Source organism: Juglans microcarpa x Juglans regia, chromosome 6D (genome assembly GCF_004785595.1).
Source record: "Juglans microcarpa x Juglans regia isolate MS1-56 chromosome 6D, Jm3101_v1.0, whole genome shotgun sequence".
Classification (NCBI taxonomy): Eukaryota; Viridiplantae; Streptophyta; class Magnoliopsida; order Fagales; family Juglandaceae; genus Juglans; species Juglans microcarpa x Juglans regia.
The window spans coordinates 35552255-35695878 of NC_054604.1; the positions used below are offsets into that span (position 1 = coordinate 35552255).

The window sequence follows — 143624 nt, forward strand, 5'->3', positions numbered from 1 at the left end:
CGAAATTTAGCGAAGATTTCGAGGCCAACGAAGAAGAAGAGGAGGAGAAATGACGACGGGGAGGAGGCGGCAAGGGGTGAGGGCAAGAGGGGAATTGAGAAGAATGAAATTGTTTTGGTGGAGGTTGTGGAAGAGGAGGAGGAAGGGGGGGATTTGAAGGGATTGTTGGGGGATGAGTTTGAGGGGAGGATGAGGAAGTGGAGGGGTCCGACAAGGCTGTTGCTATTGGACGAGCGTTACTCAGGGAGGAAGGTGGAGGACCTACCCGAGGCAATCAAGGTGGCTGTTCCCAATACTTTTGGTACTCTCTTAGTTCATTGGATGTTTTTGTTTTTTTTCTCCAAACTTTGCCGTTGGTATTAGTTTAAGTGATGCTCTGCGTTGTATGATAGCGATAAAGTTACCTGATTTGAGATGTTTATATATAATTGCCTTCATTGTTTCGGCTCTCTACAGCTCTTAATCTTTGATTCTTTGTTGATCTTGTGTAGCCTTACGCCCGTATTATTGTTATTCTATTATCGGAATCCATATTCTGCTAATATACCTTTACCTCTTTTCTGGTTCTTTTACGGAAGGGTTCGATACATAAATTGCTTTCTCTTCCTAGTTGTTTACAATTCTCATCCAATTATCAGGTTCTTCTGAAAGAAGATATGAAGGAAAGTCCAAAATCAACCTTTGAGCTTGTCAGATGCAAGCTCACATTGTTTTACAATTACTGGCAGATGAATGAGGTAAATGCACCAAGGACACTCCTCAGGCTAGGTGCAATCTTTAATCAACCATGTTTCTCTGAATCTTCTAGACATGAAGCATTTGATATGTGAGATAGTAGATGGAGGGGAGAGGATTTCACCTCCCTGAAGTGTTCACTGATAACTGTTACTCTACTGCATTATTGGAAATGATTAGTACAAATATAATAAGCTAAATTAACAACTTTGATTCAACTTACTGATTGTCGCTTGAACCTTTTATGCACTAGAATGCGGGATGATGCCCGTCCATTCAGTCGTAGACCCATAAACTTGTACCCATAAAACTTGTTGGAAACGATTTATGGGCAATAATCGCATTGCTGATATTTGGAAGATGATTCCTCTATGCTTAATGTGGTGTCTATGGCTGGAAAGGAATGGGCACTGTTTTGTGACAAAGAAAGCTCATTGGGAGAACTTAGAGAATTTTTCTTTCGAAATCTGTCTTCAGGCGAAAGTTCTTGTATTGAATGGGGATAATTTAAATGTTTTTGTTTCAGACTTTACTAGTTCCTAGTCCCTAGTTTGTATTTAGGTGTTTCCGCTTGTATACTTCCTGTTTACTTGGGCTATGCCTATTTACTTGCATTAATCAAATCTCTTATTACTTATAAAAAAAGTAGAGCCTTCCCAGATCTGGATAGATTACCTCCCTCCCTCTCTCTTGGATACACCTGCATGTTTCAGGGACAGGTCATTAATTAGGTTTTACCACCCACTTGTTATGGGAATTTGACACTCTAAAATTGCTTGGAGTTTGCCAAGTCAATGGATATATCAGATCCTGTGTGTTCTTGCAGATATTGGAGGCCATGCTACCAAAGGATATAATTGTTCCTTCAGCTTTTGAAACAGTTGGGCATGTTGCTCACCTGAACCTGAGAGAAGAACATCTGCCGTACAAGAATCTTATAGCAAAGGTGTTCTTTTGGTATATCCTTTTTACCATTTTGACAATGTGCTGTAGAACCAAAAAGTGATTTTGCATCTATCAAACAACCAAGTCAAGAAAAGAAGAAATGAAAATTTAACTTTCCATCCCTTTACAGAAGGAGGCTGTTTTGGTTTTCAGGTCGTTCTTGACAAAAATAAGCCAAAATTACAAACAGTTATCAATAAGCTTGAAGCCATTCATAATGACTACAGAACAATGCAGCTGGAGGTCTTAGCCGGAAACCACTCTCTTGTGACTACAGTAGTTGAGAATGGAATGCGATTTCATGTTGATTTAGCAACAGTGTATGTTTTTCTTCATTGCAATGTTGTGGAGAAGTCCATTAAAGTTATAAATGCATGCCTATGTAGGAGGGTGGTCATAATTGGTTGTATTGTTGGTTATAATGTAACTGGGGGAATTGAGTGTATGGTTTCAAATTTTTTGAATCAGCAATATATAGATCAGACTAAGTGGGCATCGAGGGAGTCTTACAAAGTAAAAGTGATTGTAGTATTAAAGAAGTTAAGTTGGAGATTTAGAGGGGCGGATCATGTTGAGCAGAAGGCTACCATAAATACTTTTTTTTTTTGTTTGGGGGGGGGGGGGGGTTGAGAATATGTCATTGGATAAACAACAGGCTCCTTATACTATAGGCTGGTTTGATAATTCTATCCTTTGGTTGTGGGTAAATTTAATTTAATTTTTAATCAAGTTGATTTATAAATGAATTGAGGCAATGAATTGAGGCATCAACTGAATGAAGGCGGCTTCTGGATGGATTTGTTCTATTTTAAGCAGGTATTGGAATTCAAGGCTTGCAACAGAAAGACAAAGGCTTCTCAATGGATTTACACGCAACGATGTTGTTTGTATGTTTGTATCTTGGCCTCTTTTTTAATTTTAATTTTATTTTTTTACAAGAGACTACTTTTTAGATGAAGGAGAATGCTTCAGTGCACAGGAAATGTACTGATGCAGCTCCTAAAGAACTACCCACTGAAGTTTTAAAAGATCAGTGAATGAGAATACCAAATTACCAATGACTGGTGCTTAAATGTGACAGGTGATGTTTTCACTGGGGTTGGTCCAATAGCCATATCAGCTGCAAAGATTGTCAAACGCGTCTATGCTAATGATCTAAACCCTTATGCTGTCGAATATTTAGAAAGAAATTGTGTGCTCAACAAAGTTGAGAGGAAAGTAGAGGTATGCCACTGAGTCATTGTCATATAAGTACTATTTTGTGGTTGTTGCTTTTCTTTTTCTTCTAGTAATGAAAATACCAAAGGCAAATGCAGGATCCTCTAGTTTGAGTGTTGCGTGTTGGGGGAGGGGGAGGATTTCTCTGTGCTATGCAAATAGTCACATAGTTCGAGCTGATTAGAATCATTCCTCTCATAATTTTGATAAGTTAAATAATTAGAGTACAGATTTATACTCATAGGATTGTTTGGCCTCTATCTTGGTAAAACATGAAAAAGAAAAGATTCGTTTGTCAGGTATAAGTCTGGAAGCGTTCTTGACTGGTTGATATCTCAGATTGAAAAAGATAAGAGGATGAAGTCTTATTTGTATATGAATTCTGGGTTGAGCTTCTTTCACAAGTTGGCTGGCTTTCATTTGATACCCATTTATGTAACATTATGGCAGAGATGCATGGCCAAGCCATTTCACTACATTAAGTTTTGAACGAATAGACTTGTGTCGTTCTTGTTATGGACCTTGTGTGTCAATTTCTAGGTCTTTAACATGGATGGGAGGAGATTCATCCGGGCTATATTTGCAAGTGAGAAAGCTAAGGGCATCACACAAGTGGTTATGAATTTGCCTAATGATGCTGCAGAGTATCTAGGTTTGTTGTTACTTTCATGAACATGCTTTTTTTCGGCTTGCTAGTAAATATGTTGAATTGCTTATTCAATTTAGTGATGACTGGATTTCTCCTAAATGACTGGTGAAGTTGTGAACAATTAAGCTTATTGGCTTCTGAGATCACTTTCGTTTTAATTTATCTTGACTTACGTTCTACCTGTCTTTGATGATTTGCCTCTATCAACAGATGCATTCAGGGGAATATTCAGAGGCAGACCCAAGAATGGAGACTTCACTTTCCCATTGATCCATGTCTATGGTTTCTCCAAAGCTCAAGATCCAGAGTTCGACTTTCACAAGGTCTGTTCTGAAATCTCATAAACCATGCACGTGTTATTTGTTGGGCTAATTAAACAAAATACAAGGCTTTTTGTCTGGAATACATCCTTCCTAATCCTTTAACATTTATATGCAGAGGATAAGAATTTCATTGTCAGAGGTAGCAGTTGATGTAGAAATGCGTAGGGTGCGCCTTGTTGCACCAGGAAAATGGATGCTATGCGCGTCATTTATCCTCCCTGAGACTGTAGGATTTGCGGATAGTAGGCAAGATAGGTGAAAAGCTAAGTGTACGCTAACCCTAGTTTTGTATTTGTAACTTATTTAATAATCCCTCACAAAACTTGATGTATGTTTGTATAGTCTTTTTTTTTTTTTTTTTTTTTCCTAAGCAAGCTACATTGATGAAAAATAAACCGTAGTACAAATTATAAAATAAATTTAATTATACAATACATATGGGTGGAACTTAACATATGTTTGGTTGGAAGTTGCCCGTTGCGTGATATTAAGCGCACATTGATTTTGAGATCGACGAAGTTGTTGCACTTTCTATTCATCAAAAGAACCTAACATATATTCTGTCTCTTATTATAAACTGCATTGTCCAAACTGTTGCATACTTTGGTTGTGCAATTGTCTGTCTCCTTCGTTGCGGATTGCCTTCAAATTTCTATTCATTGCTTCCTGGATTACTATTAACGTTGTTGTGGCTTCTCCAATATTTGGATTGATATTGTTTATGAATCTCGTGTGGACAAAAAGAGGAATGCCAATGTCAGATCTGCAAATTGCTGCTATTGTGCTTCCATTGTTTCTAACTACTATATCAAATGAAAGTGAAGAAAAACCTTTGGGGCGAAGTTGCCTCTAGCCTCTTGCTGGTGTATTTTTGTGTTTCATGCATTGTTGTGTTCCTTGAAGGTTTTGGAAACTTTTGACACAAACCAATTTGGTGATGGACAAAGATAGTTGTGGATTATTTGGTTTCTTAAAAATTAAATGTTATCCATGGCCATGGTGGCAAATTACTGGAAAGAATGAATTTCTTCAGGTTTTACTAATCCAGCTGGGATTAAGAATGATTATCCAGTTTAAGATAGGTTGTGAGGCAAAGTGAGATATATTGATGGGTCATTTAAAATGCCTCCAAAGTATTCTAGAAGGCTCTAGGGGTGTAAGACTAACGGTCCGGACTAGACCGGATTGAGACTGACCCAATGTGTATATATATATATATATTTTATATATATATATATATATTTTAAATATTATATATATAATATATTATTTTATATAGTAGCTGTATAAATTAATTATGTAATTTACATCTAAGAAATCACCAATGACCATATATATAATAAAATTATTTAATATTAATTAATCATATATAAAATATTAAAGAGATCACGTAATTTTAATTTTATTAATTTAATTAATTTTTTGTCTAAAAAAGAAAAAAAGAGGAAAAAAATGTTATGGACCTAATTGGATCGACTGGACTTGTAGTTAATGGTCCAGTTTAGAAAAATGATGCATTGAAATTTTTGATCTGTGACCTCTCCCGGACCGAACCAGACTGGTTATACCCTTAAAAGTCACAATAAAAAAACAAACGGTTCCTCTTTTATTTCGCAAAGTCGACAAAGAACTTGGTCATCCTTTAGGAGTAGAATTCTTTTTAAGAGGGATCTAGTTGGGAGAATGTTATTAAAGACCTCCCAAATGAAGAGTTTCAGACCCTCTACTATTATTTAATATTTTATCATTACTTTTCACATACTTTTCATTATTTTTTACTACTATTTACTACTATATAATATTTTATCATTACTTTTTACTATTTTTTATTACTATTCACTGATTATTTGAGATCACCTCACTATCCAAATGTAGCTATTTTGAAGTTTTGGACATGTTTCGACGCTTGGAGTATCTCAGAATTTTGTGAATAGCAGTGAAATGATTTGAGTGAAGATGTTTTATTGGGTTTTAGGAAATGAGGGAGAAAAAGTTTGATAAAATATTATAAAGGTAAAAAAAATCGTCTGAATATAATTTTTGTTTTGAAGTTTGTAAAAGTTGTATTGATTTTTATGTATGAATAATGATTAGATAATGATTATATGAATAAATTTGAAATTTGAAATTAAAAAGTGTTTTGTATTTAAGTGGTGTTTGAAAATAAAATTATAAGAAATTTTGAGAATTCTGTGTCCAAACAAACCTCTCCAGTTTCCTCAATATTTCACGTGTATGTTGCATTGATGTAGAATTTATGGGGGATAAGCAACGTAGCATAGGCAGATTTGACAGAAAATTTTTGAATAGGATGATGTATCCATTTAAGCCCATCTCCAACGGAAGTGTAGTTATAGATTGAGAGATAAATTTTTAGTATTTTAGTGACTTATTCGAGGGAGAATAGAGCCTGAAGAAGAAGAGTGTTCCATCTTCTTGGTTCTTCAAGTATCAACTTCAAGACTTTAATATTTGGGTCAATTATGAAATTGCTTTGACTTGGATGAGGCTTGGAAAATTTTAAATAGGATATCGAGGGATCTTCCCAAGCTCTTGTTGAGATGCCATTGTTAATCTGGAAGCAAATATTGAATTTGATGAAATCTCTCTATTTCACGAGGTCTTTCCAAAATCAAGAACCAGTTGGTTTAGGAGATACTTCCAAGAGACATTTTTAAGATGTTTTGCAATTAGAAACTACTTTCATAGACTATTTCTGTCATTGATGAGGGACCACACAACTTTAGAAATGAGGGCTTTATTGAACAATGAAAGGTTTTTTTTTAGGCCGAAGCGCTTAAAGGATTTTGGCACACAGATGGATCATGGACTGTGAAGATTTTTGGCAGTCCTTTCTTAAGAAAGCATTACTTTGCTCAGTAATTAATTTTGGAATTCAAAGAGATAATATAATAAATGATGAATAGAACTAGCTATTAATCTGATTAGAGTCGTTCTACCAGTTTGAGTTAAGATCCTTGATTTCCATCCTTGCAATCTGGTTTGGATTTTTTCTTGAATTTCAGAGGTTTATGTGGAGCCCCAATGTACAGAGGAAGACTTGTTGACAGTATAAAGAAGTCTTAAGAACCAGTATGGCCTGGTTTGGATGTTGAGTCATCTCACATGTAAACACCCAATACTTTTTTTTTTTTTTTTTTTAAATATTTAATTTTTTCATATAATCATTACATAATTATTATAATTTTTTCAAATTTTTAAAAAAACACAAAAATTAATTCAATTTTTTTTTTCAAATCTCAAAACAAAAGTAATATTAAAAAGTTATATTCCAATAATATTTTTCCTTTATAATATTTTTATTTAAATTTTTTTCTCATTTCCCAAAATCTCATAAAACATCTTAATTCAAACTATTTCACTATTATTTATATGTTTTCCATTTCATCTCATTTTAACATCTTATAATCGGAGAAAAAGACATGACAAATATTTTAATTTCTTTGTATGAAAAAATATTATTAATTCGCCTAATTTTTTCTTCAATTTCTGAGTGAGGTTCTTATTTTTCTTATAGATAACTTGGCTTCGGAGGGGACTCTTTGCTTATTGGTCTGACTCTTGTTTTCTTAAAGAAAAAACGAAATAGAAAAGAGGCCTGAAAAAATCGTTCGGGTTGCTTATATTTACACACAGCACATTTTGTGCCCATGGTCCTCGCCTGGCCTTGCCCTGCATTTGCCCGTTCTTCTGCGTTCTAAGCGACTAGATCATGTGATTCATGTCCTATCTCTGTTCGGAACCGCAAGAGAAGTTGCTGCACTGCTTTTTTATTTGGTTGGAATAATGCCAAAAGCGATGAAGAAGTTGGAAACCAGACTTTATTCCGCAAGTGAAAAAGATGGTTCAAAATGGGTATTGAAGACTTACAATTTTGTCCAAAAGTCTCCTTCAATGCTGAAAAAGGAACATTGTCTGATTGGCTCGAGTTACCCCATCCCTGCTAATAATTTTCTGGACATCAGGGTAGTGCCAAAGCAACTCTGTAGGCACATAAAAACATTTAAAACCTGCATATTGCATAATAAATGAGCATTTAGAAGGATTGCATTATTAAATGAGTTGATATATTGTAGATAAAACAGTACTACATGTACTTATAGTTTTACTTATAAAATTCATTTTATTAATTTTTTTTTGAAATTCAAATTTTAAATTTTAAATTTTATAATTTTCAACGTATTAATAAGTCTTTTTATAAGTTTTTCTTAAGTACGTAACATTTTTCTTAGAGATATATAATTACTGATCATATGCATTATTAATACATCCAGGCACCCCACAGACAGATCTAGCTTTGTAAAAAGGTCTGAGTCTTAATTTGTTTTGTATTTGTCTTTCTGGCAGTAGCAGTACAACTAACAGACGATATATATGCAAAACGCATCCATGTGTTTCGTAAATAGAGGCTATAAACATCAAGCACCGGATATTTGATACCCAGATTGGTCCTTCCTTGGATGGCCCTGATCTCTCCCGCCCCAACATGGCTCATCATCTCCCACCCATCAAATCTTGCAGTCTGTAAGAGAATGCACAATGTATGCACATCTGTTTCGCCCCAGGGGCCCATGTCATGCGAGGCTATCAAGAGCCCCGGTGGGGGCAACATGGTAAAAACGAGTGAGAGAAACATGCAGAGTGAGAATGAAAGCAAATCTCAGTTCAGATTGAGATCCATATGATGATAATATCTGTTTTTTTTTTTTTTTTAGTGGTCCTTGGTTTAGGACTGTCTTATTGGTATGAAAATGAAAGGGGGGAGGGACGGGGAACTTTTGCCATTTTGTACAGATATGGTTAGCCTCCTCACCAGTTGTATAAAGCCAGTACTAACAGTCACTCTAACTACTACATTCTTTAAAGCAAAGCCTCTGGGATACCAAAAAGTGCAGTGCAAGGCTTACCTGCTCATTGCTCACTCATTTAAAACTCATGTCCTCCCCACATAAAATTATATTGAAAAATACGCTCAGACACGTATTATGGGTACAAAAAAATGTGTTACCAAATAGCGTTATTATTTTTAATTACTTGTTTTATTGGAACAATTTTGTATCTTGTATTTTTTTTTTACTTGAAGAAAAAGCCTGGTGCAGATAAGGTGACCCCTCCAACACGTGTGAGGTGGTCCCCTATAGAAAACAGGCCCCTTTTTGCCGGATAGCCCTGATATAGCCTCTATGAATACATAAAATAATGCCAAAATCCCCCAATCATTCCATGCAGGGCATAATCTGCTGCCCAGAACCCAAGAATCCACCGTGTCTGTCCAAACCCAGCAACCCTAAATTAATAGGCATATTTATCACCATCTTTCCACGTGTCAACCCATCCCACCTTCAAACGTGCCAACCCTTCCTCTCGATGCTTCTCCACTCCACCGTCTCCACACGTCCCTTTTTCCTCCAGCAGCCGCTATTTTCCGTACACACGCCTCCTCTCCATTCCATCTCTCTCTCTCCTCGTACCTCACGACCTAATTTTGGTCCCCCACCTGACACGTTGTCTAGAGGGGACCACCTCAAGTGGGACCCATGACAATAATCTTTTTCAGATTCTTTAAGAGAAACAACTTTTGTAGGATTTGATAACGAAGTTTGCTCATCAGCTCAGCCTTCAGTACCGCCTCGAGTCTGATTTCTCTCATTAATGGTGCAAGTCTAGTGGAAGGTTAAGTGGACCCTTTTTTATGACGTGGTTATTGGTGATTGGTCAAAATCACCACGATTCCCGTGGCATAGAGGCCGGCGCGAGTTCGTACGCCCTACATGCCGTTTTGGATCTCTCACCCAAATCGTGTTTTGACAAGCCTTCCTCTGGTTGGGTCACGCGGTTTGCAAGAAAAACCCGTCCCTCTCCACTCCAAACTGATCGCCTGCGTGCTTGGCTGAGATGTATGCATGCATGGCATAAAGGCCGGCATGGTTTGCGTGCAAATACTAAGCTCGATCGATCGTGCGCTCGGTTTCACTCGAACAGCACACCCAGGCATGCAGTGAGGAATCGGCCGGGACCAATAGTCGTTCTGGAAATGTTAGATTTTGGCATTCGGAAGATCGATCAGTTTATCTTAATGTCCGGTGTGATGTCTGTAGCCTTAAATGTGAGATTGATATCATGAAGATTGTGCTTAATTAAATGACCTAGTTTTGTGTTGGGACTGAGACATCATAATTAATATATAGAGACCTAGCGACACACACACACATATATATATATATATAGGTGCGAGACAGAAGTAGTACTACTCCTGATATTTATTCTTTACGTGATGAGAGATCAAAATAAAGGGATGTGTATTATTATTATTATTATTTTTTTTTTTTGGACCATGATGGGTATGGAACGACGCTGGAAAAGAAGATAACGATGGCTACTACACTATACACCTTTTTTGTTGTTTGGTTAGCTAGCTAGGTTCGCTCCCTCTCATTGCATGCCTGATCTTCTTCATTTATTAACGACTAGCCGTCTACGTGATGCATGACGGGTGAAGCTTGGATTTCAAGATATTAACTGATCATGAATGAATTTAATGCAGCAGGTAATTAATTCTCAAAAGACGTTGGAACTACTACTTGTTAATTCTTCGACATCCTGTATACTAACTATTATTTACGACGAGAATGATTTATTTTGATGAAAAATGATCATTTTCCTAATAAGATAACTGAACATAAATAAACGTTTTTCTTGTAATAATACATCTTGATAATTCATAATTCGCATACTTTTTGAGTTGTCTATATATGTTTAGGCATCGTACGTACTCCTTTTCCTTTATTTTCACATACTTGGCACATGGTGTTCAAGATATATATATATATATATATATATTAGTTGTGTTTATTCTAGAAAGAACCACATGGGTCGGCTTTTTGATCGATGTTTCCATATGCACGCCTACACCATAAGCAGATTTCATATGCATGACCAAATCTGACTCCACATGATTAATTCCAGAAGCTGGTTTAAATAATTAATGTTTAATTTACAGTTAGATCACTTTAAAGATTAATTAGTCCAGTACTTTTCTATACTACATATAATTTAAATAAACTTACTACACTCGATGATCATGTAGGTGTATATATATATATATATATATATACCAGCACCAGATGAGCCCAAACATAACCATGATCAGAGGGTAATTGTGACCATTGAAATGAGTGCAAATAACTTATTAAAGTCGTATGCATATATATAATTAAACGCAAAGCCATTTTTTCTCAACTTTTTTTGGTCGCGACAAATTGGAGTACCACATGTCGGCCGATAAAGTAATGCTATTCATTATTCATTTCAACAGTTATCCTTTTATCGATCAATTCGTGACATGTCATCAAATAACTAGAAACTTATTTATTTATCTATCAATTACTTGACACTATATGAGAAGGAGATTTACCCCCTGCTTGGGACGTGTGGGGTTACCCCCCTCAGGTCCCAAATTGACCATTAGATAGCCCGGTACAAAATCAATGAAGGCAGGAGGATTGGGCAAGGCCTGAGGAGGCCCTTCAGATATGGTGACTGGTCACGTCACCCGCTCAAACCACAACCTACATCATCGGATAGTAGGCACGTCGCATTAAATGGTTTGGAAAACCAACAAGCAACAACAGAACCAAACGTCCACTCACCTCCGTGGATGGGTAGTGCACACGCCTTACACCCCTTATTTGTCGCAAGGGACAGACTGGTGACCCACGCACAATGTGGCAAGGCAACGACTGACATGATAGAGGAGGAAACCTACCACCAGTGCAGTATCCCGTACACCCTTCCAAGATCCGCTAACAATGGATGGGAACCACCACGACTTGGTATATAAACACGTCCCGAGCTCAGGTAGAGCTCTTTGAACACTTTCTCTTTACATTCCCACATAGAGATAATTTTGATTTATGCATAGGAGGTGTCCCTCACCACCCAAAGCCTTTATCTCCTTGGATCTTGCAGGTCGCACAGGGAATCTCTGAGTTGTCTAGGCTACAAAACACAACTTAAACACTAAATGAAAAGAAAAGATGATGAAAGAATGATGGTTAAATGATAATAAATAGTACTTTTTTTATTGGTATGAAGTTGACTGATACGAAGAGTTTGTATTTCATGTAATACCTAAGGTAATAAACAGTGGTACCTATATATATATATATACACCTTGCATTGATACAAATTAAGTTGATTAGGACTCTCATTTTCAGGGAAGAGCTAAGGTGGTAAGTTCAAGCTCAATCTGATCACTTTTTGGAGGCAAACTTGTGTTCTATTTTGGACACAGCTATCCGAGAAACAGGGAGAGGGAGATCATGGGTATGGAAGTAGTAGCAACATGAACGACGTTACCAACTAACTAGACAACAAAATACAGATACAGACACAATATTGTAGCATGGACCTAGACATTTAGAGCCACTCTCTTTTAGCATTTCACACAGGTAGTTCTGCTTCCTTCACTGCCACACCCCTCTCTCCCTCTCTTCGCTCTCTCTCTCTCTGTGTCTCCTTGCCACTGCAAACCCTCGCTCTCTCTTGGCCAAACCCACTCAAAACACACCTTATAATATTTCTCCAACAATCTTATAATAAACCCGAGAGAGAGACTCCCTGACTCAAAAAGCATTGCCATTCTCGGTTTAAAGTACCCTACTCGCACTTTCTCTCTAGCCTCTTTTGCACAAAACAGCCACTCTTCAATGGCTACGCCACTGCTTCTCATGGCCTCTGGCCAAACCGCGAGCGAGGATAACACCGGAGCCCTGTTCGGGACCGAAGGAATCAAACCCGAGGCTGGAAAAACCCGAGGGAGAAAGTCCAGCAGAGGACCAAACCAGAAAAAACAACCCCAGAGAGGACTCGGTGTCGCCCAGCTTGAGCGCCTCAGGCTTCAAGAACGCTGGAAAAAAATTACAGAAATACCCCAGGTCCAGTCCTTTAACCATCTCGATCCTCAGCGTCAGTACAAGACTCCAATATTACCTTGCACCGACCAGGTTGGGTCTGTGCCGGTGCAGTTCGGGGCACCACTGTACTGCGCACCTACACCGGTTGTTAATGGCTGTGGGGGTCTGGTTGTTCAGAGGGTTGGAAATGGAGGTGGTTTTGGGGGGCTGTACTATGGTGGGTCTTCTGGAATGGGAGCGGTAGTGATGGGTGACCAGGTTGGGATGGATGCGTATGGTGGGATTGGGGATCCGGATCCGAGAGTTTTTGTTGGGACTGTGTTTGAGACCTCGAAAGAGCTCTCTTCAATGCCAAAGATGCACCATGGGCCTCAGCACTGTGATGTCTGCTTCAAGGTTGGGGTTAATGTTTTCTTCAATATATAATTTACATATTAACAAATTCAAGGCATGTAGTTGTCTTAGGGGTTGGTGATTTCCTTATACAGTTATACCCCTTTCATTTCCAAACATTTTTCTCTGCAAAGGAATGAAATATCACTGTTTTTAGTTATCTCAATCCTTAAGATGCTGTTTTCTATTTCTAATGAAGTTTTTGGTTGCAGAAAAAGTACTTCAATGGGAGAAATATAGGGTTTAATGGAGGGAGAGAAAACTATTCTGAGATTTCTCCACTGAAAAATGATAGCTCTCATGATTTTATGGGATCGAATCTGGAAAACATCCCAAACCAGCTCACTGAAGAAACCTGCAATTTTGGTGGCACAGCTCCAAGCCGTTCCTGTCGCAATCTTGATGATCAGGTGGATTTAACCCTCCAAAATAATTAAGCGCAACATGTTCATTTCAATGTTCCCTAAACATTTTACATATGAAAGTTTTCCATAATTTTCTCTATACTTGTTTATTAATAAATTTCAATGATCAAACCCTTGATTATTAATTGATGAGGAACTAAGAATTGATCGATCTTCTTAATTATAAGATATTAATTTGTACGTTGGCCGCTGAATTATATTTTGATTGGATATTTTGATGGGGTATGTAGGGTGTAGAGGTTGTAGCTGTTCACAGGAAGGGAAATTCAAGGGGGCGCGGAAGCGTTTTGATGGAATATGAGTTTTTCCCTGGAAAAAATGGCAGAGGCACTTCTTCCAAGGCGCTTGAAGAAGCTTCGGTTGCTGTGGATGGTGAAGCTTCTTATCTTACATCTGCTGCTTACAGTTCCACTTCTAATTCTGTTGATTTGTCTCTCAAGCTTTCATATTAGAACCCAAAGGGGGGTCTATTTTTGTCTTTAATTGGTTGTTAATATCAGTGTGTTAAGCGTGTGAAAAAGAACCCAAACACAGCCTTTTGGTTTCCCTTTTTTTGGTAAACAAATGCAGTTCTAATTCTTGGGAATTCTCTAATTTCTTCTATCTTTATTGGATTTTCTCATCTTAATTACCATATTACTACTCACATTTGCGATCTATCCATTCATTTTCTCTTTATAAATGAATGAATATATATATATATATATGAGATATATGTCCCATGCATATTAAAGAACGGAGAAGTACGTTCAGTCGTGCTGCAAAACAGACAAGCAGTTTGTACTGTAAATGAATTGGAAAAATTGCTGAGAAAATAAATCGATCTTGCACCAAATGTTTTCAAAAGTTATCAGTGGTAATAGTTGCTGAGTAGTACTCAATCTTATCTTCGATCTGCGATGTCCATACAGATGCATCTGGTTAGTCTTTTTTTTTTTTTTTTTTTGCATCAGATCATGATTTCAAATATCTACACGTACACAATATTCTCTTTAGTTGTAAGGTGACACTTGCCATTGCATGTTTCAAATCCCATTTCATTAACCCATTTCCCACCAACTTGTGGATCACAGTGATTTTATAAAATACCGATCGACGATCAAAATTTAACACGAGATCTTCTTATTTTCCGTCCTTTTTTTCTTTTCCTGGGGAATGTGGTCATTTATTTAGGGTTTGACATATACAAAGACCAAAACGCTCTATCTGAAACACTTTTTATGCAGGCGAGATTTAAATGTATAGCTTTTGCTGCCAACTTCAAAGCAGCTCAAAACCCTTGCGCAGAAAAACGAAGCTCAAAACCCTAGCAACTCTTTCTTCGTCTAATTAATTGTTATTTTTTACAAAATATAAAAAGCAAAGTAGGATGGGTTTTTCTGTTCTAGAGTTAGTTTACATCTTTATATGCTGAAACACAAGGTAGGCATCTCTGCTTTTCTGTTTATGGGAGTCAAGCAGGCAGCAACTCAACCCCTACTGGCAGTGCTTTGAAAAGCGTGAAAAGAGAGAGAGAGAGAGAGAGAGAGAGAGAGAGAGAGAGAGAGAGAGAGACAAGAAAAGGTAGCAATACTGATAGCAATTACGTACTGGCATATATACATATATATAGCAGTGTTTTTAACGATCGATCGACACTGAGGTGCCTGGGATCAATGCAATATATGTGGGTGGGGTGGCTGCTGATCGAGTACATGCAGTTCCGAGCAGGCAGGCCACAACAAGAGCAGGGCTAGCAGTACAAATGTGTAATGAGTATAATATCCAGGCAGGCAGGCACAGCCACAGAGGCAGGTGGTGACTGTGTGCATGTCTCAGTAGAAGTAACGTTGTGGGAAGCCTTTTTCGAACTGCTTTTATTCTGATTGGTTTGCCTTGTGATCACCCCTATCCTATCTATTTTTAACCCAGCTTTTCCTTTTCTCTTCCCTTTTTTGGGTTAAGCTCTTGTTGTATGCAGTGACTTGCATTATACATATAATGAGGGTAGTGCTGGGAAAAGCCTATTGGAAAAGCCTCATTCTGAGTACTTACGCATGACATGCCTGCCTGCCCGGAGCTCATTCTTAATTTCTTATCAGGAATATGATGCGTGATTTGTAAAGCCAAACAATTTGTTTTCTCAAATTAACTTTCTACGTGTGGCATGTCTATATTGACATGAACATGATCGCTCAAGAACGAGCTGTGTCTCAAAACGGAGGTGGTTCATCAAGTCGATCCTCGTCAAGAAGCTGAATGGCAAAGCTCACTTCAAATAGAAACCCAACCCAACCCAAGCTGCATATACATTCGATCGGCATGAAATTCTGTCGTATGCTTTGATGAATCATGATTATCTTTGATTTCGTATCAAACTTTTGCTCACAAACACGTCTGTCCTGTCTGGTCACCACCCATTTTGCTCCAACAAATCTCTAATTTTAGCAATTAAAAAAATAAAATAGAACCCCAAACATAATGAAACCTGCCTCAAGATTATCAGATCCCCTGTCATTATAATGATAGAGCACTCTCATTGGATTAGTCAAAGTTAAAGGATATTTTTTTGATAAATGTAAGAGAAATTTAACTTTTGACTATTTCATTCACATAAATCTCCACATTGAAATAGCTATTTTTTTATTATATAATAATAAAATAATATAAGATGAATTTGATTTTAGTTATTTACATCAAATCTTCACATTAGATTATACATTTATTCATTATATAGTAATGAATAACTAATAATTACAAAAATATTTAATTTTTTTAATTATTAATTTATTTTATTTTATCATATTTTACTATTCTACCTATTATATATTAATTAATAATTATATTCTTATTAAATTAATATATCACTAACTCAAATTAATATATCAATTATGATAAAATATGTGATAGAAATAAAGAGAAAGATAAATAATTAATAAAATATATATTTGATGTATGTACAGTAACTTTCAAATTTTGAAAAACTTTTAAAAATTACTGTAACTAAATTCTAAATATTTAAAATTTAGTTAATTTATTATAAATATATTTTACTTTCTAATAATTAAATACTCATTAGATTTAACCTTAAACTAATCTAATGAATATGCTTAGCACATCAAGAAATAAATTTGCTCAACAAGTTGAACTAACAACCCACCCCAAATACGGAGAGCCCAAGTACTCAAAGTCCAGAAGAAGCCCATTCAATATTTCCCTAAACAAAGTCTTTTTTAATTAATTAAAGAGTACCTTCGACGCACTTAGCTTACTCTCGCACACGGTCGGTCACACACTCATTCGGTGCTACGCATAAGTAGGTATCCATCACTCTAGAAACCTCTTCCTCTCTAAAATCCGTTCAGATCAATCCCTCCGTGTGTTGACCAAATGCATCCCCAACAGCAGCAGCAGCAAGACTCCTCCTTTGACCCCGACCCTCAGCTCCCATCCATCAAAATCCACCACCCTGCCTCCCCTCGCCACCCCTCCGCGTCAGTGGCCACTCCCACCCCCACCGCCGGGGCCCGCCGCAAGATCGGCGTGGCCGTCGATCTCTCCGATGAGTCCGCCTACGCTGTCCGTTGGGCCGTCCACCACTACATCCGCCCCGGTGACGCTGTCATCCTCCTCCATGTAAGCCCCACCTCCATCCTCTTCGGTGCTGACTGGGGCTCTGTCGACCTCGCCATATCCTCCACCGAAGTTGTTGACGAGGACGGCACCACCACCCCCACCACCACCGCCACCAAAGCGTCCGAGCAAAAGCTGGAGGACGATTTCGACGCTTTCACGGCATCGAAAGCCGCGGATCTAGCAAGGCCGTTGCGTGAGGCGCAGATCCCGTACAAGATCCACATCGTGAAGGACCACGATATGAGGGAGAGGCTGTGTCTGGAGGTCGAGAGGCTGGGCCTCAACGCCGTCATCATGGGGAGCAGGGGATTTGGTGCGGCGCGACGCGGCAGCGACGGTAAGCTCGGCAGCGTCAGCGATTACTGCGTCCACCACTGTGTCTGTCCCGTCGTCGTCGTGCGATATCCGGACGACGGCGATGGTGGCGTGCAAGCCGTGGTTGACGCTAAGGTAGAGGATGGGGAGGGGGAGAAGAACGATCGGAAAGGTTAGGTTTGTTCTTCCATTCTTTTTATTCTATCTCTTAACAGTATGAAAGATTTTACAATAATTTTTTGACTTTTGGATTTGATTATTGTATAATGTAAATTGATCGAGTGAAACTTGTGATTGTTTATGGACTTGCCTTGTGCTTTTTGTGTGGGTAATTTGGCTTAATGAGTGATGTGTGTTTTGTTGCTTGAGGTATAACTAGATTGTATAGGGACTGAAATGAGTGACTTCCCCGCACTGTGGCAGAGAACTGAACGTGGATCGGCTCTCTATAACAAAGTTCAATGAATGGTTTTAAGCATTTTCTCTCATTGACAGTTGTTAGAGGAAATTATAGCAAGGAAAGGAACGACATTTGGAGTGGGAATGATTTTGTGTCCTGCCGGAATATTAGTAACAAGAAAATTACGTCAGGCGTTTGGCAAAAGCCAATTTTGATGCTTTTTGGAAGCAGATGATTGGTTCTAAGATGTCTTTTCAATTTACTGTTGCGATTTTGATGTGAGAAGATGTTATGATGCGGGAGTATGCATGGATTTTAAAAGGATGGCCACCTTCATTGGAGGTGGATATCTTTTAAACAGGCGATTGGAGGTGTGTTGGAGTATGTAGTTTGTGGGGGAGGTGCAGTTGTATGTCTGGTTTGACCTGGAATGGTTTGTTCAAACGGGATTGTTCAAACGGCATTTATTACTTACATTACCTGTGATTAGATTTTTAAGAACATTAAAAGTTGGAGTTCTGATGCCTCATGAATAGTGACAAAGAACGCAGATTTGTATGTATGGATACAAGAGGTACAGAGTTTTGCTGTAATCCATTCAGAGGGATCGTGTACATAGGCACAAAGCTTGCAGATATGGCGAGACTAACAAACTCGAGTAGTACAGTTTAAAATGCTTGGGATGAAGCTTTTAGTACACATCCTGAATCGTGCATGTTATGATCACTATTTTGTTTGATGTTGAGAATGTAATACTTTTAATATCTACTTTATAAACTAGGGGCTATGTAGGTGAATTTGTTTCTTTATTTATTTTTATATGTTTTAGTAAAAATGTCTTTCTCATCAGAATTCCTTGTGCACTCAGTAACTTTTCCTTGTGGTTTGCTTTGCTGCTTGTGCTTCCATAATTCAATTTGCAGCACGCTTCGTCTCTCAGACTTGTGAAATATGGGCAATGTTTCATTTAGGCATAGTTTATTAGCATCATTAGTAAGATTGGGGTTTAGTTTGTTAGTTTATGAAATCTCGTCACTTAGGCCTCGTTTGTTTTCAGAAAATATCTCATCTCATCTCATTTAATCATTACAACTTTCCCAACTTCCAATACAAAATAAAATAAACAATTCAACTTTTTTAAATCTCAAAACAAAAATAATATTAAAAAATATATTCTATCAATACTTTATTCAACTTTTTAACTTTAATCTCAACTCATCTCATCTCATTTCATCTGTGAAAACAAATGAGCTGTTGCTCTCGGTTTAGCTACTGTACAAGATTTTTAGCACCTCCTCCCTGGGTTCACATTAATTTGGGGAAGAGAATATCAAGTTTAATTTTCTGCTACCGCTGCTGCTGCTTGGTTCTGTATGAAACACTGCTCTAATTAGGACATTTAACCTAATATTTTTTATAATTATATCCTTGTTTAACTAATAACAAATATTATGATGGATTACTAAGAAAAATGTGAACTGGACATTTAGAGAATTCTTAGGGGAGGTTTGGATAGTGAGTTGAGATGAGATGAAATTTAAGCTGAATAAAATATTGTTAGAATATTATTCTTTAATATTATTTTTGTTTCGGGTTTTGAAAAAGTTGAATTGTTTATTGTATTTTGTTTGGAAGTTTGAGAAAGCTATAATGATTAGATGAGATAAATGAGATGAGTTGAGTTGAGAGCAATGTTTTGAATACCGTACCGGACACCGTACCGGTCAAGGCACTGGAACGAAATATTTCGGTACCGGTACCGTTTCGGGGTAGCGTTTCGGGATAATATTTCGGGATAGTCGATCTATAAATAAATTATATATATAAATATATATATAAATTATATTCTAAAATAATAGTCTATATATAAATAAATTATATACAAATACATATATATATAAATTATAAATAGTCTAGTCTGAATTGAGGGTTAAAAAATAAGTTTGTAGTTTGAAAAAACGAAAAAAAAAAAAAAAAAAAAACACAGGCCGAAATATCGGCCGGTACCGGCCGAAATATAGGCCGGTACAGGCCGAAATTTAAGCCGGTATGACCGGTACCGGCCGGTACGGCCGGTATTTTGGCCGGTACGGAACAGGTATAGTACCTGTACCGGCCGGACGGCCGAAACGAAAAATTTCGGCCGTACCGGCCGGTACGGTACGAAATTTAAAACTGTGGTTGAGAGACTTCTTGTATCCAAACAAGGCCTAATGTTTATCCCAATATAGTTTAGATCAGCTTTCATTGTGATCATACTTTATCCAAAGAAAGATTGTATGCTTCTTTTCATTACTACGGCATGAAATTGGGTTATGATTGCCGTAATGGATTGGATTGAGATATTAATTCAAATTTTTCTTCAATACTAGTTAATATATTATGTGTCCCTGCCTTCAGATATATTTGACAATTTGCCTACTGGTATATGTCTTGTTATAAATCTATGAAATTTTATTTGGACACTACAAAAAATACGTCAGCCTTTTTTTTTGTTGTGAATGGCGGGAGTTCTGAGATTTAGTGCAACCGAGTACAGCAGGCTTTTGGATTAAAAGACTTTGTAAGTTGGGGACCAAGAAAATCTGCTATTGTATTGGATTCTTTAATACAATATAAATTACACCTTAGAACCGGATGCACTAAGATGGTTGAAATATGGGAGTAGTAGTCCAGCTTGTTATCACTCGAACTAACATAACTCTGTTGCTTATTTTGTGGCAGATGTTTAGCAGGAGAATGGAGTGGCATGATCCTCTTGCAGGTGGATATAGTTGCTGGAAATTTCTATCATTGTACTTTAATTCATTATACTTTATGAACGTGCCCCTTTTAGTAATTTCAATTTCTTTTGTCCATGGATGTTAAACTTATACGGACACCAAATAACACATAACAACCTTCTGTTTTGTTGTGAGTTTCCTGCAGATGCCAGCCTCTTGTGGTTATATATCTCAACTAAAATTTGTGTTGCAGACAGCATTGAAGGAATCTGATCAGAGGCCAGGATCAGGTGATGCGCTGTAGAGTTGATGTATGTTCTTTGTTGCTAAGCCTTTGCTGAAAAAAGGTGGATTGCAGAATGCTTTTTCTCTATCTCTCGTGTCAAAAGATTCTCTCCTGTATGAACTTTGGGTGGATTGGGAATGATATCTGTATGGTTGAGATTTATTGGATGCTTTTATGTGTTTTTATTTTATTTTTTAAAAAGAGTTATTACTGAATTGTGATGTGCTCTATTGTGATGATTTTCTTCTTACTATCTTTTGGTCCGTCTGCTCTGGCTGGGTTAAATAAATTTGGGTGAATAGGTTAATGCGCTGATAGGCAAGTAGCAACCTCGATTAAAGGGACAGATTGAAGTTCTAGGCTGTTTTGTATGGGGTTTATTTGGAAAAGAGCGAATGGAGGTACCGCTCAAATGCATACTTGCTTGCTTTATTCTCCACTGATGGGTTTCACTTTTTGTTTTGTTGAACAATTCGCGGTGTTCCACTAGGAAGGCAGAAGAGCTAAAAGAGCATGGAATCCTTGTATTCTCTTTACCATAATGGAAAAGCTAAGTAACCAATCTGAACAATTCATCCTACCTTCAACATTTTTGCTAACGCATGCGAATACTAGCCATTCATAATATCATCTATGAGGATTGATAATTATTTTTCAGTCTTTAAAAATGATTTTCAATATTGATGTGTCAATTTTTTTATATAAGCTGAACTTTTTAATTTAATTGTTTTACGGAGTCAAAATTTTGTCAAGTAAACGGGTAACTTACCTTGTATAAATTACTTTGCGTAGATATTATAGGTCTATTCATGTGTGTACATTACATACGCACAATCCAACGGTGTTAAGTGGGCTTTTCGTGTCTCTTTCAACCTGCCAATCCCCATGCATCCATTTCCACAATTTTTATTTTTTATTTTTCTGAAGTTGCTTCTCAAATGTACGAGTCATTCAAATCAAGAATGACATGACCATTTAAGTAATGATATTAACATGCCCATAGTTGACGAGCTAATGGGAGTACTGCAAACTGCAAAGTTCAAACCCAGGTTCTGTTGGCTCTCTCTTTTTTTTTTTGAATCAAGGTTCTCTTGGCTCTTAAGCAACTGGTATGCTCCTCTGCATCACGCATCTACCTCAATTCCGAATTGATGATCATTCCTTTGCATGCCACGATTATTAACATTTTTCAATTCGGGAAAAGGACAAATCATTTCCATGCACTTGACACCGATTATCCATCATTCTTACATTTAAGTTTCACAATATTTTTTAATGTAAAATACGCGAGATAAATTCACAACCCCCCAAAAAATCCCAATACTTTGCAAAAACAAAAAAAAGAAAGAAAAAGAGGGTTATGTTTATGATCGAATGATAAGAATATCATAGATTTGATTTAAGGGAAAAACTACCTCGTACGTATGATTATGGATGATAAGCAGTTAGTAAGATAATCAAAACAAGACAAGGAAAGAAACAAAGTTCCCATATTCAAGGCTACTGTTCTCTGCTCAGCTTGCAAATCCCGAGAACCGTAGCAGTCGCATCTTCCCCGTCGATGATTCTATCGTTTTGGAATCTCCTGAGCGAGCTAATGATCGCCGTCGATCTCGACTCTTCTTGAGCTCTCTCTGTTTGGTTCGCTTCGGAGATTCTGCGCCGTTTCAGTGCCCTCATTGAGCCCAAACCGCTCGCTTCCTCATGGGCTAACACTGCTCTAGAGGCCCCGGGAAGAGAGGAGCACCCGGTCGCATCCTGCACTCGCTAAAAATCTAACCGTTAAAAATATCTTGCCGGAACCACAAATTGGGACAATCACGTTTGGTCGGTGAGAAAATGCGTGGTTAAAAAAAAAAACGGAAACTTGACTGAAAACCTAGAACCACTGATTTATTGGTTTCAGAACAAAATGAAAACTTGGATGAAAACCTAGCACCTTCTATTTTAATGATCTATTGGTTTCAGAAAACGAAATCTTCAGTTCTCCCCTCAGGTTTCTGGCAATTGATTCGGCCTAATACATTGATTAAGAAAACATGACTCAAAATGGGGAATGTTCTTTTGCAAGTAAAGTCGGGGAAAGTCAAAACACTTACATCTGAATCAACATCCGCATTCTCTCGCACTCGCTTCAGAGCCGAAATAGCTGTTGATGATTCCTCTCCGTCCCCCTCATCACTAGAAGAACTAGCCGCCGGAGGAGGTGGCGGTGAAGAAGCACAAGCCCAAGGAACCACCTGATTCTCTCCTTCGTCATCCGCATCCGGATCCTCACCATAACTATCGTCTCCATCATCATCACCATTCTCATCATCATCATCATCATCATCATCATCGTTTACTGGTTCCACTTCACTCTCTGCATCGCATATTGATCTGATGTTGTTATCGGAACAACCCACGCAGACAGACACAGTAGGGGTAAGCTTGGGCCCTCGGCTTTCCACGGAGTCACAGACTGGCAGATATGGCAGAGCAGGCTCCTGGAGTGCCTCGCCACCAGAAAGTTGGCGCAGTGAACCTTCTCGTCGCAGTCCCAGCATAAACTCGCCTGGTCCGACTCGCAATACATGCTCGCAGGTTTCCCACACAGCTCGCACTCTTTCATCTCTCACACTATCTTTTCGCTCCGAGTACCCTTTTCTCCTCTGCCGGCAGGAAATAATGGAGAGAGGAAAGTGCAAGTTGCAGGGATATATGGAAAGAACCCTCGGTTTGGTTTTTTAATATTAATTATGATATTTTCTACGCCGATTCCGGAGTAAAGGGTGGGGTAGATGAGTCATTTGACAGGTTGAAGTGAAAAATAAATATCTTTACCTGCTCCCCTCCGAAGTTGTTGCTTCTTCAAAACTACTACTCCACCGTACAAAGTCATATATTTGCTGTATTCGCTACGCACAAAAGATCACATCACAGTAAGATGGAATACAGCCACGTCACCAGAATCATTGCGTGGCGAATAAGAATTGGCGAATACACTGAAGAACTGTGCAAGCAAATGTGTACTCCCCCGCCCCACTTTGCCATTACAAGACTCAGCGGCTGTAATAACGACACGTGTCAAGAAGTCATGTAACAAGACATTGCGTGAGTGAGGTGCATTTACTTGGATTCCTCTCCAAGATATATATATATATATATTTTTTCCCTCCAGGATTGAGTGATGAGGTGTCAGCTCTGTGTGGGGGATAGTGATTGCAATCTTTCCTACGTGGACTGTTGCGATCCACAAAGGGTCCCGTGACCACGTGACACCCACCTGGGTTTCGTTAAGCATCTGGAAGTCCTAAAAGATGGGACCCACGTTTACGTTTATCCATGCTTCGGCTTTCGGCGTCAAAACAATTCTACCTCATCTTCTTTCACTTTATCCAATCTGTTTAAAGGATATAACTACATTTTGAAAACTCTATGGGTCCCAAAGGTATTATGGGGTAGGCATGTGCTTAAAGGTGAAAATATTTTAAATTAATAATAATATTTCTCAAATAAAAATATATATATTTTTTTATTATTATTTCTAATCACATGAAAAAAAAATGGTTTATGAGTTAATAATTAAATCTAATAAATAATACTAAAAAAAGTTAGATGTAATCGTCCGACGTGGGATAGGATTAATTAGTATTAAAAAAATATAAGGCGATGACATGGTGTAATGGGAGGGAGAGGTGCCAAGAGTATGAGCCACAAACGTTGGAATATGCGGGAGAGAGGTATGTGTGGATGAGAAATAAGGAGGTTCTTTGCATGGTGACAGAAAAGGAGAGGGGGAGGGTAGGTGCATTGTTCTGTCTTAAGAGCGTCCAAATTCTATAAAGCAGAGAGAGAGAGAGAGAGAGAGCCCACACGTCTGTCCATTTAATAAGATAAGATAGCTTTCAATTATTTTAATTACTTTTTTTTTATAGGCCAAGGTACAAGACCTTGTTTTCTGTGGTGGATCATTTGCTGTATTTTTAACTTTTTTTTTTTTTTTTAATTTGCTTTGGGAAGGGTAAAACATTTCATACTCCTAGTCCATACATATCTATAAACAATGAACTTTTGTTTTTTTACAATTTTTGGATAACAGGAGATCATGATCATGTCCAATTATTTAAGAAAAAGAAGATGAGGCAAAAGCCCTTACAATCTTTATGAAAATATGTAATGAAGACTATATATAAAGGAGAGCTTGATCTTTTGGATGCCCACGATTTGATCTCATGTTGTTCGGATCATCTAATGATGCTTATATATATATATATATATGGTCATGGTCCACTTGAGTCTCCTTGTCTGCTTCGATAAAATCGCATTTGCAAATCTTAGCTGGTTTGAATTGATAAGGTAGTTTTAGATAAAAGATGAAGTTGAAATAAATATTATTATAATATTATTATTATATTAAAATTTTAAAAAGTTAAATTAAAATTTAAAGAAATTAAATTTTTTATTATATTTTATATAAAAATTTAAAAAATTTATAATGACAATATGAGATAAAATAAAACAGCTAATGATTGTTATTAGGATAGAGAAATGATGTTGGAAGCGTGCACTGGTTTTTAGTACGTGTGGGCTTTCTAATCTTCTAATTCCATACATCATTGTTTTCACTGGGCCATTAGCCTGTGTGACTGGACGCACCCCCGGCCCATCTAATTAGGAAAAAAAAATTTGATGAAATTTAGAGTAGCATATAATTCCTTTTTTTTTTTTCATAATATATCGTATTAACATCAATTTGTTGAGATCACTTCTTATGGTCTAATACGGGAGATAGTATTATAAGATTTGTTTTTCTTTTCTTCTTTTTTTTTTAAGGAAAATGTCATCATTCATTTTTTCATTAAGAGAAATTTATATCCATGACCAGATACATACGGGAATATCCTCATATTAAACATTTAGAGATTTACCAATACACTATTAGACTGATCTAGACTTCACTGTTGCTAATACTCTCTACAGAAAAAGGTTTAAAAGATAACATTCTGTCTGAACAGAGATTTAACCCCACCATTCATAGAAAATGAAGACTCAACCTCTATAGACAAACCATCCAAGAAATTAACTCATTTTTTTTATTTTTACTATACAATAAGAAAAACAAGAACGAAAAAATGATGTATTATAGTTTGGTCAAACTATGGTAGACTTTGATGGTACGTGAAGGTAACAAGCTTGTCTTTTTTCAGCCACAAAATCAGATTTGAAATACTGGTAATTCCAATGATCCGGAGTGTGTGGTGCCTGAGGACCGCACGCAATTGTGAGTGGTGCGTGAGGATTGCATGCGGTGATTTCAGTAAAATCTCCACTATCTTCTGAACAATTTGTGGCTTGAGAGTCTTTTTGTGCTGTGCGTCTCTCGAGAATTATCGAAAAATTGTAGATCTAATTTTTTCGACCTTAAAAAAAGAAGTACAATAAACTAAGAAAGGAGAGAAGGAGAGGGAGAAGAAGGAGAAAAAATGATAAATGAGAGAAGGAGAGGAAGAAGGAGGATCAAGTGGTGAAACTCAAATTTGAAGGTTTTTTTTTTTTTTTTTTGAGTAAGTGAGAGGGTTCTCGAAAGGGAAGAAGACTGATTTTCTATTTATTTCTGACCGTAGGACAACGTTCATGCTGAATACTAAATAAATATTATAAGACTTATTTTATGTAATTATATATTTCTTTAATAAATTTTGGTAGACTTATAAATATTATTTAAGTCATCGATCAAACTCGCTATATAGGTAGGCCTACTGAGGTGTTAAAAGAGATGACGCGTCGTCGATCTGTTTCTGTCCAGCTTTCATTTTCGAAATCACCACCATCTTAAATGCTTACAAAATGATACTTGTCCTCAGGTAGGAATTTTTTTTTATCTTAATTCTTCTTCTGTCCCAAAAAAAAAAGTAAAGAATATGGGTAATAAGAACAGTACCGTAATTGGAGTGATCTAGATCAGTACTTATAAGCATATTCATTTATTTATTTCTAAGAATATATTTTCATGCACAGAAACTAATTCCAAACATTCCAACCTAATATTTGCGTGTTCTCTCTCTCTCTCTCTCTCTCTCTCTCTCTCTCTCTATATATATATATATATATATGATTCACATATTATTATTATACATTGCCGGGTGGTACTTCTACTGGTTATAACTATTGGCCGCATTAATTGAAATTGGACAAAAGTACTTATGCTTGTTTGAATTGGTAATATAATTTGGTGCTGGTTCAATCATGAGTACAAGTTCAGTGATTCAAGCATGCATGCAAAAGGTGTTTTAAAGGAGCAAGAAATAAGATTATTATTAAAATTAGACTTTATGGAAACCAAGCCAAAATCATGAACCATGCGGCATGCATGGTAAGTACTATTTCGAACGTACATGACATGACTTGCTATGTGATGAAAATTAATAAGCATCGGCCTATATATATATGAGATAATTCATTACGAATCAAAGATGTATAATTAGAAGTAGTCTTTGAATCAGATCATGAATTAAAAGATACATTAATATATGTGTGTGTGTGTGGGGAATGCGCGTGCGTATGCTTATATAATCCATGTTTCCCTACTAATTACATTTACATCCATATTGAGCAATTAATCCAAATTGTTTTATCTATTCATTTAATGGGCACATTGACCAATTAAAGAATGAAAAATTAGTGAAAGGCAAAAGGTCACGAACAAGCCCGGCCTCACCCAAAAAGAGAAAGATGATATGAGTTTGTCTGTTACCTTTTGCTAATTGATTGCATGCATGCTGCCAACGATCATATGTAGAAGCGTTTTTATCTATCTGGTTTTCAGGGATATTCCAATCCCAACCAAAAAGGAACCTAAAATTGAAACACCACCAACCACCACTAAGAGAGAGAGAGAGAGAGAGAGAGAGAGAGATGTGCCTAATTCAGTTCAATCCCGTTTAATCAGTTGATCCAGCTTGGCGATAAACACACAAACAGAAAATGTGGCGACAGTCTATTCAATTTTGAATTAGAAAGTATATATCTATATTCACATATATTATATCCCAAGTTAGAGAGAATAAATTGCACAATATTAGGCTTAAATGAGAACTTCAAAGAGTCGCATGATCAAATTAGAAAGGAAAAAGGTACTGCATTTACTTCCTTTACATGCATTCTCTTACAGTACTACTCCTGCAAATGCCAAAGAGCATGCCTAGCTCCAGTTTTGCAAAGCCGTAAATATATGTAGACAGACAGACTGGCTAATTTGGCATCTCAATCATGCATGCATGTTGATTAAATAACAGCATTTACTTACATTTTCTTAACAGGTAATGCGTGTTTTAAATCACACAATTAATGGTTTAATTAATAATTGGGTGATGATATTTCATGGAACCACCACGTAGTTTTATTATCAATCCAATTTAATTTTCCAGCTCGACGCAGCACCAAAAGCTAGCTAGCATGTCGACAATTATAGATAATAGATTGAAATAATTAGTACCTCTCAGGGCCTGCATGAGACGTAGTAGTTGTATTGATTTTGGTGAGAAAGCTTTAAACCAAATCCGCAAGTTTGACTTCACAAACACCGTGACCATATGCTTACCATGATCATGATCTCATTATTCCTAATAAACACTGAACTCATCCAGAAAAAATAAAAACTCAATTGAATAAATAAGAAAGAAAACATGCATGAAATTATTTAAACCCTTTTGTGGAGGGGGGGGGGGGGTGTGTGGTGGTGGTGGTGGGTGTGGATTTTGTTTTTATTTTCTCTGGATGAATGAGAGAATTATTTGATACGAAAACAATTAAACAAGTCTTAGCTAGCTTCGTTCAGTTACTACATCAAAATCTTCCACCCATCTTTTAGTTCCATCCAACAAGCCAGGGCTCAACCTAAACATGAGAATGCAAAACTCCATCTGGCTCAGCGCCCCATCTCCGTCAAGATCACCTTCCAGCAGCATGCAAACAAGCTCGTCATCCCCCATGTCATGCAATCCTAGCAGAGAACTGTTCCTCTTCAAGCTCTCGAACGTGATGAGCCCCTTTTCGCAATCCATCAGCAAACGAAACCCGTTGCAGAGCTCCCCTATAAACCCTTCTGCTCCCAGCCGTGAAATCATGGACGGGAAGTAGTCCTCGAAGTCGACCGTATTATCTAGCGCCAAATATTGTGCCATCTGATCTGTAGCTAGATTGTACGTAAATCTGTACGAACGTGGAAAGGAGGAGCTGGAGGTTTTGATAGCTAGCTGCTCGTAATAAGGTTGTGAATAGGAGTGATGGAAACTGAGGGAGCGAGAAGTATCTTATATAAGCAAAGGGAGGAAAGTGAGGGAGGCGACGTTCGTGGAAAGCGGAAGGGTTCAAGGAGCCAACAAATATTTCAGGATCTGTGAAGATCAGCTTCTCCTTCCTGGAAGCTGCATCGTCTATATGTAAGGATCGATCTCATACACATAACCCTCTATTTTTTTTTTTTTTTTAACAACCTTTGGATTAATTAGAAGATAATTACCGGATCTTGGCCGTCTAAGTCATCAAACAAACACCAACAGTATGTATAAGACAAATTAATTAAAGGCCAGGAGATCATATATAATCATGAGATAATTACGCGTCTAAATTATCATGAATTAAATGGTAAGGATTATTTACCATGCATGTATATATATATGTTATAATTACATGTACTGGATTGGGTCTAGATGGATAACATAAAGCTAGCTAGCTCCAACTAAAACCACTGGTTAAATATTTCACTTGACACGCAGATGATCAGTACGTTTGTGCAAATGACCAGCATACATACATATATATATATATATATATATATGTATGATAGATCATAACATGCATGGCAATTCTGGTGCTTAGGCATGATATATATGTTTTTGTGGTCCAGATTTCATTTATTACAAGAAACAAGAAAATCCAGAACAAAAACCCAACATTTTCTTGGATTAAATCTTCTAACTTGCATGGATTGCTTCTGTCTCTCATCTAGTTTTTCCCTAGCCTGCCCAGTTAATTATAAAAATCCATATTGCGCAAGACTTCGTTGATATTGCCAAAAGTATAACACTCCGACACATGCATAAAATTATTTGGCGTTGATGTTATAATATGTTCATTAAATACCCCACAAATATTGCGCACTGATGAATTAATTAATTAACGTTTAGCCCAAAAGAAATTTTGCAGGCCGGCATATGCTCCTTAAATTTGTATGTGCCGAGAAGTTTGGAAGTCAGAATGCATGCGATGATCAAAAAGTTGGTAGCTAGGTGATCTGATCGATCGGCCATTTTCGTATGGCCTGGCAGCGTCCTTTGATGTACGTATGATCAGTGTCCTTCCATTTTGGATATAGAGTTCTTAATTCCCATTTCTGTATATATGAAAATTTGGATTAATGTTAGTTATTGTTGTATATCCACAAGACTGAAATATACTTTTGTTAGTACTCCCTAAACCTGAGGATATAGTTCCCATTTTTGTATCTCAAACTTGAAATATTTCAGACATTTATATATATATATATATAGGAAATTAATATTATTTTTGGGCATCGACTGATATGAATTCCACTTCAAAGATAATATATTATAAGCTAATTATTGCCATATTAAACTTCGATAGTCTGCAAGATGAAAGGAATGTAAATTAGCCTGATATCAAGCAAGTTAATGCATTAATATATTATATATATATATATATTTTTTTTCCTTTTTATAATTCCTCGGCCTAATATTTCTTTGTGTTTTCTGAGTTGAAGCATCCGTTCTTTTCTGAATGTGTCCTCATTTGCAGCATCCATTATATTCTGAATATGTCCTCATTTTCATTTTCTTTTTCTTTTTAAACAATCAAATTTAAAAGGACGAAATGAGCTGATAGTGACCTATATACTTTGAGGTAAACTGCTCGATCGGTGATCACTTTAGCTGTATCGCGCGTTCAGACAAAAGGAAGTTTCAGTGCAGCTTCCTTTATCCTTCCTTCCTTAATTAAAGTACGACATGCTTTGGCCTCGCTGCCTTCTAAATTCTCTAGTCAGTCCCACAAACAGTCGCAGCTAATTTGCCTTTTAAAATCCTTAAATTCCTGCTAAACCTATGATTAGTTGCGGAGAATATATTGATCTTCTGGGCACCAAAATCAGGGCCTAAATTACTAAAGAAAAGGTACGTAAAAGTTTCTGTTCATGTTTTTCATCACATTCATGGCCGGGCGTCTCTGATGAGCCATGCATGCAATTGCCTGTTTGTGTTCCAAACATGAGTTCCTTGATTGTTCTAACGTTTGCCCGTATAAGGAAATAGACCATTTCCATGGGCCCTGAGAGAGAAAATAAATATATTAAAATGAACAACGTCTTGAAATTGGTACAACTATTCTTTTCACTTTTTTGCATTTTTTTCCCCCGCTAAACAACAATATAGATAAAGTTCCGTACTTCTCCACCTCCACCAGGGCTGAAAACTGAAAAGGATTATTAAATATTTCCGAGCAGAGATGATCAAGGTAGTAGGTATTCGATGCGATTTTTCGTACGGTCTCATCGACACTGAACTAACTTCTTCTGCATGATAAGGAAAGAATTTCTGGAATCCGTCAAATCTCGGGAAATCGGAAGCATTTCATTTATTTTATAGAAGAGGAGATCAATTTTATAATGATTTAATCGCCTTTTTTATTTTTTTTGGTGGGTCCTGCTAGGTACATCGACGAATAAACGTCTAGAACATTAATGTACCGATTAGTTTTTTTTAAAAAAATATTACAAAATACATACAAATACTTTTAAAAAAAATACTGATGGGTATACTTTCTGGTAGGGGTGTACAAAATTTCAAAAATTTCGACTTCGTCGGAGTCATCGGAATTTGGAGTAGCTCCGAATATGTATTCGGAGTCGAAGCTCCGATTCTGACTCCGAATTTTTTTTTACTGTACACTTGCGCTCGAGCGAGGTGTCGAGCGCAAGTCGACCACACGTTGTATTGAACATTGGCTCGATCGACATGTCGCGCGGAAGTCGAGCAAATCTCTCTGAAAGAGTTCCGCTCGAGTGCCACGCTGAGCGCACATCGAGCTCCGATCTTATGTCAGAGCTCCTATAGGAGGTCGGAGCTCCGACCTCCAATCGGAGTCGGACTCCGATTCCAATTCGGAGTCGGAGTCGGAGCTCCAATTTGGCTCCGACTCTTGTCGGAGTCGGAGGTCGAAAACGAGCACTCCAACTCTGTCAAAGTCGGAGCCCAGCCCTACTTTCTGGTACACTTCTTGGATGTACTAAGCATTTTCTTTTTATTTTTATAGTGGCCCTTATAATAATTAGGTTTTAAGTTTTTATGAATACAATTTTACCATGTGTCAAGCTTGAAATATTTTGGTTGAGTCCTGATTGAAGTTACAATTTTTTGGAGAGCAGATCAATTGAGAGTTAAGGCCGGCTATAAATTTATAGGGACCGAATATTTTTAAATTTGGAATAAATAGTTAAATTGACATCTTTTAAAAAAAACCTTTAATGAAGTGATAAAAAAAAGCGTAAACAATAAAAAAGAAGAAAATAAATCTAAAATTTGTAATTTTTCATGAATATTAATAATTTTATATCTAAGCTTTTCATATATTGCAATCAAAATGTGAGGTTGAACTATAGAAACGACTATAGAGCGAAATTATATAAAATAGGTACTAATATATGTAAATTACTATGAACTAAGTTTTGTATTTCATTAAATAATGTATATAAGCAGTAACATATATTTAAAAAGTTTTTAATTGGTGCAACTATATACCACGTAGGTAGCTATCCAGTGAAGGTAGGAGTTTCTGTTAAATATGTTTTACCCAAATAATTTCAAAATTTAAAAAATAAATAATCTAAATGGATATTATATTTTAATTTAATTTTCTTAAATAAAACAAGATTCAGGAAAAAAAATTATTGAGTCTTGGGGACCATGGCCCCCTAGCCCCCCTTGCCTCGTCACTGATCTTATCACTTAGCTTTTTAATGATTTTTTCTTTTTGTTGGAGTTTAGTTTTTAAGATATCTATTGTATAAAGTATTTTTTTTCATAAATGAAGATTTACTAATAAAATTGAGATGTCATTTTTTTTTTCTTGAAATGTTATCCCAACAATAAGTTTGAAATTCCGAAATTTGAACTTGTTGATGCAAGTGTGAGACCGATTTTTAATGCCATTAATCTATATTATTTGATAAAGACATTGATTTATAAATAGGTGACGAGTACAAACAATTAATGTAAAGATCAAAATATACTTGAGTACTGAGATAAAGGTAGAGATCGATGGTGAGTTGGCCGGGTATGCCGTATCGCTATCATGGTCCGGGATTGTTCTCTCTTATCCGATCGAGGACTCAAATCAAATTTCTTACGATAGTATCTGACATGACTATTTCTTCCTTCCTTGGCCCATAAACTTTGGGAGCCTTCGATAGACCGGGAAAAAAAAGTGGTTCGTACCATTGGTCCTGCCGGATCATGTTCAACATGTATGGAGGGAATTATATATATATATATATATAATTAATCGTGTACGGAATTTATCTAAACATTAAACATAGTATAAAAAATTGAAATGAATCGTACTTAGGTACGAAGCTTCAGAAAGAAGACCAGACTTCTCTATTTCAATTATATGACAGTAATATTTAAAAATTCTTGATTTGATAATGCATGTTTCATTGGACAGTACGTACTATATATATATATATATTGTTGGATCGATATATTACAATAATGTCAGTTATAAGTCGAAAATAAATAAATTTTATACAAGTTTTTTTTTTTTTGTAAAAAAATAGATCCTATTAATAAACAATAAAATTTTTATACTTTTTTTAGGTAATTTTTTTTATAGGAATTTATATATTTAGTATTGGTATAAAATTAAATAAAATATTGTTAAAATATTATCTTTTAATATTATTATTATTTTAAAATTTGAAAAATTTGAATTATTTATTGTATTTTATATAAAAATTTATAAAAATTATAATGATGAGTTGAGAGTACTTTTTATCCAAACTTGATATATGGAAGAATTATTATTATTATTATTATATATTTTTTATTTAAAGAGAGTGAAGCCTATATACAGTTTCGCATAGAGTTGGGGCCCTTCTACTACATCATACACTCGAACCGAATAACACATGGATCAATTAATTATTAATTAAGACCCAACTATATAGTATCAAAAATGCTAAATCCACCATGAATGTGTCTCGAAAGTGTATCCCAATTTTTTTTTTTATTTAATGATTAAAAAAGTGTTTTTGAATGATGTTATGGATTTTTTATTTTTTTTTTTAAAATATTTATGATGATTAAAAAAATACACAAAAAAAAAAGAAAAGAAAAATAAAAAAATAAAATGTGCTTTCGAGACACACATTCGGGATATGTAGTGTTACTCATATAGTATATATCCAAATCAGAAACATATATTATCACGCATTGATGTAGTTAATTCTAGATCGGTACCCGATTTTTAGCATTTATCAAAAACCAAAAAGTCATGATTCGAAGGTATTTTTTTTTCATAGTTTTATTAAAATAATCTTCACTCCATCAATATATATAATTATCCATTAATTTGTTATTCTAATTTTAATTAATATCATTTAATTGACTCGATGAAGAAACCATAAATTAAATATACCACCGGCCATATTAATGTTAAGAGTCTAGAGATGGTGACCTGGTGGTCTTCGTCGTCTTCTTCTTCTTCTTCTTCTAGTCCTAAAATTAAAATGGTGAAAGATGGTGATCTGGTACTTGACATTACAGATGAGACGAAAGTCTTGAAACCAAGTTTCTTCAGGCGTAAATACATCTAAATATATCTTTAGGGCCGTTACGTACGTCAGTTTTGGGTGAGCCCAATGGACAAACCCATGTAAAATGAACATTCTACTTGGTGGAAAACAATTAATATTCTCTCTCTTGCTTCATATACGACGTAGTACCGTAATTGGTCTCTCTCCAGATAACTATTTATGATGGGTTAATTTCTATATATACCAACCATTCTTTTCAAATACAAATGGAGCATACCTTATTATATTAATATTATTTATCACATTTAGATTTTAACCCAATGTATTATATATATATATATATATGATCGATACTAAGATTTTAACCAAATGCACTTTACCGTGCTGTTTTTTCTTTTTTCCTATTTTTAAGAAAAGAGGATTATAAGAATGTTCTTGCATTTCAGATTCTAATAGAAAAATATTTTAGATAATTCTTAGCTCAAGATATGCAGGTAAGAAGTTTGAATGAGGTTGTTTCAAAATGCAGATGATGCATAGGTTGATTAATTTATGAGTTATTCTACTCAACAATCCTACATCACATATCTGTTGAGGAAAAAAAAATAAAATAAATGTGTGGTGTAGACGATTTTTCTCTCTACCCAAGCAGCCAGCTATCTCAGTCACCATCGGACTCCCCAACCGTCGATTTGTCGGATGGAATGAGAAAACTATCCAAACGAGTGGTGCGTATGTTTCAAGCGCGGCTTATAGTGCGCGTGAAACCCACGCACCGTCTTGTCAAGGTAAGTCTTCTGCTGCCACGTGCGTCGTCATCGAGGTCAGCGGTTTTGGATCTCTTAGATCCAAGTACTACCTTCTTCTCTAGAGTAGTGCGTGAGCTGCACGCGTCACCATTGCCAGTGATGGTCCTACACTGGCATATCGACTCATCTTCAAGTTACTATTTCTCTATGTTCCCCAACTAATAATTAAGATAAAGTGGATGTGAAAGTCTCATTCATCCGGACCAGACCAGCAAAATGCAGCACACAACTCTCAACTGCGACTTTTAGTTGTAGTTTTCTAGTCTGTTTATTATATTATGTTAAAACTGCTTTAAGCGGCTTCCCTTGGTGGGAAATGGGTGAGAGTAAAACTTTTAGTTTCATATCTCATTTTTTTATTTTCTTTGATGTTGCTTTTACTTGTTTTGGGGTGATTGTTAGAGACTCACACTCTATTAAATCTTGTATCTTTATAATTAAAGTCACACTCTATTAAATCTTGTATCTTTATAATTAAAGTCAATCTATGTTATGCTTATATTGAGAAAAAAAAAAAAAGACTTTAACTAAAAATAATAATTATAAAAATCAAAAGAAAGGAGTCAAAGGATGGCGAAGAAATGTCCTCGCCGTGTAATTTACGTAATTACGATTCAATCAAAGACTTTTTTGTTTTGTTTTGTTTGCCTTCCACATCTAGACTTGTCAGTCCATTTCATAAATTTTGCTTAATAAAAAAAAAAAGTCTTTATTGACCGGGTCAAGGGCGTTAGATTCCTATTTATGTGATACGCGTAAAATGAAGTAGGCGGAGATTGCAAACTTCGAAATCGTAAATATAATTTCTTATATCTCATAAAAAGAAGTGTTATATTTTTATTAGATCTAAATTATATTTAATAAGTCATATTGAATAAGCTTATAAACGATAAATTATTGAAATCGATTATGAGATTTAATTAGTCTTAATAATTAGGTTAAATCTCATTTATTATTTATTGAACGAGTTAGACTCTTTTTAAAATTTAAAAATCAATCATTAGAACTTTATTTCAATTTAAAATCATCACTGATTGAAATCCCCTATATAATCTCAGTCATTGCCAATCCTATATTGAATGAACTACTAGATCATGTTTTCAAATTCAAACACTCTTTTTAGATGATCACAACTGAGTGTTTAGCAGATTAGTGTCACTACATATATTAACTGAGTACAACTCAAATTAGTCATCACCCTCTCCCAAATCTTTCTATAAATATCTCACTTTCGCATGTTATTTAGAAAAAACCATAAACCTCATAGTCCAGCACCGTGATCTATTTTGTGTTGAAAATTTTAAGAAGTAACACTATAAGGTAAGTAGTTTGATAATAAATTAGGATTAACATATGTTAGTTAGTTATATATATTATTATTAAGGCCAGGTCTTTCGAAGCCATTGTTTATACACCACGCATGTCATGATATTTGCAAGTATGCAATTCATCATGTTTCATTTCGCATATTATAGTTATATATGTATTATGCATCTTACGTTGCATAAGACACGTAATCTTTCATAAGATCAAGTGTAAGATAAGCTTATAACAGTTAATCAGATGACCATTTAGATGCATGGTACCAATATAGTTTTAGGGTGGGCGTACAAGCCACAGACTCAAACATGGTCCACCGTAGTACGCCAAAGTATTGCACAGTCGGCTTCCTTTGTTGCAGCAGGGGAAGTTAGTGCACAACCTTACACATAAAGTTAAGTGTATTGGCCAGCCAGATAAGTAAGATCAATAAGATAAATCAAATTAGTCAATTAATTTAGATAAATCAGTCATGCATAGAATAAGCATCAGTATGATCATTTCTGATTATAATTCCCAGCATGAAATTTTTATGAAAATCTTATGTTAAGTATGTTTATGTTATGATGAGTTTCTTACTGAGTCATCGACTCATTTTAGTTTGTTTTTATATTTTTAAACCACTCTAGATCAGAATATTTATGAAGGTAAAGTTATAGAACGAAACTTAGTTCAGGGAGGCGTGACAGTGGCCTAGATCATGTACATAGATTTTAAGTTGTGATTTTTATTGCACAAATTTTGAAAAATTTTAATAAATACTTTTGGCCGCTCTCTCTTATGATTTCTGTAATTTAATTTCAAAACAACTCTATGTATTATAAAGAATCTTTTTACTTGGCGCTTCATTCAAAATGAAAGAAAATACTTTTAAGTCAAGATTTAGTAACAGCACTCCGGCTCTCTCAGATTTTTAATAGTGACTTTATTTTTAACTGTAGGGAGCGTGGTGTTACAGTTGGTATTAGAGCTTAGGTCGAAGATTTTGTAGACTTCTCTAAAAAAAAAAAAGAGAGCTTTTTTTTCAAAGAAAGATGTTTTTTCAAAAAAAAAAAAAAAAAACCACTTAGGCCAATGTCTCCCCAAGAAGTGTCTTGCTATATAGTGAGATTTTTTATCTATTTTTATTATTGTAATGAAAATTATGAATGGAAAAAAATAAATTAGATACATGTATTTCAAAGTGTACCTACTACATGAAAGGCGAGGTTAGGAAGCTTTTGCTTTTAAGATTGACGATGAATTTGTTCATGAGGAAATAATTGTATATTTTGAGGAGTTTAATATGAGAAAATTATGAATGAATTTAGAGGATTTTTGAAGTTATAACATAGATTTATATATGGTGTATGATATTTTATGATGATTAGTGGTACTCTTATGTTCTATAGGTAACGCGATTCTATCGTCAAGTACAAATTGTAAAATTTAGGATCCGAATTTTAGAGAGTCTTAAGTTACGATTTATTGAGGTTATTATTTTAGGTAGAGAATTTTATTATTATTATTTCAAGTAGAGAGTCTTATTTACGTGGAGATCATTAGTTACTATTTTATGTAGAGCTAAGATCATTGTTGGCAATTTATTATTAGGCTTTTAAATCAATCTCATTGTTAAGGTTAATATTTGTTTAGATTTGAATTAAATTTGGAGTGTTTGATAGTTGACACGTAATGTGCTAACTATCAAGTATGGTGTACGGAGATGATGAGTAATAAAATTATGTGAATAAATGAACTTCAATACCATGACCATGCTGGGAGGGGTGATTAGAGAACTTCTTACAAATATCATTCTAAATGTACACATACTTTGTAACTTAGGTGAAAGATGTCCAAATTAAACTTAGACGTACTTGATGCGTGTAGAGCTATAATTCGTAGTTGAAAAGTTCTAGGTTTATAAATGATTTTTATAAAATTAAATTAATAAATAGACGCGATTTGGTAGGAGACTTTACATTCACTTTATAATAAAAAAATATTTTATAACATAACATATTAAATCAAATTTTATTAGTTCTTTATAATAAATAGTCGTCGATCCGCTAGCTTTCTCAAAAGCCGGGGACAAAATAAGTCCATTTTTCTCACAGCTCTCCTAAAAGAAATTTTCTGAAGTAATTTTCTAAAGAATCCAAATTACAGATTCCATTATTTTTTTCATACACGTGCCGCGTGATTACGATGGCCGACAAACAATTGCGTGGACTAGTCGATCCCCAACCTCCCTTGATCAAAAACACACCGTACTTCTGCAAGGCGTGGTCTAGTTGACTCCCAAGTCTCCTTCCTCAAGGAGGAAAAAAAAAAAAAAAAACACCATACTTCTGCAAGGCGCAATCTCTGCTGGATAGCTAGCTGCCTGATACAAGCATGAGTGGTAGAATTTTCCTTCTTATTGCTTGCCTGCTGCTGTTACCCTACCTTGGTTTTCAGTCCACTCATGGTATCTCAAATGAAATCCATCCAGGCCAATCGGTTACAGCCTCGAAGACCATTGTATCTGCTAATGGAATGTTCGAACTTTGTTTCTTCTCTCCGGGAAATTCCACAAAGTATTATGTGGGAATCTGTTACAATAAAGTTTCTGATGACCACAATGTAGTTTGGGTTGCAAACAGAGAGTACCCATTCCCAAATGAGAGTCCTGTTCTTACCTTCAATCCGGAAGGAACTCTTGAATTATCCGATCAACACATGACGTACAGTGTGGCTAATACTTCAGCTAGCAATGATTCCTATGCCATGCTATTAGATACTGGCAATCTTATTCTGACAAACAGGGTCTTAGAGGTTTTGTGGCAAAGTTTTGATGTTCCTACTGACACAATTTTGCCCGGAATGATTGCAGCACGCAGTCTGAATCTATTGGAATTAACATCATGGAAAAGTACAGAAGACCCTGCTCGTGGTCTTTACAGCATGGTGATTTATTGTGCCCAATTAGAGGACGGTTATAGAATAGATTACTTGAATGGAAGTTCTTCAATGTTGTTGAAGTCTTTTGCGTGGCCTAGTAACCACACTTCCGATATTTCAAGAATGGTTTTAGATGTATCCGGGCAGCTTAAACTGCAGTCATGGTCAGAAGATAGGCAAAGGTGGTATTCGCTAAACTCCTCCAGGTGTGGGGTCCATGCTTTCTGCGGTGCTTTCAGCGTATGCAACGAGACTGTTGATGAATCGTGTGGCTGTTTAACAGGTTTCAAACCCCGTACTCGTACTCCTATGGATGCTTCGGGTTCAGGAAATAAGAGCAGTGGATGCGAGAGGGAAACTGATTTGCAGTGCCGCGTTAGCAATAATGATCATCAGAAAAACTGGTTTTCTCGCATGTCTCATGTTGAATGGCCCGATAATGGTCATCTACAGGTGAATATTAGCGAAGATTCTGAGTGCGAGTTAACTTGCTTGGAAAACTGTCATTGTGTTGCTTATGCCTATGATTGTGGGCGCAGCAATAAACGTCTCTGCAATTGCACAGTATGGTTTGGTGATCTGTATAATCTGAAACAAGTCTCTTCGAATGATGGATCTGGAAAGGATTTCAATCTGAAACTTGCTACTCCGAATTTGAGCAACACAGGTAAGAAAAATACCACAAACTTTTTTAGTTACTGGCCAGTGGACTTCATGCACAAACATATATGCTCTTTTACAAAGCAAGTTTACGTTAACAAAAAGCAGAGATACATGTACAGGAGAAGGGATGGAATGATTTCTATCTGATACATATCTTTTTTATTTGTTCAGCTCATGTATTTATCGTTTGTAAATCACTCATAAAATTATTACACTTAATATGAAATTAAAAAAGTTTAGTCAATGTTCTTAGTAGCCATGGTTACTTTGGCACTAAATAAACAGCTTTCCATGTCTCTTCATTTCTACTCAAAATGCATGTGAATCTGTGATCATATATATATATATATATATATATATATATATTTCTCGGATTTCATTTTGCAGAATCAAATTCGAGCACTGGAAGACATGATGATGATAAGAATGATCCAAAGCGTACTGGAAATAGCTTTTGGACAATTGTTGTACTGTCTGCATGTCTTGCAACACTTGTATTGGCCCTTGTTTATTATTATGTGAGAAGGGAGCTGTCGAGGAAGGGTAATTAAATACATTCTTGAAGTTATTTGAGCAATTGAAATATATATACTTAATTAAACGCATACAAATGTGCTGTTTATCGTTCAGGCCGGGAGAATTTGCTACTATTAGATTTGGGGATGAACCTAAAGACTAATCATTCAGATCTTAGTAAAGTCATGACACGCGGCCATGGAGATAGCAGGAAAAGGGACGTCAAAATGCCTTTATTCAGTTTTTCGAGTGTTGCTGCTGCAACGGATAATTTCTCAGCTGGATATAAGCTTGGAGAGGGTGGTTTTGGACCTGTTTACAAGGTACGGTTTAATTTGTTGAAGAGAAATGTATAATCATAAATAGATTATATAAAAGTATTAATTAATTCATAGACTGATATGTGATACTTTAGATCTAATTTATTATAAAAATAAATTTACAATTTAATGTACTAATATATTAAATCACGTTAATTTATAAATTTATTTTATAGGATTTTTATTAGTAAAACATTTCTCTCTCCTTAAACGGAATGCTGAGGATGAGGAATTTATATGCAAGGTGCAAGGTTGACAATTTCCAGTCAACACCTTTCGATGTTAACAAACCCAAACTGGCACATCCCAGTTTTTAGCCCTTGGATGGGGGAATTTGTTAGATTTTTGAAAGAGTCCTGGTAGGGTGCTGGCAAAATTCTTCTTTTCATTTTTTTTTCTTATTCATTTTTTTAATATGTTTAAACATTTTTAAAAAAATATAAAAAATACCAATATATTAATAATCAATTCATTAATTATTAAGTAAAAAAAAATATAAAAATAAATAAATAAATATATAAACAGTCAAAATAAGAGAGTAAAATAAGATGACACAGTCGCACAGTAGCATTATTCTTTTTGAAATCATATGTAAATAAGAGAGGATGTGCTACAGTTTAAGGACTCGTTTGCATATATGTTACAAATATTTTGAAATATATATAAATATTAGTAAAATAATTTGAAAATATTTGAGAATAATTATGTTTCCAAATAAATTCCCATTTGGATTCAGAGATGAATTGAGATGATTTTAGATGAGTTGAATAAAATATTATTAAAATATTATTTTTTAATATTATTATTGCTTTAAGATTTAAAAAAATTAAATTGTTTATTATATTTTATGTAAAAATTTAAAAAAATTATAATGATAAGATGAGATGAGTTGAGATAAATTTCTAATCCAAACCCGGTAAAGAGAGTTGACAATTTTGGTGTACTATAATTTTGGGTTTGTCAGGCTTAGTTTGGTTGCACAAACCTTTGAAACCATTTCATTCTGTCTCATCTCATATTAATTTAACATCAAAATATTATTTAAACATAAATATTATTTAATTTCAAATTTTTAAATTTTTTATCTAATTATTACTTAATCATTACAACTTTTCTAAACTTCTAAACAAAATACAAAAAATAATTTAACTTTTTTAAATCCTAGAATAAAGATGATATTAAAAAAAATTATATTCTAACCTCTTTTAACTTTATAATTTTTTAATTAAACTTTTTCTCTCTCAATTTTTAAAACTAAATAAAAATTTTAATTCAAATCATTTCACCATTATTTATAAATTATCTTATTACTATTCAAATATTTTTTTATCTCATCTTGTCTATGTAATCAAAAGAGGCCTAATCTTGATGAACTACGTACCACACACATATGAGGTTTTATAAATTCACATGGGAAGCAATGAGGAAATGGAACATGAAAAACAAAGCCATCCGCTTGTAAAAGCTAAAGATAATTGATTCATCAATAAAATTTTGGATTGCAATTATCTTTCTTAATAATAATAATAATAATAAAAGCTAAAGCGAATTGATCGATTTCCTAGTTGGTAGCGAAAGAAATTACAGAGAATGAGGCCCCTTTTAGACGTTTTGAGATGGTTCATATGTTATTCTATTTCATCTCATCTATCTCAATATCTAAACATTACTTATATATTTTTTTATTTTTTATTTTTTATTTAATCATTATCTACTCGTTATAAATTTTTTAAACTTCTAAATAAAACACAAAATAATTTAATTTTTTCAAATCTTAAAATAAAAATAATATTCTAATAATATTTTTATTTTATAATATTTTTATTTAATTTTTTCTCTCATTTTCCAAAATTTTGTAACACATATTAACTCAAACTATTTCATTAATATTCACAAATTATTTCACTATTATTCATAAATTTCTGATCTCGTAGTCTCGTCTCCACATCTAAACCAGCCCTGATTCGAGAAGTTCCCCCTAAAATCTTTAACCTTACAATGGACTAGATTGGATCGAATTGAAAAATATGAGGAAAGATTTGTAGATATACATTTCGTGACCACTTTGTGGAAAATCTTCATGTCTGAAATCTGGCCTTACCACTTTTAAATCTTGCTACGGTACTCTTCATCTTCTCTTTTTTTTTTCGTCTTTTTAACAAGAAAAACATGTAGCTTCAGGGAGTATTGGCTAAAGGGGGCGAGGTAGCCGTGAAAAGGCTTTCAAGAAGATCTGGGCAAGGCTGGGAGGAGCTAAAAAACGAAGCAATGCTTATAGCCGAGCTCCAACACAAGAATCTGGTTAAACTTTTGGGCTGCTGCATTGAGCGAGATGAAAAGATACTGGTTTATGAGTATATGCCCAATAAAAGCTTGGATTTCTTCCTTTTCGGTCTGTAATTTCTCATGTTTTGAAATGTGTGAGATTTACTTTTGTATTACTTTTATGGTCATCTGCACGTGGTCCACTGATTGTGTACCGCAATTTTCTTGTATGCATGCAAATCAGATCCAGAAAAGCGCAGAATCTTGGATTGGGGGACACGGGTTCGAATCATAGAAGGAGTTGCTCAAGGGCTTCTTTATCTTCATCAGTATTCCAGGTTGAAGATTGTTCATAGGGATCTCAAGGCTGGCAATATCTTGTTGGATATGGACATGAATCCCAAAATATCTGATTTTGGAATGGCAAGAATCTTTGGAGGAAACGAGTCAGAAGCAAATACGAATAGGATTGTTGGCACTTAGTAAGTAATAATCAACAGAAGTACTTGTGAATCATAAAAACCATGTAATAGTATACATACTTGCTGATATACACATAACTCATCCAACTAATGATATATTTTCTCTTGGATGATGGTTTTCAGCGGTTACATGTCTCCTGAATATGCTCTGGATGGCCTCTTTTCAATCAAATCTGATGTCTTCAGCTTTGGTGTCTTGTTGTTAGAGATTGTGAGTGGCCGGAAGAACACTGGTTTTTATCTGACCAACTCTTTCCATCTTATTGGTTATGTGAGTATTCCTCTTTGCACTTTCTGTTATGAAAATCTTAGAACTTTTTGAGTTTCCTCCAATTTATGATGATATTTTGCTTTGTCGGATTTGAAAGGCCTGGGACTTGTGGACAAGTAACAGGGGACGGGACTTGGTGGATTCACTACTAGATGATATTAACATACCCTCTAAGCATATGGTATTGAGATTAGTGAACATAGGTCTCCTCTGTGTCCAAGAAAGTGCAGTGGACAGACCTACCATGTCCGACGTTGTTGCAATGCTTGGCAATGAAAGTGCAGTTCTGGCTTGTCCCAAACAACCTGCTTTCTTGAACGCGAGAAGTATGGTGGTGAGGGCAAAGCCAGTTAATAGCATGATAGAAACTTGTTCTGTAAATAATGCAACGAATTCAGTGGCTGAAGGTCGGTAGTCGGTAACGTTGCAACTTCCACCTGTGACCCTCATGCTATATCCGACTGAATCATCGGATTCCCTATTGTTTGGATGCGTACCATGGAAATATCATTAGTACTAGGAATTGACACTGTATAAGTTCTTATATATTTGGTTTTCACTCTGTGACAAATAAATTGAAAGAGACTTTTGTACCTTGTTCATTAAAGTGTAAGTCAATTTTACGCTAGACTTTAGGAGGATTTTAGGAGATTTTATTTATGTGGGCCATTGGAGTGAAATGGTCTCAACTTTCAAAACTTTCTTGTAATAATTTCTAGTTCTTAATTTAGTATATTCTTATGTATACTTTCTGTGTACTTGGATTATGCCTATTTTTATCAATACAACTACTTATTACTTATCAAAAAAATTTTATGCTAGATTAACGATTACTCTCTTCTCCCACAATTTCCCTCTTTGGGTTTCCTCGCACGGCATTATTAATAGCCATCCTATTTCAAAAATTTGTTACTCCTTAAATCAACAACTTATATCTGTGTAGAAGTCCATCACTTTACCAATTTCAATGTATTGGCTACGGCTATAAATAAATAAAACTACTTGACAAATCGCTCGAGATCAGGATTTGAGTTCGTTGTCCTCAAGTTTTTGAAAAGCCTAAAGGAGAACTCGAGGAGACCGGGAAAGAAGTAACAAGGTTGCAACTCAGCAATCAGCCTCTCCTTTGACTAGCAATTAATAATCTCAAATAGGCAAATTTGTTTTAAATTCTTTATAAAAAAAAAAAAAAATGAATTTTATTAATAAAGAATAATTTTATATATATATATATTTTTAAATAGAATCTATTTTTTCATAAATACTTGTTCGAGACATGTTTATAGCTTTTACAGATCCTTTCTCATTAATAATTGCTGAGCGGAAAGTGGACAGGACACGGTTTCCACACCAATCCATTCACGCACCATATCGTTTAGGAATCCAGAAAAGTGACTTGGAGGCTTTCAGCACCTCCCTTACGGGGGAAATCCAAATCCAAGTCACCTGAAGTCGACCGATTGCCAGCTTCGTGATGGAAGGAGTTCCGTCTTCTTTCCTTCACTCCCGACCCCATTCTTCTCTGTCTCGACTCATCACTTTCTCTCTTTTTTGTTTTTGTGTTAATTTTCTCTCCGTTTGTCATAATTCAAATGTTTTCTATCACCGTCCACCTGTTGTCAACAGAAACGCGTCGTGTTTTTTGCTAGGATTCATGTTGCCCTTGATCTCTCAAAAGGGTGTCGCCATCCCAATTAACAACGACGGCGGAGGCTCAGTTACCTAACACATACATGTCATGACATGATTTTAAGGTGTTGTTTTGGCCGTCGTCTCTACTGCTCAAGAGGGAAATCCTATTTTCAGTCAACCTATATCCCTTCTCTTTACTTCCATTTAATTTTTGTGCTGGTAATTTTGTAGGTGAAAGGAAGATAGTGCTACAGAAGTCGTCCAACTTAAGCCATGCTAGACCCCCCTCATCGAACACCCGTCACAACCCAACAAATATACTCAATCGTTCTATGCCTCGCAGAACCAATAGCTCTTCTTGACAATGCCCTCGTGGGACGTTTGCTCACTGATGCAGCTTACCTAAAGTTGAGTCTCTTCACGACGTTTTTTCCAATTCATAGCTATTTTGTTCATGGTTGACCCAAGAGTTTGGCCGCGGCGTCTGCAACTCAGAAGAATTTGGTGTGTCGTGGTTGTTGAAATCAGCTCAATCCATTTCAAACTTATGATCACTATTTTTTCAACTTAAATAAACCCATTCTATTTCATACATTTAAACACACATATCAATTTATTTATATTCAAACACATCTTAGAATCCAGAAAATAATATAATTTACAGATCGATTCAAATTATTTGATATCAACTCAGCATATAAACGCAAAATCACCTTGACACACTGCCAACTAAAATCCAGAAACGAGAGTGAAAAAGTCTAAAGCAAAAAGATGTGTACACAAGGAAGCAAAATACGTGTTCAATCCATATATCTCTACTTGTGGCCTGTGGGCATTTACCATATACACGCCTTGCTTCCACCGAATCAAAAGCAGAGCAACCATTTACTAGAAAATAAATGAGGGCCTTTGCCTGTCTTTTTGTATACTCTTTATTATTCTCCCTCTTAGAAACCTCCATTCCGCTGGGCACTCTCCCTCCAAGTCGATCAATCAGAGACGGCGGCGACACAGTAGTTTCAGCTGGTAGAATATTTGAATTGGGATTTTTCAGCCCTGGTATTTCAAAGAGCCGATACGTGGGAATATGGTACTTGATATCTTCTGAAACAGTTGTATGGGTGGCTAACAGAGACAATCCTCTTAACGATCACTCCGGAGTTCTTACCGTCACCGATGAAGGAGTTCTTGCCCTTCTCAATGGAACAAATAATATTATTTGGTCAACTAATACATCAAAAACAGCAGAAAATCCAGTTGCACAGCTCTTGAATACCGGAAATCTTGTTGTGAAAGATGGAAATATCGATGACCCAGATAGATTTTTGTGGCAGAGTTTTGATTATCCTTGTGACACATTCCTACCGGAGATGAAGCTTGGAAGGAACTTAGTAACTGGTCTAGATAGGTTCATATCATCTTGGAAGAGCGAGGAAGATCCTGCTCGAGGTGATTTTTCAGTACGGTTAGATCTTCGTGGGCTTCCACAAATGGTTATTATGAAGGGGAATACCATAAAGGCTAGAACGGGGTCATGGAACGGTCTGAGTCTTACGGGACGTTCGGGGTTAAATCCGAACTCACTCATATTAGAATTAAAATTTGTGATGAATCAGAACGACGTCTGCTACGAGTTCATACTCGTAAACAGTTCTATTTTCTCGAGATATGTAATAACCCCATCAGGCGTTGCGCAGCGGTTTACATGGACGGATCGAACACGCAGTTGGGAGCTTTTCTCTACATACCTGTCAGCTCAGTGTCAAAATTATGCCTTCCGTGGCGCATATGGTACCTGCGATGTTGATAACTCTCCCGTATGTGGATGCTTGGAGGGATTCTTACCCAAGTCTCCGAAAGAATGGAAATCACTAGACTGGTCTGATGGATGTGTTCGAAGGACTCCATTGAGATGGATTCCTCAAGTACACGGGGCTGAAATTGCCTGACACATCTTCTTCCTGGTTTAACGAGACCACGAGCCTCGATGAATGTAAGGTATTATGTTTGAAAAACTGCAGTTGCACAGCATGTTCAAATTTAGATATTAGGGGAAAAGGAAACGGCTGCTTGCTTTGGTTCGGCAACCTGAATGATATCGAAGTATTCTCCCAGCGTGGGCAAGAGCTGTACATAAGGATGGCGAGTTCAGAACTAGGTACTTTTTCACTTCTATTATTTGATCTGAGTTTTTGCTCTTTATCTGTAAATAGAGGATAAGTCAGATATATGCAGATTGACTCTAACCTAGTTTTCAGAAAATACTGGGAAACAGGGGAAATCCAGCAAGATAAAACGAGCAGGAATCATAGCCGGCGCTGCAATATTAGTCATTGGAATTCTAACACTTGGGAGTGATTTCATACCTACGGAACAAGAAATTTAGTTTCAAAGGTGAGGCTATAAGACATTGAATGATAAATTCTGATGCATGATAGCATGAACATATATTTAACGGCTAATAAATTTCTATAAAAGTCTTTTAATTTAGAATGCATCGGATTAAATGGTTGGTAGCTTGCATTCAGGAATGGCTAAAAGAAGACACAAGAAAAATTATGCCAATGAAGGCCTGAACGAAGACATGGAGTTAACCGATAATTGATTTGACAGCCTTGGCTAATGCCACCGAAAACTTTTCAAGCAAAAACAAGCTCGGAGAAGGTGGATTTGGACCTGTATATGGTAAACAAAATATCCTCACCATGTAAACTATATGTTTTGGGCAACATTTCCTAACCTATTGATTTTCAGGGAACACTGGTAGAGGGGCCAATGATAGCAGTAAAAAGGCTTTCAAAGAATTCTCGACAAGGACCTAACGAGTTCATAAACGAAGTCAAATTAATTGCCAAACTTCAGCACCGCAATCCTGTAAAGCTTCTAGGGTGTTGCATGGAAGAAAAATGAGAAAATGTTAATCTACGAATACATGCCAAACAAAAGCTTGGAGTCCTTCATTTTTGGTTTGAGCTTTGACCCTTCTAATGCAGGACATTCATGTTTGGTTTTATCTTCTTCGGTTAATGAACTTTTTGTTGAGAATTCGGTGAGGTTTGTACTAACATGAAGGTGAAATTGGACAGACCAGACAAGGAGTAAATTGTTAGATTGGCGCAAGCGCATGAACATTATTGCCAAAGGGCTTCTCTATCTTCATGAAGACTCTAGACTGAGGATCATCCATAGAGATCTTAAAGCCAGCAATGTCCTACAAGATATTAACATGAATCCGAAAATTTCGGACTTTGGCCTGGCTAGATCATTTGGGGGAGATCAAATTGAGGCCAATACCCATAGGATTGTTGGAACATAGTAAGTATACACGTTTATATTTCTCTTATAGATTACATCCAACTATTTGCGATCTTCATTGTCACTGTCCTTACATTTGCATTTGCAGTGGCTATATGTCTCCCGAGTATGCGGTGCATGGGAAGTATTCTGTGAAATCTGAGTATGCGGTGCATGGGAAGTATTCTGTGAAATCTGATGTCTTTAGCTTTGGAGTTTTGGTATTGGAGATAGTGAGTGGGAAGAAGAACAGGAGATTCTGCCATCCAGACCACCACCTTAATCTTCTTGGACATGTAAGCATGGAGAATGCCGAATGGGATTCTATTGATTAACGGTGTTGTTCCAAAATAATAGGTTGTAATATGCTACGATAGATGAACATATCTGAAGGAATTCTGACCCACAGAAATATGGCTTAAATTTGTTTCAGGCATGGAGACTATGGACTGAAGATAGGGTGATGGAATTAATCGATGAAATAGTAGGTGATGCAAACACACGATCTGAAGTATCAAGACTGATTCAAGTGGGTCTGTTATGTGTGCAACAAAGACCCCAAGATAGACCAAGCATGTCGTCCGTGGTTCTAATGTTAAGCAGTGAAAGTTTATTGCCTATCCCAAGGCAACCGGGTTTCTATACGGATTCACCTGAAAGAGATTGTTCGTCTGGAAAAAATCCAACTTATTCAGCAAATGGAATCAGCATTTCAACGTTTGAAGCACGGTAGATGGTATCATTTTGAGGATGAGGCGAGAGGTTTCTTCTCAAGTTTGTGCTTTCTGAAAGTCAATATATCAGCCTAGCTAGAAAAAAGAGTTTGCAAGCCGCTTTTGTTCGGGAAAGAACAAAAAGGGGAAAACTAGATACATTGATCTAGTAGATTTTTCTTCAGACAGAGAACTCTATTACGTGTTTTGAACTGTATGTTCTTAAATAATTTATAGAATCATCTACTTCTTAATGCATGCTCTAAATTGACGCCCACTTCAATGAATTCATTGTCAGCCGAAATTCAATTGAATAGTAAATTGTCTTTATTCGTAACGTTTTTATCATTACCGTTCTTTTTGTCATTAATCTTTCCTTCATTTTTTTTTTCTTTGTTCTTGAATTTTGAAGAAAAACTTTTACGACATCTTTTATTTCCAAGCATTTTTGTAAGTTCTGAACGGTTAGTGCTCTATGGGTTTTATTTCCGGCATCTGTTTTACCATTTGATCTTTTTTAAATATTATTTAAGGCAATAAAGAAAAGAAAGTCGTTGGGTTGGGTGTTAATTTAATCAGTTTTTATTTTATTTACGTTTACGGCATTAAAAGCTTGGAATCAAGAGTTATTACTGAAAATTTCAATGTTTAGATTTTAAAAATTGTTGTACGAGAAGTGAATTGATGTGCACCGGTAGAAATAAAGCTCCGAATGGTTTTCCAGTAGTAAGTTGGCTGTTTTTATTGTTTTGATTGCCTATTGCCGTTCACTTAAGAGTATTTATTCTGGTGTCTTTTTCGTATGAGATAGAAAGAAGATAAGAGAAAGTGTGTAGATAATTTTTAGAGTATTTTTCAAATAAAAGAGATGTGTTTTTTTAGTGAAATTTTGGGCTCAACTATTTGTGCATAGTTAATTTGAGTTATATGACGATTAGTTGAGTAGTTGTATCTTGAGGAGTCAAGTTAAGAGAATTTCTATCGTATCAGTTAATTTAAAACTTTATATATCGCAAAAAATTTAAATCTCTTTAAAGAGAATGAGATTTGCATATCTCAATCTAAACTAATTTCATTTGAATATTAATTCTATTATAATTTTTATTATATTATTATATATTTTACCAACACTTGTGTTAATAGTAACTGTTAAGGCCCAATCTTCCCTTTAAAGTTTAAAGCACGAGTCGAACGTGTGAGTTATTGTCGTATGGGGCCCATGGGCCAAATGGCCGTATAGAGACTGGAAAAGCAACGGACACCCCACCTCGGGACAAGAACGGAAGAGCCGCGGCACACGTGTATGCGAAATTGGAGTTTTTCTAAAATTAGAATTGCTACGTACAAAAAAAAAATAAAAATAAAAAAAATAAAAAAAAATTCATATATTGATTTGATTTTATGAAATCTATTAGAACAATTTTACAATCCAATGTATAATATCAAATCACGATACTTAATAGATTTATTTTTATATAATTACCGATTAAAATAATTTTTTTTAAAAAATGTGGTACATAACGTGGGAAGTTAATGAATCTTAGCAAGATACCCACCTCATGTGGGCGTGATTGGGCCATTGAAGGCTAATTTGAATCCTAAAACAGGAGTGACGAGAGACGATCCTCACCAAATTGAGGCAATTAGTTCATATAAATACCAACTGAACTCTCTATGAACTTAAGTTTTGGTTTTGTTCTTCTTCAAATAATTTAATTCTTTTACTCATCATCTATTATTGTGTGCTCTGGATAAATTATTAACTTATAACTGTTTTGTAATTATATTTTAACTCTATATAAAAGTCAGAATGGTTTATAAAATTAAAATTTATTTTTAATGAAGGGGTCTAATTGCATTTAGGGTTATTCACTGGCCCGGCCCGAAAATATCATTTCTGGCCCGACTTGACCTGAAATAGGTCTGTTATGTTTTGCCGATTACCCAACCCAACCCGACCCGACTTCTTCTTTCTTTCTTTCTTTTTTCTTCTTCTTCTTCTTCTTCTTCTTCTTTTTTTTTTTTTTTTAATTTTATTTTATGTTTAAATCTATATGTATATTAGAAAATTTTGATTACCATTCTATACAAAAAAAAAAAAAAAAAAAATGGTATGTTCCAATGCTCTTTTGTGATTTTGTATAGGAGGTTGTGATGTGCACTATGCAGAATCTATTTGTTTATGAATTTTAATGTAATTGGAATTTACATTATGACAATGTTCTACGGTTCATTGTATTGTCAAATCGGATGGCTTTGTATTTCTTCTTGTTGTTAGATCCTAATTTTCTTATCAATTACATGATTTTTAGGAATAGTTATAGACTGAATTGCTTTTAGAAGTAATATATTCCTGTTTTGTTCATCATTTATGGGAAGATGAGATATAGATATTATCAATTTGATGTGCTAATTTGGCATTAAAAACTTTAGTTAGACATGAACAAAAGGTAACCAAGAGAACAACATTCAATATTTTTAAAGTCACATCTGAACAATTGAAACGAGTCATGTTTTCAAATCAGTCACAGGCATTCGTACCATATCCATACAACAAATTCATGCACAGAATGCATGAGATTCCAAAAGAATGTCACTGAACCACAAAAACATAATCACCCTTTCCCTGAAAGAAAGAAAAATAATTTTTCATGAAGAATAATTCACCATATCCATACTACGCCCTTGTAGCTGTGGCCCTGTTGTAATCTTCAATTGGCCTCATTCAAAATATTCTTCGAAGTTATCTCTACATGAAATAAAAAATTATGTTAAACATATAATTAATTGAAATGACTATAAGAAGACATATAATTAATTTATAATAAAAATTAATAAAAATTATGGGAACTGTTGGAGCATTGACTATAGGAACTTTTATAATTTGGTTGGTTATAAAACAGATGGCTCCAAATTTTACAGTTGGGTGACAACCACTTGGTATCAGATGCAAACCAACAAACACAGAAAGTATGTCCATATCAGTGAGAGCATCAAAACTTGAACAAAAATCTTCCACCTATTATTATTCATCGTCCTCTGAATCTGTATTAAACAGAGATAATTGATCTTCAGTATTTATTTGATCTCTTTGTTTTGGATCCTTCTGCTCTCACAAGATACAGAATAAATCACAGTTTTAGAATCTCTTCATCACAAAGTGTAACTACATGATAAAAATGCTTGACCAGGTCGATGGAAATTGACCAACCAGCCAACCTACCTGCCTACCTATTAAAATAATGAAATGTGCTTATCAAGAACAATACAGAAATTTCAACCAACTTTATCTAAAAGAAGAACCAAGTGTTCATTATTATATGTTGTGATATAACAAGAGAGCCAACAATGTTTTGTATGAGGAGCAGCAGTAAAATGATAAAGTCAGACATCAAGCACTTCCAGAGAATGTTTCATTCAGGTGATCCAATCATATCCAACGCCTAGTTAAAGTGAATGAAACCAAAGACTCAAGTCACCCCTCTGCTGTTTGTTTAAAAGTGCAAATGTTTAGTTTTTAACACCAAGAGAGAAAAAAAAAAAAAAAGAATAAAATATACTTTACCTAAAGCTACCCGAATGCTACTTAGTACTTACTTAGCCCCTAAATTTCTGCTCAAAAGTTGAGTTTATTGAAGTACATAATGGTCTGGATTATTATGTAAGCGTTTGTTTAGCACTAATTGAATTCACACTACTCTTTCGATAAAATAGACAAGCATTTGCTGGGCAAGTTGACTTGCTTCAAAACCCAGTTAGGTTCAGTACTTCTTTTGCCACCAAATCTATATAACTAAATAAAATATGAATCTAAAGAATACAAAAACTTCAGACCAGACCAGGGAAGAACCAAATTTACAGACCTGGTCTTCTTGTAACCCTCCTTAACAAGGGAAGGGAAAAAAAAAATCATATAACAGATCTAGCTCACGCTCAGATTTGATGGGTTAAATCTGCCTTAAAGCTCAAAAAGAGAAGCTTGTTTCACATCAGATTTAGCCCCAAAACAAACACACAGATTTGCACAAAACTTCCATCCAAACAAACAACACAAACTTAGGGCGCAGCTTGCAAATAGAATTTTTCAATAATTTTACAACAAAATTAATTACACAAGCCTCAAAGAGCAACTGGGCATACCCTGGATAGTTTTTTTCGGTGTTTGTAATTCGTAGAGAAAGCTTCCACGATCCAACCACCACAGAGAGCTAGCAAGAGAGACTGAGTTAGAGAGTGAGAAACACAGAGAGAGAGAGAGCTGCGAGACACAGAGAGAGAGAGAGAGAGATGCAAGAGACTAGAGAGAGAGCTGAGTCTGCACGTCTGCAACTCTGCAAGGCAGCAAGAGGCTTCAGGTTGCTTCGAGCGAGAGAGAAGAGGGACTGAGTGAGGACTGAGGAGAGAAGATGGGTGAACAGTCCTATGCAAGAGAGAGAAAACTGTCTTATCTATCTTTGGCAAAAACGAAGTCGTTTTTGTTTGTTAATTCGGGTATCGGCTAATAACCGAGTTTTTAAAACGGGTCGGGTAATTTGCGTTTCCGATTCGGAATCTAAACGCGCCGGGTAATTTCGGGTCAGGTCGAGAAAGGTCAGTAAAAATCGGCTGCCCTTTTTGTTCAGTCCTGATTGCATTATTTGATTGTAATGACTTACAAAATAATTATAGAAGTATAGTGGAAGGAATGCACCGTGAACTCCATACTTCTCTACTTGTCCGCATTTACTATATATACAAGCCAGCCTTACTTTCACCGAACCAAAAGGAGATCAACCATATCAATGAATGCCTTTACCTGTCTTTTTGTATACTCTTTATTATTCTCCCCTTAGAAACGTCCATTCTGCTGGACACTCTCACTCCAAATCGATCAATCAGAGACGGAGACACATTAGTTTCAGCTGGTAGAAGATTTGAATTGGGATTTTTCAGCCCAGGTTGTTCAAAGAGCTGATACGTGGGAATATGGTACGTGATATCTTCTGGGACAGGTGTATGGGTGGCTAACAGAGACAATCCTCTTAACGATCACTCCAGAGTTCCAATGGTCACCGATGAAGGAGTTCTTGCCCTTCTCAATGGCACAAATAATATTATTTGGTCAACTAATACGTCAAAAACAGCAGAAAATCCAGTTGCACAGCTCTTGGAGCAAAAGGGGCAAAAGGGTTTTTATATTATTGCTCATTAACTTCAACGCTTCAATGGGAGAACCAAGAGTTGCAATAAAACAAGTAGATTTAGAGGTAGAAAATATCAGACATTAGATCCTTCTGTTCTTAGAGCACACAAGGTGACACTTATTAGTCAATAACAATGTATCCATAATCTTAAGTGATCTTTTATTTTTCTCCAAGCATAAATAATAACCAAAATGATAGAAGAAGCTTACCCTTAGACCAATATCAACACCTTTTGATAATTAAGTCAATATTATTAATTGCGCAAAGGGTGCAACCCAAGTACACAAAGTGTATACAAGCAGAGTAGAGTCATCTAACTAAAGACGAAACAAAAACACGATGACATAAAATTTATATAAGTAAAACTACAACCATTAAGACAATGTTCAAGACTTAAGGGTCTTTAGCAGTATAGAACAAAACTCATCCACTGCCTTCATACAGCCTTCAAAGATCCTCGCATTTAGTTCCTTCCACACAAACTATATCATGCAAAAAGGAAACATCCTTCAACTTCGACATTATATTGGCCTATGCTATTATACAAAAGTCATGTAAAATGGCCAAAATAATATTAAAAAAGAAAATAGAATTATCCTCTCTTCCTGATGAAATTATTAGTGAAAATTCCACCCCCTCGATCAATGCCTAAAATCTCAATTTCTATTTTTTTTTTTTTTTTAGAAAGTACATTTCAAAATTCCTGTTGAATCACACATTTTAGATGTATCATGACCATTACCTAACTTCAGAAACAATATTACAAGGATAAACCTCTCAAGCAATATGATTGTTAGTAAAATATCATCCCTGTGGTCTAAAATTATATGAAGCTCAAGAGAGAAATGCCTTAAGAGTGATATCAAATGATGTTTCTAACAAACAAGATGGGGCTTTATTTTTAATACACTTCCTATTACCTTTGTGTTCTGGGCTATTAAAAATAGTAATATGTTTTAATCATTTTCTGATGCATTTTTTTTTTTAAATACGCAGATGGAAACATGGTTGGGGAATTCGGGTTTTAGGTTTGGAACTAAAGATCGTGTGTTTCATGGGGGTTTTGCTGGAGAATTTAAGATTTTTATCAAAATGAGAAATAACGTTATTATTGCAAAGGATTCAAGAAATGGGGAAGACGAAATACCTGGTCGAGAGGAAGAGAAAGAGAAATGCGAGATCAGAGGGAGAGAGGAGAGGGTTGTGCGACGAGACCTTCAGCTATTGCGGGGCGTGAGTCCGAAGCTGTGATTTTACCTCGTTCTACGATTTTTCACCTGGGCGGAAGAAAGAAGCAGAGACGAGAATGAAAATATTGACAGGGAAAGAAACCGACGGTAGTTTGCGAGAAAATGTCAAGAGAAGAGAGAGTTTCAAAAGAAACAATAAAATAAAGATTTGGTTAAATGAGAAACCTTTAACTATTAACTATTTTTAGAAGGGAAATGATTTGTAAAAATTTTAAATAGACAAATCACGTACTCACATACAAGTCTTTATATAAAAAAAAAATAGAGCTCAAATAAAAAAAAAGTATAAAAAAAAATTATTCTTTATTAATTAGACCTATTTTTTTAAAAAAAATTTATATGAGACTTATCTATTTGAGATTTGTACGTTACTAATTTTACTTTTTTGGAATACATTTTCGTTCAATTATGATATGTAGAATTAATTAAAATTAAAATTTATATAAATAATTTTCATTATATGATATATTGTAATAGGATGAAAGTACCATATGATTCGTACTCTAAAAATATCTAAATAATTTTTTCATGTTTGAAAAATATCTTTGATAGTTTAAAAAAAAAATGCAGTAGATTTATAGAAAGCATTTTAAGAAAAAATAAAAACTAAACGGCTACAATTCTTTATAAAAGAAATTCAAATAAAAACTTTTGTTGAAAGATCTTCAAAGATTTTGTGAGATACTAAAAAAATAATTATAACAATTTTACGGGCACTTTATGTACTAAATAATAAATAATTTTTTTAATAGTATAACTTAATCATTTTTAAATAGTATAATTTTTTTAATAAAACTATAAAATTCAAATTTTTATTGCCCACATCAAGCTCAAACAGGAAAAAAATAAAAATAAAAAAACAAAATTACAGAAAAAAAAAACTATACTGTGCGCTTAAAAAATGATTAACTTATAATTGTATTATGAGATTTTTTTTTAAAATTTTTCTCATCAACCACTGTTCACCATCTCACATCTCACACCTTATAAAAAAAGTCTCACACATTTTGAAAAGCACTCTCATATTCTATAAAAAATATCCCTAAATCCTATAAAAAAGTTATAGGTGTTGAGTGTATGATGTGTATCATTGTTAATTTGTAACAAAACTTTTTTTAACTCTATATAAAATTGAGGATGATTTTATAAAATTAAAATTAGTTTTAATAAGGGGTATAATTGCATTATTTAATGGTAAAGCTTGAAAGGTAAAGCTACAAGTCACAGGAATTCTAACACTTGGGAGTGATCTTATACATACAGAAGAAGAAATTTAGCTTGAAAGGTAAAGCTATAAGACATTGAATGATCATTTCTGATGCATGATGCTATGTATATACATTTAACTGCTGAGAAGTTTCTACAAGATAATCGTGTCCAATTCAACTCCTAATATTTCAGGAATGGCAAAAAGAAGACGAAGGAAAGATCACTACAATGAGGGCCGAACGAAGACGTGGAGTTCCCAATAACTGATTTGACAGCCATAGCAAATGCCACCGATAACTTTTCAAGCAACAAGAAGCTGGGAGAAGCCGGATTTGGACCTGCATGTCATGTATAAGGTGAACAAAAATGTCCATACCATGTAAACTGTACTCTCTTTTTTTTTACAACATTTCCTAAGCTATTGATTTTCAGGGTACACTGGTAGAAGGGCAAGTGATAGCTGTAAAGAGGCTTTCAAAGAATTCTGGACAAGGACCTAACGAGTTCAAAAATGAAGTCAAATTAATTGCTAAACTTCAGCACCGCAATCTTGTAAAGCTTCTTGAGTGTTGCATGGAAGAAAATGAGAAAAATGTTAATCTACGATTACATGCCTAACAAAAGCTTGGAGTCCTTCATTTTTGGTTTGAACTTTGACCCTTCTAATGCAGGACATTCATGTTTGGTTTTATCTTCTTCAGTTAATGAGTTTTTTGTTGAGAATTCGGCAAGGTTTGTACTAACGTGAAGGTGAAATTGGACAGACCAGACAAGGAGTAAATTGTTAGATTGGCGCAAGCACATGAACATTATTGGTGGCATTGCCAAAGGGCTTCTCTATCTTCACGAAGACTCTAGACTGAGGATCATCCATAGAGATCTTAAAGCCAGCAATGTCCTACTAGATGTTAACATGAATCCAAAAATTTTGGACTTTGGCCTGGCTAGATCATTTGGGGGAGATCAAATTGAGGCCAAGACCCATAGGATTGTTGGAACATAGTAAGAACGTTTATATTTCTCTTATAGATTACATCCAACTATTTTCGAACTTCATTGTCCTTGTCCTTACATTTGCATTTGCAGTGGCTATATGCAGGGACAAAACTAGGATTTAGTGTCTGGGGAGTGATCGGCAAAGTGTGCGGTATGTGTCAGCATAAGTAATATGTACTTTTTACATGTGATTATATAAAAAAATAATTATACGTTATAAAATTATATAATTTTTCTCGATTTACTCATATTTTTCTAAACTTTAAAAAAAAATTATTGATTAAGAATAAACTTGAAAAAGTATCTAATAATATAAAAGTCGTTAGATTTTTTATTGTATAGTTGTATTACTATTAATAAGTAAACAAAAAAAGCATGTGAATAACTAATAAATTCTTCACAAAAGAAAATAAATTCTTCACATACTCTCTCTATCTCTCTAGAAACGTCTCATCAATCATTTAGCTAGACAAATTTGCTACCTCTCATATGCAAGAATCTTTTAGATTTGTTTTAACTATTAGATAAACTCTATTGAAACTTCTAGTTAGTTAACTGATTAATATGTGGTTAAAAACATCTCAAAGGTTGTAAAGGAAAATTATGTACAGGTGATAGGCAAGAAATTTAATGAAGTCGAGAATAACCCAAATGAAAAAAAAAAAATCATGTAAGAAAGACAAGAAAAATTTATATGATATCATTGACGTGAAACTAAACAAACCGCACAATGCACACCAAAGGCACAATGCACCCTGGCTATACGTCTCCTGAGTATGCGGTGCATGGGAAGTATTCTGTGAAATCTGACGTCTTTAGCTTTGGAGTTTTAGTATTGGAGATAGTGAGTGGGAAGAAGAACAGGGGATTCTGTCATCCAGACCACCACCTTAATCTTCTTGGACATGTAAGCATGGAGAATGCCGAATGGGATTCTATTGATTAACGGTGTTGTTCCAAAATAATAGATTGTAATATGCAACGACAGATGAGCATATTTGAAGGAATTCTGACCCTCAGAAATATGGCTTAAATTTGTTTCAGGCATGGAGACTATGGATTGAAGATAGGGCGATGGAATTAATCGATGAGTTAGTAGGTGATGCAAACACACGATCTAAAGTATTAAGACTGATTCAAGTGGGTCTGTTATGTGTGCAACAAAGACCTGAAGATAGACCAAGCATGTCGTCTGTGGTTCTAATGTTAAACAGTGAAAGTTTATTGCCTATCCCAAGGCAGCCGGGTTTCTATACAGATTCACCGGAAAGAGATTCTTCGTCTAGCAAAAATGCAACTTATTCAGCAAATGGAATCACCCTCTTGGCTCTTGGGGGGGGGGGGGGGGGGGGGGGGGGGGGGTTCTTTTGAAATTTATGCAGTCAGAATATGCTTTGAACTTTATGTATTTCCGTGAAGATTTAAAAAACAGTTCTTTCCTGATATGCTATAGAGTTGCACCCAATTTTTCACCAGAAATGCAATTGAATAATGGAATAGGAAATTTTGACTAGGCATAGGCCAAACATCTTCCCCAAATCATTGTAGGTATTCAATTCCTGCAATCTCATTTCAGTGAACGACTCAATTTGTAGCTCATATTTTACTTTGGACATAAAAAATACTCACTTGGACTACACATTCTTCCGTCTCGATTCATAGTTGGTGAAAGTCGGTCCCACGGGCTTCAAGTCAATTTTTCAGCAACTCATTGAGTTGAGAATTGAGGAGAGAAAATTCTTAACAGAGAATGATAGGAATGGAGGGAGAAAGTGGCACTCAGAGAGAAGAGGCAAGGGTAGAACTTGGAAGCATTCAAGGATTGATGTGTATACTTCACCAATGAATAGCCCACATGGGATGTCTCTTGTATCTAAAGTCAAAAGAAATCGATCTATTCTTCTAGAATGAGAGAAAAATGCTCCAAAGAACATTAGTTTTCCTTTCAATGCTGGCCTTGTGCATGCTTTTCTTTTCCAAAATCATTTTTCCATTATTCCTAAATCACTAATGCATCATCTCCGATTTCTAACAAGTGGTATTAAAGTCTTGAGCGGTTTCTCCGATTTTCCTTAGCTATATCTGCTCTTGATTGAGATTGATGTGAGTTTGGCTAGCATTTATCTTTTGTTTTATGTGGATGTTGATCATGCTTGTGTTGCCGTGTAATTTGGTCTTGACTTTTATCTTCAGCTGTTGATCCAATATGCTTATCATTATAAGAGTCAATCCCGGTTATTTTGGTCTCTCAATCTGAAGAAGGCGGAATTCGTTTCAAATATGGTAACATATAAGGCACCTCACCAAATTTCCATAAACAAACTGACGATTATAAACAACGAAGCACTAGAGCAGACGGATAAATAATTAAGAATTTACAAGTCTTTTCGGTTTTTTTTTTTTTAAATAAATAAATTATCGAGCCTCTACAGATGTAATAGAGAGTCCATTACTGGAAGATATTTCTCGCTTGCTTCGCGAGGAATCCATGTCCGAAAGATACCTTTCGGTGAGAAAACCAGGCTGTTTAGGCACAGGTAGTACAGCCTCACTACTCAACATCAAAACCACAGTGGACATGCTTGGTCTATGTTCTGGACTTTGCTGCACACATAATAGACCCATATGTATTGATCTTAGCACTTCTGTTGGGTTACACGAATCCTTTACTGATTTATCAACCAGTTCCAATATCCGTCTCTCCTCCTTGTACAGTCTCCATGCCTGGATGAATTTAAACCATTTTATAAAAAAAAAAAAAAAATGAGGGGGAGGGGAGAAAAATATGGAAATTCTCTTAAGATATAGCACAAAGTTGACTGAGAATCATGGCTCATGAAATAATTGAGAATATCTAGCTTGACATCACTTACATGCCCAAGAAGGTTCAAATTGTGGTCTGGATGGCTGAATCCCCTGTTTCTCTTTCCACTCACTATCTCTAGTACCAAAACACCAAAGCTATATACATCAGATTTCACCGAGAATAGCCCGTCAATTGCATACTCTGGAGACATGTAACCGCTGCAGCAAAATCATTGATTAAATCAATACAAGTTATGGACATTGGTGGCAATATACAATGTTATAGAAATTCCTACAATGTTCCAACCACTCTGCTTGTCTGTGCTTCCGTTTGATCTCCTCCAAATATTTTGGCCATGCCAAAGTCTGAGATTTTTGGATTCATGCCATTGTCCAGTAACACATTGCTAGCTTTTAGATCTCTGTGGATAATTCTGAGTCTGGAGTCTTGATGAAGATAAAGTAGCCCCCGAGCAATCCCATTGATAATGTGGAAACGCTGAGGCCAATCTAATGATATGTTTCTCTTTGGATCTGCAAACGAACATTAAAAAAAATGATGGTTGGTACAATTCCATTCCAATTTATCTACAAATGAGGGATTTTTCAAAGAGTAATTCTACATACAACTGTGAAGTATGTAAACGCCGCGTAATCGCTTTGAAAAAGAGTGGGGTCTACTACTAAAAAATTAATTTTTTTTCATGTGAGTCTCATGTTTTATTCACTTTTTCAAAGCGATTACGCGGCGGTTGCACAATTCACGGTTGTAAATATCTTTTCTCTTTTTCAAAACATCAATTCAAAAGGAAGTTGGAGAACTTTGAAGCTCATGGTAGAAAAAGTTTTAGTCCAAGTAAGAGTTCTTGAGAGAGCCAAACCAAATATAAAGGAGTCCAAGCTCTTGTTGGGCATGTATTCATATACGAGCATCCTTTCGTCTTTTTGGATGCAACATCCTAAAAGCTTCACAAGGTTTCGATGTTGAAGTTTGGAAATGCTAGAAACTTCGTTCTTGAATTCGTTGAGTCCTTGTCTTGATTCCGATGACAGCCTCTTAACAGCTACTTCTTGTCCTGCCTCTAAAATGCCCTGAATATCAACTATTTTTATCGATCACAGTACACAGATGACAGATATAAGGAATACCATGCGCATATATTTGTTTCTTTGTATGCATTCACATTGGTGGAGAAGTTCTTTGTTTCTTTGTATGCCTCTAAAATACGCATGCCTCCGCCTGGATGACTTAAAAAAGGGGGTAAAATATAGTTTGTGCAGACACTAGTTTCATATTATTGCACAAGGATCACCCTTTTGTTTGATTACCAATATAAATGCATGCACAGCATTGTTTTCTTTTAAGTTTCACATGGACAAACTCAGAGGCCAATACCTTTTTTCAGAAAACAAACTGCTACTAAAAAGTGATGCAAGTTCAGAAGGATGAATTTTGTGTACTAAGCTGTAGCTATTTAAAAAAACATGGGAGTAGAAAATAAGAATTATAGGCAGAATAGTCCTACTATGTTGGTGCCTGAATTTTGTTCCATGCAGATCATTAGATAGTCTCAAATATATCCATGAAATGAAACTGCATACCAGTGTTTCGATGCAAATACCTTGTAGACAAGTCCAAATCCGCCATGTCCAAGCTCATTTTGAGTTGAAAAGTTCTCTGTGGCATAAGCTATTGTGGCAAAATCAAATAATGGTAGGTCCAAAGTTTCATTCTCCCTTCCATTGCCGGCCTCTTGTTCTGGATTGTATAAGATACATCCTGCAAAGAAATGGGGCAGATATGAACTAAGTACCCGGGTGGTATTCACAGATATGATATTCTCCACACATCCTCATTGATTCTTCCTAGCTGATGTCAATTACAAAGTACAGAACCACATCTAGAAGGACTTTTACCCAATGCACCGTACTAATTGATGCAAGGCATGGTGAACTTAATGAGAGCTTGAAATATGAAACAGAATCCTGCTGGAGTGGCTGGTCTAAGATCAGTCACCCTTTCTTTGACTACAAATTTTCACTGATGAAAACAGTTGTTGGTTCTTTGAAAATCTTTTACCTTCTCTTTTTCGCTTCTTCTTCAAGACAAATAACATCAAGCTTAGGCCGAGGAGAGCCATTCCAAAAGACAGTACAGAGATAACTATGGTCCTCACTCGTTTCTTTCCTTTAGAGCTTCCATATGCTGCTGCAATTAACTCAATATGAAGTAATTAGCATTAGCATTATGCCATACAATAGTCCAAAATCATTCTATCATTTTTTTCCGCCTCCGAACTGTTCCTTATGCTGACATATGCTTATATTTAAGTGGGTCTAATTCTCACTTTAAATCTAAAAAGAAAATAATTATTAAGAATACAGGAACCATACTTAATTCAGAGGCAGCCATCCTTATGTAGATGTCTTGCCCATTTTCAGAGTACTCTCTGATATCAATCAGTTCTCCAAACCAAAGTATGCACCCACTTCCTCCTTCTCTGACATCCAGATTCGCACAAGCTATACAAGTGCAATTTTCTAAGCAAAGCTTCTTGCATTCATTAAGGTCCATAGTCCTGTTATACCAGGACTGCCGTGTGTCTGGCAACTTAATTCCAGAATATTTCACAAAGCCCTCTCCATCACTGCAACTCAAAGGCGTCTTTACCACACATCCATGTGACCAATCCGCCGCGTTCCAGTCTTCAGGAAATTTCGGCACAAAACCTTTTATGCACCCACAATATGGGGAGTTATTGATGTTGCACGTACCGTATGCACCACACAATCCGTACCTGTCACAGCCATCTACTTGTGCTGTTAAGTAGAGGCTCCAACTCTGGGTCCGATCAATCCAAGTAAAACGCTGCAGATTGCCTTCAGGTTTTAACTCCATTCTTGAAACAACTGAGGTGTCGATAAGATGATATGAATAGTAAGTCTCCTCCGGATTGGAAACAAACTCATACGTATAAATTGGGTTCGGTTTCAAATTTGGCATCCCGCTGAAATGGAGACCATTCCATGGTCCTGTCCGGAATTTAACAACTGGACCCTCCCTTAGAAAAAACTGTGGCACTCCATTAGGATCAAGATGATTAGTATAATCACCTGTTGAAGGGTCGTCAACACTCTTCCATGATGTAAGCTGCCGATTCATGCCTGTTACCAAGTTAAATCCATACTTCATCCCCGGCAGAAACGTATCGCCCGGATGATCAAAACTTTGCCAGAGGAAATTTTCCGGATCATTTTCATTTCTATCTCTTACTACAAGGTTTCCTGTATCCAAAAGCTGTGCAACCGGATTGGTTGCTGATCTTGATGAACTTGCAGACCAAATGGTGATATTAGCATCATTTGAAAGGACAAGAATTCCCTGGTCCAAAAGTTTCAAAGCTCCTGATGTATCGTTAAGAGGGATATCTCTGTTGGCAACCCATACCACTGTTGTTGTAGGTATCTTCTTGTACCATATTCCTATATACCGGCTCTTGGAATTACCTGGACTAAAGAATCCCAGCTCAAAATTCCCACCTGATGAAACTTTGGTCACGCCATCTTTAATTGATTCAGTTACACCAATGGTGTCTGTAACAGCTGAGATTACAGAGATGGGAAATCTGCAGCACAAGAAGTAAAGTACGATGAAGGCTTTCATGGTATCCAAACTAACTAATTAGTTGGATGGACTGACGAAGAGAGAATAAAATGCAAGGGACGGCAGATCACAACTTCCAAGTTCTTTATTATTTGTAGCATATAAAACGAAGCACAAGAGATAGGGCTCGTTGAACTTGGAATTGGTAAAACAATCTTAAACGTCTTAAGTTCTTTTAGTTTGAACTTTGAAGCAATCAACCATACATATTCTCTGAAGGGCAAGATTGAAAGGTGGAAAATTCTTCAAATCATGATTGAAATGGATTATTAATTAATGCCAAAGATTTTTTATCAAATTTTGAGATTAATAAAGAACTGAAATTAAGAAGGTGATGTATGTGCTTGAGAACCGTTCCAGCGTTCCTCCATCTTTACCTTGATCATGCTGTTTCGTGTGTGTGTGTGTGTGTATAATATTTAATGTTCTTTGAGAATGTACGCACTCTGCTACTTAATTAAAAGACTAGGTTGAGTGATAATATTGTCATTTAGATGCTTGACTGAGTATGGGAAATTTTGGATTATGCTAAAGATCATAACCGTAACATGAAGCACGACTAAAACCGATGCAACTCAGATGACAATATCAGCGCTCAACCGAAAACAGCAACATTTACAATATTAAAAGATGATATTCTGAAAAAGCCAACCGATACCTAACTATGTATAAACAATTGAAGTACTTCAAACCAAGAAGTCAACTAAGACAGAGAGCATATATGTTTCCTTTAATATTTTATTACCACGCAAGAGAGGGAACAAAGAGATGTAATTCGTAAAAGAGAATTGCCCTGGCAATTCTCTTTAATATTACCATCAAAAGTAAACTCACAAATTGATATAGTTTCATATAATACGTTATATTTATTTTACAATAAAAATAGTTTTATAATCTAACATATCACATTAAATCACGTTAGTTTATAAATTTACTTTTGTAGAATTTATTTGTGACTAAAGAATACCTCTCAATTATTTAGAATTCTTGGCGTTGACTGTTTACTTTGTGTTTAACAAGAAAAGAGATCTTTGAGTCATTGACGTAATTGGGTGTCAAAAATCAAAAGACTTAATAGGATGCGTGTTATATGTATCGGATTACATGTAACAGTGTTACAGTAACACTATTTATGAGTTTTACAATATTTATTATTTAGCCTTGTAGCATTTATTGTATGGAAATATATACTACAAATCTACATATTCTTTCTATATCTCTTTGAAAATTTAGACTTTTAAGCCTCTTCTAAAATTAAAAAAAAAAAAAAATCCTTATCCGTAGTTTATACAAAGTTGTTTTAATCATTATATGTGAAGGAGAGTAAATTACAATTGCCAAGATCAAGAAAATGTGATTTTTAACTTAGTGGGAGGGTGGTGGGCATCATGAAGCACACCTCTCCTACGTAGTGCGTAACAGATAGGTTTTAATTTTATAATAAATATTTTATTCCTATCCATTTATTCAGGTCCAGATAAGATTATTTTAAATGAAAGTTGAATAAAATATTGTTAGAATATTATTTTTTAATATTATTATTATTTTAAGATTTTAAAAAGTTAAATTATTTATTATATTTTATGTAAAAATTTGATAAAATTATAATAATAAGATAAATAAAATAAAATAAAATAAAATAAAATCGTTTCTAGTGCTCAAAGGAGACATATATGAAATACAAAAAAAGCTTGATTAATCCATGTTTGCTTTTGTTGCGGGGCTCGTTGTTGGGCTTTTGGTAGCAAACTTTTGAGTTTTAAGGAATTCGGTCCTCCTCTATTCAGGCCCAAATAAGAGAGAACGTTTACTGGTCAACATCGCATGGAAACGTGTCTTTCTGCAAATAAGGCCTCCACGTAGCACTTGGTTCACGTCAAAAGGGCATGGATGTAATTTACACTTTCCGCGTCGATTTGACCGAGTACATCATCTCTCCTCTCTTTCTTTTTTTGAACAAATCATTCCTTCTCTCTTAAGTAATGTACGGTTTCACCCTTGAGATCGAGCTTCCGAGTGAAGTAAAGCTACAATACGAACTCGTCCGACACGTTCATTAATTCGGAATTACGGTTATACCCCTTTCACGGCCTTCTCAGAAAGCCCTAGGCAATTTCGAAAAGGACCGCCATCCTCTCCTTACTCGTGATATGATCTGTACCTTAGTTGTCTTCCATGGCCTGTCCTTCTTCGAAATCTCAACCCCCTCCTGCTCCTACCCTATATATATGTGTATATTTACACATTCCTAATAATTTCATCCCAAATTTAATAACTCCTCTCTCTCTCTCTCTCTCTCTCTGTGCAAGCAATAAACTGCAATGGCATCCCAAAACCCAGAAAGCCAGTTCCAAGATTTCTTACCGACCATGGCCCACAAGCTCGGTGGGGACGGCCTGATAGGTGAGCTGTGCAACGGCTTCGATCTGTTGGTGGACGGCGACAAAGGGGTCATCACCTTCGATAGCCTCAAGAGGAACTCCGCTCTGCTGGGTCTGCAAGACTTGAGAGATGAAGATCTGCTTTCCATGTTAAAGGAAGGCGATTTCGACGGTGATGGTGCCCTTAATCAGATGGAGTTTTGCGTTTTGATGTTCAGATTGAGCCCTGAGCTCATGGAAGAGTCCTACTTTTGTTTAAACGAAGCTTTAGAACATGAATTCCAACATTGACTGCTAAATTATTTTTTCTTCTTTTCTTTTTCCTTTTTTAATGTGTAAAAGTTTTTAACTTTTATTAGGATTCAAATAAACTCTTGCCCTTCCTTTCACTTGTCTCCTCTCTTGTTTGTATGTATTTATTTATTTATTTATTTTAATAACTAAGATACCGTTTTATTATATAAATGGACCAAAATATCAAATGTGTCCCAATAAATACCAAAACAATCCCTACCCAAAAATCAGGAAATAGAGTTGATTAATTCGATGTTATGGTTTCTTGATCAAAAGGCTAACAAAAAAGTTGATAAGAAATCGCTTCTTTTTTTTTTTCTTTTTTTTTTTTTTCCCTTAAAACAGTCAAAATAGTGGACCGTATTGCCAGTCTTTTGGCACGTTAGTGACGTGACGAGACGAGACGAGAATCAAAATAATAGGATTAGCATTGGTTTTATTAAAAGTTTAATCAAATATAAAATTTGATAAATTTTATTAAAATAGGATTATATTAAATTAATGAAATAGATAAATATAAAATTTTGAACTACAATAAATTTATAGATTTTTTTAAATTTAAAGGTCTACTATTCATTCATTAAATTTATTTTTTATTCATTTTTTATCTCTAAAAGTCTTTTTTATTTACATTTAATCTCTAACTGTCTTGTAATAATAATATAAAAATTAAATTAAATTATTAATTAACATATGATTAGTATAATTATAAAATATGAAAAAAAAAATATTTTTATTAAAAAAATTATATTATATTATTATTTTGATGAATTCAATGGATAATTCAATGTGGAGTTATGATTAGAGAAGTTTTAAATTTATAAAAATTATGTACTTTTCATCAAATTTTAGAGATAACTTTGATGAAGCCAATATCAATGCTTTAAGTAGGGACAATGCAGGCCCAGTTTATATTCTTAATTTATCTCAACTCATTTTACTATTATTTAACAATTTTAATTTATAAATTTTATTATTATTTACAATTCATCTTATTATTATTCACAACTCATTTTAATTTATTTTTAAATCTAAACGACACCTAAATATAACTCAATTAGGCCTGCGCCTATTCATTGAAGATAAATATTAGGGCCGATGCAATCGTATTATTTTCTTACTTATTCTTATCTTATTTTATTTAATTATTATAATTTTTTAAAATTTATATATAAAACAAAACTAATAATTCAATATTTATAAATTTTAATTAAAATAATATTAAAAATATATATTTTAATAATATTTTATTTAACTTTTAATTTTTATCTCAATTTATCTCATTTTATTTAAAAAAAAGACTAAATACATGTATGCAATTATTTTCAAAATATCACTTGAATGTAAAATATTTTTAATTTCAAATCGACTTTGTTTGATTACACATTTAAGATGGAATGAAATAAAATATTTTAAATAATAGTAAAATTTTTAATAAATTAGGATAAAATAAAATAGTTTGTAAAAAAAATATGTTTACATAGTGAAATTAGATGAATTAGTTTTAACTTTTTAGATATATGATAAAATGGTGAGACTTACTAATTATTAAAAAGTATTTAATTATTGAGTGAAAAATATTATAAATATATTAAAAATAAATAATATATATTATTAATTTTAAAACCTATAAATATTTTAACTTTTACAAAATATATTTTTTATAGTTTGTACTGGGCTTAATTATTTCAATATTTTTAAATACGAACGCATTGTTTTTGTTAAATAAAATTATTTTAATTATGAACTATTTATTATATTATATTTTACGAAGTTCGAAATATATTTTTTTAATTATATATTACAATAAAATATAAAATTATAACAAATAATTATATATATTAAAAATATTGTTTTTTTTTTTCAATTCATTAATTTTGAATTTTCTAATAAATACCCAAACTGCAGCCAGCCACCTTCAATGCTCTCAAAAATATCATTATCATTGTTAATTTTTTAAATCAGAAGGAATGGAGTTAATGTAGATGGGATGGGGAAAGGAAGGAGGCCTGCTGAATTGATAATTTGATATTGCGTCAGTTCTTTTTACTGTAGGCATTAGTGTAGGCGTCAGAGAGTAACTGCTGAGCGTTGAAATTTGAGAGATTAGATACAAAACTTCAAACTAAGGTTTAAGATAAACCAGCCGTACCAATTCAGATGAGATACAAATCCGTATCTCATGGATTTGTATCTCATCTGTCATTCAAACCGGGCTAAGTTTGTCAATTTCAATTCACGTGTCTCGTTTGTCAAGTTGCAGGATGGACATGTGAAATCTTCCCTAGCTACTTTCCAGATGAACAATTTGATCAGTCTCATGGATCACTGCTTTCCAGAGGATGCTCGTGTTCTTGGAATTGAGAGGAGTAACTACTAACCAGCCACCAAAAGCCTCTTCAAAACTTTTCTCACTCACTCATGAATCACCTGGACGAATACAAATCAACATTTTTCGAGACTGGGACCTCTTGGTCCCGCAGACGCTGACCCTCCTGGAGCTGGTGTCGTCTTTACATGCATAAGAGTCAACACACGATACTTGACTGTAACTACGCCATCTCTAGGGCCTATGCCCTTCCTCCAGATGCGCCATTTGAAATCTGAATGCCCTTCTGAATACGCCATCACTATAGCCATCACTATAGCCTGTCTACAATAACTAGGAACTAGAGAGCTAGCTCAAGAACTAAAACTCAATGGGTAATCTTTCTTCTATGCTCGTTATTCCAAATTTAATCTTTTTATTCTTCTTTAAGGCCTCGTTTGGTGTAGAGAGCATTACTCAAACCCAATCTTTAAATGATGGCAAGACCTTGGTGTCCAGTGAAGGAAGCTTTGAACTGGGTTTCTTCAGTCCTGGAAGTTCCAAGAATCGTTACTTGGGAATTTGGTATAAGAGTATCCCAGTTAAAACCGTTGTTTGGGTTGCAAACCGAAGCAGCCCAATCAACGACTCTTCTGGCAGTTTGATGATAAACAGCACAGGCAGCCCTCTCCTGCTCGGTCAGAATAAGATGGTTGTTTGGTCCACAAACTCTTCGAGACAAGCTCAAAATCCGTTGTTGCAACTGTTAGATTCCGGAAATCTTGTCCTAAGAGACGAGAAAAATGCCAATTCAGAAGACTATCTGTGGCAAAGCTTTGACTATCCAACTGATACACTGTTAGCAGGGATGAAGCTCGGATGGGACTTAAGGCGAGGTCTTAACCGGCGACTAACAGCATGGAAGAATCGAGATGATCCGTCTCCTGGAGACTTCACTTTTGAGTTAGAACTTTACGGCTACCCAGAATCATATATTTGGAAAGGCTCAGCAAAATACTATCGCACGGGCCCTTGGAATGGCATCGGAACCAGTGGAGCACCTTCATTCAAGCCAAATCCAGTTTACGAATACAAATTTGTCTCTAATGAAGATGAGGTCTACTACACGTTCAACCTCAAAAACAAGGCTATGAAGACAATGGCAGTTCTGAACCAAAGCAACTATGCTCCCTTTCAACGCTGCGTATGGTTAGAAGCAGAAAAGACTTGGGAGACCTACTCATCATCTCCTAAAGACCACTGTGACAGTTATAACCTCTGTGGTGTCAATGGAAATTGTTTGATGACAGAGTCTCCCCCTGTCAATGTTTAAAAGGATTCAAACCTAAGTCGCTAAAGAACTGGGAATTAATGGACTGGGATCAAGGATGCGTACGCAACACACCTTTGAGCTGTCAGGACAAATATAAGGACGGATTTGTACAATATGTTGGCTTAAAAGTCCCAGATACTACACATTCGTGGGTGAACACAAGTATGAATCTCAACGAGTGCAGGGTAAAATGCTTGAACAACTGTTCTTGTATGGCTTATACAAACTCAGATATCAGAGGAAAAGGCAGTGGCTGCGCCATCTGGTTTGGTGATCTACTAGATATTAGGCAGTTTCCAACTAGTGGGCAAACTCTATATGTTCGAATGCAAGCTTCCGAACTAGGTATGGGTTTTGTTTTGTGACAGAAAAACGTCTTCTTCTTCCTTTTTTTTTTCTTGGCATGATAGAACTTCATCAGTAAGTATTTTGATACGTTATCAAGTTCAATTATCATTTCGATCGTCTTCCTTTCTTTCTGAATTTTGTTTTAGTTTCATGTGATGATTAACTGAATTTGCATTTCTGCTCATAAATCTAAGATGAAGAGATGGAAGATGGTCGTAAGAAGAGGATGGCAGCGATAGTTGTGGCATCCGTAGCAGTTGTTTCTGGGATGCTTTTAGTGAGCTACTACATTTGCAGAAGGAAAAGCTTACGAGGTAAAATTACGTAGACTGATGACGTGGGACCTGACTACTACCTATTACGCTATGAAGTATAGTCGTTTAATCTATAGACTCATAGCAAAAATTTTAATACTCTAGGTATAAAGGGATTTGTAATCCCACGAACTGAGCACTTGATGTGGTTCGGCAAATTATAAACAGTTTTGGGACAAAAAGCAGCCAATGGTTTTGGGTCGAATTATGCATTGCAGCTGCTCCACTTCTTTGTTTTTCCTCGATGTGGAATCAATACTTATAAATGGCACTCATACACGTTAACAAATGAAACAAATCGTCAGATCAGGATGGCATCTTTTAACCAGAAAGAATGTGTTTCTCATATAAGAGCATGGCCCAAGATTTTGTTGATTAGGGTCACCTGCAATCCGGGCAGGCAATCTGAATTCAGAATTTTTATAGGTACTATAACTATTGAGAATGGGAAGCCTGTGATTGCGTATAAATATGGTGTAATATCTACCGAATTTTAAGTCCATATCGTATTCTTAAGTGAAGCTCACTCTGAATTTTACTTTTTTTCCCATACGAGGGGAAACAGAGAAAAGTGTACTAATTGGTCAGAACAGGGAAGTCCAAGAGGAAGACATGGAGCTTCCAGTGTTGGACCTATCCACAATTTCTAGAGCCACTGATGGCTTTTCGGTCACCAACAAGCTTGGAGAAGGTGGTTTTGGACCCGTATACAGGGTAAATTTGCTATGCAATAGACAATAAGTATCAAAGAAATAAGCACCTGTTTCGCTTATATTTTTTGAAGTCATTTGATAAAATTTGTACTTTCAGGGTGTACTAGCAGATGGACAAGAAGTTGCTGTGAAGAGGCTTTCGAGAATCTCTGGACAAGGACCGGATGAGTTCAGAAATGAAGTGAAACTGATAGCCAAACTTCAGCACCGAAATCTAGTGAAGCTTCTCGGTTGTTGTATTGAGGGAGAAGAGAAAATGCTGGTTTATGAATATATGCCAAATAAGAGCCTGGACTACTTCCTTTTTGGTCTGAATCCCTCTGAACCTATTCTAATTAGTTGGGCAGAGCGAGTGTAATCCTTTCATTGATTTTCGATAGAATATTTGTTTTTTTTAGTTTGTTGGTTGAGAATGTTAGATTAACTTGAACTAGAAACTTCTCAGATCAAACAAGAGGTAGAATATTGGATTGGTCTAAACGCTTCCAAATCATATGCGGGATTGCTCGTGGGCTTCTCTATCTTCACCAAGATTCCAGATTGAGGATTATACACAGAGACCTCAAGGCAAGTAATGTTTTACTTGATAGTGAGTTGAAACCTAAAATTTCAGACTTTGGCATGGCTAAAACTTTTGGAGGGGATCAAACAGAAGGAAACACAAACAGAGTGGTTGGCACTTAGTAAGTATCATTGATCTCATTTTCATATGCTACCTCTATAAACCTGCGTTTAGTAACTGATGTTATCCCTTTATGATTAATGATATTATTAAATGCAGTGGCTATATGGCGCCAGAATATGCTTTTGATGGACTATTCTCAACAAAATCAGATGTTTTCAGCTTTGGCATCCTTTTGCTGGAGATAGTCAGCGGAAAGAAAAGTAGAGGGCTGTATAATCAAGACCACAGCCTCAACCTCATAGGATATGTAAAGTCTTATATAAAGAGTTTGAAGTCTTCTTTTCAGGATATGTTAGACCTGCGAATGACAAATTTAAATTGCAATGCTTTTAGGCATGGAAACTGTGGAATGAAGGCAGGCCCCTGGACCTGCTGGATGCTTGCATGGGGGACTCAGTCTCGGCGTCAGATGTGTTGCGCTGCATGCATGTTAGTCTCTTATGCGTGCAGCAGCGTCCGGAGGATAGGCCGGGCATGTCATCTGTTGTTCTAATGTTGGGGAGTGAGATTACATTGCCACAGCCCAAAGAACCTGGTTTCTTGATGGAAAAGTATTCGCGCGAGACATTTTCTTCCTCAAGTTACAAGCATGAATCATCTTCAACCAACGAAATAAGCATTTCAATATTGGAGGCTCGATAAGGATTGTATGCTCGGGCGTCTGATCCTGCATCACCTATCCACAGAACAAATATTGTGAGGATCACTAGAATTTGTAACCTTGTCCTAGGCTGATAAATGGGGTAGATTTTATTAACTTTAAAGTGCAGAAGGAAAGCTTAGGAACTTAGACATATCCATATGCTGATATATATTAACATAAACTTGTAATCTTAACGTCCCATACAAGAAGAGTCTAGATCACGAGTGTTTGTGCCAAGTCAAAAATATCCAGACTATCACGGTACCAAAACGGAAAAAAGAAAAAGAAAAAGAAAACGAGTCCAACAGATCAGATGCACGAGACAAGGCCCGTCTCTATCTCTATTAATTTCAAAGAAAAATTTCTTTAATTTATTGCTAGACACAAAAGCAACAAGTTGATATATATCCTAGGTACATTTGGCAAGAACCAAATTTTATTCTCTTTATACAACGTTATCTTCGTCCCCAAGAGTCCAAAAATTCACTCCGCATTGGTAAGGGATTATATTAGCATTAGAAACTTTAACTTTAGGAAGTAGTTTTCCACAAAAAAAGTTGAAACTTTCAGCCAACCCGTCAATATTGAATAAGGTTTCAATCGTTTTTGTTTTTAATGTATAATTACCATCTGCCGGCCTTGTAATGGACTATATGGACCATGGACTGCAAGCCTCCAAAGTCAGCAAGCCCATGTGCGTCATGTCGTCGTGATATATGAATTGCTCCTTACTCTGTGACTACCTGAAAGTGTCTCGAGTTCAACTTCTAAGCATAGATCTCTGTCTCTACTAAGGAATGGACGTTTATTCTTGTATGTTTTTGGGTGCCAACTTTCTTCTTTTCCTCTCCGGAGTCTCCAGTGCAGCTGATATCATTACTCAATCCCAGTCCATCATTGAGGGCAATACCTTGATTTCCAGAGAAGGCGGCTTTGAACTGGGTTTCTTTAGCCTTGGTAGTTCCACCAACCGTTACTTGGGAATTTGGTACAGGAATATCCCAGTTAAAACTGTTGTTTGGGTAGCAAATAGACGCAATCCAATCGAAGACTTTTCTGGTGTGTTGATGATAAACAGCACCGGCAACCTTGTTCTTCTCAGCCAGAATACTAGTGTTGTTTGGTTGGCAAATTCAACAAAAGAGGCTTCGAGTCCAATATTGCAGCTTTTAGATAATGGAAATTTAGTACTGAGAGATAGGGAAGAAGGAAATTCAGAGAATTATCTGTGGCAAAGCTTTGATCATCCTTCAGATACACTGTTACCAGGGATGAAGTTTGGGTGGGACTTCAAGACTGGTCTTGACCGGCGTTTATCCGCTTGGAAGAATTGGGATGACCCATCTCCTGGAGACTTTACCTGGGGATTAGAACTTACTAATAACCCTGAAGCAGTCATGTGGAAGGGCTCCGAGAAGTACTTCAGGAGTGGCCCTTGGAATGGCCTTCGTTACAGCGGTGCTCCGGAGTTGAGAGACAACCCGGTTTTCGAGTTCAATTTCGTCAACAATGAGAACGAGGTATACTACGAATACCATCTTATAAATAAATCGATAATATCAAGAATAGTTATGAACCAAACTAACTATTCCCGTATACGCTATATATGGATCGATGCAACCTCAACTTGGAGCCTGTATTCATCTGTGCCAAGAGACAACTGTGATGACTACAACCTTTGTGGCGCCTATGGAAATTGTATCATTGGTGAGTCACCAGTCTGTCAATGTTTACAAGGATTCCAGTCTAAATCACAAGAAACATGGAACCCAAAGGACTGGTCTCAAGGATGTGTGCGCATTACTCAACTAAGCTGTCAAGATAAAGATAAACATGGGTTTATTAAATTTGTTGGGCTAAAATTGCCAGAGACTACAAATTCCTGGGTGAACGAGAGTATGAATCTTGAGGAATGCAGGACCAAATGCTTGAATAATTGTTCCTGTATGGCTTATACAAATTCAGATATCAGAGGAGGAGGTAGTGGCTGCGCCCTCTGGTGTGATGATCTAATCGATATTAGGCAAGTTTCACTTGGTGGACAGAATCTATATGTTAGAATGCCTGCTTCAGAGTTAGGTAGGAACTTAGTTTTGTTTGTCTGATTTCTTCGTTGTGTGTCAATGTGACTTTGATGTTAAACCATTTGTACTCTGCAAACTTGAGCCTATTTTATTCCTTAAAAACAATTTTTTTCGCTTGCCATTGCTTCTATTTATATTTTTTAGCTAGTCTTAAACATTGTTTGCTTTTATATGTCATATCAACCACGAAGAGGCGAAAGACGAGCATAAGACAAAGGTGATAGTAATATCTGTACTCGTTCCTGCCATTGTTTCTGCAATGCTCTTCATGGCCTGTTTCCTGTGCAAATGGAGGACAAAGTTCAGAGGTAATGTTACTTTCTCTAACCTTCAGGTAAACTTGCTGCCATAGTGTTCAACTGACCATCCTAGAAATGTACGGAACATCTCCTAGAAATTTATGGAACAGCTGTTGATACTCTGAACAAGGAAAGATATGATGCAAAATCATTAGCCATCTGATAACAATCAAAATCCATTGAAAATGTCAAAGAGTAAATCGAGATTTTCTGTGAGCTGCACCCCCTTTTAATGTCATTTTAAATTGACAACCACGACTTGAGCTAGAAACTTACAGTCCTTATTTTTAATCAATTTTCCCCTTTGGCTTCAAAATGATATATTTTCTCTTCTTACCTGCCCAATTGCAATGAATGGCCTCTCAAACAATCATTTTAGACATAATTGAAAGGCTGAGGCATTTTCTGTTTCTCATTTTGTCAATGGGTTCCCACTAGGAATAGTAAAAGGAGTAAGGTGTCTATTAACCTTGATCACCGGCTCTGTTTGGACTTTGTGACTTGAATACTTGTTTCAAGTTTCATGGCATAGATTCGAGAGCTGGTGAGAGAGAGAAACGAGAGAGAGTTTAAATAGCTTGAGGTATTCTAATATTCCTCTCCTCTTTTTTTAAAAAAAAAAAAGAAGTTTATTAGCCTTGGATAAATGACTATTGATCATGTTATATATATTTCTGAATCTCTGACTGGACTACCATGTATTCAGTCCAAACATACGAGTTACAAGTCACCCAATTCTGATTTCTTGTGTAATCCATTTTTCTTTCATCAGAAATTGTTGAGAGAAATTTGATCATAAATCAGCACGTTGAAGGCCGATATGAAGACCTGGAGCTCCCCCTCTTCAACATGGTGACAATAACTAAAGCCACTAACAACTTTTCAAGCAATAACAAGCTTGGGGAAGGTGGTTTTGGAGCTGTATACAAGGTAATATATAAACAACATGCTAGTTTGAGGACCCTAAGAACAAAGTAGCATTCATAGAGTTATGATCATCTCTCTACAATGTTAATTTTCAGGGTACACTGGTAGATGGACAGGAAATTGCCGTGAAGAGGCTTTCAGAGAGTTCTGGACAAGGATTGAATGAGTTCAAAACTGAAGTTATATTGATTGCCAAGCTCCAGCACCGAAATCTTGTTAGGCTTCTTGGTTGTTGCATTCAAGGGGAGGAGAAAATGCTAATCTATGAACACATGACCAACAAAAGCCTGGACACCTTCATTTTCGGTTCGAATTCCTTGTAACATAGAAATTTCAGCCACATGCAATTTTGTTATGGTTTCTTCCAAGAGCGTAGATTTTTTTTTTCTTTTTACAGTTTAAGGGTAGCTATGGATTAACATAAATGAGAAATTTCCCAGATCAAGCAAGAGGTAAAGTCCTAGACTGGTCCAAGCGCTTCCACATAATCTGTGGCGTAGCTCGGGGGCTTCTTTATCTTCATGAAGATTCCAGATTGAGGATTATACATAGAGATCTCAAAGCAAGTAACGTCTTACTTGATGGTGAGATGAACCCAAAAATTTCGGACTTTGGCATAGCTAGAACCTTTAGAGGAGATCAGACCCAAGGAAAGACAAACCGAGTGATTGGAACTTAGTAAGTATCACTGGACAAGCTCAATATATGGTCTCCATTTATTTCTAATCTTTCTTCCTAATGATGCTCTGCAGTGGTTATATGGCACCTGAGTATGCCATTGATGGGTTTTTCTCAGTAAAATCTGATGTCTTTAGCTTTGGAATATTATTGATGGAGATAGTAAGTGGAAAGAAGAACCGCGCGTATTACCTTCCGGGCCAGAGTCTTAATCTTATTGGACATGTGAGTGTTAAAAAAAGTTACATTTCTATTTTACATATAATGAACTGATGAATAACAAGAGAGGGTTCAAAATGTTCTAGGCATGGAATCTGTGGAGAGAAGGCAGGCCTTTAGAGCTGGTTGATACTTGCTTAAGAGACTCTTGCAGTTTATCAGATCAGATGCTGCGGTGCATCCAAATCAGTCTCGTATGTGTACAACAGCATCCTGAGGATAGGCCCAGCATGTCGTCTGTGGTTATGATGTTGAGCGGTGAGAGTTTATTGCCTGAACCTAAAGAACCAGGTTTCTTAGCAAGGAAAAATCCCACTGATGCAGATTCTTCATCGAGCAAGCATCAATCTTCGACCAACGAGATAACTCTTACACTGTTAGAGGCTCGATAGCGGATAGAGAACCATATATGCATGCCAGTATTTGTATTGCATGTAGTGTGTCCTAGTGTACATTCTGTAAACTAGCTAGCTAGGCGTAGACCAAAATTTTTAAACAGAAATAACTTTCATATAAAATTGCTTGAAATATATATATATATATATATTTTTGCTTAGAATTAATATATATCAAGTTAGGATATCATAAGAAGAGTTTAAAACACAATATCAACATATATACTTTCACTTGGTCATATAACAGTATCCAATATATATATATATAAAGAAACACACATGGGTATTGAAAGCTCAAAGACTTTTGACTTGGTTTTCGTTTTTATCTTTAATTTATTGAAGAAAAACTCTGGCTACCTTTACCCACACTTCGTTACTTAATTCAGAGAAAAGGTTGTTGCTAACCTTCAGATATAGCCCCATTTGTATGGTTCCGATCAATAAGTATATACGTCAGCATTCAAGTGTAAAACAAAAAGAAAAAAGCGCCACCTATCATGAATTTGAGACCAGAATTAGAATCTGATCGGGAAAAAAAAAAATGCCAGAGATATATAGGCGCATGAATAATCTGTTAAATTAACGTTAATTGTTGTTTGAGGTATTTATAAGAACTTTGCTAATTATCATCTTCACACATCACAAATCATTTTTTTTAAAATTTTTTCTAAATTTGACAGCAGTAGTACGTGGATGACGAGACCTATGAAAATTCAAGGTGAAAGGGTGTGCGGTTGCTTTCAACTGTCATCTCATGCATGCATGCTCGAAGGCCGCGGGATCAAGCTAGACGTGTTCAGAAGCCTCTCGCGCTTTAAGTCCAGCTAGCACACCCTTATTGGCTTTTGCTTATCTCGGTTGCACACAACAGTGCCAACAGGCAATGAGATTCTGGCAAGTGCTAGAAATATATGCATGCATGTAGCTAGCTAGGCATATCTATAACAAACAACTACTAAGATTTATTTATTTCTGATCTGTTTCCTTCTTCTTCTTTTTTTCTTTTTTCTTTTTTGCTGTTCCAATGATGGAGATCATTATATGTATGACTTTGTGAACAAGGCAATAGGAGTGAACAAATTATGGGCAGACAGTATAGGATTCGTGAACCAAAAGCCAGTTTTTCATTTTTTTTTATTTCTTTGCATGCTGGGCCTCCTCTGGGCGTAATTATGGTTTATGAAGGGTGACTTTGAGGATTTCTGGTAATCCAAGGGATACCCCACTCACCCTTTTCTCCTATCAATGTGAAAAAAGTTACTTTTACTTCAAGTTTATTGGTAGCACAAGACGGGCCCCATAATTATAAATATTGCAATATTCTCTTAATTGCCTTCTTTTAAAAGTGTCATTGACGCAAAAGAATTATATATTATATATTTATAATTTAACTTAGCATATTAAATCATATCATTTTATAAATTTCCTTATATATATATATATATATATTTTTTTTTTTTTGTGGTTAAATTTCTCGCCTTCTTTCGTTTTATATATATACGTGTAAAAAATAACAAGTCTTTTAGAACAATTCTAACATTCGAGTTCACATTTTCCGAGGCAGGTGTACTTTCTGCAGAACGATTCTAGTTCGATGAACTAGCTAAGACAAAAAAGAGATACAAAAGAATGATTTTTTTTTTTTTTTTTTAGGTGAAATCAATAGGCTGCGTCGAACATTCTGAAATCTTAAGTTTTAACTTACAAGATGAGCACTTTTTTTTTTTTTTTTTGGGTAAGCAGAGGAGCACTTGTTTTGTTCGTATATAATGTACAGCCTTTGGACCAACCCTGCGAACTTTTTTCCGATAGACGAATGGTCTATAGGCTGCGTTTGGTTATAAGATACTGCACCATGCATGTCAGGACGTGCCACTACTGCACTAATTTTTTTGTACCCCTTTTTAAATTTAAAAAATATAATCCGATTAATAGTACCTTTAATACAAGCATACAGGTGGCTATACTCCAACCGAGGGACGAAATGGCTACACGTTCAAACGGATCAAGACTTTATTGTTATCTAATTTAGATGAGATGAAATTTTTTATTAAAAATTAAATAAAATATTATTAAAATATAATTTTTTATTTTAAAATTTAAAATTTTAGAATTATTTATTATATTCTATGTAAAAGTTTGAAAAAATTGTAATGATGAAATAAGATATTGAGATATTTTGTGTATCCAAACCAAGCATAATTCTGGCTAAGCTAAATATCCCTATGCGAAATACAATAGTGCGGTGATCATAGGTTGCAAAATGGAATCGACCAAGACAAGGGTGGGTTAAGCTCAATGTTGATAGCTTTTGTAGAGGAGGTAACTCAAGGAGTGGTGGAGGGGATAGTATTTTGCGAAATGATGAAGGGTGTATGTTGGCTGCTTTCTCTTCTAAATTTGGTTTTGGTACTAATAATGAAGCGGAGCTTAGAGCGCTTATTTATGGCTTGTTACTTTGTTGGGAGATGGGATTTCAAAGCTTAAGATAGAATGTGATTCGGCTTTGGTTGTACAATGAATTAGTAATAAAGCTTGTACAATTTGGCTTTTATGAGATTTTTTGGAGGAGCTTCTTCAAACTCGTCATGGATTTGATTACACAATTTCTCATTTATCTTGGAAAGGTAATAAAGTGATGAATTTCCTAGCAAGGTAGAGGGGAGGAGAGTTTGAATTTGTAGATATGTGCGTTCCAATTATTTGCCCCTACGTATCATAGGTTTGTTTAGATTGGATTATCTTAATTTACCTAGTTTACGTGTTTAAGTTTAATTGTACTTGTTTGGAGTTGATTGTTATGTTGATATTTTATTTTATTTGTTATATATTTTCCTCCACCATAAGTAAGGGTTTCATTCAATAAAGTATGGAAGTGCCGTCCTTCTTTTTAAAAGAGGAAATAGCTATAAAATATAATTTAGAATGAAAGAAAAATAAACATGTGAAATATACTAATAATATTTATTGATTATTTCATATTTTTTTTTAAATTTATTAAATTAATTATAAATATTATGGACACTACTTTATTTATCTATCTCTCTTCAATTTAAACTCTAGAGTAGGGTCAAAAACTTTAAGAGGTCTACACCCAACCAAAAGTCTTTTTTTTTTTTAACAAAAATAATTTTGAGGTATTTAAAAATAAGTGAGTATGCTTATCTCCAGGATATATGGACAGAATAATGTTATATACAGTCATAAAATGCATAAGTAGAGTACAATCATTTTAAAAAAAAATAGAGTCTATTATCAAAAAATTAATTTTTTTATATAAATATCATATATATTTATTTTTTTAAAAATAATTATACGATATTTACATACTCACAATTATAACAACATTTCTCATATGGACAAGGGTTTTCATTCCTTTTGGGAAAATAGAACTTTATTTTTATTGTTTATAATTTAACGAGTGGTCTCTCTCTCGCTCACACATGGATAAATTGTGTTGGTTGGACATAAATATCAATTTACTTTTGGTCAGCATACAGCGTGCGATGCGTCATCTCGGTTTGGTCACAGCCAATAAAATAATGCGGTAAATACAAATGTCATCCACCAATTGGGAATAGTCTTGCCCGCAAACCCACCTAGTAATTGGTCCACATGACCCCCCAATTAATCCCCAATATAATCGATCCCCATTAATCAACCAACGCCCATCCCATTCACCACGATCCACCCTGTCTTGTCCACTACCCTCCCGTGCAAACTTTTATTTTTTCTTTTACATGCTAATTACTTTTAAAAAGAGAAATAATAGTTATAGTTGTATGTAAATAAATATTTAATAATTATTTTAAAAAAAATGAATAAATATAAAATTTATATAAAAATAAAATTAATTTTTTAATAATAAAATTTATTCTTTTTCAAAATAACTATACGGTACTTACATACTTTACGACTGTATATACCATTACTTATTTAAAAAATACTTAAGACACCGAAAAAGTGAATTCCAAAAATGAACGATATTATTTTTGTTTTTAGTGAATGGTTAATAAAGATTATATTAATAAGTTTACAATTTTTTTTTAAAATATTTAATATAGTTTAAAAATGTTTTTTTTTAAAGTACAATTTATACTATTGATATAATGTAGCGATGACTTTTTTTGATGGTCCTAACATGATTCTCACTATTTATATATTAAATTTTACAAATTATCTTTCATTTAAAATAAAATTATAAAAAAAAACTTAAGTCATATCATTTTTCTTATTTTATAATTAATTAGTCGGGCGCGTTAATCCTCTTGTATCTATAATATCCCTCTCACAAGTGGAAAAACACCACTTTATTTTTAATCCTTTGAACATGTATAATTTCCTTTTCACATAGAAAAATGTTACTTTCTTTGTTTTTAAGATAAATGTTTTAATTATAAAATGATTTGATAAAAGTAGAAGCTACATAAATTCGTTAGATTATAAAATTATTTTTATTATAAAATATATCTAACATATCATCTAAAATTATATTAATTTGTAAGTTTATTTTTAAAACAAAATTTTGTGGTTGTAGTACTTCTCCAATAGATATTGATATTACAATAAGCTATTTGTTCATACTAATCTTTTAGGCATGTATAATCTTGGTTGCACACGACGAATAACGATTAAGGCTTCGTTTTAAATTACAATTTAATTTAATTCATCTCAACTTATCATTATAATTTTTTCAAATTTCAATATACAATGTAATAAATAATTCAATTTTTTCAAATTCTAAAATAATAATATTATTAAAAATTAATATTTTAACAATATTTTATTATCTTAACTTAACTCAACTCAATTCAATTTAACATCCAATCACAACTTAAATCGCGTCAATCCTTTCCATATGCATACAAATCCTTTAGATATGTGTAATCCTTTAGATTTTGAATTTCAAACACTGGACATTATTAGAGATCAAATCCCCATTTATGAATCGATTTAACTCTAGGATTCTACACGTGCACGTACATTAACAAAACCCAAAAAGTAATAAATAAATTAAAAAGTTGTAGAGAAGTTAATTAAGTTTGGAAGGAGCATGATGATGAGGAGCCTGACACCACTATCTCATCATTAATCATTTTAATCCCAAAAAGAAGCCACAATTTTCCAAGGCCGTAATTGATACCAGCAAGGGAAACCCATGAAAACGACAGCGTAGCAATACTACCTTTGTTTGAATCGATGGATTGACCCAGCCTAGCCATGGATTCAAAGCTTCTGGATTGCTTAAACTAAGCCAGTGTGCAAGTATATATTGGGTGCTGGCTCCCCTCCTCTCTTCGCATTGGTCCGAGTTGCCCAAATTTGGATCGTGAACTCCGAGAGTAATTACAGAGACCTTGGAGTTAACTCTTCCATCAATGGCCACCAAAGTGTATATTGTGTATGTATCAATCTTATTTATCTTCCTTGTTTTTTTTCCCAGATATTGATCTCTCCAAAATTCACTCTGTTTCTCGCCAATATTCTATCTTTCGCTCATAAATTGTTATCCTTTACTTTTGCTAGATTTACGGGTTGATGCTTCTATAATATATTTCTTAAACTATTGTATGAAATTGGAAACATGAATTTCTTGGATCTCTTTTTAATTCTTTCTGGTTGTAGTAGTGGTTGTTGATTTAATAAAATTACAACCTGTAGACTATCTTTTCAGAGTTTTTTTTTTTTTCAATTTTCTCTTGAGCTGAAATCCAAAGAAAAAAATTCCTGGCATAAGAGGCTTTTGCTTTGGTCAGGGTTTTGCTCTTTTATTGCTGTATTCGGCGAGTCTCATGGTTTCGAAGAATCTTATTGAAATGAAACTATTTTCGATTCAGCTTTTTTTTTTTTTTTTTGGTGGTATTTCTGCTTGAATTTTCTTTTTTCTTGAGAAACCAAATGAACTATATCCTTGTTGGCCTTCAAATGTAAAACTGTAGGGCTGGATTCTCATATACTCTGCTCGGTGCTGAGAAATTTCTATAAGTTAAACCTTTGACCAGAAATCATTGCACATCTCATATCTGTGCTATTTTAGTTTTACTTGACAAACCCTTTAACCTCTTGTTCTACACTTGCAATACAAGATCTGAGAATGACAACGAAGACAGGAATAGCGGAGTCAATACACTAGCTGATATTCTGATTGATAAAAAACTCTGCGATGCAATTCTTCACAACTCTAACTATACTTTTCATTTTAATAATTTTGTTGACTGTCTGCATTGATGTGGAACCTGGTGAAGAGCAATGGAAAAGATTTCTTCTTCTCGCGATACGGTTATGAAAACGTGTTTTATTTGAAGAAACTTTAAGTAGAATGAGTTTAGAACCATGAGTACTTTTGGTAGCAGGATCTGCATGACCATAATATCTCAAATTGTGTTAATAGTTTTGCAATTGATAAAATGTAGGCGACGCTTTATAATTAAAAAATTTCCAAAGTTCACGAATAGGATGTTGGCAAGCCTTGTATCTCCTCAAGGCTCCATTTTTCATCTTAGGGTTAAGATTAAATACGGTCTTCTATGGCCATTGTGAGCTTTTGTGAGCTTCTATGGTATTTATTGTGTCAGGCATCATGGTTGATTAAAATTTTGAAACAATTCACATTAATTTTTTTCTTCAAGAAATTCATTTGTTTAAATTTTAAAAATTGAACTACTTTGGAAATATGCAAAAGAAAGACTTGTTCTGTTGCATATTGAACCCTTCAAAAGTAATGCCTTAACCAACTCTTGGTGTTGTCGAAACTCATATCACCACGCATTCTCATCCTTTGCACAATCTAATCCTTTCTGTGTCCCCTTCGTCTTTATGGTTCTGCAAAAACTAATTGCTAAGTCCAGATGTTTGAGCTCCTGACTCTATATCTTAGTTTGATCATTATACGTGGTCAAGGGCATATTGGCATGTTTACGGTAACAATTTTATGGGCCATATTTTTACCTGAAATGCTGTGAGTTACCTGTTCCGCTGTGTTGTGGGCTTCTAAGATTTGCCATTGGCCTTTTATCTGCCCAAAATTTGAGAAGGGGCCTGGGAATAGTCTACACCCATGCACATACATGCAAAACTGAGAAGTTTGAAGATATTTGTTTTGGACAAATACTTCCAACTCAGCAATCCATTAGTGGCCAAAATCTGAGCAAGTTGTTTTTTCCAGAGACTTGCAAGTAATCACCGTTCTTTTAATTATTTGTACTCAATTTTTCCCTTGAACTAAAAGCAAGTTAGTATTTTTCATCAGATGTCATGGTAAAACTCTATTCTCCAGTATGCTACTGTAGGAACTGATTACCATACAACTCTCAGAATCTATCTGTTTTTTTTTTGGCTGCTACAGGTACTATTCCATGTATGGACATGTAGAGAAACTAGCTGAAGAGATAAAGAAAGGGGCTGCATCTGTTGAAGGTGTTGAAGCCAAACTATGGCAGGTTAGAATGTGCATTCTTATAGCACCTCTGCATCGCATGCCCTGCCTTCTTATGAACTACCAAGTCTAGTGTTTAGTATATCTTAGGGTATGCTATGACATAGTATTAGTGAGCAGCAATCAATTCTAGATGAATAAATGTCCATCCTTTTGCCAGCAAATGGGACAATTTTTTAGAATGGGTTCTGAACTTTAGACCTTGTTGGGTTATTATTAAGAGAAATTTTGGGTTTGAAACCGTGTTTTGGTAGTTTGTTACCATTCAATGTCACCGACTGTGCCGTCTCAAAATTTTGGGTCATTTGCAGACTGTTTGGGCGAGCTCATTTTCCAAGGATTTGTCTCGGTTCCCCTGCATGCAATAATCTTTTATTTTTTTGTGCCTGCTTATATAAACTTTTAAGGTTTTAGTCCTTTGATGTTTTCTTCATCTGTGTTCTTTTTTTATCTTAATACCCTTCTCTCGTTTACTATTTGAGCATATTTCATGTTTAGCTCGGCATTTTACAACATATATTTGTGATCAATTTCATTCAAAGTTTGGAGTCTCCCCTTCCAGTTGGTACATCCAGAAATCAGAATTTTGTTTTAGTTTTTGCTCACGTCCCAATTCAACAAATTCAAGGAACTGGCTGTTTTTGGTTAAGCAATGGTTTCTTGGATGGGCCAAGGTTCTCAAGCATAAGCCTGAAACGGTGAAACCTTTATATTCTTGACTTAGTTAGAATTCCCTGACCGAGTTTAGTGGACATGTGGAACAGGTCCCTGAGACACTGCCAGAAGAGGCACTTGGGAAGATGAGCGCACCTCCAAAGAGTGATGTACCAATCATTACGCCCAATGAACTTGCTGATGCTGATGGGTTTGTTTTTGGCTTCCCAACAAGATTTGGAATGATGGCTGCTCAATTCAAGGCATTTCTGGATGCAACTGGTGGTTTATGGAGAACACAACAGCTTGCAGGTAAGCCAGCTGGGATCTTTTACAGCACCGGATCTCAAGGTGGTGGACAAGAGACCACTCCGTAAGTTCACACGAATCATTAAACTAACTGAAATATCCTAAATATTCGGAATCAGGGAAAATAAAATTGACTTATCATGGATGTCTTAGGTTGACTGCAATTACTCAGCTGGTTCACCATGGGATGATTTTTGTGCCCATTGGATACACATTTGGAGCTGGCATGTTTGAAATGGAAAAAGTGAAAGGTGGAAGTCCGTATGGTGCTGGAACTTTTGCTGGGGACGGCTCAAGACAGCCATCTGAGCTTGAGTTGGAGCAAGCATTCCACCAAGGGAAGTACGTTGCCACCATCACAAAAAAACTCAAGGGCGCTGCTTAAAGTTTGAAGTTCCCAAATTAATGCCACCATAAAAGATACCATTTGGAATCCTTTTCCATTTTTTACTCCTAGAATTTCATATTCCTATTTCTCTGTGCTTGCAAGTAAAAATAGTTCCTGTGTCGTTGATATATGCTTTGTTTGTGTGTAACACAATACAGTGGTTATTATTAATGGTAAAACTTTGATTGATTATCTCATCTGTGCACAATTGCTTTTTTGTTTTTTTTTTTTATGAGATTTAGCTCTAATTTATTTTTCTGCGGAAACCCAGTTGTTCTCAGTTGAAGAACATGGGCAATCTTTTGGTACCTTCCATTTGATCTTGAAGAACATGGGCAATTTTGGTACCTCCTTGGCTTCTATTTTAAAGCATTAAACGATGCTTGTTCTTTTGCTTTTCAGTGTTGTGCCTTCTAAGACACGAATAGAGAGTATCTGGGACCCTTGTTGGCATATAGATGATGTTGTAGCTGAGATATGCGGGCCTACTTTTCCGATAAGTTAGATATATAGTTGGGTCTTTCTTTTACCAGAAACATATTAATTTCGTATCAATCACAAGCTGCAAAAATATGAAGTATACAATCCCTAGCCCATTCCAATCATAAATATCGAAAGATCATGATCCTAATATTGTTATACTTGCAGGAACTGAACAAACTCATTACCAAATATCCGAATCTATTCAGATCTGTCTCATTCGAATTCGTGTTATTATTATTGATCAACAGCAACACCACCACCCGATATTTGCACTAAATATTATGTTTTTTTCTCACCACGAGTTTTATTTTTTCTACCTATCCTTTTCAAGGAACTATAACCATATATTAATTCGGGTGAGGTTTGGATAGTGAGAAGAGATGGTTTTAGATGAAAGTTAAAAGTTGAATAAAATATTATTAGAATATTATTTTTTAATATTATTATAGTTTTAGGATTTGAAAAAATTGAATTGTTTATTATATTTTTTGTGAAAATTTAGAAAATTTGTAATGATGAGATAAAATGAGATGAATTGGAGGGATTCTTGAATCCAAACCGGGCTGTTGGTTTTCTTTATATTATCTGGCAGAGCATTCCCAATGATTTTTTCATCCTATCATTTAAAATACATCACCAAAATCTACTTTTTCTATTTTACATATTGACTTTTACAATATACTATATATCAGCTTATCTATTTTTTCTTTATATCATTTAAATATTATACTTTTTAATATTTTTTATTCATTTCAAATGTTTTCTCTAACTATCAATGATCATATCTTTTGATATTTGTAACATCTTTCCATATACGTTATATAATTATGTTTTATTTTACATTAATCCAAATTTATAAGTTAAACCAAAATATAAATTGATTAAAAAAAATAGATTATATTTATGAGAATATTCTCAATGTATATTATGAAAACAAGAAAGAAAATACACAAAACAATCATTCTACTGTATCCTCTCATCTGAATAAGAAAAAACGCTGCTCATAGAATGTAGCTATACTCAAAGGTGCAAGATTTTATTTTATTTTATTTACAATGATGCCATGAAAGGTTAAGTATTAGCCATCAAATGAGAGAGAATGATTGAAATGAAAATATGATAACTTTCAAATAGTGGAAAAAGAAATTTAGAGGAGAGAGAAATTAATTTAAAATATTTTAGAGTTGTGAACAGTATCCTCTACATCTACCGGGATTACTGTAGCAAAGTATATAATAAAGATGAAATACAAAATTCATTGGAATGGACTTTTGATCAACTTTATTTATATTTTACAAAAAAAAATTGTATTGTACAAAAGCCTGAACAATCTTAAACCTACTACCTGTAGAATCACTAAATCAGTAGCCCGTAACTTGGAACAATAAGCCGACTTCAGCAACCTTTCTACATACATTTGACCGTCCCCCCCACCCCCCCCCCCCCTTCTCTGGCTGCCACATTTGCTCAGAAACATATAAAGAAAACAGATCGATCACGCAGAACCTATACATACATATATATATATATATATATATATAAAAAGATAAATAAATAAAGAAGAAGAAGAAACTCAATGATAGCTATATATATATATATATATATACACGCGTATATATAGCTATTTGGTCAAGCCTTACGGCAATGGCATGTGTTCTGTTTTAACGTGTTTAGATATTGGATTTTGCAAAATTTATGTACTTGGCCGCTCCTGATTGCTTTAGAATTTGCAACTTGGACATCAACTTGCAATCATCTCATTCATGCATGTGATCACAAGTAGTTCTTCCACTTGTCTGCCGTTCTTTATCTTCTTTCATGATCTGGACGCCATTGCATGAGTTTCTTTTTTATCTGCTTAATTAAAAATGCATGCTGAAGGCCATTAATCCACTTGTTTGTTGATCACTGCATGCACACTTCAGTACATCACTGACTCAGTGACCATTCCATTGTGGAGTATTGCAATTTTTATTATTTCTAATGTTCTATATATTTCTCAATATATTGGAAAACCCCTTAATTTTCTTCTATTCAAAAATGCAGTAAGCCGATGCAATTATATATGCAGCTTGCACCAAGGATATAGTATACGCATACAAGTTGGTTTTTCCAGCTTGGTCCTTGATATTCTTCCCAAAATTGTGGCAGTACTCCATTACTATTATCTTGTCCATTTTCCTAACATACTTTCGTGCGATCATGTCCATTAATTCTTAATCTGGTTTTGCAGTATCGAAAGTGGAGATCTCGTCTAGGATATGAGATCAACAGTACCTAAACTAATTATGTACATGCATGCTCGTGGAATTAAAGCCATTAGTATCCAAAGTGGAACAAATTATGTTTGTATGTCAAGAATATCACCTCAATCTATCTCAAACTAATCATTGATGAAAGCCATTACCTTTTCAACTTGCTATAAAAAATTAAACTCATTTCAATCTACTAATTCATACATTCAAAAACATATCTTAACCTATTTACATTCAAACATATCTCAATAAGACCTACAAAATACTACTATTTAACTTAGATCATCTGAGATCAGTACCTTGGCATCCAAACGCAACCTCATGATTTGGGAATCGACACATGCACAAAGTGAACGAACACTGATGGCAAACATGATGTTGTGACCATAATAGGCTTTGATTGTGAACTTTGCATATGCTTAATTAATTCTTAGGGGGCCGGGTACTGCAAATATAATATATATATATATATAGGAAATATATAGAGGTTTGAAAAAGAGGTGAAGGGTAATTATATTAAAGTATGGAATTATCTTAATTATAACAAAATTTGCGCCCCGTACGTACGTCTAACAATTGGGACATTATATTTTCTCCCTAGCTAGCTAGCCTTTTGTGTCACATGGCTTTGCTTGCTATCAACGAAATTAATTCATATGCAATTATATTCGGCAGTAGGTGAGAAGGACTATATACATGAAGTAGTACTACTAGTTTCTTAATTCTTCTTCTTTTTTCCCCACCCCGTACGTAATGGTGCTTGGCCGATCGAGTTCAAGTTGACATGAATCAATGGTTTCAAACTCATCTACTACTACTTTACGTAGTACCCACTCGATCGAAGTGTAATTATAACATTTGGTTAATCTTGCATATTGTTCACCATGCACTACTTTATTACATTCAGATTATAATTAATGAGGAGGCGCCGGCCGGTAGTTATACGTACGTACGTATTATTTTATTTTTAAGTTTTCTCTTTTAGGCGTACGCATATATATATATATATATATATATATGTGTGTGTGTGTGTGTGATTTACATGACATACCAATTAATATATAAAACATATATGTGATCATGAATACTTTGAAATTAGGAAGAGATATATAAGAGTAGATAAAAGTGTCGAGCACAATTAATTAAATTCAGTAACTATATATAATTAATTAAACGTCGACAGCAGTACTACTAGTACTCCTAATTATGCATTTCAAAGCTAGCTAGCGTGTAAAAAATTATGCTTTCAGGAAAAGAAAAATGCTTCCTAGCTAGACAAATAATTAATTAAGCAATTTCCATGCAGGGAGAACTGATTCCACTGATAAAAGTAATTGCAGATATATAGTTTTGTATGTAAATTCGACTAATTGGGAAGAATATTAAGAACGGAACAACTCGTGATTAACTTCTTAGTGAAGACAAATTAGTATTTATAATGCATATTATATATATGTAGATCATCATAAAGTTATAAGCTTTGTAATATCTTGGCCAGTCACATGATAATTAACAACATGACCTAGCCTAGCTAATCGATGCTTCGATTGCTTTCGTTTTCCATTCATTCTTAGTCAGGCTCAGCTTAATTAATTAAGTACTCATGATAACTTTAAGTTTTAATCGGCTTGTAAAGCAGTACCTAATCACAAGGCTCCTAGCTAGCCAAGGACATATTTTGCCAACTACGTACGTATGAAAGTCATGAAGTAGAGTAGGCTGTATCAAGCTGATCAGCTCAAGAAAATAAACAAAGATTAAAAAAGAAAAAGAAAAAAACTCTTTGTGCGTTCGAGGGATCGGAGCGATCATAGCTAGAATCATATAACATAGTTCTTAATCTAAAAGGTATAAAATTAAGAAAGGAGAAAATACAGAACTACTTTTGACCCTAAGACTAACATGAGATGTTTTATACTTGATTTAGACGTAGTACCCAAAATTATCAACATTGACATATATATCAATTACACCTTCTTCAAATATTAAAGAATTATAATCATTCATGCGTTCATCTGTTAAAATTTGATATTGTGTCATTATGTTACCTATTTTTCATTCATCTAAACACTCGGAACTGGATGACATGAAATATTGACGATAAAAATGTTGAGAAATTCTACATGGCAGTCTTATACCACACACGTACATATCCACCTAATTAACTTGTAATTTATCATTTTTGTCATTCTATCTTAATGTTTAATATGTGCGTGTATTTAAATATAAGAATAAAAATGACAAATCACATGTTAATTAGATACGTGGATCATGTACTGTCATGGGGTGTAAAGCTTCCATGTAAAATTTCTCAATAATATTTTCACTGAGTTTTAATTAGCTTATATATCTATAATTAGCATCGATCCTATGGAAACCCCTCAATGTGACAAGTCGATAAAAAGCACGAAAGCAAAGCATAACTGAGAGCACCCCCATGCATGGCCCGCACCTTGACATACATGATTTATTTATTTATTTATAATGCGAATTTCAGTATAAAAATTAATTATATTAATTAAATGTAAAAATCTGAAAGCTGGAGAAGTGCTAGCTTGTGGGGGACGGCCTCTGCAGGCTACCACTAACATAATATTCCAAACACATAAACAAATAAAAAGTGAGATTTCCAATCAGATGATGACATCCCCACACTCACTCACTCCTATTCTATAATTCAATTATTCCTTCACATTTTTAATTTCTACTTATCTTAAATTAAAGGCATATATTATATGCAGTAGTGCCAGCTGATGATCTATTAATAATTAAGAGAAAAATCTCCATCTTTTCTCCCCTAATAACAACAAATATTTTTTTCTCTAAAAATTAAATTAATAGACAGCTTGCAACTTTCCCTAAACTCAGCAGCTAGCATTATAAATTGATGATGATGGTCATATTAATTCCTAAACCACGACCTAATCATAATTCTTCAATTATTACAAACAATTAGAATGCTAAATCCAGTGGTCCCAATTAATATTGGCCACACCTGCATCATTTTGCCTGTAGCTGGCCCAACAATGGCGCGTCCTTTGAAGAGTTGTTTCCTTTTCTTTCTGATCTTTCGCCATTGTTTTTTTCCCGAAATTCAAAGCCAACACAAATTATTAGTTCGTACAATAATGTGGGCTTTCTTTGTCTTCGATCTGCTCTTTATCTAATTTGATCTTATCAACTTGGCTATATATATATATATATATGTATATATAGCTAGGGTTTTGATTAGATATTTATAAACTATGAATTAAGCTACAGATCATGAGAGAATAGGTTGGCACCATTTCTCTTTGCTCTATCTGAAAGTTCCTCCGAATGTTGGCGTCCAGAAATCGACTGTGGTCTCGTGAGTTACAGGGAATGTACTTGATACCGGTACCAAACATAGTCCTCGGCTTCTAAGATCTTGTTTTGGTCCTTGATCAGGATCCACCTTAGATTTGTCAGAATTGATCTGCGTCAAGGAAAAGCAAAACCCCTAATTGCTTGTTCTATATAGAGACAAAACTCATAACATTTCAAATGAACAAAAATAATAATCAAACTGAGTAGTACTGTCATTGGATTTATAAACTACCGGGATGGAGAATATAGTACTACTACAGTACCTGCTGGTGCTGCATGCAGGCCGGAGTTCCATTTTTCATGTAAGGTGTGCTTAAGGCCTGATTATTTAAAATACAGACATTAGTCAGAAACGCTTGATACTTTGGTCTATAAGGGATACTGATCATGAACTTGGTTTCTCATCAATTATGACTATTAATTATAATATCATTCTGACAATGTAAAAAGGTGCATATATGCTTTCTGGGACTTACAGTAACTTGTTCATGGAGGAACTTGATGTATTCAATGGCTTCAGAAAGCACTGAGGCTGTATCAGTCTGACACATGAATATAACATCATTTCATTTAAGATCTACCAAAGTATATAAAGCTCTTTCCATGTATTCAGAATGAAAATGATCACTCACTCCATTCTTTGTGAAAGTAATTAAAGGATCAGATTGATATTTGATCAATTCTTCAGAATTAAGCTTACCTTTCCGAAAGGCGATACCAATTGTTGGAGTGCAGTGATTCTGTCCCCCATCTTCTCTTTCCTCACCTAAGATCAAAGCTAAGAATTTTCATCTATGTCTATGAAATATAATTAAGATAAAATACCCAAAAGCTTAAAGCAGCTTCCTATTTTCAAAAGGTTTATTGCACTTATTGTACCTTAAAAGCAGGTAAAGGCGACGGCGTTTCATTCCGAGGCCTTTTAGACGTAGCTTCGCTGCCACTTTTCTTCCCCACCGTGGCTGACTCCCGAACTTCGGATATATTGATCTGCTAAGCATTAATGGAGGATCATATGAATTAGTACTTTTCCAAACCCAATACTGGAAGCCCTACTAATGTCGAATACACCAACGTTTCCTTTCACAATGATCATATATATATATATATATATATATATATATATATATATATATTCATACCTTTGGTTTTTCATCAAAGTTTGGTGGGGGAAACTGCGGTTGCAGCGAGGGGAAAAAGCCCGGCCGAACATCCTTCATGGCCGCTTCAGACGCATTCCAAAACGGGGCGTTGTTGGAGAAATGCAATTGGCTATGGGGTGGCTGTTTTGGGGGTGAAGTTCTCAAAAACTGAGGAACCTTAGGCGACCAAGAAGCAGGCAATAATTGATCAGTAGAATTCACGCCATAGTTGGCCGGATATGGAAAATTCATCGGCCTATTTTCAAGTGAATTTGGCTGTACTTGATGAGGCTGATTATCCGGTCCCAATAGCCCTTGCAGTATAGTTGAAGGGCTTCCATACAGAGCTGAATCCATCTGGAAACTCGTAGGCAAGCCCTGGCATGTGACAGTACTATCCCCGGAACTGTATTGAGGGCTAAATGGGGGTTGATCTAAAGAAAAACCACGATTAAGTTGCTTAAACTCGTTCGCGGAGGACTCGCTCCCACTCATTCCAGAAAACAATCTTTCCCTCCATTGAACCTGAGAAGATCCCATCCCAGTTTCTTGCTGAAAGTTGTTGCTTGAGTTCAAGTTTTCTTGAAGCATCGAACGGAAACCGCTTTCAGCCTTTTCACCAGTACGACTGTCCAAATATTAACGATGTAACAAAGCTTGATCGTGATCTTAGCTAATGCTAGAAACAAATTGCTCGATTTCACATATTATTTTCCACCCAAAAAAAAAAAGCATATTAAAGAACGATATGAAAGATTGATTAATTTTTTAGGGTTTTAGACATGAAATAGCTTAATTTCTTATTCCGCACTTACAGTAAAGCTTGGTTCCAATCCATGGCTTGAGTTGAGAGGCCTAAACCCATCATATGCAAGTTGGGATCACCGCCACCAACTGAATCATGTCCTTGCAGCTTCTGGGTGTCCTGGAAAACCACTGAACTGCCGGAGACCGATATAGAATCCATAGCAGTACTCCTTGCTTTGATTTCCGCCATATCAGGTGGCCATCCAAAACTCCCTAGATTATTGAGCCCCGAAGAAGAAGATGTCCCGCTTTCGAACCTGCTTCTTGATGAATCCCACCAGTTCCCACTTGTATTGTACTCATCCGCCATGGTCACAAATTAAGCTCGATGATCGACTGCTTCTTTATTTATGCTATAGATTCTCTCTTCTCCAGCTGTCTCTGGCTATGGCTTCAGATTCTCCGGCCTCTTCGTCTTCGTTGTTCGGTTTCTTTGAGCTTGTTGTGGTTTCATAAAATGAATGAAAACGGTTCGCAGCATCGCGGTATTTATACATACGATAAACCCAATATTTGTGTATGAATGAAAGCATGCAGTAACCGGAATGTGGTTGACATTTAAGCTGGGAGAGTACTGATTGGACAAGGAGATCATTTTGGAATTGAATTTCATTTCTTTTGTTTAACTTAATAGTTACTTTTTATATCCCTTTTTTTTCCTAATTCTTTTTTTTTTTTTTGGAAGTATTTCTTTTAATTCCACAAATATATAATAATGGAAAATATATAATTAAACGTCGTCGCGCTATCTTCCCAGCCAGGTAATTGTGTCCACAGAAGATCAGCGGTGACACTTTGCCAATCAAGGAGCTCGACACAATTAGGGTATGCTAGCTACAGATCAAGATCACCGGCCATTAAAAGATATTCTGATTTTCTCCCACTAATCTGCCATATTATATAAATATATATATATATATATATATATGCTTTGGAATTCATTTATAACTAGGCATGCACTAAATTAGCACACTGGCACATATAAGATCAGTTTTTTACACTACTGTTACTTGCATATATAATAAACGATGATAAAAGAATAGTTGCAGAAGTAATCTGAGTCCGTCAAGCATAATCTATCGGAATTGACTTAATTTGCCTCATTTAAGTGATCAGGCATGACTTATTTTGGAATAGTACGTAATTACAAGTATCAATGAAGTAAGCTTCTCTAACCAGCAGGATCTACAACATGAACATTCTCCATCATTACTAATTTTAGGGTAAAACGACGGAGTGTCTTAGATAAACAAGAGAAACAGTACTGTCATAAACTGTGCATGACATATATATATATATATATATATATATATATATATATGTAGGTTCCTAACAAAACATGTCATGTGGCTTAGAAACCAGACATGCAATGTGCTTCAACTTGTAGATCACGCCTAATCATGAGGTGTATTCCATAAGTTTGCTTCAATATTCCCGAATGACATAAAATTATATCACCATTTTAATTATAAGATTAATTACCACAACTAAATGATTAAATTTCATCATTTAAGCTTTTGTGACACTTGATCATGAAATACAAAACAAGCTACCCAAAAATATAGTTATAGATCAGTTAGCTTGCTTGCTTGCGATCGACTTGTTTTTCTTAATTAATTAGGTGATAGGCTTCTTCAATTCGATCTCATTCTTAAATAATGATGAGGTGGTATTTTACAATAATTACTTATAAATTACTGCATCAAGGTTTTTAATTTCTAATATATATATATATATGTATGTATGTTTTTAGAAATATGATGTCTTAATTTCTTCTTTCCATTGAAATTAAAGATCTTCCAGTACTAAAGGTGGCCACCTCAACCATCACCAATCTTAACAAAATGGGATCACCTGAAGGCAGTTGACAACTGATCTGATCATTAACTCAGCACATAAAAAATAAAATAAAAAAAATTATATAGTGGGAGGGTCAAATATGTCGTACCAATTAATTAAGGTCATTGTAACGTACGTAAAATATTTTGACGTGGGAATAAAACCTTCCTCGAAAAGACTGCCATTGAGCAAATGATCTGTTGGTCATGACTGCCTCAAGTTTTGTTTTTATTCAGGTACTGACTAATTAATGACCTGAGTACTTTAGGCAAGAGTTTTTCTAATTCAAACGCATTAATCCTAATTAGTATTGGAAATTTGGAATTGAATGTTTTGCGTCAAATATAAGTTGATAATTATTTTCTGTCTGAGCATAATTAATAACTCGCGAGGTGCGCAACTTTGGTCATTTCCCTTTCCCTTCCCCCCCACTAATACATACCTATATAGATATATACATACATGAGGGCAGGGGTACCTCCTAATTGCATTATTTCTTCTACTAGTGCTTTGTATATATACGGATAACAATGTATTTAAGCTTAATTTAGAGGGAAGAACTAAGCCAAGATTAAGGTGGGTTTGGATAGACAATTTAGATGTGATGAGATAAAATGAGATGTTTTAAATAGCAGTGAGATTTTTTGAGTTAAGATGAGATGATATGAGATAGTTTGTAACAAAGTGTATGTTTGGATAGTGAGATGAGATGAGATCAGAGAATTTTGACTTAAGAGATAAAATACTGTTTATTTACTGTTAATTTAAATGAATGTTTTCAAAATTTAAGAGATGAAATATTGTGTTTAAATACCTAAAATTATTGTATGGTACAAATTCAGATGAGATGCCTTCATCTGAACTGACTATCCAAACTCACCTACAAAACTTTGGAATATATATCGAACAGTACTACTTAACAAGATCTCCACACAAAATGTTTTTGTTTTTTGTTTTGATCACCTGATATTTTGTACGTACCTTGTTGTTGGGTTGGTTTTCCACGCTCTTTTTATTTTAATGTTTTCCTTGGGACTAGCTAGCTAGTTGCTCTGGTTATCTAGAAAGAAAGGAAAACAATATTATATAAAAGGGAATATGGTAGCAAGTTTTTTATAATATTTTTGACTCTGGCGTCATGCTTATTAACATTACGACTTTACTGAGAAAAATGGGTCAACGAATAGGGTCCACACGGCGTGCACGCGTGCGACGACACATGGGATCCACTTCTTTGCAGCCTCCCCCTAAGAGTCAGAGCCCCGAAAGTGACTTATTATTGCATAATTCTCCCATCCTAATCATTTGGCATTTCGGCCTACCCTTGCTGCATCTACGCGCATCCACCCACCAGTACTACTACTACACCATCTTCTTCAAATTCACTTGATGATCATTTTCATTCTCCTATGACTTTTTTCCTCAAATTTTCAGGTTTTTTTAATTTTGTTATGATGAATTACCTCTGGCATGTTTTTGGTGACTGAGAGAGGTCAAAGTCGTTTTTCTTCCAAAATGAAAGATTTCCCAAACGAAGCTCAAGCATGACAAGTGATCAAGGGGTCAAACTAGAGTACAAATTCCTAGCTACTTCAAGAAACTGTCATTGAATGAATTATATATATATATATATATATATATATATATATATATATGATTATGCTCCATCCGCCAATTCTTTATAAGATCACATGAATTTCTTGTTTTGGTACAAGTCATTTGAAACCCAATTGGTTAAGAGGCTAAGGAATGGGACTATGTTTCAAGTCATAGCTCGATTCAATGAGAATATTCTTCCAAACATATATATATTATATGTATCGTCAAGTACTGTGAACAAAAAAATTGCACTCCAAACATAAATGACAAAACACTATATATATATATATATATGTGTATATATATAAATATATATTTCCTTTTCATCATATGGAAGTGGACTCTTACTAACTTGATAGTGACCAAAAAAAAAAAAACAAAAAAGCTCACAGCAATTAAGTCAATATATATATATATATATATATATATTGACATTTTTATTGCGGCTTGTATATAATGGTGTGTAAATTAACAGGAAATACCGCAAATTGCGGCTTGTATTTTGGCCGGGGCATGTTTGTGGTTTTTCCCGGCCCCTCGGACATATCTATAATACCGACATTTTTATTGGTCCAAGGATATATACATACATATATATATATATATATATATAGTATACAGATTAAAAATATTTTTCACCTTTAATATTTTAACATGCGTTTTACATTTTACAATATATATATACATATATATATATATAATTATATCCATGATAATTATGAATGTTATTTAACTGCTTGAAAAAAATTACATTTTGTACTTTAGAATTAATATCGATCATCACTGTTTTTCAATTTGTCATGTCCTAATGATGCAGATTAATGGTTAAGATAACGGTGAAGATTATCATTTCATGACCTAATTTACTGATCATATTGTTCATGGTTAATTAATTAGGGCAGGGTGAAGAAAAGATCAACAATTCTGCATTCAATGAATTAAGTTTATCCGTAAACCAAACTCGCTAGTAGTTGTTCTCAACTTACATGAATCCATGATTATATATAATGGTGTGTAAAATAGTAAAATGTAAAAAGTTCTGTAGTACTACTGCTGCAGTAAATAATTACATGCATGCACCAAGCTGAAGCTGGCATGGAATTCATGAAAACAACGTCGGTGAATACATTTTGGTTGCTTCAACCAGTTTGTCATGAGTCATGAGTACCGATCATGATCACAAATCTCCCATAAATATATATAATTTATAGTCAAGGAAAAAAGTAAAAATAAATAACTGAAGTAGTCATTTTTCCTTGGCCAATGTTTTTCAAACATGTTTGGACAAGTATATATTAACAATCATGATCATATAGATATATAGTGGGATATGATGTCATACTGATGTGCGCTTGATGTGTGCGTCGTGACAAATTAGTGAAAAGACTAAGCTTTGCTAAATCAGATTAATTATATATACGTATAGACACAAAGTAGTGACCTCCCCTCCCTCCATTTCAGAGAGACAGACAAGGGGGGCGGGGGACAAAGGACAATCCACACGAGTGAATGAAGAATCATGAGTACTAAGAAAGACTATGTAGTACAAGCTGCCCTTAAGCAGCAGCTGGGACGTTTTGAGTCACATTATTGGGAACGAATACAAAGCACATGAGCTGGATGTTGCCTTTGTGGAGCTTTATTTGATAATCCGATTCGACAAGAATGCATTACGATTTTTTGACGGATTTTCAAAGAGGCTTGAGTCACGGAGTGGAGGCTTGGGCCAATAGATAAAAAGTGTCAGACAAAAAGTTTGTTTAACGTTTGTACGACATGTAGTTTGAGTAAAACTCAAGCAAAGAGTTCACTCGAGTCTCGCTCAACAGGTAGCTCGAGTGAACATCGGACAGAGATCTTACTCGAGGCATGCTCGATACTCTGCTCCAGTAAATAACATAGAAAAATAAAAATTAGAATTTCCGTTATGCGACACTATAAATATGTACTTAACAAATGGTTTAGTACACCTTGAGTATTTTGAACAGTGAAATTTCACTTCAAAGTGTATTTTGTAATTCTTCATATACTAAAAGCTTCTATATACAGCTCTATGGACACAGGTACATCATCAAATCGCGTTAACTTTATATCGCGTTATTTATGTGTCTGTATATATTACTTTGCTTTGTCTTTCATCGTGTTTTCACAACACAGGAGCCTTTGTGTATTGAGCTCCGGCGGCCATGTGTTTTCTCCAATCCAACAACATATGTGCCAGATATTTTGCATGTTACTTTTTCAATTTCTTGTTCACATTCTTTGTTTTAAGTCAACCAGATCAGAAAAGATAAAAGAGTGAAACACGCACCGCTGACTATGCCCTCCTTTGATAATCATGGGTAGGTTTACTTCGCAAACACATTCACCAAACACACACACATTCTCTCTCTCTCCCTCCCTCCCTGGATTGACTCGTTGGGTTTTATTAATAAATAAATACCATTGTCAGCAAAACACTAGCTTAATCTAATGAGATCGAGACTCCGATAGTCCGATGTGTCTCCCTCTCTCTCAAGTAGATGATGAACTTGCTGGGATTTAATCCTAAATGATATGTCAGAATACACTAGCAGAGTCTTAATTGGCTTGATGTGATGGATTGTTGTAGTGATCATGATCACCCACTGGGGCCATGCATTCGCTGAAGTCATAAGTCAATCTATTTAAATATATTTAAGAGAAGTCAACTGATATAACTAGAGCTTGACTTCTGAACCTGCCGATCCGGCCAGCAAATTGAATGGTCTAGCTCAATTGCTTTTGACTATATATATGAATCTAATGAACTGACATTTATGGAAAATAATAATGCAACTCCTTATTCTTCTATTTTCTTTTTCTTTTCTGGGGTTAATTTATAATTCAATGCTCTAATTCTTGCATGGATGAATTTGGCAATATATATATATTACCTAATTATATGCAGTAAGTTTTTTCTTTGCATCATTAATCCATATATATTAGAGTTACAGTCCTCCGGCCTGTAGTACTCTCTCAATATTGTTCCATCGCCAAGATATAAGTGGCCCTTGAAATTATTGGTGATTAATGTGAACAAATTAGCTTTTGGCATACGTATTGTCATGTGAACCATATATAAGACAGTAGTACCTGCATGCATGAGTTGCATTATTTGAAACTTGTTGCGAATGGTACATAATCTTTTCTCACAAATTAAGATCTATCACTTCATTGCAAAAATAGTCGTATAATTTGCTACTAATTAATTTGTGATGATTAAAAAATTACCATTTCAAATACTTAATTTTCACATGAAGAAAACATTCTTGCTAAAAAAAAATTTAAAAAAAAAGAGCCCTATATATATATATATTATATATATACACATACATGCATACATACATACCAGATAGCTAGCACCCTTGCGAGGATGCATGTATGTATGGCATAAAATTTATGAAATGTTGATGTCACAAATAGTACTAAACCCATTATCAACGATATTTTTATTGTCACATATATAGACAAAATTGTGATCATATCGTAAATGGTATGTCCATTAGCGATGATTTTTATCATTGCAAATGATATAATTTGTGATGTTGAAGACAGCACTTGCAAAAATCGCCCTAATTATAGATCACTGTTTTAATACGTTTTCGAACCTATAAGGTCATGATCTTAATAAATTATATGGTGGACTTCAGAATTTTAACGTTCTTAGACTACGCTTTAATTTTTGTATTTATTTGACTCCTTTTCATTTATCCTCTATATTTAATTTATTGCAATTAGATTTCTTAATTACTGGACAAGTTAAGAAAACATGCTACGTACTCTCAATTAGGGGCACCTCATCAACGCTTAGGCAATTTACTTAAGATCCTTAATTAAGTTGGGTATTTCTTCATCCTCGATTGTATTTCATGGCCTTAATTATATATTAATTTTTTTTTACATGAAATCATCATTTATCTCAAAAGTTTAAGCAGATGAAAAGAGTTAGATTTATCACCTCTACTTTGATATTATATAAAATCACCACTTATTCAAAAGTTTAAGCTGAAGAGAAGATATAAATTTAATAATTTATATTTGTGTTAACACTTTATAATTATATATAAAATTTATTTTGACATAGGCATGACTTCCACACAATTAAAAAAGAAAGATATATAGGCCGTGTGATCCGATCATTTAATTACATTAGATCTATATATATATTATGTTTATATCTATATATATATATATATATATATAAACATAAAAAATATTCATGAGAATCAACCGGAATTTTGCCGCTCTCTTGAAAAAAAAACAAAAACAAATAGAAATAAATATAATAATAATAATATAATATGTCATGGCCGTTGGGCCCCAGCTGGACTCATCGGATAGTCCTCTAAAAGCCAACTAAGGCTTCCACTTTCGTCATCTTAATTCGCCCTGCACAAATAAATAAAATATATTATTATATACACATATGGTCTTTAAGACAACTGTGCACTAACTTTTATAAAGTTGGGCTTCACAAATGAATTTACTTCTAACAACTATATATTATAAACAATTCATACGGATCATTAAAATATCATGAAGACGTACACGTTATATATATGATCCATCCCATCTCATATAGTTTCTTTTTTCTAGTAAGATCCACAAATTAATGGTCCATAGACAATTACTTGGCAAATTGTTGTTCTCTTGTTTATATATAATTATTTCAGATTTGAAAATAATATATGCATTAATAATATTTCACATTTTATATATACGTACCTTAATTAAGCAAATTAACGTAATAATTAAAATCCTTTAAATTGTACGTACAGTACACATAAAATCATGAGACTTACCAATATATATATATATATATATATTTATGTCTACTTAATTTTCATTGACTTTTAATTTATTGGAAAATTGCCATTTGAAATTTGGTAATGGGATTTCAACCATAAAAGGAGGAGCAAAGCTTAGGCTCTTATTTCAAAAGGATGATGATAAGAAACTAAACAAATTGACTAGTGGGCATGTGTCTTGCCACTCAAATTGAGTCTCCCGGCCCCACCCTGGTGGGTTGACATGGATCTTGACCCTCTTGGATGAAACATTCCTCAGGCGGGCCCCCCCACCCCACCCCACCCCCGGCCACCTATCAAAACCTTGTTTGAAGACTTACATTATTTGAAGACTTTTGTTGAAATCAATTTTTAATATTAATATTAATATTTCTTGTCTGCTAGCTTATGCATGCTTTCTTGAAAAATCAAAACCATTATATATATATATATATCTCGGACTTTGTCCTCATCTCTGATCATCTGCCCTATATATAAAGTGAGAAATAGCCAGTACTACTCAAACCTAACTTTCAACATGATATTTGCAAAAAGTATATTATCATGAACTAATTGATTCCTCCAATGTTTTTTTTTTTTGTTATTAAATATTATCATTTATATCCCATTGGCCATATATCTATATAAGCTGCTGGCGACAATTTTTTAACATTTACTTTGGGTCAGAACATTAGCCATGGAATAAGATCATCAACCCCATCTCATGAGGTTACACACATATATATATATATGGCTTAATTTCTGTATGTGTGAATTTAAGGTCATAAATATCACCACTCCAAAAACGAAGCTTTGTGGCCGTACGTTGAATTTCATTTAGAGCACGTGCAATTAAATATGTGGAATTGACCTTAGAGGATTTTTTTTTTTGTGAGAATTAAGCAGCCACGTGGATCAGACTCTGGCCTGCTAGAATCCCACTTGTCTTGAACACATACAGGTGCACAGCATGACCTCATATTTGCATCATAAAACATTATATTCCCTTAAATATTTTATATGGTGAATTTTGGAATTAAGTATATTGAATTGTCAAGCAAAAGCAATTTGAAATTATTTTAAAGGTTTCATGATTGTGATATGAAGAAGAGGGATTGAATGGACCTACTCTTTCCATTCCCAGCTTTCTTCACTTGTCATGATTAAAATGAAGCCATCCATCCTCGATCTTTATGTTCACACCATCAATTCTTCATTTACCATAAATAAATAATCCACATACTAATATATATGACCAAGAAATTCAACAAACAAAAGATAGGCTATCCTGTTAAAAATACAACTAATTAAAAGAGAAAAAAAGATACTAATTCAAGCAAATGGGGCTAGCTGCACTTGGTTCATTTATTCAATCTCTATATAGTCTATATTTTAGTTTTAAATAAATTAACTATATATAAGAACGTAATAATAATAGTTTTAAAATTATATATAAGGGATCGATCATTCGGTACTCGACACTTTCAGATCTATTAAATCACCAATTATTTTAAAAAACTTAAATGAAAAGAAAATGTGATTTTGGGTAAACAGTTACTGTTAGCTTTCCAATTTTCCATTATTTGTGTACGGTGGAGAGTCCAAATTTAGTCCTGTGATTTAAGAAGCACGGAGAACAAGTCCACGGGCTTGGTTTTCAATATTAGTATAGACGGGAGGGTTTTTAAAGGGCCGAGCCAACTTCAGTACTTGTGTTGTTTGGGCTAATTACGTAGGATTATTTGATGATTGGACCAATATGGGCTTGATTTTAATGGGCCAGGACAGCTTCACTACACAAATGTGGGCCGACTAGGTAGGAGTTTGTATGTATGTAACTCCGAGACCCGGATACCAGCAGGCAAGTCCCCCGCAGGAACTCCGAGAGTTCGAGAATTGAGACTACGAATCATGGATCTTCTCCGCGGAGCGTACTTGACTGCTTCAGATGACGACGACGACGACGACAAGAATGGTGCATCCAACCGTCAAAGCCTGGGCCTTTCTTCTCTGAAACGTCACAAACCCGATAATTCGTTTTCCTTTACCCAACCCGAGCACTGCGCTTATCCCTCCACCGGACTCTATTCTTCTATGCCTCGCTTAAACCAGCCCTCGGATTTCCAATTCCCAAGACAAGCTCCGGCCCCAGGCAGATATATATCCAAGAGAGAGAGAGCTCTCTTGGGTTCGGCCACTAGGATTCCCGACGCGAATTCGAATACACCTGCCACCACGGCATCGCCTGGTCTCTCTCTCTCTCTCTCTCTCTCTCTCTCTCTCTAATAGTGTTATCTATGCTTGGTTTCAACTACAAGATCATTAATTTTTTGAATCATGAGCTAAATCGGTACAGAATTATGCAAAATATGCATGTTGCTTTTGGTGTATATAGCGTTCAACTTTCATGGATAAAGAATCACCGCATTTGAATTCCTAAGTCATTGAGATATGATACTTTTCCGGCCTAATTTTTTTTTTTTTTTTAATTGTTCTCAGTCTGGGGGAGTATTTCAGATTCCAATCTACCCCATCACATAACGTCGTCATTGAGACATCAAGCAGGGAGCCATTCGCAAGTAGGCCGAATATGTGAAAGGCTAACTGTAGGTTTGCATGGCCATACAAAGGCCATCAATGCTATACATTGGTCACCAAACCATGGTAAGTTTTCTTCCAGCTATAGGTTTAAGATTTGCGCTATCTGTTGTGCCCTATGGTACCCAATTTTGGACAGCAATAAGGGAACACAAGCAAATACTATTAGATGATAAATAAGCTCATTCATTGGAATCTACCGAGGGTTTGATCAAATACAAAATGTGAAATCATTTATACAACTATGTATTTATACCTAAACTTAGAGTTTAACTGCCAATACTCTTAAGACTATTGATAAAAAAATAATGAATAATACTAACTAACGTTTCTTAGGAAATAGAAAAGACACTCCTGAACACAAAACAAATGGAGTAGAAACAAAAAACACTAGCATGTACTAGTTTTGGATTCCCACCAGCCAGCAGAGATGGTCTGAAGTTAAAATTCCTCATAACTCCAGAAAATTCCAAGTTTTACACCGTTGATGCACTGGAATCTAGACACGCATAACTTCCAATGCATATGGTTTCAGGGTAAATACAGTTTTGATTTTGAAAATTCCCAAAACTGACTGATTAATTCTAGGACCTTGTTCGAAGTGCACTTGTGGGAAACTCCTTGTGAAGGCCTGCGCACCCCTGGGATTAGTTGAAACGCTGCTCTCAGACACCCGGTTCCAATAAAAAAAAAAAAAAACACTCTTAAGACCTTGTTGTTTTGGGCCCAAAAAATTCATGTCCCAATTGCTTAGAGTGCTGGGGCTGCTCTTTAGGACGGACATTCCTGTGTCACCATGCTGAGAGTTACCATGAGTTGCAGAACATTTCCTCTAATTAGTTAATAATTTTTATGCTTCTTTTTCTAGTTCATAGGCTGTAATTAGGTACTTCTCTCTTGTATACTACCTGTGTACTTGGGGTTTGCCTAATTATGAGGATCAATAAATATTCATACTTGTAAAAAAAAAATCTCTAATATGTAATTTCAATTTGTTTGAGTCGGAAGGTGTCCACTGCACTTCGATAACAATGTTGAATGATATATTGTGCTTAGTTTACGTTACTTGCCTCACTGATCTGTTCAATAGAGTGAGTCTACAGCCCATCTTCTTGCTTCTGCCAGTATGGATCGCACGATCTGCATATGGAATGTGTGGAACGGAGATCAGAAGAAAGCACGTGTGTTAAGCTTTCACAATGCAGCAGTGAAAGATGTGAAGTGGTCCCTGCAAGGATGTTCTGTGCTTTCTTGTGGATATGATGGCTCATCAAGGCTAACTGATATTGAAAAGGGAATAGAAACTCAGGTTTTCCAGGAGGATCAAGTGGTTGGAGTTGTAAAGTTCCATCCAGACAATTCCAACCTCTTCCTTTCTGGGGGAGCAAAGGGTCGTCTTAGGTTATGGGATCTTAGAAGTGGCAAGGTGGTCCATGAATATATCCGAAGCCTAGGTCCAATCCTTGATGTTGACTTTGCGATAAATGGAAAGCAGTTTATCTCTTCGAGTGATGTATCCGGAACCAATGTCAGTGAAAATTCTATTATTGTTTGGGATGTCTCACGCCAGGTTCCCCTGTCTAATCAGGTAAGAGGCTTTCTTAAGTTTTCCTCCTATATGTGATGGCATCATCAAGTTTTCTGGTCATTGCTTGATAAAGAGACAAAAGCAGTTTGGATGACGAGCCTTTTGCCCAAAGGCTTTAATCAATTAGGCTTTTGATGTAAGCCATTTGACTTGACGTATCTTTCAAAATATTCGCTTGTAATCACAAGTAATGCTCTCCCTGTTTCTTCTTTCGCTCAGAACATGTGTCTAAACTCCTAAGCTTCTTCCCTAAGGCAACCATTGGTTTTGCATAATCCAGTATGAATTGGCTACATCCATGATCTACTGCCCTTACTGTGCAATATTCCTTCATTTGAATTTCCTATATTTCTTCCCAAGCATTCTTGTAAAAGGTTTGGTTGGGCTTGGACCTGCCTTTTAAGTTTGTTGACCAAGTCAACTGAGTAGTACTTGTGAGTTGAATTGGTTTTTCCCTAATTAAGCTTACTTTCCGATAAAACCATTCCAATTCTTTGCTTAAACAGTAATTATTCTTCTCTAGAACACCACAAGATTGGTGGAATTACATGTAAAAAGATTGGTGGGGTGGGATATTTATACTGACCTTTTTTCCCAGCTCAAATCGTCAGTTTTCTAATGTGTCAATCATTGATTGATGCACTTAAGTGAATGGTTGTGATAGTATGCTCCATAGAGTTCTTTTAATCTTCAATATTAAATTAGTTAATTATCATGCTTTCATATTTAACAAATGGTTTGCATAAATGGAAGCTTATTAGAAAGATTCGTAAATATAATTTACACCTATATCGGAGATGACAATGGTCCCATATTCCTTTGGAGAGCTGTCTGATTTGCTCCAAACTTGTCCTTAGTCTTTGGATCATATGTTCCAGTTTTGAACTTTAGCAAGGCACAATTACCTGGGCCACCAGGCACAGGCAGCAAAACAATTTTTCCCAGTGATGGGGTAACTGGTAGAGGTCCGTGTACAGGTACTTTGTATCCATGAGAAAAGTACTGAGACAATCCTTACAAGTGTGGGGTGCTAACATGGGCATTGCATCTAAATCCTTGTCCCATAAGAACACACTGCAGAGATATAGGTGAAAACCCTGCAGACAAGAAATAAATATTGCTAGAGATTTTGATTTTCATGTCTTCCTGACAGGGTTGACCCCCGAGATTTAAGGAACCCTGGTATATGTATTTACTAAATTACCGTTTTTTATTGTACTTGAATGTTTTGTGTTTCAAAAGTTGTATGCAATATTTCTGATCTGGTGGGTGTCTAAAATCAAACATGAATATTCCATTCTAAACCATTGTTCATATTAATTGATAAGATATTTAACACAGCTTATCTTCCATTTTCTATCAGGTGTATGTGGAAGCCTACACCTGTCCGTGTGTTAGGTTCCACCCATTTGATCCATTCTTCGTTGCCCAGTCAAATGGAAATTATATTGCAATCTTCTCTTCAAGCCCCCCTTTCAAGTTGGACAAGTACAGAAGGTATGAGGGCCATGGTGTCTCTGGGTTTCCGATCAAATGTAATTTTAGCTTGGATGGACAGAAGCTTGCTTCTGGCTCATCGGACGGTTCTATTTACTTCTACTACTACGGCTCGTCGGAACTTGTCAGGAAACTCAAGGCCTATGAAGCGGCATGCGTGGACGTCGCTTTTCATCCCACCATGCCTAACGTTATTGCTTCATGCAGTTGGAATGGAGATGTCTCGGTATTTGAATGATTGCGGCCCATTTGAGAGTGTTTGTGTTTCGTAGAAAGTTGGGCCGGGAAAAGGGCAGGAAGAAGAATGTTGAAAGCGTTTAGAACATGGGGATTGCCTAGAGAAAACAAAATAGGTGAAAAGAGACCACCACATATGTAGAAGTAAAATTTCTCCGATCTCTTTTTCGACTGCTTGGCAACAATGCTCGAGTGCTTTGCATCTTTGTTTTATTCCGTCGTCTAGGATGTTCGTTATCGTTTTGACATGCAACATGTAGTTGATGCACGTTTTGGCAAAGGAAAAACGGCGACAATAAAATGAAATGAAGGTGATATACGTGTGGAAGTTTTTTAAAGAACTTTTTTGCTGTTAAGTAATAGATAGCTCTGCAAACAATTTCGTCCAAATGCGAACAGAAGACCTAAGAACGTGTTCAAATTTTATAGAAACGGGGTTGACTTTCTCTAGATCAGCTTTAAAAATCTGTGTATGTATTTATATTGAATCTAATTACTATAATCTCTGAAGGGAAGGTGAGGTGAACCCAATACATGATGATTCTCTGGAAGTTTTGAATTCATAGCAAGAAATTAGGCTTTTTCCAATGGTTTTTAGATTGCAAAAAAAAGCACAGCAAATAGTCCTTATTTGCAGCAATTTTTAATTCACTGCTGAATTTCAAGGTAATGTATTCAAAATTCTGATGTTGAATTCACTGTTTACTTATTTGTGGCGATTTGTGTACCTATTGCGACGAAATAAGTCGCCGCAATAGGTATTGTTACCGTAATGGCATTTTATTTCCGTCGAAAAATGAAAATTGCCGCAATTGATTCTTTTTGCAGCGAAGATTGTCGCCGTAAACATTTTATGCGGCAAATTAATTCTTATTAGCGGCGAATAAACAACGCCGCAAATAAGCCTTTTACCAAATTGAAGGAAAATTGTACTAGACTATTTTCGATGAGTTTTAATCGCCGCAAATAAGAAATTCCAACCATTTTCTTAAATCGTTGAAATGAGCTTATCACTTTTGGCAGCAAAATGTTATTTATTTTGCGGCAAGTTAATATCGCCGCAAAAATAAAACAAAATTTAATTAACCCGCGTTTTTCCTTTCTTCATTTCCCTCCAATTGCTCCTCCCCCCCTCCCCTCTCTCCCCAATCCATCTTCCTCTCTCGCACGGTGCTCATCCAGGTATTTCTCTCTCTTACTCTCTCTCTCTCTCTCCACTGCAAATTTCTTATTATGGGTTTGGTGTTGCGCGTTTGTGTTCGTTGTTGGAGTTCTGAGTTGCTGATCGGTGGTAAGGCCCTTCTCCTTCTTTGCTTCTCACAAACACACCCACACCCACATTCACTTCAAGTTAATTTCCACTCCTATGAAATTTCTGTGAAATGAATTTCATTTGTGCAGTCTGTGGGTTTTGGGGATTTCTCCTACGTTTTGTGTGGTAAGCTCCCTCCCATTCCTCTTTTGCTCACGCAACACCCAAGTTTTCTAACACCTGATTTCACCATGTGGGAAGCTTATCTTCAATTGGATCCAAGAAGGGACATACCCATTTTTTTCTGGAAAAAGAAAAATTGGATCCTTAATGACTATTGTTGAGGAATAAATTAGTTGATTGGCATATTTTTGTAAAAACCTGTGTAAAATTGAGTTGTAACAAGTGTTGCAGCAGTGTAATATGAAAAAGATTAAAGTGTGCTCAACATGGCTCAACTGGCGCTCGACTGGCGCTCGAGCGGGACCTTCCAGAGAGGTTCACTCGACTTGCGCTCGACTTAGCGCTCGAGCGGAACCCATACAGAGTGCTTTGCTCGATCTGCGCTCAATGAAGCGCTCGAGCGGAACGATACAGAGTGGTTCGCTCAAGATGCGCTCGACGTGGCGCTCGAGCAGAACCTATCCAGAGAGGTTCGCTCAAGGTGCGCTCGACGTGGCGCTCGAGCAAAACCTATCCAGAGAGGTTCGCTCAAGGTGTGCTCGACGTAGTGCTCGAGCAGAACTCATCCAGAGAGGTTCGCTCGATGTGCGCTCGACGTCTCGCTCGAGCGGTTTCAGAAGACAACGTTCGCTCGACCTTCGCTCTACACCTCGCTCGAGCCAATGTTCAAGACAACCTAATTTTGGGCGTTGTGTCTTGCTGGGACTATAAATAGAACATGTTAGTTCTGTTCTTGGTGTGAAGAAAACAGAGCAAAAACACAATCTCTTTTCAAGAGCATTTGAGAGAAACTTTTCTCTCATTCAAAGTTGAATCTCTTGGAAGATTTACCTTCACCAAAACACACTCAAGATAAAAACACTGTAGAGTCCATTGAAGTGGACGTATTCATTGGTCGGAAGGTTTCCGGAGCTGCCGTGCTGCAGAGATCGAGAGGTTCTCGTGGGATAATATAGAAAGGGTTATTTATGGAGTTGCAAGCCAAGATTTAGCTACTACAAAGGTTTTGTGAGTGTTTCTAAATTAGTTGTAACGAACTTATATTTCTATAGTGGATTTGTGGTGGTGACCCACACCCGGAGTGATTTTATATTTTGAAGAAGTTCTTCAAATGAGTTTCCACTCTGTGAACAAATCTCTGCTTTGATTACTTGTGTGATGCATATTTTTGATTAGTTGTATGGGTGTTAATATGTTTAGTAAACTAAGAAAATTTTGAACTACACCTATTCACCCCCCTCTAGGTGTTGTGTTGGGTAGAACCACTGCTTTTTCAATTGGTATCAGAGCGGGTTCACTCCGCTAGGATTTAGTTCCTGAGTGTGATCCTGCTGTAGTGGTTAAAATGGATAGGTCTCAATCTCTAACATCGCCACCTTATTTTGATGGTAGCAACTATGCTTATTGGAAAGTTCGAATGAGAGTTTTTCTAAAGTCTATAGATGAACGAGTGTGGATTTCCTTGACAAGAGGATGGAAACAACCGGTTACAATCGTTGATGGAGTTGAAATTCCCAGAGATGTGGAAGAATACTCTAAGGATGAAGTCAACGAGTATAATTGGAATAGTAAAGGCCTGAATGCGATTTTCATGGCCGTGTCCCAGGAGGAGTTCAAATGAATCTCCATGTGTGAAATTTGTAAAGAGGCATGGGACATTCTTGAAATTACACATGAAGGTACCAAGGCTGTCAAGAATTCTAAGCTTCAAATGTTAACCACTAACTTTGAAGAACTTAGAATGAAAGACGATGAAACATTTGATTCTTTCTATGCTAAATTAAATGATGTTGTCAATTCTCGCTTTAATTTAGGGGACAAACTCCCAGAAAACAGGATTGTAAGAAAAGTCCTCAGATCTCTTCCTGAAAGATTTTGTCCCAAAGTCACTGCTATTGAAGAAAGTAAAGATTTGGACACTATGAGGATTGAAGAGCTGGTGGGCTCTCTACAAACCTATAAACATACTCTTCCTGTGGATAAGAAGAACAAGTCTATAGCCTTCAATACCATTAGAGAGGAGTCAGATGAGTCATCAGATGAGTTGGCTATGAGTGACAAAGAAATAGCATTCTATGCTAAGAAATTCAGGAAAATGTTCGTGTCTAGAAATAACAAGAATCAGAGACAAGAGAAGAAAAAGTTTGAAAGATACAACCGAGATTCGAGTTCAGGGAACAAGGAGAGGAGCTATAAGAAATACACTAATGCTAACAAAGACAAGAGTCAATCAAAGATACAGTGTCATGAATGTCATGGATTTGGACACATTCGCTTAGAATGTGCAAATTACAAAAAGGCCAAAGAAAGAGATAAGATTGCATCCTTGAGTGAGAGTGAGTCAGAGTCAAGTGACTCATCAGAGAACTCTTCTCCAAAAAGAAACCTCAACTACATGGCATTTACTTCTACTGTTGGTGACAAAAGTCAATGCAGTGAACAAGTGTCTGATGATGGGAGTATATCTGGAAATGAATCTGAGTGCGAAGATCAGTTGCAAGAAATATATGAGAAGCTGTACAAGGAGTGTGTTAGATTAAGAAAACTCAACAAAGCACACATTGAGAAAATAGTTTTCTGCAAATGTGAACATGAAGGGCTTCAAGACAAATTAAATGAAGTCATAAGTTTATCAGATCAGTTAAAAATGAAGAATGCAGTTCTGGAAGATAAGTTGAGAACTCAAGAAAGTGAGATGATTTTGTTAAATGATAGACTGAAAACCTTTTCTACTGCGAAACATAACCTTGACAAAATCCTAATCTTAGGAAAGTCCTCTAGTGACAAGAGTGGTCTGTGATATGTAAAAGGGGAATCCGATGTGGCTACAACCTCCTATAAAAATGTGGGAAGGACTGCGTTTGTTCGTGAATCAACTGCCAATGGGAATGCCAACATATCGGAAAAGGGTAAGAAATCATTACAGGTGCAACAATTTGCTCCACCTCCAGAAAGACAAAGAGCTCGCAATACAAGCCCTATATGTCACTACTGTGGAAAGATAGGGCATGTTAGAGCAGAGTGTTCTAAATTGAAAAGGTACACTATGCATGGTCCTACATCCTCTAAGAGTAAAAATGTGGATTTGTCAAAAAGGGGTAAGAATCTCATAAATGCCCCTAAGTATGCCTCACCCTTCATGAGACAGAGAGATTACAAAGAAAATTATGTGTGCCATAATTGTGGTAAGGTTGGTCACATCCGGCCAAATTGTTATCAGCTTAGGAGGCATCCCATGAGAGATGAGAAGAATCATTCAAGGAAAGGGCATCAAAATCTGTGGAGTCAAGTCATGGCCTTAACTAGACAAAATGATAGACTCAATGTCAAGTTAGACCAACTGACTACTAGCCAAAAGGCTAGGAAGGCAAACTCTCCAAAAATCAGAAACATGTAGGTCAAAAAGGGAGAAAGGTACACGTGTCATGTTGCACACATTGCTTTGAAGACCAGGGATACTTCTTTGTGGTACCTTGATAGCGGATGCTCTCGTCATATGTCGGGTGATAGAACCTTATTTAAAACTGTTGAAGAATACAAATGCTGAACAGTTACATTTGGAGATGGGGGAAAGGCCAATATAATTGGAAGGGGTGAAATTGAAATACCTGGACTACCTATCTTGAGGGAAGTCTTGTTTGTTAATGGATTAAGAGCAAATCTACTCAGTATAAGTCAGATGCGTGATAACGGTGCTGAAGTCCGTTTTTCAAAAGAAATATGTACTGTTTCAGATAATGATGGAAAGTGTGTAGTGCAAGGAATCAGAACATCTGATAATTGTTATGGCATCACTCCTAGTTCACAGTACAGTTGCAATAGCGCTAAAAGTGAGACTACTGATCTTTGGCATCAAAGGCTTGGACATGTGAATCACATAAATTTATCCAAGATTGCCAAGAAAGAAATGGTGGTAGGATTGCCTGAGCTGGGTAAAGTGGAGACTCATGTTTGTGGGTCATGCCAATTGGAAAACAAGTCAGAACAGCTCACAAGAATACAACGGCGATCCTAACCAAACGACCATTAGAGTTGTTACACATTGATCTTATGGGACCCTCTAGAACTGAGAGTCTGGGGGGAAAGAAATACATACTGGTGATGGTAGATGATTTCACCAGATACTCTTGGGTAGAGTTTTTGAGAGAAAAATGTGAAGCTCCTGACGTGATTAAAATATTGTGCAAGAAACTTTAAAATGAACAGGGAAGATCAATAGTCAGAATTAGGAGCGACCATGGAAGAGAGTTTAAAAATTCTAGTATTGAGAGATTCTGTGATGAAGAGGGTATCAGTCAAGAATTTCCTGCTCCTATCACTCCACAGCAAAATGGAGTAGTTGAAAGAAAGAATAGAGTCATTCAAGAAATGGCTCATGTTATGACGCACATCAAAAGTGTACCTACTCATTTTTGGGGGGAAGCTGTGAACACAGCTTGTCACATTATGAATAGAGTCTATCCAAGACCAAGCACTTCTAAAACACCATATGAATTGTGGAAAGGGAAGAAACCAAATGTGAAGTACTTCAGGGTGTTTGGAAGCAAATGCTATATTTTGAGAGATAGGGAAAACTTGGCTAAGTTTGATCCTAAAAGTGATGAAGGAATTTTTCTCGGGTATTCCAGAAACAGTCGTACTTATAGGAGTTACAATCTACGCACCAAAACTGTCATGGAATCAATAAATGTGGTGGTGAATGATACTCCTAGAGAGGAATTGAACAGTGAAGAACAAGTTCACATACCTAGTGAAACTGAAAAAATGGGTGTTGATGAGCACAATGAAAACTTAGAGACCTTTTCTGGTGAAAAGGTAATTGTCCACAAGGAGCCATCGTCAAGAGTGAAGTTAAATCATCCTCAGGATAACATAATAGGGAAGATAGATGAAGGAATGAGACTGAGGAGGAAAGTAATAAATCAACTGGCTCATTCAAGCTACATCTCACAGATTGAACCAAAAAGAGTTGAAGAAGCCTTAAATGATGAGAGTTGGTTAAATGCTATGCATGAAGAAATAAATCAGTTTGTGAGGAATGATGTATGGCACTTGGTTCCAAGACCTGAAAATTACAATGTGGTTGGTACCAAGTGGATTTTCAAGAATAAGTCAGATGAGCATGGTACGATTGTGCGAAATAAAGCAAGATTAGTTGCTCAAGGGTATGCCCAGATGGAAGGAATAGATTTTGATGAGACATTTGCATCAGTTGCCAGACTTGAATCAATCCGGATATTGTTGAGCATTGCTTGTCATATGTGTTTTAAACTGTATCAAATGGATGTTAAGAGTGTCTTCTTGAATGGGATTCTTCAAGAAGAAGTGTACGTTGAGCAACTAAATAGGTTCAAGGATCCCCAACATCCGAATCATGTCTATAGGTTGAAGAAAGCCCTATATGGTCTAAAACAAGCTCCCAGAGCTTGGTATGAAAGGCTAACTTCATATCTGTTAGATCATAAGTTTTTGAGAGGAAGTGTTGATAGGACACTCTTCATAAGAAAAGCTAGGGAAGACATAACAGTGGCTCAGATCTACGTGGATGACATTGTGTTTGGATCATCTATCGATGCTCTTGCTCTTGAGTTTGCAGAAGAAATGAAAAATGAATTTGAAATGAGTATGGTAGGCGAACTGACATTCTTTTTAGGACTCCAAGTGAAACAGTTGGACGATGGGATGTTTATATCCCAATCAAAATATGCGAGGGATTTGATCAAAAAATTTGGGTTAGATGGCAATAGCCATGCCAGAACCCCCATGAGCACAACTGTCAAGCTTAGCACTGATGTGTCTGGAAAAAATGTTGAACAATCCTTGTACAGGAGCATGATTGGGAGTTTATTGTATCTCACTGCGAGTAGACCTAACATTGCGTTTAGTGTTGGGGTTTGTGCTAGATTTCAAGCAAATCCCAAAGAATCACATCTTGTAGCTGTCAAACGTATACTTCGGTATGTGAATGAGACAGTTAATTATGAGATTTGGTACTTTAGAGACTCTAATACTGTGCTTGCAGGCTATTCTGATGCTGATTGGGCCGGTAATGCGAATGATAGAAAAAGTACTTCTGGTGGGTGCTTTTATGTAGGCACTAATCTTGTAGCTTGGATGAGCAAAAAGCAAAATTCCATTTCCTTATCCATAGTTGAGGCTAAGTACATTGCCGCTGGGAGTTGTTGCACACAATTGTTGTGGATGAAACAAATGTTATGTGATTATGGCATTACTCAAGGTGTAATGAGCATTTATTGTGATAATACTAGTGCCATAAACATTTCAAAAAATCCTGTCCAACATTCTAGGACCAAACACATTGATATTAGACATCATCTCATTCGAGAACTTGTGGAAACACATATCGTAGCCCTTGAGTACATTCCCACCGAACATCAACTAGCTGATCTCCTTACCAAACCTTTGGATGGGTTTCGATTTGAATGTCTTAGAAAGGCTATTGGTATTTGTGTATTGACCTAAGGGCTGGAACATACATTACATGCATTACATGCATTCTCGTTTTATTTGTTTTGTGTATTTTCCCTCTCCTCTTGCTCCTCCCTTCTATTAAAATTTTTTTTTTGCTTGCTGTTATATATAGAAAGAGTGCACATGTGTGATAAAGATGGTTAGTGATGTCAATTCTGAAATTTTTGTAGACATATGTCGTTTGAAAATTGTATCATGTACATTTACAAAGGTTTAAAACATGTGTACTATGTGTATTTTGTGACCTGCATCACACACTACACTTCTAGCTCAATCAATTGTTGCTTTGCCACCTGTGGGTTCTTGGGGAGGCAATCAAAGGTGTAAGGGAGCTCTACGTGTATACAGAATTGACCACGGGCTAGATGACCTCTTGATTTTATATCAAAATTCCTCTTATGCAGTCTTTCCTTTATTAAAAAAAAAAAAAAAAAAGGGAGAAGAAGATGAAGAAGAAGAAGAAAAATGGGACCTATTACTCGATAGGCAATACTGATACAGGAATTAAAATAGAATTTTTTTAGGTCCTAGCAGCATTAAGTTTTACTTTCTGTATCGTGGAAAGGCTTTCCAAGCACTTATAGTTTCATGTTTCAGCCTAACCCCACTCACATTTTTTTGGTTGAAATTTCTTGATTGAGTAGGAATTCTATAAACACGCATGTACATATTACCTGTAATACTTTGTTTCTACTACCTGCGTGAATTGTGATAATATGATGCTCTTTTACATGTGATGTGATTTTCAGGCTTCAAAATTGACTTCATTAATGCTTGAATCACTGAATGAGAAATTGTGCTTATATTTGTGAATTCTGGATTTTCGCTCGAGCGAAACTTAAATTCCGCTCGAGCGAAAATCGTTTTAAAACCTGCGACAGTTTCTCTTTCCCGCATTTCTTTTTATTTCTGCACCGTTTTTCTCTTCCCTCTCCGTGCGATTCTTCTACTGGGGTGCGACTCTTCCCTCTCCGTGTGATTCCTGCACCATTTTCTCTTCCCTCACGGTAAGTTTCCTTCCATTGGGTTTATTGTCCTAATTTCAGCATTAGGGTTTGTTTTTTTTTTTTCTCTCCATTGGTTTCCTGCATTTGGGGTTTTTTTGTTTTTGGATTTTGAAATGGAGACTTCATTTAGGGTCGTTTGTTGGTTTGTGAATTGGGTGTAGAGAATGATTCTCTCACTCTTGTATTAAGGAGGTTCATGGAACTCCCAATGTGATTTTTATTTGGTTTTTGTTTGCATGCACTCCAAGTGCTCGGTGAAATACCTCAATGATGTTTGGCTTCTCATTTTCATCATGCATTGGCATTGCATTGTTCCCTTGTTCATTCCATGTCTATCCTAGTGTTGGGATAGTGTTTGACATTGAGGATTGGGTCCTCCATTGGATTTAAAACCCAACATTAGCTTAGTTGCACTTGAAGTGCTCAAAATGCCAAATGGGTTGTTATTGTGTTTTTGGGCATGTGCATTGTGCATTTTAAAATGGTTTTTGACAACATTCATGCCTTGGTTTTGAAATTTTTTTATATAACCTAATTTTGGCAAAGTATACATTGGTTTGAATCATGCATTGGGCATTTTGGACATGCATTGGACATTTCACATTTCCTTTAGCCTTGTCTAACGATCATTGATTATGTCCACAGCCAAAAGTATGTCTCGACGTGTTCGTCCACGCCAAAATCCTCCTGCCCCCGCTCAAGCACTTTTCCACGATGCTCGTGCAAGAGAACTTTACGCTCAGAACTTTTCTAACCGTTCTCTTATTGTCGAGCGGGTAATCACCCTCGGTGAGCTTTCTGAGACTATTATCCCACACATTTTTTAGTCTCGCCAGTGGCTGGCCTTGACCACTGGTCATCCCACTCCTTTTATGGAGTTGGTTAAGGAGTTTTACTCCAACATTCATGCCATCTCTGATGATGGCTCTTTTGATATTAGTCTCCGGAACATTGTCTTTCGGGTGACTCCGGGCATGTTAGCGGACTTGCTAAATGCCCCGTGTGTGGCAAATCTAGTGTATCCTATACACGGACTTCTCCTCCTAGTTCGACAGTCATTGTTGAGTGTCTAATTGGTCTATTTTCTAGTTGGGATGGTAAGTCACCCATTCTAACGGCACGTTTTCCACCTGATTTTCTCATTCTCAGTAGGATAGTCCTTACAAATCTCTATCCTACTGGTCATCAGAGTGATGTGAGTCCTGACCGTGCCACTCTTTTGTATGCACTAATCAACGATGTCTCCATAGACCTGGGGAGTCATCTGTGCCGGGTTATGCTTGAGGCTTTTAATTCTCCTAAAACACGGACTGGTTTGCCTTTCGCTTGCCTCATCACTAGGTTAGCCCTCTCTTGGTCAATTGCGCTTCTTCCACATGAGCCTAGAGTCCCTCTTAAAGCTCCTATTGGTCGTAGGACCATGCAACTGAGTCGGGCTCACATTGCCCCTCAACCTCTGGATGTTGAGCATCCTCCACCACCCTCTTCTCAGCCATCGAGCTCTCAGCCTTCAAGCTCACAGCCACATAGCTCGATACCATCCACATCGGCACCTGGTTTGACCGAGCCCAGCCTTCAGTAGGTCGTTGAGTACCTTGCCCGTCTTGAAGCCCGGTTTGATGCACGGTTTGATAGCCTTGATGCTAAAGTTAACAGCCTGCAGCAGCTTGTGACTCAACACTTCAACGATATAGAGGAGCGCTTTGATGATGATGGCAGTCAGCCTGATGGTGATGATAATGGCAGTCAGCCTCATGGTGATACTTGAGACCCTTGGCTTGTCGTGACAAAAAGGGGGAGTAGTACATATTCAGGGGGAGTGGTATAGATATAGGGGGAGTAGCAAGAAAGCTGTAGGGGCAGTTTTTGTTTTGTCAGTAATGGTATCACATTGTTTTTGTGGGGGAGCAGCTTTTGTTGTTAATTGCATGCTGCTATTGTTTGTCTCTTGAACTCAATGTCTGATTAATTTCTTAATGAAAAGTTTTTTTTATGAAAACTGTGCAACTGACATTGTTTATGCTTATGAGATTATTTCTTGCATATTTTTTGTGGTTCGTTTAACCGTTTGCTAAGTGTTTGCAGAAATTTCTCAACATGTTCAAGATTTTGTCTAAATCATGGGAATCCTATTTGGGGTGTGTCAGGATTAGGTCCTATGTATAGGTTAGAGGTTTTGTCACAGAAATGCCAAAGGGGGAGATTGTTGAGGAATAAATTAGTTGATTGGCATATTCTTGTGAAAACCTGTGTAAAATTGAGTTGTAACAAGTGTTGAAGCAGTGTAATATGAAAAAGATTGAAGTGTGCTCAACATGGCTCAACTGGCGCTCGACTGGCGCTCGAGCGAGACCTTCCAGAGAAGTTCGCTCGACTTGCGCTCGACTTAGCGCTCGAGCGGAACCCATACAGAGTGCTTCGCTCGATGTGCGCTCGATGAAGCGCTCGAGCGGAACGATACAGAGTGGTTCGCTCAAGATGCACTCGACGTGGCACTCGAGCAGAACCCATCCAGAGAGGTTCGCTCAAGGTGCGCTCGACGTGGCGCTCGAGCAGAACCTATCCAGAGAGGTTCGCTCAAGGTGTGCTCGACGTAGCGCTCGAGCAGAACTCATCCATAGAGGTTCGCTCGATGTACGCTAGACGTCTCGCTCGAGCGGTTTCAGAAGATAACGTTCGCTCGACACCTCGCTTGAGCCAATGTTCAAGACAACCTAATTTTGGGCGCCGTGTCTTGCTGTGACTATAAATAGAACATGTTAGTTCTGTTCTTGGTGTGAAGAAAACAGAGCAAAAACACAATCTCTTTTCAATAGCATTTGAGAGAAACTTTTCTCTCATTCAAAGTTGAATCTCTTGGAAGATTTACCTTCACCAAAACACACTCAAGATAAAAACACTGTAGAGTCCATTGAAGTGGACGTATTCATTGGTCGGAAGGTTTCCGGAGCTGCCGTGCTGCAGAGATCGAGAGGTTCTCGTGGGATAATATAGAAAGGGTTATTTATGGAGTTGCAAGCCAAGATTTAGCTACTACAAAGGTTTTGTGAGTGTTTCTAAATTGGTTGTAACGAACTTATATTTCTATAGTGGATTTGTGGTGGTGACCCACACCCGGAGTGGTTTTATATTTTGAAGAAGTTCTTCAAATGAGTTCCCACTCCGTGAACAAATCTCTGCTTTGATTACTTGTGTGATGCATATTTTTGATTAGTTGTATGGGTGTCAATATGTTTAGTAAACTAAGAAAATTTTGAACTACACCTATTCACCCCCCTCTAGGTGTTGTGTTGGGTAGAACCACTGCTTTTTCAACTATCTATATGTTCAAATTTTAAAATTATTTGTAGCTTGTCTTGATGTGTGCATGGTGACATCTAAATTATTCCAATTTTAAAGCCAAGTTTTGTAGAAAATATTGATTTTATTACATGAGAATAGAGTATTTGCTCGTTTTCTGCACTTATTTTCTGCTTAATTATTTACAGTATGATCTGTCAAAAAAATATTTATAGTACGATCTAATTTTATATGCAGGTAGAGAGAATAGAGGTTCACACAAATGAGGGTGGGGTAACACAAACTCGTGGTGGGGTTTACTAGTTGATCTTGCCTGCTGGATGTAATTTGTTGTCCTTGAAAACTTCATTTCTAATTGCAATCATTTTTAGGTTGATCTTGTTCCACGTCATTTAGCAAGAAGAGTTGCAGGGTGTAACAGTAAAGTACCATAGCAGAAACTTCAAACTTAACAACCCTCCACTGACATAAACATCTAAAATGGAATATGGCTAATTTGCATCAAGCCTTTATGGAAGTGCTTTTATTGTTGAGTTTTCATGCATTCAAAATTGTTAAAGAAACACTACAAAGACTCGTATTCCAATGGACATCAACTACAATAGCACTGTCTGCAAAATTTGCCCCTTCTTATTCTAATTTGTGTTAAGTTTGTCTTCAATGGTTTGATATAGGTGTCAAAATGTGTTACTAGTTTGTGAATCTGTTGTTGGGTAAAGAAACGTAATTTGCACCGAAATAGAGGACCCCTTTTATCCATCAGTTTATGTTTCTCATGGGTTTGAGAGCTGTAAATGGAGGACCATGGAATGCCCATTTAAACATGCCTATGGGTAGGGTGTTTCTTTCTTCTTTCAGCTTATTTCTTCTTCTTCTTCTTCTTTTTTTTTTTCTTTGGATCTACATGTATTGAAATAATTCTATATTCAGAAATTAGAAGTTAAAGCTTATCATGAAGAATAGGGATCATCTATCGGGTATATTCGATATGATATATACCCAATGGAAAAATGGGTAAATTGTAAAGAAAAAACATGAAGAAATTAGGACATTTGCAGCAAGTTCTCTAATTAAATTAAGTTTCTCCAACCTTTGAGATGAGTGAGTACTTCTCTAGCCTTCTAGCTCTTTCCAGACCCTCAATTGATCATGGTGGTGACACTTGTTATTTTGTAATAATTTTAAGTGAAGTGATTGCTTTGTTTTAGAGCTATTGATCGATCATGCTTATCCAGAATGATCAGTTGAATCATTTAAAATAGGTATTGATATAAGAGCTTAAATCACACACTACAAACAAAGTCAATTATACCAGAAAGTGAGAGCCCCAAAAAATAATATGAGTTGGCTTTTGTGGTGGTGGTTCTTTTGGAGGAGAGTAGTCAGTTTTTAAGAGGATAGTAAAGAGAGAACAAAAGAATTATGGAAAACCAAATATGTTAGGTCAATATATACAGTAACATGTTACTTGTATGTTACTGGATGGTGTTCAAATAGTTGAAATCGTGTGGTATCGTAATCATTATGTACTGCCTAGTTGATTGTACTCAGTATGTTAGCCACCTTTCTGCATTTATAAATATTTTTACTCAAACCTTGTAAGATTGAAGCATACAAAAAATAGATTCTAGATAGGAGGAGGAAGTTCTCGGCATGCGAAGAAAGGCTAAGCATAAAAGCAACTACTAGCAACACCCATAGAAATCCCATCAAACAGTTTTTTTTTTTTTTTTAAGTGTCATCACTTAGATAAATACATGTTGGTTAAACATACATGTTATATTTGGAAGAGTGTCTGTTAAATTTGTTGTTGTACTTATTGGCACCTTCAGGACTACTCTTAAGTCATTTGGGCGTGTTATTTCCATCTGTTTTACCTTCCAGCCTCCCATTCCATTACTTACTCTTCTTTTCTTAGCAATTAAAGTTTCTCCTAAAGATTCTGTTGGCACTTCTGCTTTTTTGTCTTCACATTTCTTTTATTGCAAAACTTTCCTAGTGAACGCTTGCTACTAGTGAATGAGATGCTTAGTTCTACTAATGAAAATGAGTTGCTTCAGGTTTGCCTTTGCTCTTGGCCTTTAAAGCACAGACTTCTAGATTCTACTGTATCTTTTTTGTATCATGTGATTAAATTTTTTTTACGAAACTCAAGGAACTTCCTAGCCTATGAGTTTTGAAGTCTCTTAGATTCACACTAAACATTGGGTATACACTAAAGAATTATGAGGTCCTCATATCAAGCTGGTGTATCAAGATTTTTAGGCTCGATTTTATGTTCTCTATTGAATATATTCTACCATTGGTTGACCTGAACTTATAAAAAAAAAATATAATGGGTTGACTTGACCATTGTGATGAGCAATTTATGGTATTTCCTTTTAGATAATTGTGTGTTTATAACATTTTAGCATCTTGGGTTTAGCGTCTTGGGCTTTGGGTCTAGTTGCACCATTTTGGATGTACTAGTTGCACCATTCTGGCTCTGCTTATTATCTATAACCAAGTGCATGTCAGGAATCAAATAATTGAAAACCTTCAAGCATTTAAACTTTTTATAGTTTGAACCTCCAAAACAATTTCATAATATACAATATCGTTATGAACCAATTGTTAACTTTATTTACTTTACATAAAAGACATGACTTATATGCATGTAAAATGAAGTTAGCATAAAACACATAGTTCTGCTATAGCAAATGACACAACGATCTCTTGATGTCATCTAGTCACTACTTATGAAACACAGTACAAATGTGGTTGTATATGTAGCATGGGTTTCATATTGCTTTTATCTTCTAGTCATTTATTTATTTTCTTCTTTCTTTTTTTAGAAAAACAAAAAAAGAATAGTTGATTGATCATATGAATCTTCCATAGTTTATTTTTGTAACAAATTATTTTTAGATCTAATATACAAATTGAAGAAAATTGGTGCTTGGAAAGTACTTGTATTATGGAATATTGGTTTAACCAAATAAATAGCTCGATAGTTGATATATATTTGGTTACCTATTGTTTTGGTTCTAACCTTTATTGGTTTTTGGAGTTGACCATGGCACATAGGGGAGAAGTGAAAGCTGTAGTGATGATTGTTATTGTAAGTTCCTTGATCCCCTTGATTGTAAAATTGCTATTGCTAGGAGAATAACGTACTATTTTATTACTTGCGTAATTCTTGCAAATCCGGTTTACAAACGTTGTTTTTTACATCCATGTGTGTGTGTGTGTGTGTGTGTATATATATATATATATATATATATATATATATATATCTTTGGGTCTATCTATACACATACTTCCGGTCAATTCTGGATATATCAAGCTATATAAGTGTTCTAAAAATCTTAATATAAGAACTCTCATCTCCAAACTTATTATGTCCCAAGGTGCTTGGTTTACTAAGGGGTAGAACAGAGCAAGTTTTAGTTTCATGAACTTATTTAGAAAATTGCAATTATAATAGAAAGGATGATAATAACTAAAAATTATAAGTCAAATTCTTTTTTAACTTAACCAGCAAATGCTAGCCAAGGCTTTAGCACCTGGATTTTGAGTCAAAGTTGTTGTTGCTTGATGTCAGTGCTTTTCTCTAAAGGTAACATTTACAGCTTCCAAGAATGTTACTTTTTTCTTTGGAGTTGTAAGAAGTTGCCTAACGCTAATTGAGGGTATTACTACAGGCACATTGCAGGCTTGCAGCGGCAAAACAGTGCTATGGATATTAAATCAAAGTACTTTTTATTCTCCCTTTCACTCTCTTTCTTATTTGGATGTTCTTTTTATTTAGTAGTTCTTAGTTATTGTTTGATATAAATGTTAAATTGTAATTAACTTGAGCTTTGTGTGGCCATCTATAAATTTCATAGTGAATATAATTTGGATGTGTATTATATTTTTTATGTATTATGTTTTGTGCATTTTTTTTTAAATTTTCTGAAATAGTATTTTTTAAATTTCCGGTGAGTAAATCCACCCCAAATAATTTTTCGTCGCATTTGCGGGGACATTAGGTCGCCGAAAATACCCTTTTTCCGTGACAATTAGCACGCTAAAAATACATAGTTGCGACGATAATTGAAAATCGTTAAAAAAAAGAAGGCCTATTTTCGGTATTTTTAACGCTTTTTGCGACGATATATATCGTCGCAATTGACGTAAAAGGAAAGATCATTTCTGTTGATTTTGGAACAATTGCGACAAAAAAAAAAAAATACTGCAAATAGTTAATATTTTCGACGATTTTTGCTTATTGCTGAAATTGTTAAAAAAAAGTGGCGCATTTATTACAGCGAACATTCAACGATTGAAAAATCATCAGAAATAATCAATTGCAGCGATTTTAGGGAGTTTTTGCGATGACTTGGAAATGCCTTATTTCTTGTAGAATTGAGAAATGCTGAGGGAGAATGGTACTGTTCACTTTTGCCTTTAGAGCTATTGCAGCGATTTATTGTCGTGTTCACATGCAGTAGTACTGCCTTGAAAGGGGTTTTGTGGTTTCTAATCAAACACGCTTTGGACGTAAGTCATGGCTATAAATGAATAAAATGAGATCGTCCTGATCACCAGAAGAATCATCCGCAATTGGGACTTGATGGTTGCACATTGAATGACCAGACCCAATTCTGTCGATGCAGAAGTTGATCTATCATTTTCTCCGCTCGATATTATAATGGGAAAGTCCGTATACTTAATAGAGCAAGCATGCATGAAAGTGGTACTTTTATCTTTCGAGAATTGAAAAAAAAAAAAAAAGGATCCAAAGATTTGTACATTAAAAAGAACAACCGGAGAGCTAGCTGTAAATACCAAACTAAGAGCACATGAGATGATCAGAAGTACTCGAGTTACAACTAAAAATATTAAGAAAGAAACCAAAAAGTAAATCCTTATTTGGCCGCAATCTTATTGTGAAAGTCAAGTAGATGGCATCTAGGGTATCCATGATGGCAGGAAGATCAAGAGAGACCCGATATTCGATGGAACCCTTTACATGCATGCAGATGATTGCCCAAAAGATCATGTATTATTGGAGTGTATTTGAATCCTCAACCTAGCTAGCTAGGAGTTTTTATAGACGTATAAATATATAGATTTGTAGAAAAACAATAAGAACATGGAGAAGGGATTGAGAGCGACTAGTTAACATGCCTTGTGCATGTTTCAAGTACTTGAAAGCAAAAATTCCTATTATATATCATGGAACAGTAAGATAGTCATCGATCTCGGCAGGTAGTGTGGAGGCATCGATCACAAAGAGCTGTGCTTATGTTCCTCCACTTTCCTTACATGAGAAAGCAGGAGGAGAGTAGGGGCCAAAATGATACATAGACAAGACATAATCATGCGACTTCCTTTCCATTTTCTTCATGGGGATCAACTGTAGGGGGGACATGACACTCCACCTCTCTCTCTCTCTCTCTCCCTCTCTCTCTTCCTCTCCCCCCCCCCCCCCCCCCCCCCCCCCGGGGTCCTTCTAGATGCATATGGGAATGGGACCAACTTCTCCAAGCCCCGATCTTTGAACGCACCACCTCACAAACACAAACACAAACACGAGTCAAATAATATTTCTAAAAAGAAAAAAAAAATTGAATTAAAATATGGCTATATAGGTCCATATTTCACAGCACTATCTAGACAAACCAGCTACTCTTCCAAACATCTATGGTCCACAAACACCCCCCTCCTCTTAAATCAGTTTGGATTGGAAAATATGGTGATCCCTAATCGCATTCAAAGCAAGGGGACACTGTTGTATGCAACCTACTTGCCTATGTACATAATTTATTTTCAACTTGTATTATGAATATGTTCCCCACCTTACTTGGTCTCGAGCACCCCCCTCCTCCCCTCCGTTCTTTTCCTGTTGTTGTCCGAATCCATACCTGATCTATGTGACACTATTTTTTTCAAAAAACTAATTAAAAGCACGAAAAGAAAGAAGAAAAGGAAGAGATTTATTGAAGGCAACCTCAAGTATGCCCCTACTCTACATGACTGCAATCATCATTTAAAAGAGAGAAACTTTCTTTCTTGCGTACTTGTGGTCAAGCGGGTGCTCGCGCCACAAGGTCCCACTGGGTAGCCCATTTAGGGACATGAAAAGATGGGCTGAAAGGTTTTACCTAAGCAAATTGATCTCTAGGATTGGACATTAACTCCACAGTCTTAAGTCACTTTGATGCAATTAATGCTTTTGATTATTGGGAAACCAGAAACAACAATTATAGGGAATCCAAGTTCATGCTTAACGATGGAGAATCGTTGTTTTGGAACCACACAGCCCCCCCTTGTCACCTTCATTATCTTTTGCTGATTTTTATATCGTTTCTTTTTTTCTTTTTTTTTTTTTAATCCATCTTGTCATGTTGTTCAACTTTAGATTAATGTTTATCCTCTCCTACATGCTAGACCATAATCAAAATGTTTGTATTTGGACACGATGGGTTATCACTTGTCGTCCAATCTCCGCCTGGGAAAGTAGCCGACAAACTCATTTTATTGCTACTAGCATGTGATTTGTGGCCTCGACCCAGCTGCAAGTTACCCATTCGGTTGCTTCTTCTGCTTCTTGTTTTTTTCTTTTTTTCTTTTTTGTCCCGATTATGGCTCCAGAATTTAAATAAATTTGGCCAAGCACCAATCATGATTTTGTTAAATGCCCTTTTTTTCCTAATTAGGAAGCATTCCTTATTAGGTCTTGTGATCTGTAGGCCACAGTGCTATTAATCTGGTGCTGGCACTTCATTTTTTTTTTTATTGTAAATAAATCCCTTTAATCAAGTTGTAGTTTAATTGTTCCTCAGAGCTGGCAAACATGATTATAATCTTACCCTCAAACAAGATTTTCCGATGCTAATCATATCATAAAAAGCTATGGTAAAAGTGTATTCGATGATCAATGTCACCAGTACCAGACGGGAGGGAGGTCTAGAAAGCTGAGTACAGCTAGAACCCATGCAGTTGAATTAGATTCTGTGAGCAATGTATGCTTTTGATTGAATTCAGGATCATTTCCTTTTTGCTTTTCTTGTAAGGACTTTTCCCCCCCATGCCACTCTTAAGTGCTGTATGTCAATAGTAATTATCTATTGCTTACGCATTTGCTGCCCGAAGTACAGTATTTAACAAAATTAATTTCAGTGTAAGATTTTTTTTATATGGTACGATATTAATTTCCCAAGTAGATAGAGTCTGTAATTATAAATAAATATATAAATATATATATATATATATATATATTAATATTTGCATAGACAATAGAAGTGTGCATGCATGCTTTCATAATTCTCTCTTTTGAAAAGCCAATCTGAGATCTAACTAGATCTTAACATTAATGTGGCTTAATTACATGTCTCAACTCATGATCAACCCCTATTATTTTAATAAAAAGCCACAAATAATACAGCTTAAGTCTACACATACGTGTACGCCGCGCGAGTGGATATTTTTTAGGGTTCATGAGCGGTCTTTATCTGCCGGCCTTTAAATTGGCTTTTGATGATCGATCAGGATACCATTACTGCATGGATTTATTAGCTGCAAAGAATGAGAAATCACGTTTAAAAGTCACAGATAATGCATATCATCCCTTAGAGATCATGTCACAAAATCAATTGACAAGTATATAATTAAGAAAATCAACTTTTATATATATTAATATATGTCAGACGTAAAAATTGATCCTGACTTTGTTACATGCACATGCATGAGAGTTTTTGAAGTGACAGAATTATTGGTTGCTGCTTTTGTTAGTGAAAGGCATTTAGACATTGCATGAATAATTCTGGATTCTTCTAGCACAGGTCGGATTGACTTACAGAGGCATGAACAGTGTGCCCTAATTTTTTGTGGCACTTGACCGACAAGAGTGCACAAACGTACAGTTTTGTGGATAAAGACCCGTACCAGTAAACCTCCTGGCCATGATCATCACCATCCATGAAGGTGAAGCAGTACCCAATATTCCTCTAATGGGTAAATGACAAATTGACAATACAAGTGAAAGATCAAAGTAAGATATAAAGCACGTCCAAAAGGCCAAAGTTATCGGCAACATGTTTATATGGTTACAAATGGATAAAGACCTGGATAAGGACATCACCTTCCCCATGCCATGAGAGTGCAATATGATATCTGATTGAAGTCTATGCCCCAAAAGGGTGTCTGATTTCTCCTGTAGCTTTAATTGCAATAGTGGATTTTTGACAGTACTTCCGTTGGAGATAGTGAAATTTTCGACAGCGATCTCGCTTTTGAGAAATGGCTGTACCATGTTATCTATTTGGTGCATGAAGTGGACGACATGGAATAATACTTATCATACATAAAGCTAGATAAAGTGACATAAACTTTGCCTTTTGGTGGTATATGTATATATTATTTTTTCTCTTTTATCGATCGTTTTTTTTTTTCATCTCTTTTGAAAGCTGCATGCAGGGCACGTCCGGATGTTGTACGAGCCAAGTACTTGCGTCGTGCATAGCTATACATATATTGTGATCATTTCAATTTTTATCTTTTTATGTATGATGATGATCGATCTCGATGCATGCATGTCGGCCAAATTTCCGATATTGCATGTATGTCGGTGAGAAAGGCCGTTGGCACCATATATAAAAGTGGATCAAGAATGATAAGCGAAGAAAGAAGTGAAAATCTGAAAGTCTCATGTATATATATATATATATGATCTTCATAGACGAACAAATTTCCGTATCATGTGTGTGTGTCATGTGGCACAGCCCGCACAGATATTCGATTTTATATTGTAATAATGTCCATTGATGTGAGTAAATGCATGTGCCACCCTGATAATTATAACAACGCCTACGTACGAGCGGCATCCACTAATTAACCTAAGATTATCTTAATGGCTACAAAAGTACAGGATTGAATTGTTAAGCTTGATGGAAAGATAATTAAGGAATTAATGAATTAATTATCCTTGCCATTAATTTTAACCTATGGTTGGAGGTGATAAGGCTTCCATAAAAACCTAATTAAAGCTAATTATTTCTGCAGCCAAGATTTTTACCCTCTCGATCTTGCTATACTTACGATATTTCGATCGGCTAGTCTGCCATTACATGCATGCACCTCAGACCGACCATATATATTCTGTGTACGTATATATATAGATCAGTATAGTGGCTCGAACGTCTTCCCTGCATAAGAACCGATCGAATTATACGTACATTACTTTAGACGTGACTTGAGTTTTACGCAAATGTATATATAGTAGGCCAGGCCATGTAGGCTCAGAATGGATTCAGTGGATTGAATTCAATCGAGACATAATAAGCATTGCAAGAAATTGCACCGAAACATCCAGCTAGCTTTATTCTTTTATATATCTGCATTTTTCTTGTTTTCAACATGTTTCATGACGTTCATGATTTTGCTACTTGATTATTTTTCTCATCTGAATAAGATAAAAAGATTCCAGCAATAATGCAACAAGCTGGTAGGGCTGCAGCTGAACTCATAGAAGTTCAGGGTCCTGACTCCATCATTTCAAAACTTGGAGCTGAGCCTTCCTTCCGGTGGGCATAGATGCAGTAGTCTTCAAAAAGCAAAAACTACCGTGCAAAACCATGATTTTGTACCGTGTAGAGAAAGGGCGTTACAGATACAATGCACAAGCTTCAATGTCTTTCGAAGTGTCAAAAGGGCCAGGCCACCACCTTTTACCATGATTGTTCTAGGAAACATACATATGAAGTGAAAAAGACGTTGCATGTGATTCGCAAATAGTACTACTTATATATTTACAGTTTACATCGATATATATGAATCTTTAAAACTATATATATATATATAGTCAATTAATAGGGTTTAAGTCATACCCGCATACTTAAATATTAATCACGGGATTAACCCAAATATTGTCTATTAGAGCTAGCATTAATGCAAGATGATCCTGGCTTAACGATCCGGTGATGAATTTTATATATATATATATATATATATATATATAGATCATCAGTTGATTAATGTCTCTTAATTTATGCTAGCTAGCTGGTGCTGTCAGTAAAAATCTGCTCCATGCATGTTACATCTAAATGCATGGGAACATAATATCGGGGACCACAGTTTGGGTTTCATAATAAAGTTAATGATGTCTTAAAAGGAACAAAAAAAAAAAAAAAAGTCTTAAAAAGCTAGCTGTAGCAGTTTAATTGGCCAAAATATTTCGATGTGCTCCAGGCTGGAACTTGTTTTAAAATTAATCAAGAGGATTTCATTTAATTTTTTGCACCACCTCGTATATTAATACGTGCTGCAAGATCCCCACACGGTCATGTGTTGCTATATATATATATATATATTGATAAGTTAAGTAGAGAGTGGTTTAAGCAGCAGTTTAAACTACGTAGTACTGTACGTACATGCGTAAATAATTAATTAATGTATATGCATTTTAATTAGCTAGGTCGGTAATTAAACTATATATGACTAAGCCGGATCCATGTAGGTCATGTACTCATAATTCAGAAGCTACGTACGGAACGTTTAGTACTTCGATCCATAATGTACAAATATACGAGAATAATAATTAAGCTTATAAACTAATTAATAGCCCATAATTAATTAAATACGTACGTACGTCCCAATTAATGAACACAAACATTTTATATATAATTAACTCCATCCAACAAGTAGCTAGCTAGCAGCTGGCCGCTCATCACATTTTTCTCAAAAATATCCAGTAATAGTACGTACTCTTCATTAATTCATTTCTTTTCCATGGTTTGCATTAATTAAATATCTAAAAAAAATATGAAAAGAATATAAAACGGCCTACAGGGATTTCACTCTTTCAGGATTTGTTACATGCACGTTTCCTTTTTTTTTTTTTTTTTATTTATTTATTACTATAACTATTCCTAATATATATATATATATATATATTCCTCGAGATGTTAAATAAAGAAAGTAAACAAAAATATCTGGGATAAAAGGTCAACGGTCAAAGATTTGCATTACTGTCTGTGTCTCCCACACACACCACACTCCCTCACAGGCACACATACACACCCACATTCTCTCACAACTCACTCGCACAACATTCCCCAAAACCCTCACAGTTACACCAAGCACAATGCCCTCCCACTTGGGTGCGGCCCTACCTGCGGCCTCGGTGCACCCGCCTTCCTCCTATTTCTCCTCCCATCCAGCAAGATGGTCCCACTATTTGTTTCTCTAATTGTTTTCCCGATTTTAAATATTGTATCTTCCTAATTTTTGCTGGGTTCTTGACCATCCGATCATACTACCGGTGGGTGAGTTTGACGGGTCAAGCGGCCAGGTGTACCGTGTACGTACGACACGTGCTATTCCCCTCAGGTAAAGGGTCTAACGAGGGAGACTCAAAAAGGGCAAACGAGGGTGAACAAGTGGAGACAGAGGCGGGGCACAGACACGTGGCAAAAGTCTAAACTTTCATGGTGGTGGGTTAATGTGATGATGTGGCCATTACATCAGCTTGATAGCACTTTGGCCAACAACCTCTCTTGAATTCAGGGAAATATATACGGATAATTGGAGGGATAGGATAGTTTTGTGTAAATATTTGCTACATCTTATCCATTATAATCAGCCGCGACTGAAACAGTATTTATAATAATGAAACAATATGAATCTGTACAAACAGAATGATACATGATCTTATGAGAATGGCTATCGTTCTTGATCAAGCGCCGAGTTACTCAAAACTCTTGTCTATGTGAAAGAAGGTACTTTGAATCTAATTTACAGCCTCGACAGGCCCTTATTCCATGTTGGGAGTAATGATCACTAATTCTTAACCTTAAAAAAGTCCAAAAGCATAGTATAGTATGATTATCGCATTGAAGATATGGTCAAATGTGTTCGGTTAAGCATAATATCAAATGGATAATTAATAATATCTTTGTTGACATTGTGGTGTCTTGGGTATATGGCGTGTACAAATATTTCTTTGACCTAAAACAAGATACGGAAATTATATATGTTAGATATTGAGTACAAGGACAGGTGGTTAATGACTACCTGAATATAATCGTACTCGTTATGAAAAATATGATCTATTTTGTGAAAATCATGGAGTACTTTGATATATGTATAATATATTGTGTTTATAAAAACATTTGGTTGACCAAGTTGAATAGATCAGTATTTTGATCATTTTGTTTATCTTGCTCTGATTTTCCACATCGAATTAAACGTGTTCTCTTTGTGTTTATTTTATTTTATTTTTTTAAAGAAGAGGACGGTACCCGAAGCTTATTGATAGCCTTCGCTTGTGGTAGAAGAAAACCGTGATTACAGACAGACACTTAGAGATTACAAATAATCATAAAGGACCAAAACCTATACATAAAAAAACCTAAAACATTTAACCAATAGACAAATATCCAAGGATTACATATAAATCAACAATAAAGCAAACCTTAGAAAATAAGAAAAACAACCTGCAAGAAAACATCAACGCACACCAATAAGAAAATTAATATCAAAGAAAAAAAGATGTAATTGAACAAATACATCACTACAAAATTCGCAAATAAGGAACTCCAATTTTATCCATGTGCTTGAGCTATCTTTCTAGCTAGGGCATAATCATAATTGTAGTGAATTTTTTTGAAGGAGAAGATCAGTTCATGAATTAGTTTTTTTTGTTCAGTCAAAGGTCGATGCATGGTGAGATAATTTGTTATTACGATTTAGAAAAATAAAGAATACACGAGAACTTTAATATTTTTTGTAATTATATGGAGAGTTATTTCTTATACATTGTCAATAATCTACACATGTACATGATACAGACGTAATTTGAATTGACTAATTTGTAGTAAAGTTATTAAGCTTGTAAGGCTAATTGGTATAAGTAATTGGTCTTGAAATTTAAGTTTTTAGAGTTAAATAAAGACTAATTATGTATATCAATAACTTGATCTGCGACAAATGGTATTTCTTCCTAATTTATAACAAAATGCAGACCCTAGCTAGGTAGCTAGTTATCTAAATTCGTAATAAATAAAAAACAAAGAATGAAATGGATAAGATCTCGTCCTACTTTAATATTAGCCCATTGATATATATATATATATATATATGGTTTGAATTTAGAGAAACATACACACAAGTAGCGCTCATAAGTATATCCATTACCTGGCCTCTCTTGACAACTCAACTTACGTTAATTGATCAATGTTTATAAGTAGAAAATTGTAACCATTTTTGCTTGCATTTGATATATATGCCATCTAGGGACTAACTAGCGCGCTTTTGATCCTCATAACTGGCATCGTACGTGATCAAAGAGATCTTTAGAGAAATATATATATATATATATATATATATATATATATAGTCAGCAAAAATGCCAGAAACCGAAGAATATATATATATATAATTGATGCAATTAATGTGTAGAAGATGGGTGATCTATTTTCTCTTCCACTTCATGAGTCGTGGTTAGGTTAATTGTATACTAAGATTTTCTGCCTACTTTTCCTCCTCTTTTCACACCCACCGAATATCAATCTTATTCGGTCATTTCTTTTGTCAAACTCTTATTCAGACACTATCATTTTGACACGATTGTGCATCTAAAAAAGGCATTGAATTTTATCAACATGATGAACAATTAATAGAAATAAATTAATTAATTAATAAAATCTCAATAATTTATATCAAAATTTTGTCTTTGCTAACTAAAGATGCGAAAAAAATGTTGTATCATTTAATACGTACATGCATGATGTATATAAAATGCATAAAGGTGTCAAAAAAATCTTGCAAATAACCACATAAACTACGCGAAGGCAGAGGATGCATGCACTCGCCCTATTTGTACACCTGTCAATCTATCAAGTTAGGCAGCCAGCTGGCGCCATCCCGCTAATTGTATTCTCCAACAAGAAACATAGGACGCAAAAAAAAAAAAAAAAAAAAATACCATACGATAAAATTGCAAAGAACGCCGTTTTTCGGGTATGATCAGGAAAATGCGAGTCCGTGCCGGTATTTTATGGGACACGCGCAGTACAAGCACGCACATAACCGGTGGATTTTACTACGTGTTTAAATATCGGATACGGTCGGTTAAGAATGACATGTTTGTGTCGTTGAAACAGCTAGCTTGATGAGCAGGTGATTTATAAACCATGCATTTATATCCTGGGTTTCCTTGTACGACAAGCACCACGATTGGCACCCCCCATCGGTCTCCTCCTCTGGAGAAGAGAAGGAGAATTTTGAAATGGGCTTTTGCGTGCACAAGTTAAAATTAGCCGATCGAGTAGTATTTTAAAGACTTCGAGGGTGGGTGAAGCCGTACAGCGACGAGTGGGTGCATGGAATTTGAATGAAACAACGCGGAGAAATGGTCCATTATTGTCTTGGGGGCATGGGAGGCTCATGTAGCAGATGACAGAATAGCATATCAGTAATCTCTCCGTACTTGTATGTGATGTGGAAACTGATTAAAACATCAAATTTTTAAGCCGTCATATTGATAGACTTTATTATGTACATGTAACATGATAGATAATATAGAAGTTTGTCACATGAGTTATATAAAATGAATATATTTTTATTTTTTCCTTAAATTTTAATTGCCTCAGCGTTTAGTGGTGCGTTTTCACATTCGTCACTAAATTTTTAATAATATTCGAACTTTGGGATAAATAATAAAATAATAATAATAATATTCAAAGTTCAAACTCTAAAAGGGAAATAAAAGATAACAGAGAGTATTGTAATTTACTCTTTCACCCTTGGTCGTACTGTTTGTTTACTTCCTAATCCCTTGGGTGAAGCACAGCCAGCTTGATCTCTGCCTCTATATAAACCCACTTACTCTCTTTCCTTTTCCCCCACGCACAAAAGCATCATCCCGTTTTATAACAAACACACTCTCTTTTTCTCTCCCTCTCTCTTTAGCATCCTCCCATATACTTGAAAAGCTACCTCTCTTTCACGGTGCCAAGAAAAAAGGGGCCAGGAAGAAACACCATGCCTGAGGCTCCAAACTGCTCATTAAAACCCACAAACTACAATATTGTAGAGAAAAACAAGAAGACTCTTCAGTTCATTGAAGATGTCACGGCCAACGCTGATGAAGTTCAGAAGCGTATTCTTTCCGAAATCCTCTCTCGCAATGCTAACGTAGAGTACTTGCAAAGGCACGGCCTCAAAGGTCACACTGACCGGGATACCTTCAAGAAAGTCATGCCTGTGATCACCTACGAGGATATCCAGTCAGATATCACTCGTATTGCCAATGGTGACACTTCCCCAATCCTCTGCTCGAGGCCCATTTCGGAGTTCTTGACGAGGTCTGCCTGCAAGAACCTTTTTTTTCCATGCTTAATCTGTAACTATTTGACCTTTCTTTGACTATTTTGGCTTAATGGTTTGTTTTGGTGTTGGTGTTGGCTTTGTTGTGAATGGTGTTTTTGGATGGTTTCGCTAAATGGGTTAACTTTTTTTTTTTTTGGATTCGGCTTTGTAGCTCTGGGACATCCGGTGGAGAGAGAAAATTGATGCCCACCATAGAAGAAGAACTAGGAAGGAGGTCACAGCTATATAGCCTCTTGATGCCTGTGATGAGCCAATTTGTTGCTGGCCTAGAGAAAGGCAAAGGAATGTACTTTTTGTTCATAAAATCTGAGGCCAAGACACCTGGAGGTCTTTTGGCTCGCCCTGTTCTAACTAGCTATTACAAAAGCTCCCACTTCAAAGAAAGGCAATATGACCCTTACACGAACTACACCAGCCCAAACGAAACCATCCTCTGCCCTGACTCCTACCAAAGCATGTATACACAACTACTTTGTGGCCTCTGCCATAACAAGGAAGTTATAAGGGTTGGAGCTGTTTTTGCCTCTGGTTTCATCCGCGCCATCCGTTTCCTCGAGAAGCATTGGGCCTCTCTTTGCAACGATATCAGAACCGGAAACATCAATCCCCAAATCACTGACCCTTCTGTCCGAGAGGCTGTCATGAAGATCCTCAAACCTGATCCCAAGCTTGCAGATTTCATTGAAGTCGAGTGCAGCAAAGATTCTTGGCAAGGAATCATAACCAGGTTGTGGCCCAACACCAAGTATGTGGACGTTATTGTGACTGGGACCATGTCACAGTACATTCCGACTCTTGATCACTATAGCAATGGCCTCCCACTTGTGTGCACCATGTATGCATCCTCTGAATGCTACTTCGGTGTCAACCTTAACCCTCTTTGCAAGCCTAGTGAAGTTTCCTACACCCTCATTCCCACCATGTGCTATTTCGAATTCCTGCCCGTTCACAGAAATAATGGGGTCACTTACTCTCCCTCCGTCCCTAAATCCCTCAGTGAAAAAGAACAGAAAGAGTTGGTGGATCTAGTTGATGTCAAGCTTGGGCAAGAATATGAGCTTGTTGTTACCACTTATTCTGGTAAGTTTTTCCTGTTCTTTTATAAACAACTCGCAATTTAAAGCATATAGTTACAATATTTTGCCATATTGGAACTTGTTTGTGCTTAACGATTACGTGATATATTGCAGGACTTTATCGCTATAGGGTTGGAGATGTGCTCCGAGTGGCTGGATTCAAGAACAAGGCCCCTCAGTTCAACTTCATATGCCGGAAAAATGTGGTCCTCAGCATTGATTCTGACAAGACTGATGAAGTTGAGCTGCAAAATGCAGTAAAGAATGCGGTGAACCATTTGATGCAATTTAATGCAACTCTGGCTGAATACACTAGCCATGCGGAAACCTCAACAATCCCAGGCCACTATGTGCTATTCTGGGAGCTTAGCCTCAATGGGTCAACCCCAATTCCACCCTCAGTGTTTGAGGACTGCTGCTTGACCATTGAAGAGTCCCTCAACAGCGTGTACCGCCAGGGACGTGTCTCCGACAAGTCAATTGGCCCCCTAGAGATTAAGATTGTTGAGCCCGGGACCTTCGATAAGCTCATGGATTATGCCATTAGCTTAGGGGCGTCCATAAACCAGTACAAGACCCCGAGGTGTGTGAAATTTGCACCCATTGTTGAGCTCTTGAACTCTCGGGTTCTGTCAAACTACTTCAGTCCCAAATGTCCCAAGTGGGTTCCGGGCCACAGGCAATGGAACAATCAGGATTGAAGGAAACTAAAGATCAGGGACTGCGGAACAAGTACCAGTCAGTCTTGGTAGCTTTCATGGAGGTTCACAAGAACTGTTTTTGTGATCATCTTAGGAAAAAAGTTAATTATCCATTTTAGGTTAACCCATCTCTTGAATGTTTCACTTTTCAATTTTTTTTTTCCCGAATATTTTAGTCGCTGTCTAATATGCATAGACTTTGAATTAGCCCATGTACAAAAACGGTTCCTGTTTCAAGGAAAGCTCTCTCTTATTTTCTCTCTTTTAACTCGCTTTTCTATTTCAGTTGTTTGCTGTTGTTCTTGCAATAATCATCACGTTTTATGCGAATTTGACTCTTAAATATTCCTGGAAGGAATCATGACCAGTGAAGTCTGATGGGCTACCTTGCCAAAACGGCCGCTAGAAAGCCAGTTCCTGATCTGAACTATCTTTTTCCATAATTTTCAAGAAAAGGACACCCAACTTTTCTAATAGTAATTGCGTTAGTCTAGGTATAAATCAGTCTCCTAAAGATAAACTAATCCAATTGTCGAGTGACTTGTGCACATGACACACCAAGCTAGCTCTCCTCTCTCTCTCTCTCTCTCAAGGAACGCAAATTTTTTTTCTTTTCTTTTCCTTTGGTCGGATACAGCTTCTCTCCATTATCTATGTATATTGTCAAATGACCCATTGATTAAATAAACTATATATAATATCCATGTCACAAGACACAATATATAAAAAGGGAACAAGACCTATTCACCAAGATATATCCAGTACTTATCAATACGTGCGGCTTATGATAATTATTGATCATCTGGCATAATAAAAGTTAATCATTTTTTTAAAAAAAAAAAAAAAAAGAGAAAATGGAAGCTAGCTATTTCCTTCTTCACCCGAACACAACTGCAGCCTTGCATGTGCTTGGTTGGTCCAGATTAGGGCAGGACCTTTTTTTTTTTTTTTTTTTAACTTTAGGGCAGGACTTGTTCCTATAGGAAGTCATATATATTTAGACCAATTAATTCCTTGTTATAAGTCGGTGTTCAAAAAAAACATCTGGCTATGTTATAAGATGACTATTAATAAAGGCAGCGGCCTCATATGAACAGACTAAAAAAGAAAAGAAAAGAGTAAATAAATAATACAGTTCTGGATGGGATGATCTATTATATATGACCATTAATTTCCAACTGTGTATGGATAACCTAAAAGAATTCATGATCATATTATACATATCTATCGCAGTCTCATGCGACCTGCCGCCTGGTTTTGGCCGAATTCCTGTTCCTATATGTTTGGTCAAGTCTAGATATTATATGATTAGAAAAAAAAAAAAAGTCTAGATATTATGTATATTCAACTCATATGATGAAGTAAGCAGCTGCAATGTATTTATGTACATGCCAAAATTGCATGCCTGCATGCTAAAATACAATTTTAAGCCCACCCATGATGTATTCAGCACCTGGAGATCGAAAAGGAAAAAAAAAAAAAAAAAAAAATGGAGCCACCTTTCTGCGATGAGCAGTGACGTTGAACGCAAGAACACTAGGACCCATCTCTGTTCCGGCGATGAAACTAGCCGGGAATTTGCACAACCAGTCAAAAGACAAGAACTGGTGGAAGGGCAAGGGAGTTTTGTATTGGAGTGCCAAGATAGACAGATAAGGGTAGAGTCAGAAGACTGTTCCTGGCCTGTGTGTGCCTTTGTATGAGAAAACAAACAAAAACGGTTTTTGATTTCCTGAAAATGTTTTCAAGGTGCTGTGAGTCGACAAAAAACAGTAGTCCCCCCAGACAACACCAGAAAAAGATAGAAAAAAGAGACAATTTTTCACAGACAAATCTTCAGGTTGCAGATTGAAAAAAAGCTTCAAAAGCACTTCAGGTTGAGGATAAGGTCTTTTTTGTTTCTGTTCCAGTAGTGGTGCAAGCGACTGTATCATTCATACGCCTTTTGTCTTCTTCATGATTTTCCATTTACTTGCCGACTTTCTATGCGCACCTCCAAAATTGATCGATCAATATATGTTCACGTATGCCAATTCCACCCAAATGCAATCGGCGAGCTAGCTAGGTGCAAAATTCTGATCATTAATCACGCCGGAACTCGGGCCACATATTTTTACCATGATTTCAATTGGATAAAATTATATTAAATCACTTCCGAATATCCATTATTTTTATCTGAATTTATTCATGAACCAAGAAAACCAACAACGAATTAAGCCGTCTCCTATCTCGTCAACTTACTCTTTTTAGAATATATATATATACCCTATGCTTTCATTGGCAAAGTGCTTCCTGACTGTCTCACGTACGTTGATGATAAGGTTGATTTTTGGATAAGCTTGTAATCACTAATCAGCAGACATTTGAAAGCAACTTGGACTCATATGAATTTCTTGGTTGTAAGAAGTAAAATGGTAATTTAATTGCTAGCTAGCTAGCTAGGATATATATATATATATTCGGTAAATGTTTTTTATGCTTACCTTATCGGATAGCTAGCTAGTTGTTTTAGATTTATATTTTTATAAATTTACAAATTGACATATAAATTAATTTTTTTATCAATTAACATATAGGTTTAAATTCACAAAAATTTTATAAATTTTAATATAAAAATAATTTTATAATCTAACCTACCATATAAAATTACATGATTAAAAGATTTATCTCTTGCCAATATTATCTTATATCTTGCATATTTTTTCTTCACTTTATTTACTATTTGAGAACCTGAAGTTCCCAAAATTTACAAATAGCACAAACTATAATTTTGACTTTAGCCTAAGATTATTATTATTATTATTTTGTTTATGGAAGTTTTCCAGCTGTAGCAAAATATCTTGCCGTAGTCACCAATTAAAACTAACAAATAAAAAAATAAAAAAAAAAAAAAGTGAAAAACTTGTGGTAAAACAATCCCAATAAAGTTATGCCGCTAAAAGGCCAAACATGGGAGACTGTACTACTGTCCAATCACTTTCTTCACTATAAAAAGAAGATAATTACGTTTTTATTTTTCTTAAAATATCTATTATACATATATTTTTCTTTTCTTTTTCGTGCGTAAGAAAAATGCATTGCAAAATAATCGGCGAGGAGGGCTTGGGAGGGGCAGGGAACAGATCCACGTAACCAGCGATCGCATTGTCTGCGGGGTCCACTGATCATGCAGTCATGGCTCCCGAGAAGCGTAGAATCCGGGAAATAAAAAGTATTCTGATGGGGGTAAGCTCTTCAGTGGGGGACCATGCATAAAATCTCGCCACGTGTTAAGCAGCAGCGTTGACCTGACGCTTTAAATAGGGGGTCGAGCCTAGAATTAAGACATGGCTCGTCGTGGGACCCCCATGGATTTCGCCAATCACAGCACAGCGATCCACGTGGGGCTGTTTTCTCTTGGTCGGCCCCTCCTTACGTGCATCACAAGCGGTTTAGATCTGAGACTGCGTTTTTTATTTTTAGGAAAATTCAGTTTTTTCTTTTTTTTTTGGAAACACGAAATTATGTTTCAAAATTCTTTTACATTCTTTAAAAAAAAATTCTCTTACATTGGCCCGTTATGAATTCAGAATGAGTTAAAGGTGATTTTATATGAGTTAAATAAAATATTATTTTTAATATTATTATTATTTAATAATTTTAAAAAATTAAATTATTTATTATATTTTATGTGACAATTTATACAAATTATAATAATAAAATGAATTAAAATAAGTTGAAGTGAGTTTTAAATTCAAACAAATCCAAATAAACATAAAAACTAATCAGGTTTCTAATTTCCTATGTTAAAAATAATAATAATTGAGCTATCCATGGATTTCGCCAATCACAGCATTGACTTGCAAGCTCCAACAATGTATATATTAAAATTAAATCAATCAAATAATAAAATTGATGAGAATAATATATGGTACAACTGAAAAAGTTAGTTGAGTAAAAATGAAATGTGATAAATTTTTTAAATTGAATAAAATCTTATTATAATATTATTTTTGTTTCTAAATTTTTTTAGAATATGAATTGTTTATTATTTCTTTTGTGAGAGTTTAGAAAATTTGTAATAATCAGATGAAATAAGATAAGTTGATAGTTTTCTTGTATTCAAATAACTCCTAAATTGGCATAATGATTTTCTAATATTTATTTATTTATAGGAAAGCTTGAAACATTCAAGAGTATTTGTTGAGATGTCATATTTTTTGCATTTTTTAATAGAATAATGTTGTGAACATTAATTTGGGATCCTATATATAGTTTTTTTATTTTATACATATATGCGACGGGAATTAGGATTTGGTATCAATTGATGGAGTAAATTATAATAAGTAATAAACAAAAATAATTAAGACATAAGAAAGGCAGTACCGATGGATCGATGATGTGTTAATTATATGGATGAGTGATAGAGGCGAGGTTATAAAGGAGTCTATCTAGCATATATGCATCTGATCAACAGCGATGGTGAAAAAACAGGTTTGAGAGTGATTGAAAGATGCGTAGATAATGACTAATAATAAGACATGGACAGTTTTGGGACTGACTAAAAATTATCAATGCCTTT

General features: G+C 35.7%; 14 protein-coding genes, 2 long non-coding RNA genes and 2 pseudogenes across 20 annotated transcripts in view; 13 read left to right on the plus strand and 5 right to left on the minus strand.

The window, feature by feature from the left end:
- Nucleotides 1-4285, plus strand: part of LOC121235789 (tRNA (guanine(37)-N1)-methyltransferase 1) — a 4936-nt gene extending 651 nt beyond the window's left edge. Inside the window, exons 1-9 of one of the 4 annotated variants that reach the window (XM_041132203.1) lie at nt 1-279; nt 639-737; nt 1562-1681; nt 1834-2000; nt 2497-2567; nt 2762-2904; nt 3439-3550; nt 3758-3870; nt 3986-4285. The exon at nt 1-279 is cut by the window's left edge and continues 644 nt beyond it. In XM_041132203.1, the coding sequence (XP_040988137.1) occupies nt 1-279; nt 639-737; nt 1562-1681; nt 1834-2000; nt 2497-2567; nt 2762-2904; nt 3439-3550; nt 3758-3870; nt 3986-4129 (1248 nt within the window). In that variant the 3' untranslated portion in view covers nt 4130-4285. The other 3 variants (XM_041132204.1, XM_041132205.1, XM_041132206.1) reach the window with 3 other exon arrangements.
- An 8089-nt stretch (nt 4286-12374) lies between these two features.
- On the plus strand, nt 12375-14076 carry LOC121235582. Its single transcript, XM_041131924.1, has 3 exons — nt 12375-13202; nt 13412-13609; nt 13855-14076. Exons 1-3 carry the CDS (start codon nt 12600-12602, stop codon nt 14074-14076), a joined length of 1023 nt encoding a protein of 340 aa, XP_040987858.1. The 5' UTR covers nt 12375-12599.
- Nucleotides 14077-16870: 2794 nt separating this feature from the next.
- On the plus strand, nt 16871-21178 carry LOC121234160 (universal stress protein PHOS32-like). Its single transcript, XM_041129985.1, has 3 exons — nt 16871-17726; nt 20679-20718; nt 20883-21178. Exons 1-2 carry the CDS (start codon nt 16994-16996, stop codon nt 20684-20686), a joined length of 741 nt encoding a protein of 246 aa, XP_040985919.1. The 5' UTR covers nt 16871-16993; the 3' UTR covers nt 20687-20718; nt 20883-21178.
- A 705-nt stretch (nt 21179-21883) lies between these two features.
- On the plus strand, nt 21884-22290 carry LOC121234161. Its single transcript, XR_005934335.1, has 2 exons — nt 21884-22012; nt 22049-22290. It is a non-coding gene; the product is annotated as an uncharacterized LOC121234161 (long non-coding RNA).
- Nucleotides 22291-22364: 74 nt separating this feature from the next.
- LOC121234159 lies at nt 22365-23799 on the minus strand (annotated as a pseudogene).
- Nucleotides 23800-28424: 4625 nt separating this feature from the next.
- Nucleotides 28425-29389, minus strand: LOC121268811 (calcium-binding protein KRP1-like). Its single transcript, XM_041173075.1, has one exon. It carries the CDS (start codon nt 29126-29128, stop codon nt 28769-28771), a length of 360 nt encoding a protein of 119 aa, XP_041029009.1. The 5' UTR covers nt 29129-29389; the 3' UTR covers nt 28425-28768.
- Nucleotides 29390-39142: 9753 nt separating this feature from the next.
- LOC121235836 (G-type lectin S-receptor-like serine/threonine-protein kinase At1g11300) lies at nt 39143-44969 on the plus strand. Its single transcript, XM_041132261.1, has 7 exons — nt 39143-40491; nt 40875-41030; nt 41118-41326; nt 43505-43715; nt 43833-44070; nt 44194-44341; nt 44439-44969. The coding sequence occupies exons 1-7, from the start codon at nt 39279-39281 to the stop codon at nt 44754-44756; spliced, it is 2493 nt and encodes an 830-aa protein (XP_040988195.1). The 5' UTR covers nt 39143-39278; the 3' UTR covers nt 44757-44969.
- Nucleotides 44970-46811: 1842 nt separating this feature from the next.
- Nucleotides 46812-50234, plus strand: LOC121235583 (G-type lectin S-receptor-like serine/threonine-protein kinase At4g27290). The gene is given in 8 exon segments (XM_041131925.1): nt 46812-47882; nt 47884-48127; nt 48249-48358; nt 48715-48877; nt 48879-48939; nt 49060-49288; nt 49377-49563; nt 49701-50234. Coding segments are annotated over 8 exon segments (2304 nt in total). The 5' UTR covers nt 46812-46872; the 3' UTR covers nt 50001-50234.
- A 2237-nt stretch (nt 50235-52471) lies between these two features.
- Nucleotides 52472-54525, minus strand: LOC121235842. Its single transcript, XR_005934604.1, has 2 exons — nt 54121-54525; nt 52472-52729 (listed from the first exon to the last, which is right to left on the minus strand). It is a non-coding gene; the product is annotated as an uncharacterized LOC121235842 (long non-coding RNA).
- Nucleotides 54526-57877: 3352 nt separating this feature from the next.
- On the plus strand, nt 57878-60787 carry LOC121235584 (annotated as a pseudogene).
- A 161-nt stretch (nt 60788-60948) lies between these two features.
- LOC121235837 (G-type lectin S-receptor-like serine/threonine-protein kinase At4g27290) lies at nt 60949-65146 on the minus strand. The gene is made up of 7 exons (XM_041132262.1): nt 63818-65146; nt 63504-63632; nt 63046-63203; nt 62305-62515; nt 61720-61957; nt 61492-61642; nt 60949-61342 (listed from the first exon to the last, which is right to left on the minus strand). The coding sequence occupies exons 1-7, from the start codon at nt 65085-65087 to the stop codon at nt 61034-61036; spliced, it is 2466 nt and encodes an 821-aa protein (XP_040988196.1). The 5' UTR covers nt 65088-65146; the 3' UTR covers nt 60949-61033.
- Nucleotides 65147-67081: 1935 nt separating this feature from the next.
- On the plus strand, nt 67082-67857 carry LOC121235841 (calcium-binding protein KRP1-like). Its single transcript, XM_041132265.1, has one exon. It carries the CDS (start codon nt 67409-67411, stop codon nt 67757-67759), a length of 351 nt encoding a protein of 116 aa, XP_040988199.1. The 5' UTR covers nt 67082-67408; the 3' UTR covers nt 67760-67857.
- A 2200-nt stretch (nt 67858-70057) lies between these two features.
- LOC121235840 (G-type lectin S-receptor-like serine/threonine-protein kinase At4g27290) lies at nt 70058-74327 on the plus strand. Its single transcript, XM_041132264.1, is given in 8 exon segments — nt 70058-71386; nt 71389-71748; nt 71952-72065; nt 72631-72779; nt 72876-73086; nt 73224-73461; nt 73560-73710; nt 73797-74327. Coding segments are annotated over 8 exon segments (2457 nt in total). The 5' UTR covers nt 70058-70461; the 3' UTR covers nt 74106-74327.
- Nucleotides 74328-74730: 403 nt separating this feature from the next.
- Nucleotides 74731-78843, plus strand: LOC121235839 (G-type lectin S-receptor-like serine/threonine-protein kinase At4g27290). Its single transcript, XM_041132263.1, has 7 exons — nt 74731-76185; nt 76382-76498; nt 77262-77419; nt 77512-77722; nt 77857-78094; nt 78169-78319; nt 78400-78843. The coding sequence occupies exons 1-7, from the start codon at nt 74904-74906 to the stop codon at nt 78703-78705; spliced, it is 2463 nt and encodes an 820-aa protein (XP_040988197.1). The 5' UTR covers nt 74731-74903; the 3' UTR covers nt 78706-78843.
- Nucleotides 78844-83777: 4934 nt separating this feature from the next.
- LOC121234941 (NAD(P)H dehydrogenase (quinone) FQR1-like) lies at nt 83778-87686 on the plus strand. The gene is made up of 4 exons (XM_041131089.1): nt 83778-84109; nt 86054-86147; nt 86908-87170; nt 87260-87686. Exons 1-4 carry the CDS (start codon nt 84087-84089, stop codon nt 87489-87491), a joined length of 612 nt encoding a protein of 203 aa, XP_040987023.1. The 5' UTR covers nt 83778-84086; the 3' UTR covers nt 87492-87686.
- A 5399-nt stretch (nt 87687-93085) lies between these two features.
- On the minus strand, nt 93086-96089 carry LOC121236233 (transcription factor bHLH123-like). 2 transcript variants are annotated; one of them, XM_041132773.1, is made up of 7 exons: nt 95538-96089; nt 94723-95350; nt 94460-94573; nt 94281-94346; nt 94057-94122; nt 93844-93900; nt 93086-93689 (listed from the first exon to the last, which is right to left on the minus strand). In XM_041132773.1, exons 1-7 carry the CDS (start codon nt 95837-95839, stop codon nt 93531-93533), a joined length of 1392 nt encoding a protein of 463 aa, XP_040988707.1. In that variant the 5' UTR covers nt 95840-96089; the 3' UTR covers nt 93086-93530. The 2 variants fall into 2 exon arrangements, with proteins under 2 accessions (XP_040988707.1, XP_040988708.1); XM_041132774.1 differs by having other exon boundaries at nt 94460-94570; nt 95538-96086.
- A 9532-nt stretch (nt 96090-105621) lies between these two features.
- On the plus strand, nt 105622-110023 carry LOC121234998 (WD repeat-containing protein 25). The gene is made up of 4 exons (XM_041131173.1): nt 105622-106023; nt 106275-106439; nt 107477-107961; nt 109325-110023. Exons 1-4 carry the CDS (start codon nt 105687-105689, stop codon nt 109694-109696), a joined length of 1359 nt encoding a protein of 452 aa, XP_040987107.1. The 5' UTR covers nt 105622-105686; the 3' UTR covers nt 109697-110023.
- A 26779-nt stretch (nt 110024-136802) lies between these two features.
- On the plus strand, nt 136803-139316 carry LOC121234863 (indole-3-acetic acid-amido synthetase GH3.6). The gene is made up of 3 exons (XM_041130992.1): nt 136803-137261; nt 137438-138366; nt 138477-139316. The coding sequence occupies exons 1-3, from the start codon at nt 136939-136941 to the stop codon at nt 139061-139063; spliced, it is 1839 nt and encodes a 612-aa protein (XP_040986926.1). The 5' UTR covers nt 136803-136938; the 3' UTR covers nt 139064-139316.
- The last annotated feature ends 4308 nt before the right edge of the window (nt 139317-143624 follow it).

Coding starts and splice junctions, on each gene's coding strand:
- LOC121235839 (XM_041132263.1), top strand. CDS start 74,904: ATGGACGTTTATTCTTGTATGTTTTTGGGTGCCAACTTTCTTCTTTTC. Junction 76,499..77,261: donor ATGGAGGACAAAGTTCAGAG/GTAATGTTACTT, acceptor TTCTTTCATCAG/AAATTGTTGAGAGAAATTTG. Junction 77,420..77,511: donor GTTTTGGAGCTGTATACAAG/GTAATATATAAA, acceptor GTTAATTTTCAG/GGTACACTGGTAGATGGACA.
- LOC121234160 (XM_041129985.1), top strand. CDS start 16,994: ATGCATCCCCAACAGCAGCAGCAGCAAGACTCCTCCTTTGACCCCGAC.
- LOC121234863 (XM_041130992.1), top strand. CDS start 136,939: ATGCCTGAGGCTCCAAACTGCTCATTAAAACCCACAAACTACAATATT. Junction 137,262..137,437: donor ATTTCGGAGTTCTTGACGAG/GTCTGCCTGCAA, acceptor TCGGCTTTGTAG/CTCTGGGACATCCGGTGGAG. Junction 138,367..138,476: donor TGTTGTTACCACTTATTCTG/GTAAGTTTTTCC, acceptor GATATATTGCAG/GACTTTATCGCTATAGGGTT.
- LOC121236233 (XM_041132773.1), bottom strand. CDS start 95,839: ATGGCGGATGAGTACAATACAAGTGGGAACTGGTGGGATTCATCAAGA. Junction 94,347..94,459: donor CGCCTTTACCTGCTTTTAAG/GTACAATAAGTG, acceptor CTTTGATCTTAG/GTGAGGAAAGAGAAGATGGG. Junction 93,690..93,843: donor CCTGCATGCAGCACCAGCAG/GTACTGTAGTAG, acceptor TCCTTGACGCAG/ATCAATTCTGACAAATCTAA.
- LOC121235837 (XM_041132262.1), bottom strand. CDS start 65,087: ATGAAAGCCTTCATCGTACTTTACTTCTTGTGCTGCAGATTTCCCATC. Junction 61,958..62,304: donor CTTGGACTCCTTTATATTTG/GTTTGGCTCTCT, acceptor GTTCGTTTGCAG/ATCCAAAGAGAAACATATCA. Junction 61,343..61,491: donor ATTTGAACCTTCTTGGGCAT/GTAAGTGATGTC, acceptor AAATTCATCCAG/GCATGGAGACTGTACAAGGA.
- LOC121235841 (XM_041132265.1), top strand. CDS start 67,409: ATGGCATCCCAAAACCCAGAAAGCCAGTTCCAAGATTTCTTACCGACC.
- LOC121234998 (XM_041131173.1), top strand. CDS start 105,687: ATGGATCTTCTCCGCGGAGCGTACTTGACTGCTTCAGATGACGACGAC. Junction 106,440..107,476: donor ACATTGGTCACCAAACCATG/GTAAGTTTTCTT, acceptor GTGAGTCTACAG/CCCATCTTCTTGCTTCTGCC. Junction 107,962..109,324: donor AGGTTCCCCTGTCTAATCAG/GTAAGAGGCTTT, acceptor ATTTTCTATCAG/GTGTATGTGGAAGCCTACAC.
- LOC121235582 (XM_041131924.1), top strand. CDS start 12,600: ATGGCTACGCCACTGCTTCTCATGGCCTCTGGCCAAACCGCGAGCGAG. Junction 13,203..13,411: donor ACTGTGATGTCTGCTTCAAG/GTTGGGGTTAAT, acceptor TTTTGGTTGCAG/AAAAAGTACTTCAATGGGAG. Junction 13,610..13,854: donor GTCGCAATCTTGATGATCAG/GTGGATTTAACC, acceptor TGGGGTATGTAG/GGTGTAGAGGTTGTAGCTGT.
- LOC121268811 (XM_041173075.1), bottom strand. CDS start 29,128: ATGGCACAATATTTGGCGCTAGATAATACGGTCGACTTCGAGGACTAC.
- LOC121235836 (XM_041132261.1), top strand. CDS start 39,279: ATGAGTGGTAGAATTTTCCTTCTTATTGCTTGCCTGCTGCTGTTACCC. Junction 40,492..40,874: donor TCCGAATTTGAGCAACACAG/GTAAGAAAAATA, acceptor TTCATTTTGCAG/AATCAAATTCGAGCACTGGA. Junction 41,031..41,117: donor AAGGGAGCTGTCGAGGAAGG/GTAATTAAATAC, acceptor TTTATCGTTCAG/GCCGGGAGAATTTGCTACTA.
- LOC121234941 (XM_041131089.1), top strand. CDS start 84,087: ATGGCCACCAAAGTGTATATTGT. Junction 84,110..86,053: donor GCCACCAAAGTGTATATTGT/GTATGTATCAAT, acceptor TGGCTGCTACAG/GTACTATTCCATGTATGGAC. Junction 87,171..87,259: donor GGTGGACAAGAGACCACTCC/GTAAGTTCACAC, acceptor TGGATGTCTTAG/GTTGACTGCAATTACTCAGC.